At 38.6% G+C, this 128649-nt stretch overlaps 1 long non-coding RNA gene across 1 annotated transcript; it reads left to right on the top strand.

Moving 5' to 3' along the window:
- The first annotated feature begins 27521 nt into the window (after positions 1-27521).
- LOC138720721 (uncharacterized) lies at positions 27522-79803 on the top strand. The gene is made up of 3 exons (XR_011337463.1): positions 27522-27622; positions 78174-78372; positions 79421-79803. It is a non-coding gene; the product is annotated as an uncharacterized lncRNA (long non-coding RNA).
- Positions 79804-128649: the final 48846 nt, after the last annotated feature.

Raw genomic sequence — 128649 nt, 5'->3', positions numbered from 1 at the left:
GCATACTATTGAAAGACAGGGAATCCTGATAATTAAATGCTTTATTGTTGATGCCTCTGAAATATGCCATGTGCCTATTACTATCTGAGAAAAACAATGCTGAGGCTTGCTGCCTCTGGCTTTGTGAGAGGCTTGATATCTTTGGGTAACACATATAAGCAGTAACAGAAAAAATTATTATAGTAGTTTTATAAATGAAGATCTGAAGCACAGAATAGTGAAGTGATTTGTTCAAGATCAAACAAAAAACTCTGTGAAGTAACCAGAAGTTTTGTGCAGATCTCCTGAGTCCAACTCTGGTGATTTTTGATCTTGATCCTCAGTCCTGAAGCAACATCCATCCTTAGGTATGTGAGATGTTATGGCAAGTAACATTTGAATTTGTGAGAAAAGATGTTTTTCCATGGAGGCTTCACCCAGAGCTTGTCTAAGTAGGTGAAAAATGTCTCATTGGTTTCAATGGGTCAGCTAAGAACTGCAAAGGGAAAGGCCACTCTGCTTTTGGTGGGAGGACAGCACAAGTGTGTTGGACCACAAAAGATCAACCCAACCTCAGCCAGCCAATGCACCTACTCATCGCTGGCAAAGCCTGACTTGCCATGGAGAGCAAGAAGGAGTTAGGGAGGGTTTTTCTGCTGGACTTGCTGCAGTGGAAGGATTGGACTACATGACCTTCACGGTCCCTTTCAATCCAAACCATTTTATGATTCCGATTCTATGAAGGAGGGTCTTAGTGTATTTCCTAGTGAAACCTCCACTGTGCCTTGTGTGTATTTCTGTGAATTCCTCTGGAGAGAGTACTGCAGGGCTGTGATCACAGCCGTACAGTTTGCAACTAACCGACAAATGTGAGCAGCCATAAGTCTCTGAGTTGTGACCTTTGATGGTGGAATAGATTTCCCTTGTGATGCTGAGGTTCTTTGACAGCTGAGCCTGACTGCAAGTTTACATGTTTTGTCAGGCCAGCATCTCTCAGGGTTTGTGGTTAGGCTGGCCTTGGTGACAGTCACTGTTTTCAGTTCAGTTCATGAAAGAAATGCTGGGCCAAAGCAGCAATTCTTCAGATATTTCTCCAGCTGAAAATCTGCACATCTCTGAGCCTGACATTTTCTTCTCAGTAGTTTTTAATGTTATATGGATTTTTAAGAAGTATAATTTATGCCAGTGTCATTTAATAATGCACCTTTAACCAAACATAAAACACTACCTGTGTTGCTTCTTATTTAGCCTTTTTGGCCCAGTTGCTGCAGATCATTTTAGCAAGGGGAAGGTTGTCTGCAGTATGAATCCCCCAACCAGTGAAACTACTTTGTCTTAATTACCTCAGGACGAGAGAGTGCCCCTGAAGCAATCATCTTTGTTTGTTAACACACCCTATCTGCTGCACTACTCCCCATAAATAAAACATGACCAAGATTACAATGTCATGTTCCCGTGGACTCCAGACCCTGGTAACTGCTCAAGTAGAATGCACAAAAACATCCCACAGCAACCCAGTGCATATCGGAGGGCATATTGAAGGGATGTTTCTCATTCCTAAGCAACCACATGCATACCGGCTTCTAATATTAAACACGATGTTTGCTCAAATGCTAACAGGACATATAAGACATACTCTTTCTCGCCTTTGTCTCTGGTAAACAGCAGATCCCAGGCCAGATCTGTAGCTGCTAAAAACAGCACAGGCTCCAAGATCTGGCCCAAGAGTTTACCCTCTGCAGATTGCCTAATTGGAGTCCATACCCACAGCATCAGCAATTACTACGGTGTTCGTGGGAGAGAGTTGTCAGTGATATTAAAGAAGATTTAAGGATTTGCAAGTGTTTTGTCTTGTTTTTCTCTGTAAGCGTTCATCTATTAATGTTCTGCCAGCATTGCTGTTCTCCTCAGGCAGGATAGCACTTTATTGTTTAGGCTAGGACAAATGAATATAATAAACAAATAGATTGGCCTCTTAAATATCTGGGAGGGAGAGGTAACAGGTATCACCTGTAAAATATTTGCCCAGGCTTTGAATCTTATAGATAAAAACGGAAGGTAGAGTTCTTCACTTCTGCAGTGAATAGTGTCTTACCCTGTGGTTGATCTCACTAAAATTGAGGGGTATTGTAGGGTTAAAGATGGTTTAATAGAGGTTAAGAGAAGGGCTGTACAAAGTTATCTCCTCTGAGAATAATTTAAAGTTAGAGTAAGGTGTGGAATGAAGCTGCCCAGGTAGCTTAGAAATGCTCTTCTTCTTGTTAGGAGGACAGTGTATTTTGCTGCCATTCTTAAAGGGGCAGCCTGGACCGGTGTTGTGAAAGCGTAGGGAAGGCCTGGTCTGAAATCTGGCACTTTCTGACTATTCTGCTGGTCTGCTCAACAGCCGTTTGTCTTCAAAAAGGTCTAGGAGGGCTCTTCTGCTCTTCTGGTTGTACAGGCCACTTCTATTACAGAAATGTCTGCATTAGACCTGCATTGCATAGCTACATGTGTCTTGTCCAAATAAGTTTATTTCAAGATACTCTCAACTCTTCCCTGTTCTTTTTTTTTTTTCTTAAAAAAGCAATATATCCTTTGTGGTCCCTTCTGTCCTTTAAAGAAACCCCAAAGATCCTGATATGAAACTACCTTCCATTGGTCCACAGATCACCTCCAAGACCTTCGGTGGCGCTTGCTTTTTCATGTGGTGCATGGTTCTTATTCAGAGAAGGTCCAAAGGCAAGATCCAAGATATGGAAAGAGGACAATTAAGAAGACTAGGTCTCTTGAGACTGGGAAAGAGATATCTGAGGTCTGTAACATTGTGTGAATTGGTAGGGATGAGTGAAATTATGCTGGCTGGACAAGGGCAGAAGTGGATTTTCACCATATATGCAGGTAAACTGCAGAACTCCTTGCTTTATTTTTCTAAACGTTTAGGTGCCTAAAAGCTGAGGCTTTGCAAGCTTGCAGAACTTAAAACCCCTGATGATTCCTGTGTATGCAGAGTCCATCTATGGTCTAGGAAGTTGCTGAGCCACAAATGTCTGGAGACTGGAAGACTCTGTGGAGAAATATTGTACATGTAGCCTTGATCTTAGATGTTTCATATGCTTTTAGGCACTGTCGCAGGAAGAAGATGCAGACATTTGTTCTGATCCCACACATGGCTGCTATTGTCATACTCAGGGTCTGACGGTCAAATCTGTATGCTTGGTGTTATAGGCTGGTATATTCATTTCATGCCACCTTTCTAAAATTTTCTGAAACAATCTTCAAAGCCCCACCTAGTTGGGGGCATCTTGTACATTTGTAACTGCGATGCTGTGTTTGTTCATTCGGAATATCTCTGTTTCTGTGGTCTGTATTAAAAAAAAATATTTATCTATGTCCAGTAGGCTCTCAGCATCGCTGCTCAGAGAATCAGTTGTGCCAGCTGCCCTGGTGTTTTTTGTGAGAGAGACAAACATCTCCTGCAAGGGGAACCAACAGCTCTTTTAATATGTGACACCAAACAGACATCAGAAAGGGCACACTGCTGTCTGACAGGCTGTTCCATGGATTATCAAAGGCAACTGCCTGCCAGTGCCTTGACCTGCTGTATGCTTTGGTCAGGCCACGCGTTTCATTCATTTGTGATTTCAGAGGTGCTTTTTGAAGGCAAAACCTCTTTTCTTGGCTAGTTGCTCTAAATGCAGGACTCTCAGTCTCTGTAGAATACTCTAGTCCTTTTAATGATTTGTGCCCTGTCACTTGTGGAGTTCTGTCTTTTTCCCAGCACTGCAATAAAATTATATTTCCCTCTCTTGTGCTTTCTTCCTGCTGCTGTACTTTTAAGTTTAGTTTTGTTTGTTCAGTGTTGTCTTGATAAATTCAATATTGTTCTTCCTGGTTTCGTCTCTCATCTTTGTTTTTATATAGTTGTCCTGATTTACAAAAAAATTCTTTATTCGTTGAGCTTAAATCTCTGTATCTGCCTTCTTATCTCCTACAGTTGCCTTGTTGCCTCAGATACATCACTGGCTTTTATCTGGCATCTCCCAGCCTCTCTTGGCAACTCTCTGCTAAGCGTCTTCTATTTCTTCATTTTTGGCACCGCTATTCAGGTGGGTCCTACTCTGAAATTTGCTGGCTTTCATCAGTCGGGACAGCACGCTGGAATTTATGTAAGCACTGATTTTTTTTTATTTAAAAGCTATTGGTTGAATCGTATGCAAATGATGGATGACTAAAGCAATAGAATAACCTCTAGTTTAAGTTTACTGCTGGACAACAGCTTTGGTTTGCACGGAAATATAGAGGGGTGGGAAAAGAGCAAATCTCCAAATCAGTGCAGCTCTGAATCTCCACAGCTGAGGGCTTGGCCCTGCCTGTTAATTCATTTATCTTGCTCAGAGACCTATCATCTGCAGAATATTTCAGACATTTTGCAGGTGGGGAGAGAAACCTGTTGGGGCAGATTTATGTGTCCGTGCAGAGGAGTAAGGATATTGTGAACCTGCCTGTGCCCAGGTGTGAGTGCTATGGGTGGAGCTGCTCAGCTGCTTCCTTCTCCCACAGGCAGGTGTGTGGGCAGTTGCTCAGAGGGATGGCTGAGCTGTCATGGGGAGGGCTAAAGGCTGCTGCTGGAAAAGGCTGGTGGCAAATAGAACTTTCTGCCCCGAGGAAGGGAACTGTGTTCTGCCGAGACTGTCTCTGAGCTGGTCAGCCTCCCAGAGCTGCTCATGGGCTGACTCTCTGCCATCACCTACTGCTGTCTTGGGGCAGCGCCTGGAGGCATGATCTGAGGCATAATTTGTTGATGAAAGAATCTCAAAATGCTGAAAGTGTGAGTTACTGACCTCTGAGTTCTCTTAATTAAAGGTTGGTAAGCCAGGAGGGAGGAGAACCCGAAAAATCATATTTTGTCCTATGTAAATGTTGGTTATTGGAGGCCACTGCTTTCACATGCTGACACTAGGGAAGACTCCAGACAGACCAGCAGAATTAACAGACAGAAACTGGCCTTGTAAATCTGAACTGCCAATTTTTGCAACAATGAACAAAAAATGTAATTGTTTAACCAAATGTATGTGTCATAACTTGGTGACCTCAGTGAATATGCTTTAATTAAGTCCTTTTGTTGCTTTTCAGCCCATTCCCCTGAAGCAATTCCAAGTTTTTCAAAACAGCCAAACAAAGTCAGTTGCGATTATTATGTATCTGACAGAACTGTGAATGACCCACAACTATAAAAACACAATACACCAGCTCCCGTCTTTGGCTTTTAGGCAGAACTCACCATGGCCATTACTGGGGTAATGAGAACTTCCCAACTCTCACTGTGAAGTGCTGCAGTCATCCCCTAAAGCAAAGCTGTGTATGAACTGCTCAGCTGCTCTGAGCCTGCACCCTTCCCCTGAAATCAGGGGAGCCAAGCTGATGCAAATCAAGTTCAGGATTTGGTCCAAAGACATTTGCTTTTTGTCTTGAGAAAGGGACACTCTGTAACTTTATCATTCCAGTTGGAAATCTGGCCTAAAGGCATAAAGTACAGGAGATTATAGGAGTTGCAAGGAGGGATGGAGCTGTGGCAGACCTTCAAACAGCTTTGAAGAAAAGATTCAGAAAGCCTGGGTGATGAGAAAGATGCAAAACAGGGTATAGACTGGAAGTACCAAGTAGAGAATGAAGAATGCATGGGAACAAAATCCAGGCTAGAGAAATGACAGGGCAGTGAGGCATTAGGCAGGGAGCCTGGAGAAGGAGCAGGGCTTTGTAGGAGGTAAGAGTCACCAGGGTGAATAGGTAGGTTTCAGTGCTTGGCCCCTAAATGGGAAGTGCGAGAACGGGGAAACATTTGGATATTGGGAGTACTCATAGCCCAGTTGGGATAATAAGGCATGAGATCCCAACAAGATGAGAAGTGGTATGATCTGAGGCAAAGGGCTATGGTTTGGGCTGGTGAAGCATATTAGAGTTTTCATTGCAGAAGCAGGTGAAGAAAGGAGGTTGACTGAACAGGTAATTATTCTGCTTTTGAGGACCTAAACTCAAAAGAGGATCACAGAGAGGGAGATCATTGAAAATAACTAAGTGGATGATCTCATTCCATTATTTTTAACTCTATATACCATAGATAATTAATTTGTCTGACACCATATTGATTTTCTGTCTCTTGTTTTATTGTGTTTTGTTTGCAATATATAACTAGGTAAACTTATAATTAACCCGTATCGCCCTGTCCAAACACATCTGTGCATATTCAGATGCACAACACTATATGATACCTTGAAACAATGCTTGGAATGTGCAATAAAATGCTCAAGACAGTACTAATGAAAAATATTATGAGAGAAGTACTCTCATAGATGAAAATAGAGCTAGAACTAACGCCATACTGAGCCCTGTTTGGGGAACATAGTATAGTAGATACCTCATAATGAAATTATTCCTGTTTCACTCATATCTAGGATAAAAGATCTCTGCAAAATATTCTTCTATAGATTTTTACCTAACTGATTAGCATTTCTAAGGGAATACTTGTGTTCAAGCCAAATCAGGATATTCTGCATTTCTTGAAAGAATTTCCCTTCTGATAATATTAAAAACCTTGACATGCATATGATAAACCTATGTTTCTTTGTTATTTCTTGGTGGCCTGACATTGTTTTCATTGTCTTAAATGTAAGCTTTCTTGATTCTAGAAGAATTAATTTTGTTTCAAATCTCCAGGATCACTAATGCGCATATTTATACACACAGACACACACACACACTTATTGTCCTTTTTCTTTGACTTAGGTTTTCAGTCCCACACTATGAACCTCAGCTACTAGGAAGGGCAATTCCTTTGGGTAATTTGCAACAGAATAAACAAAATGCTAAACCCCTAAAGTAGCAATGCCCTTTTGTGTGCCTTGGCTTCTGCACTGTCAGTTCTGCATGGCAGAATGGCTTTGCTTTGCCATCAAAATTCACAGGGTCAGCTGGAGACAGGTCCCACAGAAGCACCTCCCAGCCATAATGAGAGTGCTCACAGCCACCTTCTCCTCCCAGCTGTTCATTCTCCCGCAACTCAGATACCCGGACCTTCCAAAATGCTTAATTTATGTGTAATTTCCCTGATGACTGCCCAAAACTATCCCTCCCAGCTGCCAACAGCTCTCAATACATCCTGGACAAGCTGACTAAACATCCTCCTTCCTCTCTATGTGTCAGCAATCATGGCCATGCAGTGTTGCGACTGCTCCTCCTGGATTTTACATAACATTATGGTCTAGAGGAAGCTGAGTCCTTAAGTCCATCATCTTAATTGTGAGTGTTGGTGGGATTTTTTGTTCATACTTTCATGAAGAAACTGGCATAAGAGTCTAGGTATTTTGGAGAACAAGTAGGCTTCTAGCTCTGAACCCCAAGCCTCTGAACATATGGGAGTTCAGTTTTAACTTAGTCACCAAAGCTCTCTCCCGAAGTTAATTGGTGTGAACTTTTGTTTCAGAGGTCGCTTTGGATGTTAAAGAAAGCTACAGTACCTGCATTTTCTCTTGTTGTCATGGTTCATAGTATGAGGACCATTAGAAATTTCTGATCAGAAATATGTCCCAGCCACAACTCCTCACATGAATTCTCTAGGGGGCACCTGGGATTTATCCACTGAAGTTTGTAGAATGCTACATAAATGACATTCTGGTGGTGGACACTGATAGTTTTGCTCTTCCAGCTCAAGAAAGCACTCTTCCATTTGGGAAAATCTTGTCTGTGAAGGAAACACAGCCTTAAGAAAGTTCTCCATCAATTAAAACAAAAGCCTGAGAAACTAAGGACCATCAAAAGCCTCAGCCTTCCACTCCAAGTGTGAGACATGCTTTGTGACCTTGCTTTATCCAATATGCAGCAACATGTGCAGACAAAACCAGAAAAAAAAAATCTCTAGGAAAACAAGAGGCCTGGCGCCACATACTCCTCCTCCATGGGGAGATGATGAGAGAACAAAGAACATGTGATGGATGTGAGACACATCACATAATGTGATGTCCTCAGATACTCAGATGAGCAAATATCCAAGTTTCAACAGGACAGAAAGATACCTGAATTTCTGCAACAGATTTTGATAGAAAGTGAAGATGCTGAGGTGAGTGTCTTGGTGCCACGGTACTCTTGCGGTGAATGTTCATAGATGATCAAATTTAGTGGTTAGTATAGACATGTTTTCTTCTGGACATTGCATGGCATTCCTGACTTTATTAAAATCATGTGTTGTACTGCTGTGCTTTTTTCTGTTTTATTCTTCCTTGTATGTAGAATGTCCTAGTTTGACTGCTGGTCGGGTGGCTATTTTCCAGGAAAACTGTTTTGTAACAGCTGGCATGCGTTCCTTGACTTTAGCTCATAGACTATCAGAGTTGAAAGTCTGCCTGTAATCATGTAATGGAGACAGGGCATGTTTTTAACTTACGGAGTGAGGCTGAAGCTATGACAGCAAATATCACTTTCCCAAAAGTGAAAGCTATAGATAGGCAGAGCAAGAAAAATAATTGTGACTGAAGGAAGAAATTCTTCAGTTTGGCTCCCACATTGAGTGACTGAAAGTCTATAGGTGCATATTGTTGGTACCTGATGTGACTACTTGCCTGTGGGAGGTAACTTTCACACAGAAGGATTAATAATAAGCAATTCCAATACTTACTAAAATCAGGAGCTATTTTCAGTGAAAACAAATTTCTTAGTTGCCTTTTGGAACTGGAGATTTGAAACTTCAGACAACCAATGGCCATCATTTAATACAATCTTATACATAAATCACTCAAGGAGAGCTGAAATGATAAAGGGGTTTTGGAATTTGCTGCCCATAACCATCAGACATATCAGATCCAATCTTCAGCCATTGTAGTATTGTAGAGATTTTTGAGTGTGATGCTTTTTACAGGTTCTGATAATCAGACTTGGTGATTTTTCAAGGTGTACAGCAGAGAGTGGTTCACTGGGCAAGAGCTGTTTGTGACATATTCAGGGGAAAACAATTGATGGATTTCTTTGTCCCTCTGAGCATTGTCTTGGTTGGTGGGTTGTGGGGAGAAATGTAACGGGAAGGTCTGACAGGGTTATTAGTTAGCTCAGGAGCTGTTTGTCTCCTTCATTTCCTCAGCTGATCCCTCTCACATGATTTTCATTGTTCTGAAAGAACAGGCCAGCAATCCAGGTCATCTGCAGCAGCTTGTCTTTCTGAATTTGGGTTGAGATAGGGCAAATTCTGGCCTTAGAAGGCTGAACCTGTCTCTAGTCGCCCTCCCACTGCAAGTTGTCCTTGCTACCTGGCATTGGGAATCAGAGGCTCTGCTCACCCAGGGCAATACACTGCTGGGCAGACACACCATGTGCATCCAAATCTGCCCATTATGTTTGTTTGTATTTGGGTCATCAGCCCCTAGGTTTTGTTCTTTTGTGGTTCATTCTCTCCTACAGAAGGTGATTGGCCCTCTGGGTGACATGGCCAACCAGATACCTGCTGAAACAAGGCATGCTCTTCTAGCAGAGATTCAGTCTGCCTAGTATACATATTCAGTCTGGAAAGCGGACTTTAAGGCATATATTTAAAAAGGAAGTTGAAAATTATCTAAACATGAGTCTTAGCAGAGGAAAGTGTGTAATCTAATGTGTAGTTTAGCTCACTGCAAATATTTAGTAGCTGTAGATACACGAATGAATCCATTGGCTTGGCTTCATCTCAGAGCTGAATGCCTTGATATGGTGCTTGAGCAGCACACTCATTTGACATGTGGGAAGACATAACTTTGCTAAGATGCAAAAACTGGAACATCATAAGTAGTGGGATAGTAGTCTGCTTTCTTGCAGCGTATTAGAGTTTATTATCAGCTAGGCTTATTTATGTCAGGTTTGATGCTTTGCTAACTGTGGCTGAGTGGAGTGTGGTTGGCTTAGCACGCTGACAGAATTTGTGTCTATCCACAATATAGCATACAGGCATGCTGTGTGATTGGTCCTATGCTGGGTGGAGGTTGGTCTCAACAGAAAAGTTAATTCAAAATATTGGAATTGTCTGTTGTACATAATAAGAAAAGGAAGTGTTAGGTTTTGGGTCACAGTGTACAAAAACACTATGGGAAAACCAGCATGCATTATTCCTGCAGATAAAACCAAAATAAACAGTAAAATAAAAGCCTGCAGAAGCCAAAGGAGCTGCTAGAGAAAAATGTGAAATCCACTTTAAAGAGAAAAAAAAGCAGTAAGTCAGCACACTACTAACAGGTAACGCAGAAGGTGGCAAGTAACATGTCTCTTCAGAACCCCAGACAATGCCTTCTCTTTTACAGCTACTGTCATTTCATTTGAAGGACATTAGTACCTTCATCTTTACTGCACTCATGGGAAGAAAGGAGAAGAGGCAGCACCTCAAAGTTATACCTCCCTGAGAGGAAGTGTTAAGGGTTATCAAGTAGGCTAAAAAGGTGAACTAAAAGTGAAGTGATGTCCTTGGGGTTTGATGTTCAAGCACAAAAAAAGAGAGAGGCGAAGTAGTGCATAGTTCAGGTTTTAGTCCTTCTTACACCTACAGTGTCCTCTCTCATGAGACACATCTTGAAAACAGAGTTTTTGAAGATATCAGACATAAATGTATCACATAAGCAGCTTGTCAAAATATTGGAAGCCACCTTTCCCAATGTGCTTTCTACTGTACTTAAAATAACAACATTAAATATGGTTAGCAGAACTTTCTTATACACATAAAATTCTCATCAAATCTATAACTTAACACTGTTTCACATCAAGTTCTTTCTTTTATAGTTTCTGTGAGCTTCCGACTTACTTGGATAATTAAGATGTTTTCTTCTGTGTTTAAGCAAGTTACTTTTTTCATGCCAGTATTGTACAAAGTCTTGTGTTTACCTTGTAGGCATCTTGATGTTGGTGCCAATGCAATTTATGCTTGTGATGATAAGAGTCTGGCTTGTACTTGGTTCTTCTGTTAGCAGGGTGTTTTGAAAGTCTGTTCTGATGTTTACTGGTTGTTCGTCTGCTATGCTCACTTCCACATCCTGCTGACTGAGGCTCAGTACCACCTTCATGTCAATGTCCTGAGTTTGTAATAAGTGTGTATTTGTAATAATCATGAGGAATATGCCCAGGCACTGCTGTGCTACATGACTGAAGCTTTATCTGATCAACACATCTATCTTCCTCACAAATATATAATTTCTCCTGAGGATACATTTGATCCCCACAGGATCTCCCGAGGGTTGTTTTGAGATGTTATTAGTTCATCAGTTATTGTATGCTTTGAACTTTGGAAGGTTCATTTTTGTCTTACCTTTCCTTTCACTGATGGCTCTCACAACACTAACAATACAGGGACTACTGGCATGCATCTAGATATCAAGCTAGTAAGGCCTTGTGTGGGAGAGATCCTCTCCCTCTATTTTTTTCTCTCATTGAGGTTTTCTGTAATAGGCTGGCATTTTTTTCCTTTCTCTTCTTGACCAGCTTTCACATTTCCTGGTAAATTGCTCAAACTCATTGTGAACAAACGAGTGTCTATTGTCTGAAATTACACAGTGTGGGATTACATTCATGATGAAATGTTTTACTGCTTTGTTTGGGATGGTCACTGTGGTAGTGTCTGACAGTTTGTCTGGTTTCCACGAGGAGGATTTTATATTAAACTATTTAGCATGAGCGTATCCCTTGTTTTAACCAGATCACTTTTTCTCAAGATGCTGCTCTCTGCAGTGCCCTGGCCAGACTCCAAGCCACGGAATAATTCTATGTCTATAAAAAGTCTTCTTGAAGTTACAAACAGTCAAGTCAGAATGACTCCCGAGTTTAATTTGTCAGGTTAAGTAAATGTCAACTTAAGATAATGAGAAGAAAGCCTTAGATATTTATTCATTTTTTCCCCATTTTTCTAAATTTTGAGGAACCAGAACTTCATTTTGTATTAAAAATCTGCAAAAGATTTTGGGATTTTGAATATGTTTCTCCTATTTTTTTACTTAGCCTCTGTTTCAGACAGCTGTTGGGGTGTGTATCTCACAAATCAATCTGTACTTCTATCATGAAAAAAGATGTTGTGGTATTGAACTCTTACATCATCCTGTAAATCATGTTTTCCAGTGTAATGAATTACCAATTTTAAATAGCTTTGTTTGTTTGTTTAATAGACATTTTGACCAAAAGTTCTATTTAAAAAAAAAAAAATTCAGAAAAGAAAATTCTCACTCCCCATTTCCTCAGTTTTCACTGTTTGAACAGAGATTTTTTTTCCATTGAAATTGTTTCAAAATAAGATTTTATCAGTTTTCCTATTGCATAACTGAAAGTGCCTAATCACCTCCAATATTTGAGTAAAAGGTTTGTAAAATGTCTGTAGTGAAGGTGGATGGTATGAATTTATAAGCAAAATTTTGCTTGTATTTGAGCAAAGATGCCTATTTATCAAGACTGCACGGCATCCTAAACCACTGGCAAAACCCCCCCAACGAAATGCATACTGGCAGTTTCATGAGAATGAAAAGGGAAGTAGGAAATTTAAGTATGTATTGTACTGTATGGAACAAAATAGTTAAAGGTTGACATATTTTTTGGAACGAGAAAAATGGAATTAGTGACAAGTCCCTTTGAGATCCTTTGGGATGGAAGATGGCACATAGTGGCAGGATGCACAGTATTTGCTGTATTATTATAATCTTTCTAATTGTTCAGAGAAATAAAATGTACTTTGCTTGCCATCCTGTCCCTCAAATTTCCATCCCCTCTTAGAATATGCATTTGAACGGTATAAAATGATGTTTTGGCAAGCCCTGTTGAAGATAATTACACAGACACTTTATTTAGGTCAAAGCAACTGGGACTGCAGTTTCTTCTTCCAAGTTCCTAGAGATTGTTATTTTTGCGGAGGGGTCATCTGCATAACTTAGAAATGAAGAGGCCCTTGCATTGTATATGAGGCATAATTTGAGGGTTTTTTTCCATGTTTGCCTTTGATCTGCATGGAATGAGGAAAACCTCCTCCAGTTTGAATTTCAGAATTACACAAATTCCAAGTTTGAGGAATTACAGTGTGCTGGGAAGAAAAGTGAGAGCAGGTTAATATTCTATGTTGCTTTCTATATAAAAGGAAGGAAATAGCTTAATAGCATGTTGCAACAACAAGTACGTTGTTGTGTGCATGTGCATGCGTGTATATGAGTGCACGCATGCTCATGCCTCCAGCTCTGTGGTTGGAGCTGGCACAGAGAGCCCAACTAATAAATAAAGCTCTGACGGGTTGTGTTAATCATTGCTACTCTTGGAAAACCACTTTCGTAGGCTCCAGTTTGTAAATCTCACACAGTACTCAGATGTTTAGCACTCTCCTTCTGGGGAAACATTTTGTAAACCACGTGTCGTTTCTCTTCTGTAAACAGAGGAGGAGAAACTAATTTTGGGGTTCTCCATATTTACAAGGTAAATTTACAAATTTGCAAAAGCCAGTCCCAGGCTAAGCACTAAAAGTTGCAATTACTGATGCATCCTAAATAGAACATGAGACTTGTTTTAAAATAAAACTGCCAGTAAGCCATGAACCCTGTGTGATGTGTGAATATAGGACAAGCTACAGAAATCAACCCATCATCCAATTCAGTGATGTTCCAGAAGAGATGAATTTGGCTCACTCTTTTATCATGCCAAAGTAACAGCCTAAGAGTGATGGGATGTCATATATATTGATAGTTTCCAAATTAGTTAAGAGCTGTGATCTCTTCTCGCTTTTCCACTAGCTGTATATCTGATGTGTTCAATATAAACTTATTAAATAACAAGACATCACGGGCATGCCTCCTTTAGATACTAGCATCATAGTAGATAATTTCTTTACATTTTTTATAGGACCTATACAATACCTATAGACTTATTCATATCTATAAAAGCATAACCATATATTTATGTGTAAATTACCATATATGTTAATAAAAATTAATGTGTTTATATGTTAATTTAGGATATATTTTAATAACTATAATAAAATGTCTGAAAAAAATGTTACTGTCTTGAGAACACAAGTGGAAAAGGTTTTTTTTTTGTATTGTTGCAGAACTCCAAAAATCCTTCTGTAAACCTGCTGCCATGTGGTGTTTTTTGGCTGGTAGCCTGTGCAGTGGAGAGGTGACATCAGTCTCCAGCCATTACTTACCAAAAGATTCCCTTCTTGGCTCAGTGATGAGAGAATAATCTCCTTCAGTTATCATATATATATATATTTATATATACACATACACTGATATTAATTTTTGGAAAAGAATGGAAACATTCTTTAATCAGAGACAGGAGAAATTTAGCATATAATTAAGGAAGGATATTTTGGGGTGTGCTTTCTGAAAACATATGTGCCAAAGGGATACTGAGTTTCATAACAACTTATGTTACTTATTCTTCAGAATAGTTTTTCATTCTTTTATTTCCTACCTCATGATAAATGTAGAAACAGAGGGATCATCTAAGACTAAAAGGATAAGAAGAAAAGAAAAAAATAGTTTGCTAAGGTTTAAGGTGATGGAAGTTTGCACAGTCCTTTATTTACTGAATTGGAGGACTATATAGCTATCTTGGAAAGTGGAACCATTTAATTAGGAGCTGGTACAAGTATTCAGCTGAAGCACTACAGCCAAATTCTGTAATTGCCACATGGACCATCAACTGTGTCTTCTTCTAGGCTGTCTGCTCCTGTAAGATTGCATCAGTATGATCTATTGTGCCATCCTTATTACTTCTCATTTTCTATGGCAACTCCAGTGAGACTGTGCAATCCTGACAGACTCCCGAATAACTTGGAGTTGAGTTGGTTACAATAATATCAATTATTATAAAAGGAAATTACTAAAACTTTCATCTGCCAAAATTAGCTTTTGACTAGCATTCACTTAGTAGCTTTGATTGGAATATTCCATGATCCAGAGAGGCTGTGCTTTATGATGGCAAATGAAATGCAGTGTGGGTAACTGCAAAGTAGTTGTATAGAAGGAGACATCCTCCCTAAAAACCTTGTCTCTTCATGCCTATATATCTAAGGACAGGATACTATAGGTACTCAGAGATTTTGATACCGTTTGGGAGCGTTATTCAAAAGGATAACCTCAAGAAAGGCAAAGGGAGTATTTGGAATGATTAGTGAAAGAACAGAGGAAAAATTTGAAGTCATCACTACGTTATTATGACATTCATGACATTACCATGTCTTAAATACTAAATGCAATTATGATTATATTCTCTCAAAAGAGAGAAAGGTACCTGAAAGAGGTAGAGAGAAATGTGATGTGTTTTACCAGAAGCAGGAATGCCTTCCATATACTGTGGACTGGAAAGATTTTGACTTCTTAGCTTGTAAAAGAATTTCTGAGGGGATAAAACAGGAGTCTGTAACATAAGTAATATTGCAGAGAATGTGATTAGGGAAGGATTAGGGTCTGTTTTTCACAGACCAGTGAAATTACAAGGTTTAAACCAAACAAAACCTTTCTTTTTTTTTTTTTTCTTTCTTTCTTTTTCTTTTCTTTTCTTTTTTTTTTTTTTGTGCAGTGTATAATAAAAGTGGATAGAGTTGAAGTGAAAAGTAAAAATGACTTAAAAAAAAATAACACACGTTCATTGAAGTCCAGCAGTGGTTGTTAAACCATATATTTCAGAAGTAAACTCTGCTTCACAGGTTCTTGAAAACTGAGCTTGGCATATAATCTGGAGACAAGGCCTGTCCATGACTGGACACAGGGTGGGCATATTGCTCTCTGATTCAGGATGGGGTTTATGGTTTTGTGTGTCCAGTGCTTAGAAATCTTGTCTTACGGTAGATTTATTTTATTATTTTTTATTAGCTTCTTTTCTGCCTTGAGACCCTTTCGATGCTGCTCTTCCCACCCTCAGGTCTAGTCAAACAAATGTGGGAGACAGTCTCTGTGCTATTGGGCTTGAGTAAAAAAAAAAAGCTGTGGGGGAGACCACAGGAGCCTGGAGAAGTGACTTGCCCTTTCTCACATGAGCACAGAGTGTTAGTCAGGAATAACTTTATCCATCTGTGGTGAATTCTTGACCTGGTTAAAATCAATGGCATAACTACTTTTGGCTCCAAAAGCATTAGCTCTTCACCCTTTAAAATGAAAATTCTGTAGACATTAGTTAGTATACTGTATTCTGAATTGTGATATATATTAGAATAGGCTAGTCCAGGCTAGAAAAGTAATTAAAGAGTGCTCTTTCCAATTAATGGAAGCCTATTTACTTTACCTTCAGAAACTCTGAACTGTTTCCATCACTGTGTGTGATACTTATCACAAGCTTCCTTGGTAATTATCCAATAAGGATCTGCAACTCTGAACTCACAGAGAGCTCTGAGAACCCAGGAGAGGCAAGAGACAGCCCTTAAGAGAGAACATGCATCTAACAAAATCAGCTTTAAAATGCGTTAATCCATTTTTCAGGTATACAGATTCCTGCCCTGCATGTTGTTGCTCCAAGTCTTACTGTGTCTAAATTTTCTACTTGCATAAGTTAACTTCAGCATGGAAAACCCCTGGGGAATATAGCAGTGCCTGTGAAAGGGGGACCTGGATGTTCTTGATTATGAGATGTCTATCTCAAATAGAGTAGGAATGATTTTAATCCAGATTATGACATTTGTATTCTTTTCAAGTTAGTCTGCATAAAGGAAAACTTATTAACATCTCAAATCTATGGTAGAAAAATATTTTCCATATTAAGATAAAAATCTTCAAGTTAATTTTAAATGTTACATATTTGGGTTTTTTTCTTGGTTTGCTTTTTCTTTATGAGATTTCTCTTGTCCCAGTGCATTTCATGAATAATAATCTTAAATCTTCAAAATAACAATAGCACTTGGATTTTCTTCCACATTAACTGGACTACAGTTTTTGAACACATGCTAGAGATTTGGAGCCACATCCTTGTGAAAACTGAATCAAAGGAGCTTTGTTGATTTACACAGTTTGAAGATTTTTCTCTGTGTTCTGGGCTTTGCCACTAGCCCCAGATTTCATGCTACAACAAACCATGAGAGTTTCCGTCATCGCTGTATAACCAGTTCTACGCTTCCAAATGCTAGGCGAAGGAGAAATACAAATGGTCTGGAGAATATTAGTGCTAGAAATCAGTTTAAATTTAGTAGTACAATGTGCAAAGTATTTCACTTTGGAAACAATAACAAGAACTTCTGCTAGAAAAAGGAGACTTATTTAGAAAGCAGACAAAAGTTGGCATCTTAAACATTGCAGAATAATACGTAAAGATATGCCTAAGTCATTGGCAATCACGTGGCTGTGAAAAAGGCAAATGAAATCCCAGGTAAGAAATACCTACTAGAAATAAAAAAAAAAATAATGATACTACATATGGTATGAGAAGGATCTCTGAAATAGGGTGTACAATGCAATTCTATTCATTCTTACTGAGTAAAGATTAATTTAAGTGGAGGGGGGACGTATGGGTGAATCTACTGGGAAGAAAGGAAGCAACCTGACTAAGTAAGAGACAGAAAGAGCTTGTCATGAGAAGCTACTGTCCTGCCTCAGGTCTCCTTCCTGAGAGATTTGTTTCTAACTTCACAAGTAAAAATGATATCAGTGTCACCCAGATCACCATTCTGTGGTCAAACAATGTCTGAGAGCTACGTGTAGACCCTAAACCAAATACTTTCTGATGCTCTTTGAGATTTGACAGCTTGCTTTCTCATAGATGAATTTTAATACATCCATCAGTATAGGAAAATAGCATACAGTATGTAACACTGAAACTATTTCCTACCCCATCTCCATATGGATACTGTCAGAGTAAACTGATTCACATAAAGATATTCTTGGTAGGACCATAACAGCATCCATGTGAGGATTGAACAGGGCATTAATTCTTCCTAACTGTAGGTGCCTTAGGTGCTTCACATAGAAGCCTAGTAATATCCAGAGGGCAATTAGATCTTGGCAGATTCGAAACACCTTGAGGAGATGTCTCTCTTTTGACTAGGCAGTGTGTTTTGGCACTCTGCTTTGGTGTCTCAGATGGTGTCTCTGTAACATCTCATAGGTGAATCCCTCCCCTTTTTACAGAATTGCTGATATGCTGAAAATTCTTACCTCAATATGAATTGATGTCAAGATGAAGTCAGCCTCAAAGAACAAAATCAATAGTTGCTTTGTCACTGATTAGAAGGCAAGAGGACGGGATTTATTTTAACATTCCTTACCAGAATATGGCTTCTTTGAATGTATATCTTGCCATGAATCCCTTCCTTTCAGGGCAAGAAGATGGCAGTTAACTGGTTCTAAGTTTCTCTGCTGGTTGCTTCTACATGATTTATTCAAGCCTCTAAGGAAGAATTACTTCCAGGTTGACTTTTCCACTGCTTGGAATCTCTCCTGTCAGGATTATGAAGCTATATCTCCCACACAACTTAAAAATCTCTTTGATGTAGCCTGTATCTTGCTTTAGCTGCATGGCAAATATCTGGGAAATTAAACCCTCCAATGGGGAGGGTATGCTGTGGTTACAAGTATCTTGAGAGTTGGTCCAAGAATTATTATTCTTGCTTTCCTCCAGTCTTGGTGATCTATATTGTTTACCTCCTGTAGATTCCCCTTTGATTTTAATTCCTTTTGTCTTTATCCAGGAATTTCACCACCCTAGTCTCCATTTTCATATTGTCGTCTGCTAGCATTGGAGATAGTTTTCACATACAAAACCATCCCTCCTCTCTCTCTTCCCATTGTATCTCTTCTGTATAAATTGAACCTGTCTGTACTGATATTCTGGTTATGAGATTCATTTTACAAGGTTTCACTTGCACACATACTTTCCATTATTTAGTGATACTTCTAGTTATTCTTGCTTGTTTCCCATACAGAATTTCCATTGACATAAAGCCGCTTTATGACTTTAGTACTTTTATTATTCATCTCCTATTTCAGAGCCTCAACTTCTGTTTTATTTTGTGTGTTAAAAGCACACACTTGATTCTTTGGTTTAAGTAAAAACTTCTCCTTTCAACTTATTTTAAAGCCCACATAACAACCAAATTTTGTACCTGAGAATTTGGTATTCTCTGTTTTTGTGGAGACCATCTAAGCAAAGCAGCCATCTTTCGTCACACAAGATAGCCAAATACTCTTTGATTCCAAAATACTTTTCTCTGAGCTGTGGGAGAATATAGTGGTCAGCGTCTCATATCTGTTTTTGCTTTTCTTCACCAATGCATCATATTGGAAGGCTCTGAGAAAAAAATCACCTGGGTTGATTTCAGCTTCATTTCTCTCCCTGTTTCTTCTCCTTGATCTCTAAGGAGGTCTTTCATCTTCCCTAAACAAAATTATAGCTGTTCCTTAAGTCAGAGATTGCTTATCAGAAAACCCCCTTCCTTTGAGATAAATAAATATAGAGAACAAAACTAGATGAATATGAAACAAATGTTTCACGTTTCTGCAGTTATCAGTATGCAGACGTCCATGCTTTGCAATAATACTGTTGAAATACTGTAGTATTACTGTCAAAACAGTGATGTGGGTTACTAAAAGAAAGATGGTCTGCTGCCAAAAAAAAAGAGGGGTCAATTTCTTTATGAGCCTTCCTATTAAAAAGAACAGCAGAAAACTGAAAGCCCAATTGGATTCGTAATGCTGCAGATTTTCAAGGCTGAGCTCAAGGCATCATAACAAAATTGCAGCCCCAGCACTCTGGGAGATGTTCCTAGGCTGTGCAGGATCACTGAAGGGATAAGCAGAAATATGATTTGTATTTTAACAGATAAATGTCATTTAGCTGTTTTCCTGTTCTAACAGGGAATTTGAATGATGATTCCTGAGTTTCTGTGAGGTTGGTTCACTTAGCAGCACTCTTTGATATTTGTGAAATGCCAGCTTTCTATGAATATAGGAGTTTGGCAAAGAACAAGAGAACTATTCATTAAAATTCAAAAGTACATAAATGACAAATAAGGAAGTAATTTAGAGGATGTATTTGGCATGTGGGGTGTGGAAACTAACCAAGTAGCCTACTGCAAATTTGACTATATTTGAAGTTATGTATTTAATTCATCCTTCTGATCCTAGGCTGGCTGGAGTCTACAGAGGAAGCATTCTCAGTCCTGTGAGAGGCACCAGGTGTGCTTTGTACTGAGGTCAAGTGATGGCCTCCAGACATTAGTAAGGCCACTGTAAAGGCTGATGAGCTGGGCCATCTGCTGCCGGGCTCCATGGGGTTGATGGAAGGTGACAACACTGACATAACCAAATGACAAACAGGGCAAATACAGTGATGTAAGTAAGAGCTTAATTTTTTATATCTACTGCCACATGGTGCCAGGAATGTGTGTTGTTGAACTGATGGCAATTTTTCCTCAATAGGAGACAAAAGCAACATATTGTTATCTTTCCACAAGGACTAGAATAACTTGTTTTGTCTCTGCTGTGTTTAGATCTGGCCTGTCTTCAGATATTGTCTTGAGCAGGGCAACTTGAGGAGAAATTTTGCCTCACCTGAGCTAGAAGCTTGGGATGCTGAATTTTCATTAGTATGTGTACTTGGAATAGATAGATGAAACCTATGCTGGGATCACCTGTATGTATCAACTGCACTGTAAGCACGTAGAAGCAGAGTGATTTCTACTCAATCTTATATTGTCTACCAGGCAAAAATCATCTCGGAGATGTGAAAGCTTCCTTTGCATGAGCAGTTGCCTTTGCATGCCACAATGACTGTGCTGACTGCCTCAAAGAGCTGTGTTGCTCCCTGGAGTTTGCAAACATGCCTTAGCTCCCTTTTCACAGGCAGTTGCTTGCATGGGAAAAAGCTAATGAGTTCAGAGGCAAGGTTTCAAAATATGCAGTACCATGAAAAAAATATCATGGAAACTTTCATCAACCCTATTCACAAATGAAGAGAAATATCAATATATTATTCCTTGCAATAAGTTCATTGATACACACTACCACCAGGAATTACCTTTACTGGCTTGCGTGCCATTTCAGGGTACACAAACTGCATGGTAACTTCATTGTTCACAATGGTAATTAAGTCACTGCATTATCTCATCACAGTGAGTCACTTAACTGGCATCACTGTTGCAAGATGGGAAAATTTACCAAGCTGGAAAATTATGGGTCAGATTAACTCCTGGTGTAACATTCAGAAGTATTATGCCCTGAATACATTTGGCCCATCCTTTATAAATTACATTGTGTTTAATGTGCTTCGGAGAGGAGATGAATCAGACCTACTGTTTGAAAAAAAAAAGAAAAAGAGAAGAAAAAACCTGTCTCATGCTTTTAGTTTGCCCATTCCTTAGGGCAAATGGCTGTTGAAGTTGTGAAAATAACCCCTTGTTTTTCCAGAAAAAGGCCTACTTGCAGCTCAGACAGTAGATCACCAAGAGAGTGAAACTTCTGTACCAGGTCATGGGAGTTCAATGCAGAGTTGTACAGTAGAAAGAGCGTGCCTGCAGTCTCTTAAAGACATCTGACTGTTGTAAGTCAGTCATGCACCCGGCCCTGAAGGGATATCTACAAGGCACTTAAAGCTATAACATCACTTGCAAAGGTCTGAGATGGAAATCGAGTTTAAAATATACAACTACATTTGAGACGTGTTTTAAAACAGGCCATGAATATCTGTTTCCAAAAACTTCCTGTGACTGAATTTTCCTTTTGACAGTACAATATATTTTTTAAGAAGAAGGAAAACAGAAACTGTTGATACTGAAATATTTTTTACTGATGACTCGCATTATCCCTGAATGACAGCTTCTTAATTCAATTGCAGGAAAATACGGACATCGTGCCCAGGTAAACACTCATTAACTTTTCATGACAGCCCCTTTTAAATTAAAGAACAAAAAAATGGCATTCCAAGTTGTTGCCAAATTTGGCAGCTCTGATCTTGTCCTGATTCTAAGCCCAAGGAGCATTTACCAGGTTTAATTTCTGATGACACTGGTGTGCTGAAAGCAAAGCTGGTGCTGCTGTTCCCGGCAGATCAGGGCTCCATCCCCAGCTCCTGCAGTGGCTTTCCCAGTTGGGAAACATGTGGAGCAAAACCTCTCAGTGGATGTGGAGGGGTGCTCTCTGGGTTTTGTTTTGTGAAAATTAAAGCATTTAAAGACAAGGGTTCAGAGAAGGAGAGTCTCAGCCTGTTGAACTTGTTTTTATTCATCCCTCCCCCCACCACCCCCAGAGATGCCCAAGTTTACAGTCTGTGGCGCTATCTGTAGGGCTTCAGACAGTAATAAAAGGGAGGCAGAGAGGTGCCCTGACAAAAGCCTGAAACCCTGGTATCTCTTTTGTTTTCACCCTAGTCTATGGCCACTGACATTACTCCCTTACACCATGGATGGATAATAAGCCCCCTTCTCAGGAATAGAAAAGCTCTTATACATTTTAATGTGACCTTAGACAGTGCTTTTCAGAAATCACAGGCACATCTGACTACACTTGAGGTTGAATTGAGCTAATGGCATTCACCTCATCTTTAGATGCAAAATTGGAAGATAAAAAGACCTTGATGTGAAAAGGAAAGGGGGGTTGTGGGGAGCGGGGGTGGGGGAAGAGAAGCAGATTAGAGATATTGCTTAAAAATCTTATGATTGCTAGTTGATAACGAAATGTCTCCTTCTCTTTCTAAAAACCCTATGGGCTTGCAAGATGTCCTTGCGCTTTTATTTTTAATGATAGAATCTTTTTATTCCCTGGCCAAGGAAATTTCAATGTTGCTGCATATGTGGCCAGGAGATACGTTGACCTTTAGCAAATCTTATTTTTAAAATCAGATGGAACAGTTATTGCAATATTCCAGCCCTGTAAGATTAAAAAAGAGCTTTCTTCCTCTGTAATCAGACGTGGATTAAATTTATTAAAGGTGCAGTATCTCTTTTAAATGACACTTGCCAGTCATACTGAATTCTAATAAACCATTTGAAGATTTTGTATAATCCTGCTTTTATTTTTTTCTAAAAGCTGAAACCAAAGCATTATAAAAAGAGTGGGATAACTTATTTGACTAGCAAAGAAACTTGATGTTAACAGGACAAGGGCAGCAGACAAAAGAAAGCAGCTGAAACGTTAATGAATGATAATGCTGAGCAATGAAACATGCAAAAAGCCTGCAATGAGGAAATTCAATGAGGAAAATACAATTTAAAGACCAAAGTAAATCTACTCAGTGAAAAGGTGCAACTGGCACAGAAAAAGGCTTAAAAATCCAGTGGTGGTTGGTTATAATGATTTCAGTTCTATTCCTAAGCAGAACTGTCTGCCTTTTGGGTGCATATGCACATTTGAGAATTCAAGAAGAGTCAATTGTATTTGAATGTGCTTGTGTTCGCTGAGTATGAAGAGTTGCTTGGGGTTGTCCGAAACATAAGTAAAGCTATAATATAATCCTTTCTCTTGGGAGTGCACAGACTGACTAGATGGGTTCCTTGACACTGTTGTCGAAATTTTCAAAGCAAATTTGTACTCAGCATCTTCTATTAAAACAAATCTATTTTGAGTCTTCCTTGAAAATCTTAACCTCGAAGTATGGGAGCAAATACACTGGTGGCACAGGAAATGTGGAGGGTACAAGGACACTCAGCAGAAATTTCTTGTTAAGCATATCCATCCTTTCAAAATAATTAGTAGGGTCCCAATTAGGAACCCGATCTGTGCTCTGTGATTGTGCCTAGTGAGGAAATCTTTTTATCTAGCTGACCTTCTCAGTTCTACTTAGCTGAAATTTTCAGTGGTTCTGAACCTGCTCTTCAGAATCTATCTGGATAACTGACAATCACCATGGGCATCCTCATGGACAAACTCCCTTAAAAAAGCAAAAATCCAGTTTTGTATGTCTGTGTGCAGAGCCCTAGACAGCAGGCAGTACTGCAACCTCAGGATCTGGCTGGGGATATGGTTCAGCATACTGCTATATGTGCACCAACATTACTGTCCCTTCCACACTAGCGTGGGAGAAGCTGTCCAGTACCAGGCACTGTTAAAGCGTTTTCCAGCATCCCACTCTGAACTTCCCAATTCTTTTCTTGGTTTCTATCTCTTATTCCCCAAGAGATGCCCGTTATTGTAATTACATATGATAGTGTGATACATAGAGCCAAATGTATCCCCAGGGTAACTTTGCTGACACTAGTAGATTAGCATGTGTGATAAATTTGGCCATTCCCTTGATGCAAAACCTCTTCTTTCTATCCCTAAATAAACATTAATTAAAAATTTTACATAGATAAAATATATGAAAGGAAAAAGAATACTCAGCTCCTCCTGCGTTAATGTTATAAGAAATATCATCTACCATAGCACAAACTAAGAAATTCAAGCCAGTCTAGAAAATTGAAGCACCAATGCCAGCTAACAGGAGCTGAGAATTAACAACCTGACTGCAATTTGTTAGTCGTATTATGCACTTATGATTTTCATTTTACATAGGAAAATGGTCTGACTTTGAATGTGTGATTTTTAAAACCCAGATGCTTTAGCAGCCTTAAAACTTGAAAATTAAAACCAAAAGAGGTTTCTCTTTGTTCTGTTTTTCTGTGTTTGTTTGCCTGCCTCTCCCTCTTCTTTTCTCTTTCCCCTTTCATTTTCCTGTCTTCTCCCCACCCCTTTCTTCCTTCTTTCTCCTTTTTTCCTTTTCTTCTGCTGTAGTTGATGTGAGTGCCTAACATTAGGCCAGTGTTCTTGTCATAATTTTCTAAATAAAAATTATTGTTATTAGAGGGTGGTCCATTATTTTCTATGTTTTAAAATGTGTTTTAAATTGCTTTTATTATATTGTACAATGCCCCAAGCACTTCGATGGGGGAACACTTTATAAATAAAATTATTATTATTATGCTTAGTGCACATGTCAGCAAGTGTTCATAAGAAATAAGTGACTGGTACCCTTGCCCTCCAGAGACTGAGTGCCTTATTTCTTTAACTTGACTTTCACCGGCCTGAAGTCTGCGTAAGAATTAGAGTCACTTCTAATCTTGTTCTTCCCATTGGCACAAGTAAATGAGCTGTCATTGAGTAGCACTGGCAACAAAAGGCCATTTTATAATTCCTTCTACATCATATGTTATAACCATGTTTCCCTCTTTTAATTTGGAGATGTAAAGTTGTCAAATGAGAAAAAAAAAGAACTCTTTAAAATTTCAGTCGGACCTTCTGGAATATTCATTTGTGGTGTGTGCATGGAAGTGTGGCTGTACTGGCAGAAAGTCAGCAATAACCTTAGATTGTGTTATTGTGTTCGTGTTAAAGCTTAATAAGCTGTTTGGTGCAACTTATGGAGGTGTTGGTCCCAAGTTCTGATTGTGTTGTTCTTGAAATCTGCAATTATTTAATAGATAATTTTTTTTTCCTTTAGATGAACTTTAAAGAAAAACTATAATGTAAGCACTGCTGGTTACTCTAGGTTGGGATTTAAGATTACAGCACTTAGTAAGATTATATATTTGATGAACAAGGCGAGGTGGTGTGTGTCAGCCTTTGAAGGGGTTACCTCGCTTAGGAAGTGAGTATTAACAGCATCTCAGCCCTACCAAGATTAATGTCAGTGGAATCAAAACTGGCATTAGCAGAGCACTGTTGTCAGGAAGCTCACAACAGTTCAATAACTTTAACATACTGGGTAGATTTCAGTGTGTGTGTCAAAGACTAGTACTACTTAAAAAGGCGTGTGGCAAGTAGGAAGTTTTAATATAAAGATCATAAAAGATTTGAATACCAAATGTACAAGTGTTGAGTATTACTTGTGGGTACTTGAAAAACCCCACAACTTTTAACTTTTTTTTTTTTTTTACTCCCCCTCCCATTTTTTTGGGTTTTAGATGGAGATTCCCGTCAGTGAAGAATTGGTACAGGAGTCTCATACAACCTGTATATCTAATCTCTAACACACATAGCTGTAGATGAACCTAGTAAGAAAATGTGGTTTATTAGCTGGTGATAAAGAGAAGGATATGTAAGGGAGAGATGAAAACTCCTCGATGGCTTTGTTAAACATGATGCTATATGTCTCGGGTTTGATTTTGGCTTTTATGTTTCTTTACTTTTTCTGTGGCAATATTAAGGAGTCCAAGCACTGTAAAAACCGAACTGTAAATGACCCTTTGCTAACTATAAAAGCCCTTCACTGATCTTTGAAGCCAGGGGAACAATAACGAAACCCGGCTGTAAGTCTACATCAATGCAGTTTTAGGGGTACTTAAAGAATTAGAGACGAGGGCCAGCCTCTTTCCCACCTCCCTCCCTGAAGGGAGAAACAAACCTGAGCCCAGGGTTCCAGCCCCTCGCCCGGAGCGCGGCTGCCTCGGGGCGCTGGAAACCTGGAACGGGGAGTTGTTTTTGAACCGTCTGAGAGGCTGCTCTCTCCTCCTCCCTCCCAGAGAGAGGGGACTGCCTGTTTTTAGTAGTGATGTAAACTAGGAAATATTTTATTTTTCGCCTTGCTTTGTCAGGCGTTTCGAGCTGGGAGCATAAGCTCGACGTAATGTTTCGGTCCAGCTCTGGTTTGTGTACGCGTGCGGATGGTGCGATTCTTATTCTGAATTGGGAGCTGCAATTCAACACAAACGCTAGTGCTTCTAGGGAGAAACTCGGGATTAATTCCTATGAAACAGATAGAAGTTTAGTTTGCAGGCAAAATATTGATAGTATTTTGTGTTATGTACATTTGGAGGAATGATAAGTTCGGGGATGTTGTCTGTGTCTTTGGGAGGGGAAGGAAAACAGATACATTCATTTGGAGAGGAGGATTTATTGTTACTGTCCTGTTAATTTCTCTAACTAAAATATGGAATCTCAGAGAGCTAAAATGAAATTATATGAAGAGCATAGTGTGTTTATTTGCCTCTGGTATAGGCTTTTTATAAATGAAGGAATTTGTCTGGAAATGATCTGAAATAATATTTTAGGGCAAGCCTCTAATCACACGCTATTATTATCCATTGCCATGCTTTTCTCTATGTATCTGTGGATATTTTTGCTTTCCTTGCCGTTGTGGAAACACAGTCCTTTACGCAACTTTTTCTTTTCTGTAAGTTACTGCTATTTGAAAACCTAAATCTGACTTCAGGCCCCTCCTGATTCTTGAACAGCAGTTTGCTACTGAAAATCCAGAACAACTGGGAAGGAAAGATAAATAAATAATACAAAAAAATTATTTGCTTTAAATGTGTGAAGTGTCCCAATAATTTTAAATAGTTTAATTTAAATTTTAAACTGCAAATCTTCAACCTCTAATCACTTCTAAACTGAAGTGGTTTTAACCAAATGTGAAGTGCTGCAGAGTTTGAAATGATTATGCCTGGAGTAGATGACTGTAAACTTTGGAGAGGGTTTCAGAGTAGCTTTTTTTTTTTTTAAACAAAGACTTGCACAGCATTGAACTGAAGAAGTTGAGGGGCTGAGAGGGAAACTCTGTTAATACTACAAGAACAAAACAGTGAAAGGATGGAAGCATTTGAAAGTTTTCAGAGGTAGTGTTCAATGCCAGGCTAAGGCAAAAATAGAGAGCCCTTCACAGCCTGAGAGCCTTGGTGTGGTGGGAAGTGTGCTGGGCTTTGGGTGCAGCGGCAGTGAGAGTGCTGAGGGTCTGTGGTCCCCAGGCTCCTGCGGCATGGGAAGGCAAGCCTCGGCAAGGCTCTGTGGAGAGGAAGGTATGAGTGCAGCAGGAGGATGGTTAACGCTTCCAAATTTGCAGCTATGTTTTTAGGACTCTTTCCAGGGTTAGTTTCTCTTCAACAATTTTATTTTAGGGCTTTCAGTCTTTGCATTATGTGTTTTTCCTGTTTGAGGGAGAGTAAGAAACTTAAGCTAGAATTCAGAAGCTGGTCCAGGACTCTGCTCCAGCTGGAAAAACACATGTGCTGGCATTCAGCTCCTGTAAGCTCCTTTCTGACTATTTTGAATGCTGGCATTGTTACAATAGGCAAGGGAACAGCCATGATAGCCCAGGGTGACAAATTGCTCAGTCTTGTGCATATATGTTTTTGCCTGGCTGGTTTTTATTAGCATGGAAGCATCGTCTGCGGACTGCGCATTCTTTCCCTTTCATTTTCATGACCTCGTCCAGTGCAGACGACTGACAGATTCACTATGTGATTTTCAGCTTTTGATGATTAACTTTTTGACAGCGGTCCTTATCTTTTATTTAATATTATTATGATGATTATAACAAAGGGCTACATGTTGTGTAGCATGGAAATTGGACTGGGTGCTGTTCCTTAACTCCAGTGATAACTTTATGTTGATTTAACAACAAAGCAGAACACAACTTTATGGATTAAATGAGGAAAAAGGGGGACAACTGCTGAATCTGATTATTTGGGTTACTGCAATAGGTAGCCATTTTATGCCCTGCTCCTTCAAGGACTTTGATACCTACTTAACTTTCCTTGGGGGAGTAATCCCATTGAGTTAAGCAGGGCTACACATATTTCTGTAAGGGCCAGGGCCTTATTATGCAGAGAGGATGTAAATAAACATCAGCTTTTCCCCCTTTGGTTAAAAGGAGACTCTTGTAAATGAATGAAACCAAAATGAACAAACAGAAAACAGATGAAAGAGAAAACATCTTTTCTTCCCGAAAGAAAAATGCTACATGCATCACTTCAGATTTGGCAGTTCCTTGTCTCTTGCAGCCTCTGTTTTTATTTGCTTAGAGATGGTTGAATTACTATTTTTGATACCATTTATGACCATGTGCTAGAAAAGAAAACCTCCCAGTAGGACTAAACAAGAACTCTGAAGCATGCTGCGTGCTCTTCAGCAGGTTCAACAGGGGAAAGCGTTGAGGAGTAACTTTTGCTGTGCAGCCCCTCTTTTGCATAGGAATTTGCATGAAAGATGTAAACACACTTTGCGTGTGCAAATCAGAAATAGCTGCTTGTTAAGCATTTGTCAAGGAGAAAGGTTTTGACTTTGACTTTGCCGCTTGTTTTCACTACTGGTCCAAGAGTTTAAATCTTTCATCATCCAGGTGATTATTAAATTATCCATGTCTATTTCTCTATGTTTCAGGCAATATTTGTTCAGTTTTGATGTCTTTCCTAAGGGCAGATGCCAGTAGGAGGACACTAGATGCAGAAGACCAATTTCTTTTCTGCTGCAGGATTCGCTTATTAGAAGATTGACTCCCCGGTTTCCCAGCCATCCTTTTCCCATGTGAGTTTGAAGTTCCTTTGTGGCTTTGATTTGAAACAGCTGCTAAGAGAATCTTTGCCGCTGAGGTTTTGGTGACAAAATGGAGATTATACCCTTAAACATCCTCCCAGACATGTCTCCTTCCTTCTCTGCTTTGCAGGGAAGGAGGTGAGGTTAGCATTAGGAAATGTCTCTGGGGGCTTTATGGCAGTAGAAAATATTCCTTTGCTTTGGGAAGTCAATACTGGCAAGCAACGAAGGCATGATATCCCCTTTTCACCACCGAAGTGGAGTGAAGGGTGTGAGTCAGTGGAAAACACTGTATCCTTGTTTAGCAGATGTTCCTCTTTTATGCATTGAGATTTTCCAATCAGTACATCTCATGGTTGGACTCAAGCAATACAAGATAAAATCAGTCCTTTCAGTGGGTGGAAAACCAGTCATGAATGTGTGAAAACTGTCTGGGAACATCCACGCTCTTCATTAAGGTCTTTGTGTATACAGAGGCTGAGAGAAAACCTCCTGCCATCTTTGAACTTTGGACCAGGCTTATAAATGGATGTCAGTGATTGGCAGATGTCTTGTTACAGGTTGCTGTCCTAGCTAAATGCTGCAGGTTGACCTCTAAAGGCACAAGGACTGAGCTGTGACAGTACTAATTAAGAAACTGGGCTTTTATTTTTTTTGACTGAAGCAGACCAGTATCCTATAGATTGACTGCTGAGGAGGACATTTAGCAGACTGTGCTCCTCTGCAAATGTGGTCAAAGCTTTCGTGCTGAAGCATTTCTTCTGTTACAACACACTTGTTTGCAGGCATTGAGAGATTTCAAAGGAACAGGCTGGTTCTGACACACAGAATCATAGAATTGTGGAATGGGTTAGATTGGAAGAGTCCTTAAAGCTTCAACCTCTGCACCTCTCACTGGATCAGGCTGCTTAAAGCCCCATCCAGCCTGGCCTTGAACTCTTCCAGGGAGGGGGCAACCACAACTTCCCTGGGCATCCTATTCCAGTGCCTCACCACCCTCATTGTGAAGAATTTTTTCCTAATGTCTAATCTAAATCTTCCCACTTCTAATTTAACGCCATACCACCTCATCCTTTATACATGCCTCGTAAAAAGTTCCCCCCCAGCTTTCTTGTACGCCCCCTTCAGGTATTGGAAGGCCATTATAAAGTCTCCTTGGAGCTTTCTCTTCTCTAGGCTGAACAACCCCAAGCCTCACCTCATAGCAGAGGTGCTCTATTCCTCTCACCATTCCTGTGACCCTCATCTGGACCCTTTCCAACAGTTCCACATCCTTCTTATGTTGGGGATTCCACAACTTGACGGAATACTCCAGGTGGGGTCTCACAAGAGCGGAATAGAGAGACAGAATCACGTCCCTTGACCTGCTGGCCATGCTTCTTTTGATGCAGCCCAGGATACAGTTTGCCTTCTGGCCTGTGAACACACATTGGTGGCTCATGCCAAACTTCTCATCAATCAGCACCCATAAGTCCTTCTCCACAGGGTTGCTTTCAGTCACATCATCCCCCATCCTGTATTGAAACTATGAATTGCCCTGACCCAGGTGTAGGACTTCACACTTGGCCTTGTTGAACCTCATGAGGCCCACTTCTCCAGCTTGTCCACCTGGTTTCCATCAACACCAGCTTGGCTCCTTAGTGCTCCCTCTGTTGTCCACTCCACAGGCTACCTGGGCTGAGGTGGTAACAGCCTATGTGCTTGCTGCCAGTGTGACACTCTTGCAGCCCCTCAGTGCCCTTGCAGCTCCTAGCGCCTGGCACGCCTCTGTGATAGCAGGTTTTGCGTCGCCGAGGCACCCTGCTCTGGTGCCCTGTTCTGCTTGTAGGGCCATAGCTGAGCTGGAGGTGTCTGTGCTTGGGCTCTCCTGCAGAAATTAATCTTCCAAACAAAGCACTTAAATAATTTACAGTGGCTTTACCAGCCCAAATTCTCCTGTCCACACCCATCTTTAAAATCTTCACTCTTTACCCGGATGTGGATTTTTGTTCTTTTAAAACTGCAAAGCTTCCCTCAGAATGATTACTTTGTAAGCCAGCTCTGGTCATTGTATGGGCCTGGATAACATGGCCTTGGAGGAAAAAGTAAGAAAAATGTGTGAGTATGTGTACTGGTGAACTGAGAGGAGGACTTTCTAGTGTCAGAAAACAGATATATAGTGCCTCACTCTGCAAACACTTACTGTAAAATGCTTATTTTGGGAAACAGTCTGAATACCTAAATGAGCCTGTACCCTGGGAATAAATGTGGGACTTCAGACCATCATCTTGTGTAAGGCAAAATTGCTCCTTTTGGATAAACAGAGTAACGAACTTCATTTGTGGTACATCTGACTCTTTTTTTTTTTGTGGAAAGTGTTTGCAGAAAGTGGCCCGCACTTAGGCCTTGTTTAGGGACTGTACCATCAGCACATCATCTCTCCCAGGCTTCTGCCCCACCAAAAAATTGGATGTCCCCTGCTGCTGTTTTTAGTGGGGCTGAGGGAGCCACTGTTAGAGAGGCACTTTGGGGAGGGACAGCTCTCAGGAGTGTGGTGAAGAGTTAGGTGCTTTCCATTGCCGTGCTTTTCTGTCAGGGAGGTTGAGTTTAATTTGCTGGCTAATCTCTGGTGGTGAAATTCATTTCTGCTCTGTCTGTTCAGATTGCTGTGACACCCACCCGTGCCAGCATTGGCTGCACCCTTTGGCTGCCAGGCGCTCCTGGTGGAGTGGCTTCAGCAATGAATAGCAGAGGGGTGAAGAAGCAGGCAGTCCTCAAAGCCTGATCTTAGAGTATTGCCTGAAGACCTCACCTAGGGGTGCTACCACACACCCCCTTCCTCTACCCCCCAACCTGACAGCCCTTGCTAGACCCTCCAAAAGGAGCTTGTGCACATGCATGGCAAGATCAACCCCACCTGCTGAAGGGGTGTGGACTAGCCTTATGAAAGAACTTGTAAGGTGCCAGCATGTGCCCACCACTCCAGCTGGATCCTGGGTCACACAGCCTGGAAGAAGCTGCTGCTGGAGCTGCTGTTGGAGAGACCACATTTTCCCAAGGCTCCTGCTGACCATTGAAGTGGTGACACTTTCCTTTCCCCTTCTCTTTCTCCTTCCCAACAACCCTCTATCTATCTATCTATCTATCTATCTATCTATCTATCTATCTATCTATCTATCTATCTATCTATCTATCAATCTATCCATCCATCCATCCATCCATCCATCCATCCATCCATCTATCTGTCCATCAATCTATCTATCCGTCCATCCATCTATCTATCTTGTCTTACTGTGTTTTCTTGACTGGTATCAGTGCATGGTGGATCAAATCTGAGTGACCTTGCCTGTGTTCAGGGGTCAGATTGAAACCTGTTTTCTGCAACTTCGGTAAGCTGTTGTTGTCTGCCCCCTCCCCCCATCCCCTCATCCCTCAGCCATGCACCTGAGGTTTTTGGTCTGTTTATTTTGGTCAAAGCCGGAATAAATTTTACTTTTTGATTTCACTCTGAGAGTGACCTTGCTGGCTTCTGGATTGCTACACAGATAATTGAACCACCTTCTTTGACTGTGCAGGTTGAAAGAAAGCCCAGTAGTTTGTGGATTGTAGAATCATGGAATGGCTTGAGTTGGAAGGGACCTTAAAGATCATCTAGTTCCACGCCCCCAGGGACACCTCCCACCAGCCCAGGCTGCCCAAGGCCCCATCCAACCCAGCCTTGAACTCTACCAGGGAGGGGGCAGCCACAACTTCCCTGGGCAACCTATTCCAGTGCCTCACCACCCTCATTGTGAAGAATTTCCTACTAATGTCTAGTCTAAATCTTCCCCTCTCTGATTTATAGCCACTCCCCCTAGTCCTATCACTACAAGCCTATGTAAAAAGTTCCTCACCAGCTTTCTTGTACATCCCCTTTAGGTAGTGGAAAGCCGCTATAATGTCTCCTCAGAGCCTTCTCTTCTCCAGGCTGAACAACCCCAACTCTCTCAGCCTGTTCTCATAGTAGAGGTGCCCTAGCCCACTGATCATCTTTGTAGTCCTCTTCTGGAGCCGTTCCAACAGTTCCATATCCTTCTTATGTTGGGGATTCCACAACTGGACAGAATACTCCAGGTGGGGTCTCACAGGAGTGGAATAGAGGGACAGAATCATCTCCCTTGACCTGCTGGCCATGCTTCTTTTGATGCAGCCCAGGATATGGTTTGCCTTCTGGCCTGTGAGCACACATTGGTGGCTCACGTCGAACTTCTCATCAATCAGCACCCATAAGTCCTTCTCCACAGGGTTGCTTTCAGTCACATCATCCCCCATCCTGTATTGAAACTGTGAATTGCCCTGACCCAGGTGTAGGACTTCACACTTGGCCTTGTTGAACCTCATGAGGCCCACTTCTCCAGCCTGTCCACTTTCCTCTGGATGACATTCCATCCTTCTGGTGTGGCAACTGCACTGCTCAGCTTGGTGTCATCTGCAAGCTTGCTGACGGTGCGCTTGATCTCACTGTCACAATCATTGATGAAGATATTAATCACCACTGGTCCCAGTACGGACCCGTGAGGGACACCACTCGACACAGATCACCATCTGTGCACCAAGCCATTGACCACTACTCTCTGAATGTGACCATTCAACTAATTCCTTATCCACCGAACAGTCCACTCATCAAATCCATATCTCTCCAATTTAGAGAGAAGAATGTTGTGGGGGACCATGTCAAAGGCTTTATAGAAGTCCCGATAGATTACATCTGTTGATTTTCCCATGCCCACTGATGTGGTTACCCCATCATAGAAAGCCACTAGGTTGGTCATACAGGACTTGCCCTTGATGAAGCCATGTTGATCGGGGCATGGCAGTAGGGGAAGAATACAAATAGAAGAATAGAAGGGAAAAGGTGAACTCTTTATGGCCCTGTCCATGTGGGACAAGTTTTCAAAACATCTACATTATCCTTAGTATTTTGACACTGTTTTTAATAACTTTTAGTCACTTTCCTTGTTAGCCTGATTGTTCATTTTTCAAGATGCTCCTTTAACTACTTATGAACCTCACAAAGAACGGTGCAGAGAAAGCAAACCAATTTATTAGAAAAGCAGAACCACATGGCATTCCATATTGGGCAGATTTGTGATGAGGAATTAATTATTTCTATTTTCTTCCTCCTCAGTTTAAATACAGTTTAAGTTGTTGATGTTAGTATTATCAAACCAACATTTTTGTATCATTTGCCAGGTTTGACAGAATTTAATGGATTTCTTTAAGTGATAATAGACATAATTAATTTGCTGTATAAGTTGCTTTGTCGCCTTTGAAGTTAAGTAAAAAATGAGATGTTAAGACTGTATTAGTGATATTTAATTGGAAACCATTATAAAAAATAAGCTACATACACAGTAGTCCCATAAAATAGAAGAGACAGTGTACGTGTAACTGCAGAAATTAACAATTTGTTGTTGAATGTTTTGCTTTAATAGATGTGAGGGTGGCAGTAGTGATTGCGAGCACAATGGAGAGAAGGCAGAGTGACACAGAAAGGGCAGGGATGAGCTATTTGAACATGATTGACAAGAATAGTTACGTGAAATTTCTTTATAGGTCATGCAAACAGGCAGAATGAAACCATTGCTCTTGGAGACAGCATAAGTGTTTAATTTTCCTTATTTCATCTTTTATATAATAAACAGTGGTTATATGCAATGCTAATACCTTGTAAAGGATGTTAGGTTTAGCCAGGTGCCTCTGCACCTGGCTTGGTAGATATTTGGAAGAGAGAAGATGTTAGCATGTTTAATGGCTTTTAACATACAGCACTGCTTATCAGGAGCCCATTCTGAAAAATGACATTCCAGAGACCTGACATTCTCCTGTGCTTCAGCTGGAGAACTTGGAAAATCTAATCTGTGATATCAATATTATAAATTAGATATTACTCTTGGATACTATCAACTGATTATCAGCTTGGTTCCTTGTAATGTAGAATTTGGCTGTTTATTAAAATGTCTAAGTTTCTGGCCTACCTCTTCTCTCAGAAATAACCCAGTTTATGTTTTAGGTTGTTAGATGAAAGTTCTGTTTTACTTTCACTCATGAGGATAAAGCAGCTGTGCAGAAGAGTATGCGGAAGGAGAGGAGAAAGGCTGGAGATGAATTCCCTCGAGTGGAACAGTGCTGCCTAGTAAAAGCAGTAATTCTCCCCAATAATAGTGATTTAGGCAAGGTGAAAAAAAGGGTGCTAGATGTATTTCTGTACCATCGTGGTGAACTGAGTTCTCTAGTTTATATTGGATGCCAGTTAGGTAGAGCCGACTGTGTAAGTGAAGAGATTACAGCAATGCCTACAAAAGGATGAAAACTAAAGCTTTTACTCCACAAGAATTTGCAAGGAAACAGTATGGATTATAACACCGTGATTCCCTTTTCCCCCTCCTACACCTTTGCTGACAACGAAGACATGCACTAGGCTCATTCTTGGCCAAGTATGTGCCCACAGATGTCTCCAATCTGGGTGGAAGAAAGACGAGGTACTGTTGAGGAGTAAACAGAAGATGCCTGTGGTCATCTTTAAGTTACTTGGATGGTGAAAGATGCTAATAGCTGCCATCAAGTGAGTCTTTGATCGAAACACAATAATACAACTCATTAAAATCACTGGGTTTGCCAAACAGTCCTTTTCATGCTCTGAAGAAGAAGCAACCGAGCTTCTTTAAATATGAAGAAAATATCAGGCAGGATTTCAGATAGCACATGCCAGGTCAGAGCTGAGCATGTAGGCAAGGGATTTTCCTTGGTGGCACACAGGGTTGGGATATTGGGTTTGCAGTTGCTGAGCATCTGGTGGCAGCAAAGCTATCCAAAATCTAGGAGAAGCAGATATGAGCAGGGATGGAGCAGCAGGAGTGGGACTGGGAGTCTCAGGTGTGGAGATTGGTGGTGCTGGATGGTGAATTCTTGATGTGGAAATGGTACAGAAACCCCTTCCACGTTCAGGGAAACACCTCTGGTTTGGCAAAAAAAGGAAAAGTAAAAACCCGACCTAGAGAAGATCACCGTACTGTGTCACTCTTTTCTCATCTAGAGTGGTCCTGGGGGGAACTGAATCCTGTCTAACAGCTAGGACCAAAGGAGCAACTGTGATTAACTTGAAAACCAGTGAAGTATGTGGAAGACTCCTACTGCCTTTTGTGAGCTCTGGATTGGGTCAGGGTTGCCAAGAGATTGATACTGCTAAGATGATTATCTCAAGGGGATGTTTCTGAGGGAACTGTACAGTAGGGAAGACAATACGTGCTTTGCCTGGTTTTGACAGTATGTCACATTCGATGGATGCTCTCTTCACTTCCCAGCTTTTGACAGGCCGTAAAGGCTAATTAAAAACTACTGAATTCACATTCTTCCTTCAAAGGAGCACACATTTATCCTGCAAATAGTTAATACTGACTATCGTGGGTATGTAACTAGTCAGTGTGATATAACACATATTGCAGAGCCTACTGAAGGCAGATATTCCCAATTAACACATGGTATTACCAGTCCTCATTTGTGCCATTTATAGAACATGTTGCTTTGCTGCTAGTGGGGCTTCAAGACCCACAATGGTATGAAAGCATTTTTCAAACAAGATTTTCTGTCAGAGAAGGAGTAAAACTCTATGTTGTTGAAGAGATGGAAGAGCAATGAAGGGCTGCACTCTAGGGAAAAGAGCAACACTTTACAAACGTACAAAAAGTCCCTGCCCAGAAGGACTTACAGTCTCCAGCTGAAGAATTTCTGTCTATGAGACATCAGAGGATGGCAGTGGGAGGGAGGAGGGAGACAGACAAAGTGGTGTGATAAAACACAGGTGCATACCCTGGAGAACAGCTTTTTTGTATTGTTCTTTGTCAGTGGATTCCAGAGGTAGGGGAGTTTCCACCTCATGGGCAGCATCAATAGGAAGCAGCAGGAAACAGAACAGAGGAACATAGTTTGAAACAAATATTTAAGAAAAGACAATGAATGGGTAAAAGGCCATTGTCTACTTCCCCAGGTTTGGATGGTCTGGGGAAAAATTGATTCCCCAGGCATTATCAAGCATCAATCTTGCTGTGAAATATGCCACCCTAGCAAATATTTCAGTGTGGACATATGTTGGAGTATTTTTCAATCCTCCCCACTCAAGAAAATGCTGTCTCCTTACCTTTTCTTCCTGACCCTTCACTGTCACAGCTCTCCAGAAAATCTTCCATGAACTGCTATTAGTTCTTGGGGCCAAAGTATGGTGTTTTCCTGTCTTAAAAGTTTACTCAGCAGCAAAGAGATTCCTGTGTATGAGGAACTGGGAGTGGCAGCCCAGGGGTTAATGAGAGAAATGGAGAGGGTCATCAGTGAGGAGACATAGGAGAGAGAATAAGTAAATAAACATATATGTATAAATATATATGTATATGTACATATGTATACGTTATAAATACATACATATAAACCAACCAGAAAATAGACACTACAGAGAAAGAATAGTCCATAAAAATGGTTTAACATATACTTTCTCATGAGGCATTAATGTATGCTGTCTCTAATGATGCAGTTTGCATGCATCAGGGGTAAGAATGAGACAACACCTTAGGCTGAAGCAAAGCAAACCATGCCTGGAAAGTCTGAGTGCATCATCCCCCTCTGCCCACTTTTCCTCTTTCCTTTTCTTTGAGGAAGAGCTGTCAAATACCTCTTGCTGCAGTCCAGATACTGGTATAAATGGGTAGTAATATCTCATGAGGGATGTATTTTTTTGTGTATTTTTTTCAGCTGAGGTGCTGTATGATTAAGTTTTGTATTCTCTTGGTGCTAAATAATCACGTTATTCTCACCCAGCTTGTCAGGAGTTTGCACTGAAGCCTCTGAGGTGAATGGACCTGGAAAGTTGCTAAAAAGAAAGATAGGTGAATAATTGCTAGGTGTATTTTAAAGCTGTTTCTGCCTCCTCCGTAATTAAGAAAGCACAGCTTGGGGTTTATATAGATGTTTGCACTGTTGTCTGAGTAGTGCTCCCTTCCATCACCTTGTTCCCTTTTTCTAAATACAATGGAAAAAAAGTAACAGAAAGAGTTACCTCTGAAAATGTGCCTCTCCCTTCCATCCATCAATGGGAAATCAATGCAGAACACAACTAACACCCCTTTTCTCATTAGTTCCAGATTCAAGAAGAAAATTAGGGGAAACCCTCAGATCTGTAGTGCAGGTGTCTTTTCTTCCTAATGCAGGTTTTTAGTAGTCACTTCAGCCTTGAGTGTTTTACATTAAAATTATACTGTTCAATTACCTAATTTAATTCCTCTGTAAGACTCCACTGGTCTCCAAGTACTCATCTTTCCAATCATCTCTAGTAGTTTGCAAGAGCTAGTGAACTTTTTGAATGAGCATTTTCCATTTCTTGAGGCAAGACATTTTGCTCCCTCTTCATTGCCTCAATGGAAACTGACAGGGGATTTCTATGAGTGAAGCAGATTCTGAGGATGGCTTCAGTGAAGTTGATTTCTTCACAACAACATTCTTGGAGAAACAGTACAACACAACCATACAACTCAGTTGAGTTTTCCCTATAGCAGAACCTACTTAAAAAAAGCTACAAAAGTATCTTTACCAAATAATATAGCACTACTGTAGGGCTCCACATTTTTCTTTTATTGCTGGTGAATGTAAATACTGAGCTAACAGCATGTAAAAATTTGATATGGAAATACAGAGAAAAACAGTCATAGAAATTTTATTTTTCTTTCAGGTACTCTCTTCTTTAGAGAAAAATCACAATTGCAAGGTAGCTTTTCTTTCTAAGGTTTACATGAGTTCTGATTAAAATGAGTAGCTCTTTTCAAATAAAAAGCTGTTTGCTTTTACCAAAATTCACAAAAGCAGCAATTTTCATAACCTACGAGAACACAGGAAATTTTGAAAATCACAATTGTCCCTACCACCAAATAGTAGGGGAAAAATGATAGACATTTGGTTAGCTTTATTGAGCGCATAATGTGCTGTTTGGCCTTCAGTACGATGTTTCAGAGTATTTGGATCCAAAATACCTCTCTGAGTCATACTGAATGTTTTATCTTCAATGTAGCAGTCCCATTTATGGGAGTGGAAGCTGTGATATTGATCATTAGAAGTTGCATATTGCTAACATTTTAGCCATAAACTTATTATAACCCTAAAAAAAATCAGCATCTTCCCTGGAGTGGATTGAAACGCTTATTTTACAGATGCCTGATGAAATTTCTGAAGCTGTGCAAGCTACATGAGATTTCTTTTTAAACCTGAATAAAAAGATTCTTTCTGTGTTAATTTATGAACTGTTTTACTTTGATTTGGTCTTGCCGTTTAAAAGATAAAGCATCACTGAGGTGCACTTTTGTTTTTCTGCCACAAACCCTCCCAAAGTGCAGAAATCCAGTCAATCAGTTTCACACACCCAAAAAAAAATAATGGGTTGACCTGCTTGTGGCCAGATCTGACATGCCCTGCTGTGGTGGGAAAATTAATTCACCTCACTACACTGCAGTCACCCTCAGCTGAGTCCTGCAATTATTTCATTATGATCTAACTGAGGCTGATAACAGATCTCATTTGATAACTGTGGATGGCTGGGGGGGCAGCAAGAGTGTGGGAAGTGGATGCCCACACATGTCAAGCCCTTGCATCTAACCAACTGAGCTTTGTGAAGCTTTTTTGCCTGATGGAAATGGGGGTGATTAAAGACATGTTGTGCCCGTCTGTGTAACTTCCACATGATTTCTCTCCCCTAGACGATGTACTGTGCAGTTAGCATATTTGAAAACCTAGAGGCTTTTCATCTTCTGCAGGGACAGGGAGGGATATTTATGATGGACATGGCTGGAGGAGCATGCTAAGTGTCCAGAGATTTCTGGAGAAAGGATCCACTATCATATTTACCTTCTTTCTTTCTCTTTTATTTCCTTTTTTTTCTTTCTTTCTTTTTTTTTTTTTTTCACCTGTGCTGTGACAGATGGACGAAGGGAGCCCTGGAAAAGTGTTAATTGCTCTTTTCTTTCATTCAAGTAGTTCAGAGGTTCAGGGGACCCTCTAATTAAAGAATCTGTGAGTGAGCTGGGCATCTGGCCTCTGCCATTTTAATCAAACTTGTAATATGAAGAGAGGGCAATGGTTGTCCAATTACTTGACAGCTTGAAGATGTATATATGGTAAGCAAATACATTTGCTCAGAAGATGCCAAATCGTCATAACAACAAAATGCATGCTATCTATTTTATGTTTATCATTTTTTTAAAAATGCAAACATGTACTTCATCCCCATCCACTGAATGGATCTATGTGGGTTACAAGATTCTTCTGCATGATTTAGCATCTGCAACAAAATTGCTATGCAGAAGTTTTGTAATATATGCAAATGTCATGATACTGAGTCACGGAACGATTTCTCTAATATGAAAAAACTACTGAATTGAAGTTCTTTATTTTTGAGTCTGCTGTGAAATATCTAATTTCACCCATTTGCCTACAGAAAGTTGCTATTGATTTGAATAAAGAATGTAGCTATTATTTTCATGTTTTTCAAAGGATCTCAATCCCAGCTCACACACCTGGAGTTTATCTCAAAGTATATCAAGACTTCTTCATGTTAGTGAACATTACGTTGAGTATAAAATGATGTAGTGCTTTTTTCCTAAATCTGATGACAACCTGGAATAAGTGCTGAGCAATGTGTGTTTTGAAATTCTTCCTAAATGCTGCTAGCTCTCTAAGGCAAAGATGAATGTTCAAATGCCATTGCTGTTACTTAAATATCCAGGATTTTGTTGAATCAGCTGAATTCACGATATTTCACTGTTTGTCTTTTTAAAGGAAATAACTCATAAAGTGCTTATCTTGTTACTACAAACTATATCCCATATTCTTCAAGGTAAGATTCTAGTATCAAAGTAAACAAGGCAGATGCCTCTTTAATAACTGCATAATTCAGATTTATTTTTAATTAATTAAAGTGTCAGCACCAAGATACAGAAGGAGGCTGCTGCAGACTTTAGAGTTCACTGCAAAATCCAAAGGACCTTGCTGCAAATATAAGTTGTGCATCATAACATATTCTTTCAAGTGTGGATGGTTTAGTTGCTGGCATCTGGTCAATGGATCTTCTCTTCTTTCCGGCTTTGAATCAAGGTTAAGCAGTGCATAACAATAGATGGTATTTTTATTTTCTACAAACCAGTCAGACCTATCACCTCTAAACCACATCTTCATAATTCTCAGCTGTATTGGAAATCTCAGTAGAAAAGCCAATATAGAAAGGATTGTTAGGCTCAGCATGGGTTCTTCTGGATCCAAAATTAGGAGTCTCTGGCTGCACAAAGGAATTTCTCTTCAACCCCACTGTGGTGTTGCAGTTATATTTTTCCAGTTTTGTGAAAAGAGAGAGCTCTCCATCTCGTATTTTTTACATATCCTTATCATTAGTCCTGAGCCTTCTTTTAAAATTTCCTCCACCAAGGAAAGTCTCTATCCACTTCTGGCTTACACACAACATAGAATGCTGGCAACTGTCAGTACTTTTATAGCAGGCCACCAAACCATCAATTTGAATGAACAAAGCAGACTATTTTCTCGTACTTATAAGACCTACATTTATAGTATCCACATGCTGGGGTAATTACTGCTAAATAATTTAATACTGTAAAAACTGACATATCCATTTAGGTATATGCCTGTTATATTGTTAAACTGTATTGGGGTTCTGACCTCTATTAGACAGCAAATAATCCTACTAAAGACTGGTCATTCTCTCTTTCTTACTCTTTTTCTTGCTTTCATGGTGAATTTTATTCATAAAGCTTCAGGTTTTGCAGCTATTCTCAGTGTTGTACAATTAGTAAGTATGCACTTGTGGCAGCACTAAAAATTCAGTGCAATCACAATCAGGTTTGATTACCAATTCAGAAGGATCTAACTATCTAGCTGCAAGGATAATTTTGCTCACTGTAAACAGCTTGGAGAACTGTGTGTGATCATGTTGTGTGACCAAAAAAAAAAAACTCGCATTAGATTATTTGCTAAATGCCAAGGCACATTAAATATTTTTGACAACAATGAAGATTCTTTGTAAATTGTAATTAGACTGGAAATTATTGCACAGAGCCTGCTTCTCTATAATCCTTTTAAATCAGAGTAGTTGTAATTGGCCTTAGAGACTCAAACTGCTTCGTGTTTTATTTTCTAGAAGTTCTGCTTCTGAATATGTAATAACAGGATCCTTTGTGGTTACAATACAATAGACATGTGTGTAGGGTTATTTCAGTTTATTTGTTTTGGTAGTGAGTCAGATAACCAGAGAAAAAGAATATAGGAAAAAAATATGCAGAATGCTCCTGGATATGAATGGTACTTAAATGCAAAAAAAATGCATAGAAATCATAATAGGCCAGATGGGGGTGAGTGAAGTACCATAGCCCTACCAGTTAACATCTATCAAGGATCTGGACCTATATTTTGCCCACTGAACTGCCAGAGGCTTCAGGAAACCTAATGTTTTGGGTTTTCCTGAACACAAAGCCAGGGTTTTTTTGCAAGTTCCAAGTCCTTAAAGTTTCCCTTTCCCATTTATCATTTTATTTTCTCTTCTGGCTTTAGGTTCACGGGAATAGAAACTTCAGGAGAGCCTGAGGGAAAGGATGAATTCTGCTGCAGACATTTTGCATCAAAAGGAGGCCCTTTTCAATGAAGCATCCTTACACTACCAGTGGCACTGGAGCACAAGAATGTCTGCGTGTTTGCATAAATAATAGCTGTGGGAATGAGAGTGAGCAGTGGCAGATAGTCAAAGAGTTAAGTGGAAGTCAAAATTAAGTGGGAATTTTGAGGCTTATTTGATGTAACACTTGGCTTTGAGGAAGGAGGAAGTTGGACTTGAAGCAAACCTGCAAATTACAGCCCAGCCTCATTAGAAATTAGCTGGTAGTAATCAGAGAACCTTAACTGAGTGTAAAAGTATCTTTAATCTAGGGTTGTGGGATTCTCTTGGGTGGCTATTGCTCATTCTGTCATAGACTGAATTAGCTAACAAAACTAAATCCATCAATACATCTAATATAAATTTTCAACTCACCTCTGCTGAGCTTTGATTTATCACCAATATCCAAAATGAAGCAAGGTTTGTCTTGGAATGGTTTACACAAGACTAACAGTCATGTGATCATGACTTTCACTGAAATGAGCATGACTGCTACTCTGTAAATGTGATGAGAAAATAATGTACCTAGAGCCACTTCATGTATGAAAGTTACTAACATCAGTCTCCACTGAGAATCTATATAAAACTGCAAATTTTAGGTCTCTTGAATTACTGTAGATTTTCCTTGATCTAGCTCAAGCTAGACACTGGCCTACATGTGGGTTTTTTTTTTTTAATTTTTAGTATTTAGTTTACACCCATCACTCAGAAGTATAAAGCTTATCTGCTAATATAGATTTATTAAAAAATACTACAGTCCAAGAGTGGGATTTTGGTTGCATTAGTAAAGCAAATGGCAAAATTCACAAGAAAGGACTAGAACTTTACTGTGCAAACCTGATTTTTAGAACACTGAAAACTTAGAGTAAAACCAGTATAAATATCAGTCCTAAGTGTTTTAAGGAGATAAGACCTACATTAATAAAGTACATCCAAACCAGAGATAAACCCTATTATCTTCAATGGGGCTTGTGTTAGATACTCTGGCAAAAGAGCTGAAACAATATCTTTATCAGTATGGACAATTTCTTTTTAAATGCATTATTTCCCTATCAAGCTGGTTTTTTTTTCAATAAACTAGAAGTTTGTAGCGAGGACAGAAATTTGTAAACCAAAGTCTTATCCGAAGCACCAGGTTAACATATGCTTCTTTCCTTCAGGATAGCCACAAACGTATTTGTATTTTGAAATTGGTGAGATTCTTAGATCGATAATGTGTGATGTGGTGAAGTTGTATGGGCAACTTGGCAAAGGCTATTGCCTTTTGCGTGTTATTCCTTCAGGTCTACCTCATTGCTGGCTTATCTAGTGTGTTGTAGAACATGCAGACATAGGAAGTGTTGAGGTGCCCAAAAATGAAAGGGCAGGATTTAAACAAGTGGGAAGATGTGTATTCAGATGGGAAATTGAGAGAGACATCTGACTCATGTTACATTGTAAAACAGAGCCTAAGGCTTTGAAGAGCCAAAACAGCTTTAGAAAATATTAACACTCTAAAGTTTTGGTGATTTCTGCAAGCTGGAAGAAGTGTCCTTGGGCAGCACATTGCTTTGGGAGAGTGGGGAGGCTGCTCAATGCCCATTGCCTGCGTGGATCGCAGGGTCAGCAGTGAGGCTGGAGCGGGCTGGTCTGGGGCAGGTGGAAACATTCCTCTGAAGCCTCTGGCTGGTGAGAAATGGCTGATTCACAACATGTTCCTGCGGCCTCTGTGTTACACCCTGCTGGCCTGGCACCAAAATGCAAGAGGCTTTGCTGTCTGCATCCTCTTGTCACCACACTTCAGTGCCCAGATCCCAAGGACTTTGTTTAAGCCTCAATCAGATGAACCACCCATTGAGTCAATGGAAACCTTTTCCAAGCAGCACTTGAATAAGGAAGTTGAAGAAGGCATTTCCAAGGGAATGAGTGGACCAGGTGACCTAACCGGTCTTTTTCACCTCACGCTTTAATGGACAGAACAATGCCATGAGGGATCTTGCAGTTCTGTGGGAAAGAGGAGCAAGCACACTGCTGAAGTAGCAGGGCTGGAAGGCATTAGGGCTTAGAGTGCTTTAATTATCCTGTTGTTGCTGCTGGGAAGTAATTCTTGCTTCATCGGTGCACAAGTCCTTTCAGTACCAGTTGTGCTGTAGATCAGCAGAAAGGCCATAGCCATGTATTGCCCTAGGCAGGACAGCCCCTGGGCTGCCCACATGGGCTTTTCTCCAGTCACAGAATCACAGAATCACAGTCCTGTTCTTCTCAGTCCTGTGGCTACTATTTCTCTGGCATAGAAAGGCTCTTGTAACAGGACCCTATGTTTTGAAGTGAGAATAATTTTAATATGAAAAATGCTGGATTTTCCAATGTATATAGGTATGTAAGTATATAGGAGAAGAGGGAGAGAGAGGCTTTATATGTACACAAATATGTGCACATATTTGTTTACCAAGACTGCATCTTTTAAATGTAAAATAGTTTATAAAAACAACAGTGAGATGGAGTCAAATTTCAGGGTGTAGTACTTCAGCTCGAGTCTCTGGCACCGTGTTTCTTGTTAGCCTCGGTACTTTCATTTGCAAAGTCATTTATATTGATATTATTACTAGACACCTGACTCATAGCTGCAATGCAGAGGTTAATTAGCTACAAAGTTCAGAAGATTGTGGAAGATGAAGAGTGCTGTAGTGTGTTGTTACCGTTTACTGCAGCAGGTCTGTCTGATGGTGTGCTGTGTACCACTGTGTGCTGGTATAAGTGCAGGTCCAAGATGGACATATTGTTCCATGCTCTCCAGTTCAGAAGCACTGAGATACTGATGAATAATCAAAGGGATTTGGTAACAGCATCTTAAAGAACTGGTGGGGACTACAAAACTGCAAAGTTGCTGCAGATTAATGACTTCTTGATTTTCCTTGATTTGCCAGATGTACCCGCTGACTGGACATGTGTTCTTGCCAGCTGCGTGGTAAGGCAGTGCAAAGCAAGATCTCCTCGCATCTTCTGTTCAGTTTGTTTTCTGAGGGAGAGATGACTCTATTACCTCCTCCCCCGTCTCTGTGTTTGCTGCTTCTCTGGCCAGGATGACTGGTGTGGGTGGCATGTCCCCTTGAGCACTCCAAGGAACTCCCTGACTTCCACCCCCAGAGTCCAAATGTCTCCTTTGATTTTCCTGATGCCTGTCACTCTGCCACTGTCGCTGCCAATGTCTGCAGTGCCAGGGATGTTGCACATGCAGGAGTGCTTCATGAAGCATGAGGGTCAGAGAGATCCTCACAGAAGCCTGCATTCACCACTGGTTTCCACAGCCCCAGTGCATGGAGATCAGCAGTGGAGTAGTGAAACTCAGCCACTCCTGTCTCTCCTCTGCCTATCCCCTCTCCACACAGTGGCTACCCCCCAGCCACTGGCCTGTTTCTTCTAAATATATGACTGCCTCCATCTTGTCACCCTGGCACAGCTCGCTCTCTTGCTGATGTGAAATAAGTACTATATTTACCCAGAAGAGTCATGAAAATTGCCATGACAATGATTGTGGTTGCTTGGGAATGCAAAGAGCTAATTTTGCCTGAATAATAAGACACAGAGTTATCTGTCTCCCTTGGTAAAGCAATGAGGAGTTTATGCAGGTGTGAACAGGTAATTTTTGCGAGGGCATAATTGCAAAATATGAAAATGTTCCTGTATCAGTTCAGACTGGTGACTAATAAATACCTCTAATGTGCTAATGGCTGAAGTTTGATGCACTTGCTCGATGTGCTGAAGATCTGTAGAAAAACTGAATGTCCCTGCCCCCTTGTTTCACTGCCAAAGAGAAAAAAATATCCTATTACACAAACTTTAGCATGAAAATAACTCTCTACTGTACATCTTTGCCCAGGGCAAATTTTTCACTGGTGAGTAACAGCATTTTCACAATCTACCTTTTATATTTATCGCTCTAATGTTATGTAGTATGCCAAAGTTCATTTAAAGGAGACTACAGCTTTTGCTTTTGGAAATCTGGAGGAGGAGAATAAGATAGCTACCAAAACCTAAAACTTTCTCAGGTAGTGCTTTTCCTTCTCCACCACAAAACCTTTGAAGACTTGTTTTGTGAAATGGTGACAAAGATTCTGCTCCAATAGTGTAAAAAGCACTTCAACAGTTGCCCCTTTTTTTCAGGAATGTTCTGATGTCTCTGAATAAACAAAAAACCCCCAGTCTCAGCAAAGACAACACCCTCTCAGAGGCATAGAAGTTTGGAAGACGATGGCCATGATGGACTCACATATGCTCTGTGCGCTCTGAAGCTGTTGACTTGCTGGCCTGGGAGCTCAGAGCCCTGGTGCACACCTCCGTCTTGAATAAAAGCAAAAGGCTGAAGTGATTTCATATGTTCATTAGCTTTTCCCAACCCACATGAAGCAGTTTGCTGAGAAAGCCAAGAAAGTTTTTTTCTGCCTTTACTGCAGCTGACTGCAAGCAGCATCGAGTGAATACATATAGGCACAAACCCACTCTCCCTTACCAGTGTTTCTTTTGCTGCAGCACAGGGGTTTGAGGCAGCTCTCAGCTGTGTCTGTGGCACTTCCGTGCTCAGTTTCAGCCTGCAGGAGCAATTAGCCTTCAAAGGCATTGGTAAGACTCGGCAAAGGGTACTGGTGGCTTTAAAACTGTTCCCAGGAATTAGATAAACAGTCTTTTAGGGTTCAGAAGAAATTTCTCTCTCACCTTTAAAATTTTTTTTTGGTGTCTTGCACTTTTAGTAAGTGACAGTTTTGCAAATTGCTAGTAAAGAACTTAAATGTCTAATTAAATCTTGAAGATGTACAAGAGTTTGAAGAGCGTGATTGATGCCCACAAAGGTATGGCTGCCTAATGGAGTCATCCTGACAGCAATCGCGAAAGCCCATTTAACGGCTGATGTCTTGTTGTGATCCATGTTGTCATTTTTTCATTACTGATTAAAATTAAAAATCTGCTTGGCAAATCCATTGTAAAAATTTCCTTCATGAAAATCGACGGGTACAAATTATTTTGTCAATCGCCTGGCAATCAAACTGTGACTGAAGACTACTTCATGCCCATAGTTTTTTTTTTCTTTTTTTTTCTCATACCAGTGAATTTTCATTGCAAAGTTTTTTAAGTGTAGGTGGCAGTCTTGGCAATGCTTTTTTTTTTTTTTTTGTAAATAAATAAAGCTGAAGCTCTATATTTTAATGAAACATTTTGTTTATGTTATCTTCCCATTTGTTAGGAAAATGGGAATGCTCCTCACTCTGAAAGTTGGGCTATGCTACTTAATTGCCTAATGCCACGTAATGACAGGAGAATAATAGTAATAAAAGCATTTATTAGGAAAAAATCTGTTTTGAGAGTGGAAGTGTAAACTCTCTAAAATGTAAAACCGAAAAAAAGAGGAAAAACACCAACAAGTCTTGTGACGCCACATGCAATATAGCTAGAAGATATTTATGGCTCCACTTCTTGGTGGGATTTTCAGCTCAGTGTTCCCATATGCAGATGCAAGGATCCTGGATGGACTATCCTGGAGTGAGCTTGGCACCTCATCATGGCTGGGCTGCAAATCCTCTGAGAGGGCTGAGCCCTGGCATCACAGCCAGTGTGTCCAAGTACCTGCTGGGATGGTAAAGTGCAGTGAGATTGTGAAAGAGCACCGATGTACTCCTTGCAGAAACAGCTCTGAGGTTTTGGTAGAGTATAGTTCAGGGTCAGATGAAACTGTAGTTTCTGTAAAGATTCTAATTTCTCTGTAAAATTCAAAAGATGCTTTGCTCTGGCTAAAAACAGACAACTCAAGCAGCAAGGAAAACATTATTGTCTGATTAATAAAACTTTTCTCCAACCTAATTGATATTTCCACTTCTCATACTTGAGTCTCATTGCTGAATATAAATCAAAGACAGTAAAAATTGCTCTCCATAGCTGATAGGTATGCTGGTTTCAAATTTGATCTCTGTTGTTGTTCAGGCTAATCTGATCTGATCTGATCTGATCTAATCTAATCTAATCAATGTATCTTTTTCTGCAGGTTATTATATCACCACTGTGAATACTTCTTATTTCAGAGAGTAAGAGAAAAGGGATGTTTTGTTTAAGTTGCAGAGTTATTTATTGTGATATTTAAATTACAATGTTGAAATGTATTGTGTGCTTTATCTCTTCCTCCTAAACTCTTCTGAACAAAAGATTATATTGTTCACTCTGAATGAGTAAAAATTTTCTAAGTTATTTTTTCCTTGTTTTAAGTTTACAATAAAGACCATCATGTTTTGAACATGAACATTGTATTAGTAGCATTCTCAGGATTGTGAAATATTTAGAACAAAATGAAGAGCTTGCAAGCAACTTTACAGTAAATACATTTAAGCTTATACAAAATGGGTTGCAGATTTTAATAAGAACAACTTTTCTGTTCCTGGCAAAATTTATTTGTATGATGGTGTTTTTGGAAAGGACCGACACACCATCTCAGAGTAAAGTGGTGGAAAATCATTACAGGCAGAAAGCTGGCTGACCAAGTCCCAGTTTTAAAAACTTTTCAATGCTTCTGGGGAGATGCTTTAAGCAGTTAGCACCTGGAACTAGTGTCTTTTTGTTGCTGCTTAAATTTGAATGTTACAACAACGTTAATAAGAACAATGATATATTTTTCTTGAAATGTTATTTTCAAGAACAAAATGGATGTTTTGACCTTTCCTGTAGAGAGTTGTAAAAGTATGTGCTTTCAAAAGCTGTGTCCTATGCATCTACCTGTGATGAGCTTCCCTCTGGAGAGGACTTGCAGGACCAACGACCCTCATCCCCACATGCTCCTTTTAACTAAGAGTTCTCCCCAGTCCTTCTAATATGGAGAGGCAGACCTGAGCTATCACAGCCTGGTTTTGGTAGCCTTGCATGCTGAAATGGTACAGTGGGTTGAAATACTGGCAGCACAATGGGACTGCTGCTGCTCTCCAAACAATTGTGCAGGGTTTTTGCTGCTTCATCGGTTATTGTTCATGGCATGGGTAATAAGTGAAAACAATGGGTTGGAGTAGAATAAGGAAACAAACAAAATAACAATGTGAACACCAAAACAACAACAGCACCCCCACCCCCGAAGTTTACATGTTTTTAATAATGTTAATGTGACTGAGAGAAAGGCCAAGGATTTTTAGCCGTGTGGGATATGTCACTCTTTATTTCTGCCTCTAGGGCAATCACAAAGCAAAATGCTTAATAGTTTGAGCTTGGAGCAGGGTGTCAGCCTCAGCTTATGAAAGATTATTATTTATTTTACAGTAGTGCCCTGAATGTGCCAGCTGCTGCATAAAAATACAGGGAAACATGCTTTTTCCCTGGAGAGTTGGTATGATGTGACCCCTCTTCAAGGCTGTCTGCAGGGCTGGAGTCTGAGGCTTGCTCATATTCAAAATGTGTACACACTGACAACTTTCCCACTCTGCCATCATAGTGTGTCTCTATTACAGGGTAAAATTCTGGCATGTACTATTGTTCATAACACAGGCCTTTTTCCATGGAAAGGAAAGAAGGAATGTGGGTTTGGAGGCATACTGGGAGGCTTAGATGACAAAATCCTCTGGTGTGCTATGGTTATCTTTGATCTCAGAAGTTGGACATATCAGGATTTAAGGGTACAAAATTGAATTTAGGTAGCTAAATTAAAACATATAATTCACAGAACTATCTCCAAGCCTCATAACTTTAATTAATTTACACCTACCTGTAAAAATTACAGCAGAAGCTCAGCAAAACTGACATGTCTGTAGAACTGAACTTAGTGCCTAACTCACACCTGAGGAGGTCAGTGGTTCTGTGGAGGGTAACATGGGCAAGTTAAAAATGTTCAAAAGTTCTTTGGGTTTGGACTCATCTTAACATACACTGATATATGTTATTCACTTGACTTAATGTTGTTACTGAAGTTGTTGCTGAAGCTGCACGTATGTATGGACACACCTAGCAATAGAATTCATTACAGAGGTTGTCTGTCATTCTTCTTAGTAAAAATAGTGGAGGATCCAGTGTCCAAATCCCTCATAAAGTATTACAGTGTCATCTGACTGAAGGGATGGTTGGGTTAGCATTGTGACTTGCCAGAGTTTTGTTCTGTTTAATGAGGGATGTCTGATTCATAAACCCAATACTGTTTGCAGAAATGACCTTGTTTCAATGTGTTTCTCTAGAGATTGTAACTTTTCATGCATATGTGAAAATGTTAAACAAATTTTGAAACAGAATGTTCATCTTCTCTCTCTGAAATAGTCTTTGTTTGAAATGTGTATCACACACAGTAGATGTCATATGTAATTATTCATCCTACACTACATGCATGTACACTGGAGTATTATACACTTTGTGCAAATCCAAGGTACTAAGTCATTCTGTATATTTATATAGTTATAGGAGAGTGAATGTTTCCAAAAAAGCCAGAATCTTTGCAGATTTTTGAGCTTGTGTTTTAGACTGGAAACTGCAAGATGTCCAAAGTGAGGCTGGAACCAGTTGTTTTTTTGCTCTCTTTGTACGTGCCTGCGATCCTGTCACAAATACCAGTGAATCTAATCTAAAATGTTTTCCAGCAGTATTCCATGCTGACTTTCATCTTTAACCTACCAAGGTAATAGTTATGAGGATACTCACTTAGTTTTTCTCTGGACATGAATGATCAAGTTAGGAATCTCTTTTCTCTAAAGACTCAGGCAGACACAGGCTACTCTGGTGAGTGACAGACAGAAAACAGGCTTGTATTCCTCACCTTCCTGAAGATGCTTAATCTAATTCAGCTTCTCCACTTAGGGGCCTAGACTTAGCTGTAACATGTGGTAGTACGAGTTTCAGCATGGGCTGCACACTAGTGCTGAGGAAACCAGGTTCTTGTCTAGGAGGATGAAGCCTCTGCTGTCACGTTGTTGCTTCTCTGTTACCTGAGGGAGCTGCACTGAGTTGACAGCAGGTGCATCTATTTCTACTGGAGTCAAACCTCCTGATTGCAGCACAGAGATAACCTTTGTCTTCAGGAATAAATGTGTGACATATGTATGACATACATATGACATACATATCAAGTATTTCAACTTTTGCCCTAGAGTATGCTAGTAATTGTCTGTATGTGCTAAACATGTTACCAATTATTAAATTAATAATCATTTATTCTTACATTAGACATTCCACCGTGATCCCATCAATCTAGTGTCACTGGATTGATAATCACATAAGTTTTAAATCATATAATATTTCATATTGAATCATTTCCAAAATTTATTTAAGACCTATTACATTTAAATGTAACTAATTTTCCCTAGCAATGAAGTTAGTTCATAAAAGTAATCCCATAGCATTTTTTTGCCCTCACAGTTTGTTACAAATTTCTCTGTAATATTAAATATCTCAAAGCTAATGAGACAGTTACCACTTACAAACACAGCTAGTACATAGTCTTGAAGCGTGCATGATTCTGTGAAAAACTGCACTACATGATCACAATTATCTACAGTGTTTTAATTACCTTCAGGGACATGCTATAGCTCATAAATCTATGTTTTCATATTTGTAGAGTTCTGCTCCTAGGAACAGTGGTTTTGGAAAAGAAAACAATTTTATGAGAGTGTATAAAGTATTTGAAAATAAAGAAGTTTCTCTTGACATGGACCACTGCAATAGGTCAGAAACTGGACCCTTTCACTTTTGAGAGCCTGTAGGTTAATGCCTCATTATGCCCCAATAGTCAAGGGATTAACAGGGTTTCCATTACATGCTCCTGTATTGAGAGGTTAATATCTTAGCCCATAAAAATACGCTGTGTGCTAAAAGTTGGCACACAAGGCCTCTGCACGGGAGAAACTTGTTTTTACAGAATATGGTTTAAATCACTTGGATGTTTTTTAAGTTAGAAGAAAGGAAAAAAAAAAGAAAACGCAGAAGTCTGTGGTTTCACACTGGATTTTTTATGGTCGTAAAAATGCAAAACTAGCTTTGACTTAAGCAATGTAATTTTGCATAATGTAAGCTATTGTCTCTCAGTATTAAACACAGCCTTGTAGACTTCTGTCATTTCAGGTTCCTGACCATTTTTTTTACCCTGTTTTCAGTCTTAGCTTTCATTTCTGGTTAAAGTGAATGTAAAATCTAAAGTGAAACCAGACTGAAACTATATTGCACTTTGAGAAAACATCATGCTTCAAAAATTCCTACGAAGATTTCTTGATGTTACATGACCATCCCTTAAAATTAAGCTTCAGATGCCTAAGACTCACCTCAGCATTTCTTTCTTGGGATTAAGGTACCCACAATTGTATTAGTGATACTCCAAAGAACTGTATAAGGAAGCTATAAAGAGATTTTTTTGACCTGTGTGAAAAACTTACCTATGAACTCAAACTGTTTTAGTAGCTGCTGCTCAGAGATAAATGGTCATTTATCTTGTTGTTCACAGGCTCACTTCTGTTTTTTAGGCCAAATTCTGCAGCACTTACAACACATTATTGAGGCAAAATTGTATGTGGCATATGTTTAATAGTAAGGATCACAACTTGTTTCAATTTTAACTGTTCATGTATCTGATGTATCTTAAATCCCATTAGTTTTTCTGGCATTGCCATTCACCCTGTTGTGTTTAAAATATCTTACCCTACTTGATGGATTAGCATTCAGACTTAAAAATATGCTTACACTGGAGATGTAGTATTGAAACAGCATAAAATATAACTTTTCAAGAAAATTTAGAAATAATAGAAAGTTGGACATCAAGTACATATAAATCCCATGAAATCTGTTGTTCCAAACTTTTTTTGGTACATTCCAGAACTTAGAAAAAATACTTCATTTTGTTGACATACCAGACTGGATTTACATAGAAAGTCTACAAAATTTTCATTGAGGCAAACAAGTAAATGGATTGAAAAGTTCTATGTGTTTTGCTTGTTTTAGGAGCGGAGCTGGGTTCTGTTAAAGAGAAATGTGCATTTCAAACAGTTTTGAATAGCTGGCACAGAAAGAAAGCACTGCAATTAATTAGTTATTCTGTTTTTTCTCACATTCACATCTTTGTCCATTTTCTCAATGGGAATATTTAGCACTCCAATTCAGTTTATGTACTGCTGCTGGTAAGTGACATGACAGATTGTTGTGGTCTGCAGGGCCAAAAGCTGTGTTTAGAAAAACTGAAATGAAATGGATTTGAAAGATAGTGTAGACAGCCTTGCACTTGCATGAAGCCAGTTAGAATTGGTGATGGCACCATGGACCTCAGTAGGTTCCAGCTCTCCTGCCAAGACAGCCGAAAGCTGACCTGAGTATCCTTGAGGTACTGCAGTCGGCAGTACTGGCATACTTAGCTTACAAATCTGCATCCTTTCTCTGAAGATGTTATACACAACTGTATATGTACATGCAGAAATATACGATGTGATATCTGTGATGTATTTACCAAAAGGGTCATAAAAAGAATGTTATTAAGCATCAGCTGAAGCACCAGGAATCAGACTACACTACATTTAAGGTTTTCCGTGAAACTAAAAGTTGATAACTTGTTAGCAGACTTAAAATACTAATCTTTAATCATGCTAATTACATGAACAGAAAACCCAAAAAATAAACAAAGAAATGGAATCTACTTTTCATATGGGGCACTCTGGTATGAATCAAAATTGTGTAGTGGAAAAATGTGTTGTCTGTAGGAGCCCTGAGACTCAAACCTGACCTGCTGTACGTGTACTTTACTCAGTCCATGTCAGCAGTGGAGTGGGAGGCATTGCTCAGTAGCAAGCACTAAGTGCAAAAATAAAATACCTCAGTATACAGAGGAGGGGTTGATGTTGCACACTGCTGGTTCCCAGCCCATTTCATCTGAAAAACATTTCTGTTTCAGTAGAACAAAATAAAAGCAAAGATTTATTCTGTTGGTGACCCTAGGTACAGAAGTCATTTTATAATACCGTGTTCTAACCCTAACTAACACATTCAAATCTATATGTGTATTTCAGATGACATCTTTGTGGGAACTTTTCAGATGAATGTTAGTGTTCATATTGCAACTTTACAAATTGTGCTATCACTGAAAATGCTTCAGTGATTTCACACGTAAATGGCTGGCACAGAAAAGTTACTGCAACCACAGTCCAACAGTAATATAGGCTTCCTGATTTTCAGTAATTTTTTCCTTTTTATATATTCAAGAAAAGTTTTCAAGGTTATTTCCAATTATTTTTCCAATTCTACTTTAGAACAACACACTACTTCAAGGCAGCCTAGTGAACTGTATTGCAAATGATATGGAAGGATTTAAAAGGGAAGGAAAACGCATAATTTTGGAAAGAGATTTGTGACTTTTTTAAGTATAAAAAATAATAAATATGGATTGGATTCTCCATAAAGGAACTGTAACATTCTGTCCCCTGCCATTTCAAATGATATAGTATTTTTTTGTAGCCCTTTCTGTCCTAATCTCTTTTGTGACATTGTTGTGTTGTATTGTGTTGATAAGAGGCTATCTTGGGGCCAGCAAGGTATAAGATGTTAATAAAATTGTTGTTTGCCATTACAGAATCAAACAATTTAACTGTAGTCTGAGGCTTCATGTCAAATTACTGCTGGCTTCTTTTTGTATCAATCACTGTGAAAAATACCTCTTAACCCATTATGAAGGCACAAACACCCAAATAACCCAGAAATCTTTCAAGATATAAAGAATTAAGTTTAGAAGGAAACATTTCATTTATTTATCTTCTCGTCAGCAACATGGAGTTCTTTATGGGGAAGTCCCTGTTTGTCAGCCTCTCAGAGCAGATGAAATTTAAAGGTAATCAGAAAACCTTTGACTTTTTTTTATCACCAAAAAGATAAAGAGAAAAGAGGAAGGAGAAAAGAGAAAAAAATAAGCAGTTATTTTGAAATCAGATTGACAAACTTAGATTTGGAAGAAAAACTAAATACCTTCTTTCCACGTTTTAAATTGAGATGTATTCATTCTTTTGTTTTGAGACGTTCTATTTATTTTATCTGCCATAATGACAAAATAGAAGGGCAAAAATTGTTGCAAAAAGTTTACAGTTTTGTTGGTAACTCCAATCAGTTTTGAGGTAAATTTCTGTTCATAATTAATCTGAAAATTTGCAGGAATATTTCTGTGATTCAAAAATAATCAAGCAAGCAACTTTTTTCTCCCCTTTCACAGAAAAGTCCACTCAAAAGCAGTGCATCACACAGTGATAATGTTTAGAATTAAATGGGTTTTTTTGAGTAAAATTAGAAATAGTTGAATTTGTCTGGAGCAATTGCAGTCGTAGCAATCCAATCCCAATTTTTTAAAGAAAAGAAAAGACAAAAATAGGAAACATGAATAAATAGTAGCAATGGCAGAAAATACAACTTCTCTTTCCAATGCATACTTTTGTTAGCTGTTGAGCTTCTGGGAAATTACACAAGCACAACAGAGGGTCTCATGCACAGGGAAACTTGGCAAAATTTTACCAAGATCATCCTGTTTAATGAACTGTGATTATTTGAATCTCTATTTACTATTATGTGAAGTGATGCAAATCATGAATCTGCCTGGCCTCACCAACACAGACTCTATTTAGACAGAGACAGGTAGCATGGTGGGAAACAAAACTTTAGGTTGAGGTAGATTGAAGAAACCTAATGTTTGCATCCCAGATATGGCTTAAGATTTAGTTAAAGCTTGTGGACATACTAGTGCAATCTGGTTTCATCCCACCTAGTGAAGATATTGTGGATGATCAGCGGTGCCGTGGTGAATAATATGGCCCTGGATACTAGTATGATAGACAACAGCCATACTGGTAATGCTCATTTCTTCCAGATTACTGTGTCTCATGGTTTCCTTCACCAACTGCCAAATAAATATTGTGCAGAAAAAAAAATCTCACATCCATGTCATTAAAGTGAACCAAACAAAATACATTCTGGTGATTTTAGCTGTGTACACTTTCTCCTATTTCTAGATTCTCTGAGCTTGTTGTCATGCCAACTTGTGACTTCACCAGGTAGCTCAAGGACACCTTAGCTAAGCTACTTCAATAATAAGTAGGCAAAATTGACCAGTTTCTACTAGCATTCCTCCTTTATGTGACATTGAAAAAAAATAATATAATGGGTGAGCTGGGCTTTTGTAACCTTCGGCAACTTAGACTGTTGTTCTCTATGTAACAGTTGTCAAGTTACTCCAAGAGCTAACAGCACTTCAAGGCCCTCTGAAATTATAGTGTTACACAGAGATGGTGATGAGGTTTTAAAGAAACTGGAGACATTCTGGGAAGGAATATTTATTCAATATTAGCAAATAAATCACTTAGCCCTTAAAGTTGAAATAAATTTTGTTATATAATGATATTTAAGAAGAATACAATAATGTAACTAACAAAAACTTAACAGTATTTTAAAGTTGGAACATATCTTTGGGGCTCTCTTTTTAGACCTCAGAGAAATAGTTGAAAATAAAAAGAAGGAAGAAAAATAAAAAATAAAAAAGAAATGAAATCCAAATCCCACAAAGCTTCCTTCATACAAATTTCATTGAAGTTTAGTTATATATCTGCATGAGTAAAGTCTGCTTTAAGATGTAGGGTTTTGCAAGAAAGAGTTTTAAATTTCCTCTCCTGGTTTCCAGTCTACTATGTTTCTGAAAATTTAACAATAAAATTATTTTTGAATTTGCTTATAAAAGAAGCAGCAATACAATTTATTTGGGTTTTTTTTGTTCTGTTCTGCTGTGCATTTTTCTTTCCTTTTTTTTTGTTTTTTTTTTTTGTTTGTTTGTTTTGTTTTTAATGCCCACACAGTTTTAGATGAAGCGCTGGGGATCTTCTTGTACAAGTGGAAGAGTCTGAAAATGCTGTGTTTGAGGAAATCAGGTAAAAAATTCTTTCCTTATTGAGACAGACTGTCATCATTGTTATTTCTCTTCCTTCAACTTCCAGGTTGTTCTCTCAGTCACAGTTTTCCCCTCCTAATCCCTGCTGAAATACATGTACACGAAAGGTTTTCTCCTTTGTGCCTGCAAAGACTACATTTATGGACAGGAGAATGCAATATATGTAGAATAATTTAAATAACTTTCAATTACATTTTTGAAGGAAATTAAGCTATCCAGGGCTACATGTATACATCTTAGACGAAGTTCTACCCAGAGAACTGTTTGGTTCATGTTTGAGAAAGCAGTGATGTGACAAAGCTTATGGCAAGTGCCACACAAGGATTCTGGGTATTAAGGAAATAAAATGGTTTTAAAATAAAAGAAACCCCATGGTAATGTGTTCTTTAACAGTGGATTGCATACTGGTCAAATTCAATGGCTGTAACAATTCCGACAAAAGTAGAATACACATAACGTCAGAAATAAGCTGGTCTAAATGAAAGGCTTCTATCCTAACATTTGCCTTTTATATAACTTGTTACTACAGTAATAGAGTTCTTAGGAAATTTCAAACAAAAATTTTCATCTCAAGTGTTTTTGGAAAGGTATTATTACAGACCATCTAATTTCCACTGCAGCTAAGCATGTATTAATAACAAGGAGGGCTAAGGAAACTACTGGTATATCCAGTAGTGCTTGACATTTAGTAGATGAATTAAAGTTGTTTTTTTAACTAATAACTTTAGACATCTTTGTTATGGGTCCCTTCCCCTTCCCCTTCCCCTTCCCCTTCCCCTTCCCCTTCCCCTTCCCCTTCCCCTTCCCCTTCCCCTTCCCCTTCCCCTTCCCCTTCCCCTTCCCCTTCCCCTTCCCCTTCCCCTTCCCCTTCCCCTTCCCCTTCCCCTTCCCCTTCCCCTTCCCCTTCCCCTTCTCCCTCTTCTTCTTCTTCTCCCTCTTCTTCTTCTTCTTCTTCTTCTTCTTCTTCTTCTTCTTCTTCTTCTTCTTCTTCTTCTTCTTCTTCTTCTTCTTCTTCTTCTTCTTCTTCTTCTCCCTCTTCTTCTCCGTCTCTCCCTCCCTCCTCAATCACATATATCAAATCATACTGGACTAGTGAGAGTCACTTAGAATAAATGGCCCTCAAATCAAAATTTATCCTTGGGGAATTAGTATCCATAATTGCATAACTTGGGCTAAATTATGTTCTCATTTACACCCCTATTGTAAGTCAGTGAGGTTGTGGGAGTAATAACTGGGAACCGTGACCCAAATTTTTCTTTCACTTACATAAGTGTAAATCTACAACGATTTATTTGAATTTAATGACCAATTATGATCTACCTCTACATATATTATAGAAGAATTAAGTTATTAATCTTTAACCAATAACTATATTTAAATTAAAATTAACTTTAGGAATGTTTCTGAAAAAAAAAAACATGTTAAGAAAATAATTTTTTTTTTGCTCACAATTGGGGAGCACTAAAAACAGCCTTGTAAATCTGTGATGATGCACAGGAGAAGGAAATTATGATTTATGTCTCATTGTATCTATTTAATACACCCGTATAATGCGCGTATTTTTCAAAGCTGTCCTGTTGCCATTTCTTCCCATGTCCCTACCACATTTTATGACACATATTCTAAGAAAAAGTATAAAGCAATTCTGGGATCTGTGTTACGGCTGAAGTGGTTAATAACAGGATGGTTGTCAATCACCTCTGCTGTTCTTTTTTGACTGCCACATCAGAAGTTAAAGTAGCATTGCCAAAGGTTTCACATCTCTCACACAGTTAAGAACATTTGAAATTAAGACTTCTTAAATATGATTTGGTTTTTGGTTTATTTTTATGCATTTTTTTTCTCTCCATTTATTAAACTTGTGTATTTACTTTAAAATATAATGTTTTCTGTACACGAAAAGAAAAGGTTTTTTACACAGTCTTTCTAGCAAATGATAATGTCCAGAATAATAACTGCACATCAGACATCTTTCGTGAAGGTTCTGACTATGGTGACAGACAGCAAGAACTTTTGTTTACTTTTATTTGAACAAGTGGGTGGAATAGCTGTTCCTGTCCTTGGCTCAGCCGTGTCCTTCACAGATACTTGAATGAGTTAATTATAGATTGTTACCTAATGACATAACTGTGCTTTCTAAATCCCACAGAATGACAATTGCTGATCAAAATACTTCTTATTCTTGTCTTTGCTCATCAGTATGAAAACCACTCTCTATGTGTATGCACATACAAAAATTTTCTCTTTCTTTCTTTCTTTCTTTCTTTCTTTCTTTCTTTCTTTCTTTCTTTCTTTCTTTCTTTCTTTCTTTCTTTCTTTCTTTCTTTCTTTCTTTCTTTCTTTCTTTCTTTCTTTTCTTTTTTCTTTCTTTCTTCTTTCTTTCTTTCTTTCTTTCTTTCTTTCTTTCTTTCTTTCTTTCTTTCTTTTTCTTTCTTTCTTTCTTTCTTTCTTTCTCTTTCTTTCTTTCTTTCTTTCTTTCTTTCTTCTTTCTTTCTTTCTTTCTTTCTTTCTTTCTTTCTTTCTTTCTTTCCTTCTTTCTTCTTTCCTTCTCTCTTTCTCTCTTTTTCTTTCTCTCTCTCTTTCTTTCTTTCTCTCTCTCTTCTTTCTTTTCTCTTTCTTTCTTTCTCCTCCTCTTTCTCTCTCTCTTCTCTCTTCTTCCTTTCTCTCTCTCTTTCTCTCTCTTTCTCCTTCTTCTTTCTCTCTTTCTCTCTCTCTTTCTCTCTCTCTTTCTCTTTCTCCCTTTCCTCCTTTCTCTCTTTCTCTCTTTCTCTCTTTCTCTTTCTCTCTTTCTTTCTCTCTTTCTTTCTCTCTTTCTCTTTCTTTCTCTCTTTCTTTCTCTCTCTCTTTCTCTTCCTTCCTTCCTTCCTTCCTTCCTTCCTTCCTTCCTTCCTTCCTTCCTTCCTTCCTTCCTTCCTTCCTTCCTTTCTTTCCCTATCTCTCTTTCTCTCTCTCTTTCTTTCATTCTTTCATTCTCTCTTTCATTCTTCTTTCTTTCATTCTCTATTTCATTCTCTCTTTCTCTCTCTTTCTCCCTTTATTGTCTTGTCTCCTTATTCTTTCACCACTTCTTATTGTCTCTTCTTCGCCCCCTTTTACCCCAGTTGTCATATTTTCCTTTGATTTTAAAAAAATATTAGTCCAATCTTTTGAGGTACTGATTGCTCCTGTTGAGGCATAAGGCAGATCTGTATGTAGTCTTTGGGAAAAAAAACATCTGAATGTGCTTGATTTCCACAGGAAAGATGCAATCAGGAACTAAAGGTAACAAGAGACAAAAGCTGAATAAATCAGAACATGACGTCAGTTCATCTTTGTGAAAATATTGCTTTATTTTGCTAAGTTTTAAAAGAGTTTAAGACTGTATCCCAAGTTACATAAACTGAAAAGGTTTTGTCAGAGGTTTCCTCTGACAAAGAGGAATGGGGCATGGCCTTGTGCTTCTTCAGAAGTTCAAGGGTGCTTCCACATGCATTTCCACTTTAGATTTCATTATCTAATGTTTGTCTTACAAACTAATTATTACATACTCTTATTATACTAATGAAAAATGTTGCAGCATCGTGTTTCTGTTCAGTTATTTACAAGTTCAAGAGAAGGAAAACCCACCTGCTAGCAACTTGTCATGTTAATAGTCACCTCATAATCACAAATGGCAAAAGAAATAGTGGATTCCAATATGATAGGAAGCTTCAGTTCATCCAGTAATCATGTTTCAACCCACCTTCCAAGTGCTTAGATTCATTCAAGTTTTGAATGAGTATTCCCACTCCGTGCTCTCCTCTTGCATAGGATATATGACCCCATCACTTAATTTAAGTCTCTGAGGTGAGTTCTGCACCTCCCTTTTCCCCCAGCCTAGGCTCCCTCTCAGCAGTAGAAACTGCCGCTTTTTATGTTTCAGCTAAGTGTTGGCCACAGTGTCCCTAGATGTGAACTCTTCACTGTGCTGGCAGTAAAATCCTAATAACTCCTTGTCTTGTGCAAGTTATCTGTTAGATGAGTTCCTTCCTTTTCACAAAATTACTGGCTCCTCAAGTGGGAGGTAGACCACTAGGCATTCAGTTTTTTTCTGAAGCTGTTTCTAAAGCAGGACAGAATTTGTCCAGTTTCTGGGGGGGGGAATCCCTACCTTTATATATATAGCCAGCTCTAGGAATATTTGCAACTCACATGCAGCTTAAATCCTACTCACCTTTTGCCATTTTTAAATGTAGAGATTTGGGCTTGTCTTCTGCAAAAGGATGGTAGCAATTACAATTAGGCAGGAGACATTCCCTTCCTTGGTGCAAGATGAGATACATTTCAAGCTCTTCCATTTAACTCACCAAAAAATACCCAGAAGTATTTACATCTGAAATTAGCTTAAGAAGTATGTTCAAAAATAGATACTCTTAAGTGATTGATCAGAATCACAGCTATAAGTCATCATGTAGTCTACTCCAGTTTTCAGATGGATGGTGTGTCTTTCACTCTTTCAGCTTCAGCTTTACAAGTGCAATCTAGCATCTGGTTATTTTTCTGGGACAAAAGAAGTACATGTGCTGCTTCAGGGCAGATTTCCTGTAGCTTTCCAGAGCTGTACCTGAATCACCACCTTCTTTTTTTTTTTTTTTCCTGCCCTTTCTTCCTTTAATAAAGGAAGGAAAGCCAAATTTAATTTAAAAATGAGAGAAAAATTGGATTTTTTTTTTGCTTGCTTTTAGAAGTTTATGGCAATATGTACTTTTTAACTGGGAAATGGCTATACTTTCCTGAAATGGTAGCAGAGTATAGTAGACAACAGTTTGTTCAGAGTCATTCTGAGATATTAAAAGCCATCTTTACCATTACTAGGTTTTGCCCAGATGTATCCATTAACCTTTCAGTTGAAAGGTCTTTGAAGTTGTTAAGAGAACAATGTAGTTCCAGGTTGTTTCAGTTACAGACAAAAGCCCTAGCCAAATATGCTGTGTTAGTCTTTGTTCTGATATAGCGATCCTTCATGGACAGGAAATCCTATGTAAAACCATGGTGGAAATTCAGAAATTGTAGCAATTAAGTGATTAAATTTATCCAGTGGACTTTAGTACTTATTTCCAAATTCCTTTCTTGCTAACTCTCTTTCAAGATTGTGTTTTAGTGTCCTAGAGAAAGGCTTATATTACTGATGTGATAATAATGTAAACACTGTGATTGCAAAGTACTACATCTGTGGGTTTTCTTGGCTTGGAATATCTCAGTCAAGGAGGACGTTTTCTTAAGCCTTTTTAAAATTAATTCATCCATTATCAAGAAATCTATATGAATGCAGTAACCACGGAAGTTTAACATTTTATGGTAATGTTTTCCATTTGTGCAACTAAATAAGTCATAAAATAGGTTCCAACCTAGTGCCGTCTACTCCACAACTGCAAAAGTTCTTTCAAAAATCATTCACAAAATGCTAGACAGTAAAAATAGATGAAGACATTTTTCTGGTATATGAGTATAAATATTATCATATAATTACATTAGTACATTTGTATAAATCATGAGGTACTCTTCAGTTCAAAAGAATATTTCAGTTAGAAGGATATAAAATCTTTCGGTTCAATTTTTTTCAAGACTTTTGAAAGGATGTAAAAATACAATCTAAAAAACTTATGAATGTGTTCAGCTTATTTTTTTAAATTGTGCACATGCTGATGTATGTTTGAAATACTATATCGTAGGGTACATTTATTCATGTCCTGCCTCCATACCTCAACAAACACATACAGACATCCATGCATCCCACAATACGAACAGTGAGTTATGGTAACTGAAAGAACTGTAATCTGTTCTGAATCCCAGGACTGTATAAACATACAAAATTCCAGGATCCACTTTGTAAATTTCTAAATGTCTAAATTTCTAAATTTCCAAGTTTCTAAATTACACTGAACTTTCTCCATAAGGCAACGTGGTTCTTCAAACAGGTGATTGTATGCCGAAATGCTTTACAGCATGACTTGATCTTTAATAAAATAAATTAATAGTTAACAACTCTGATTAGAAGCTTGGTGAAGTCAGAGGTGGAAAAGAAACCTGCCAAATAATGTAGCTTCTCATTAACCACTGTATGTGTTTGCTTTGTGCATTTTTGTTTTCAAAGTCCAAAGAAATATGCTTTTCCTCTCTGAGTTCCATATAGGCATATTTTTTACACTCATGTGGAATACTACCTCTTTACTGTTTTTGGTGTAACCTCTTCCCTAATATTTTCTTCCTCTGATATGTGATGGTCTGGGTAGGATATGTTTGGGAGTTAAGGATGCTACATAATGTGTGTTGAAGGGGAGAAGAGGGCAATAGTTCTCGTGATGTGAATTTTAAAGAGTTGTGTGGACAGGGTTAAAATGTTTTGAACTAGCCATGCGTTGCACTCGAGTGATTAGGTGTAACTCCCAATTAAAGATCAATAAGGCCTTTAAAGTGATTTATAAAAATGGATTAGTAAGAAATGTCCATTTAGAAACTACTGTGAGTAAAATCACTATACTCTCTGTCATATTGATCGGGCCTTTATGTCTAAACACGCATTAACTGGGGCAGACAATAAAAATTAATCCTCTTCTTTCATAAAATGGAAGGTCATTTTCCCAACTGTCCCTAGGGGGAATGATGTCATTAAGTATGCTACTAAGACATTTTATTAAATCTGACTAGGCTCTTTGCATAAAAGTAAATTAGAGCAGTCAATATTGGAAAGAAAGGGATTTTAAGGAGCAATAACTAGAGGTATTTATTGTAAGTGCATTATACAACAGATGCATAATTAAATTCAAAACAACTCCATTAAAATAATGTTAAGGGCCTGGCTTAAAATGACAAAAGGCAAGATTTTCAGAGCCCTAAGCATGCCCTGCTGTATGCAAGCATTTCAGGGGTCTCCAAGCAGTAGGGGATTTGACATACCATATGTGTTGATATTCTCTGCTCTCTCCCCTCCAGGATAATGTTATTTATAAATAAAACCACTGAGCAAAGGGGTGAAACTGTAACTGGTGCCAACTCGACTGAGACGGTGCCCTCAGTAAAACACCTGCAGTTTAGGTTCAAGCATTCATCTCTTTACATGCATGTGCCCTCAGATAAGAAGCATCTTTTAACACCAAAAGAAAAAAAGAAAAAAATAGAAAAAGAGAAAAAGTCATTTAAAATTATGTTCTGCTAAAGGTGTGTGGACTTCTAGGTGCTGCTGCCCATGGGAGCCATTTACCGGCTCCCTGCTGGGAGCCGAGGTTGGTAGGGTTTACATGTAAGCATAGCACCTCTACCATGGCACCCTGTGAAACCAGTTATGTCTGAATGCATGCTAGGGCCACTCCTGGGCTAGGTATCACCTAAGAAACATTTTTTTTTTTAAGGTTAAAGTCAGAGATTCAAGTTGCATTTTTGTGTGTCCCTGTGTGATGCAGACCTCATTGTCTCATACTGGGTGTGAGACTCCTTCCCATCCCCTTTGTTCTGAGGCCTGTGATTGATCTCTTTCCTTCAACAAAAAATTCAGCAGAGGTTAAGTCACTGAGGCCAGTGCATATTGACCACATAGGACTGCATTATCTCCACAATCTCTAGTAAGCTATGCACATCAATTTGTTGTCTCTTATCTCGAAGAAAGGTTGGAGAAGATTTGACATATGTGACACCTTTTTGTTAGCGCTTCAGCAGAATGGAGGTGCTGGCCATGGCTAAAGGACTGGGCTTCCTTATTAATTCTGATAATATGCACCCTAATGCTGCTTTTATTACCACAGAGTGCTCTCAATATACTACCACTGAATGGTTCCTATATTTTGCCAAAATATTATGTATAAGAAAAAAAGATATTTTCCTTTTTTAGCCCTAAATATCCTAAATTAAATCAGGGCAGTAGATGAAGCTGAAGATTGAATAATTCACCATAACTTGACATATAAGAGACAATCTTGTGATTGCGAAACCCAGACTTGAGGCCAGGGTTTCATGCTCAGTTGAGTCATGGAGAGCCTCCACCACAGCGTAATCGCTTTGGGTCAGATCCATAAAAGTTTTGAGGTGCCTGCGGTGGCAGCTTTGTAAATGCTTTAGAAGGAATTCAGTAGAGGAGGTATAAACTATAACCAGCCAAGAGGGAGGAGAAGAGTTAATAGGTGCTATGGACATGGGAAGGCTGTTTATAAACATGGGATTTAGAAACATGGAGGTGGAAATGACTGAAAAAAAAATTTAATAATACTGCTGTTCCACACCTACTAAAATATAAGTTTATCCATTTCTATATTTTGCCCCAAATCACTGAATCGTTCTAGATTTTGGGAGATGGTTGTCAGAGGAAAAAAATGACCAGTTAGAAATACCATTTTCACCGTTTAAAATCTGCTCCCTGGTCTCTTTGTAACAAAATGATTATAAAAATCTTTACAAGTTACTGAATAAAAGAAAAGAAACAATAACTCTGTAATATCTACCATTTTCCTGAACTGTTTATTGAGAGATTTGAACATATGCACCACATTCTGGTGACATTTACATCAGTTTCATGACCTGACTCTCTGAAATACATAGTTGACTAGTGCATTAAGCAATAGGACAATAAAACGTTGACATTGAAAGAAACACAAAGGTTCATAAATTATTTGCTAGATAAATACGTTCAAGCCACATATCTCTTCAAGCAAAATATTTAAGCCAGACTCATAACGTGGCATGCAGTAAGCAATGTAGGGAGTCAGCTTTGCAGAGAATATAGATAGTGAGTGTCCAATTTGAACATGTTAATCTGACCTAAGTCTGGTGTTTTTTTTTTTCTTCCACCGAAGCTTCAATATGCATCTGATCTCAGGATATTGGATTTTTCTTTCAGGAAAGAAATAAATGACTTATCTGGGGAATAAACCCAGTCTTCTCTCACTGTATTGCTCACCATATATATTGTGCTAAAATAAGGTTCACTGATTCTGATGTAAATCTCTAAAGCTGAATCATGATAATATGAGTTTCTGCTTTTTATGTGGTAGGTAAGTAGGTTGCACCTTTGAAAAAAAAGTAGTGAGAGAGATTAGTGATTGTTCCTAAGGAGAAAGGGAACAGGCTAAGACACTTTTAGAGTTTGAAACTCCATGACAAACCAGGAAAAACTGTTCAAACATGTTTGTTTTGGTTTAAAATTGAGATGCATCTTGCAATACGACTACTTCCCCCATCTCTGTTTTTACATTCACATTTTGTGACATCAAGATTTTCATACAAGTGAAAAACAGCTTGCACCACTACTGAAGGATCCACATCTATAGGACATCCTTATAAGGATGTCACTGTCAGCATTTCTGGAAAATTTGCATTCTTACGGAAACAAAAATTAATTTATCTTCCAAAGAAGTTACACTGTAGCACATTGCTGTCTGACATGATGCTTTCCCACATGGCTTTGCTGCTAACCCCAAATGTCCAATCTTTTTATTGAAAATACCTTATTATAGCTGAAGTCAAGGTAACTGGATGATAGCTCTCTGCGCTAGCATAGACAGGTTCAGCTTCTTTTCACATCCAGAGTGTCTATCAAAGATGCCTCACATGCTCTTCCACCACACAACACATTTCTTCAGTGTCCAGAGTAGGCTGTGGATCATTCCTGTCTCTGGGATGCTTCAACTTGTCAACAACAGTGAGTATAGTATTGACTGGGAAAGTGACTGCAAAGGACCAAGGTTCAAGGACGGCTTATAAGAACAGAAAGAACAAAGGTGGAGCTCTCAAACTGGTGTGACTATTTTGCCTTGTCACAGCAGTTCTGACAGGATTTCAGGCTGGGAATACCACCATAGACTTGATGCCAATGCCATGCCCAGGGGCAGTAAGATTCCAGCAAATGAACATAAAGTAGCTTTTTTTTCTGGAAGTTGTTCTTGACAGACAGGAAGCTCTTATATGTTTAACAGTCCAGCTGAGGTTTATAGATTGATCCAGTCACCTAGGCTGCCATTCCCACTGTCACCAATGTTTTGTTTCCTGGAAACATGCCAAAAAGCATGGGAGAAAAAAACTGGTAAGCATTGTAGCACTTACAGTGGTACTGGGCTCTGTAATGCAGACTGAACATTTATTGCCAGTGATGGATGTGGTTATATTTCATGGATCTGAGAGCATCATTTCCAAATATCACCATTTCTCTTTCCAAATTGTATCTTCCCTGGGGATTCTGAGAATGAGTGAATACAACTGGTGAGTACCTGTAGAATGGGCTGCCTGCACAGTCTCTAGTTACTCATTGCTAACACCTTCCCCCATCTTTCTTACCAAGCCGTTTATCAGCTTCTGGATCAGAGCAGCTCTACAAAACTGTATGCTTCTTATCCATTCTCTGTTGACTTTGTTTCCTTCTCTATGCCAACCGGGCCAGATTTAAGAAAGTGTACTACATCATGTGGCTGTTGAGAGCCATCATTGTGTAGCTTCATCATAAAGTACCAATCATGCTTTGATCACCAGGAAATTAACGCAATTAATCAGTGCATAATTATTATCAGCATAAATCTTTAGAAAAGCTTTTTAAAATAAAGATCTTATCACGGCACTTTTTTCAATGCAAACCTTAGCAAGATTTTTTATTGATACAAATTTAAGAAAAGCACGTAATAAGTAGAACTTCAAATTTTTTTAAAGCTTGCAAGAAATTACTTCACTACAACTGTCAAGAAAAATGGACAGAATATTGTATAGCACTAGTAAGTCAGAAAAGTCTCAATGCTGCAAAATAATATGAAAATATCTACAACTATATCAAATCACACCTGAAACACAGAAAGAAAAGTTCAGCACTTGCATAGTGAAGCTACTTTCTCCTTTAACTAGTGAGTAGGCACTTCCTGCTGTGCAAATCAATAGGAAGCACAACCTAGTTGAATAACAAGAAATTACCCAAGGACTCGTAGAGAACAGGCTTTCTACAGAACGGGAGAAAAAGGGTTACATTGGCCTACGCCTATCTGGTCTGCCAGGGAGGCTATGGAAACAGATAGGGAGACAAATAGGCAGATGATGGTGTTTCACAGGGAAGACATTATTCTCGGAAGATGTTCTCTGCCAGACTAGGCATCCTTCTTATATCTCTTTCCCCTTAGGCACACTGTTGCGTATCCCGATTTTAAGGAACTTGTCATGTTGAGAAGAACAATTTTTGGTTTGTTCTGCTATCACACTTTCCTGGTCTGGCAGAGAAAACAAGTGGTAGATAGCAGTTTCATTTTTTTGATCCCTCTGTCTCCCTATCTCAGATAGTGGGATTCAGGCCAATCACATCAGTCCCTTAAATGCCTCATGAACTTCCAATAGCAAAGCCTGATATACTGTTTAGGAAACGTTTTTTATCTTTTGTCAGGTAAGACCAAACTCCCAAATTTTGTGAACTGAAATTTCTCTTATCCTTTAATGTAAATTCTTGTAACTAGAATTGCTTGCTCTGCTTGAGATTAGTAGTCTATAGATTTTTTAAAAAGACAATGACTTAATTCATAATGAAATATTGATTCATAATGAAAATATTTTAAAATTAAACCAACATCTTTGAAGATACAAGGGCTGTGCCATAGTAAAAGAGGAATTATGAAGTTTTCAAACTTGGTTGTACAGAGTGGTTGTACTTCTGTGTATATCCCACTGTGTGCGAAGTGAAGAATCCCACACTACATAAGGACTTTAAGTAATAGAAAGGAGTGAAGGATACCTACCCACAGTGCTCAATGTACCTGTTGGTTGACAATCCTTCAGTGATAGCAGGGGTTCATAAGGACGTTCTCTTTACTTAAATGTAGATGTCTGTTTATAGAAGCCATTGAGTGATTTCCTTGAAATGTATATATTTTTTGAGAAGATAAATCCCTCATACAGGTAGTTGAAAAATGGTTCTACAGCCCAATATACTACTCACCAATGTAGTCAGTGTGTTTACAGACCAACTTCCTTTAGGGTTGTTATTGTTTTTTCAAAGGAATCCTGGTTATTAGTTTCTCTCTCATTCATCCAATTCACCTGAGCCTTTACTAAAGACCACTAGACTTTGGCTAAAGAGTTTACAATAAAATCGAAAGGACCATTTCTTGCTAAACAAAAATATTGAGGTGCTTATTGGAGTATGATTTGGCAGAAGAGAGGATCTGAGCAGTATATCCTATGTTAGTAAAATCTGGGGGCAGACTGGGTTCTTCTAACAGAAGATGACAAAAGGATGGACTATAGTGTGCTAGAAGGTGAATAGCTGTGTGCATACAGGGTCCTCCAGGCTGGAAATACAGTACAGAATATTGCTTAGAAGGTCCTAAGCGAGTCTTAGAAAATCTTTAGCTCTAGATGTTCTGATGAAATGATTTGTGTAATCTTAAGGTATCTAAGTAAAACTAAGGAATTTATAGCATTAGGAATTACTATCCGCACACATCTACCCCTTGCTCTGAATAAGAGGCCAAACAAAATATTTCTGAGTTTATAAAGGTGCTATCTTCTTTCCTTGTTCTCTCCATTTTACTCTTAACATGCTTATCCCTCTTTAGACCAATTCATCACTGTTTCTGTGATAGGCCCTTTAGTGATATTCTATGGGATGATGATTCCCTCTCTGCACTGCACACCTATTCTAATTTGCCCCTCAGTCTTTACTCAACCAAAGCTCCACTGAGACCCTAGAATTAGCAGAAACCAAGGAAAGAGTCTCCTCTGAGTGTATTTTTCACGTGTAAAATTTTATTATTTGCATTTTCTTAGTTGAAAGCATATTTCAGATGCTAGTACTTACGTTATTGGACTGGTGAGGACTGCATTCCGTTAAAAATCTTTAGGAATGTAATTATGGCATTCATGGTAATATAATACTGGAAGTAAGTGGTGTTCATAGGTCCAGTGCTTCCTTAACACTGAATTATCTTAGTGTATCTTGGTAATGATGGGCAGCTTTCCCTGACAGTTTTCTTTTATTGATTGTCACATTGACACATAGATCTAACTCCTCCCTTTCTTTGATTCAAATTATCTCAGCCCCAAGTTGCCCATATTGCATTGCGTATCTCCACTTTCTAAAGGACATAAGACAGGGGGAATAGCCTGGGATATTGTGTGTTCAGTTCCTGTAATGGCAAGTGATGGCAGTCTCACTCAGAAGGATCATATGTCATTAACTCCTCACACCTTCGTCAATCAAGTGGTTCTCAATATACTACAACAAATCTAAGGCCCTTAATAAAGGCTGACATTCATAACTATAATTTGCTACTGGGAGAAAGTCAGGTAAACCTGGTGCACTGCTAGGATGTAGGTGCCTGCAACTACCTGGATTTTGTTATATAAACTATGTGTGATCTTACATAGTAGATCAATGAAACATACCTCAATATTCAGCATTCAACAGTCCCAAGACAACCACCAGGAAAACTGAAATTTTGGATTAATAGTATGGTATGAATGCAATGGAACTCCCCTCGATGTACCATGACATCATCCAATCCAAGAATTCACGTAATGAGCTTTAATGTTTTATCTTTGATTTTTCTCTTATCTAGTTACAAAAAAACTTTCCATAAGTATAATTGACTTCAATCACAAACAATACAATTGTTGCCTGGAATCTTGTTGTAGAGCTTTTTCCATTTTGGGATTTAGAAATTTGCTTGTTTTTTGTCTAAACTAATTAATGGTTGATTTGGATCATTTGATCTCATGTTGATATTTTCCCTTAAATAATTCCCTGCCGCCAAATAGATCCGGAGGAGATCATGATCTTATACCATACTTGCTGTTTCTATCCAGACAACTCCTTTGGTAATGACCTGCCACATTTAAAAGGCAGCAGTGGCAGATGAGTGCTTTATGAATGTGACTGGGGAGATTGCTGATAGACTTGAGGTTTCACAAGGATGAACAGCTCCTTGGGAAGAGGTGCATAAGGGTGCCTTAGGCTGGCTGGAGGCTCTTCTAACTGTTTCTCAGGGTACTGAGTTATGAGCATCAGCAGAGACAGACAAATTAAAGCATCAGTAGAACACATTTACCTTGGTCCTCATTCCATCTTCTGTCTTGTGTTGACATGAGTAAAGAGGAGATGGTTGGGGAGATATTGTCATAGACAACTATTTCCACAGAGCTGCAGCAAGCATCGTTGCAGTTGTGCAGAAGTGCAGCTGCCATAGGGAGAGATCACCAAATAATTAGAGTGGAAACAATTTGAATTGTGAAATTAACACATTTTTCAATACTGCTTTGTTTTGGAGTTAGATTTTCTTGTGATTGCAGATAGTTTGAGCTGTAGGGGTGAGGTGAAGACAAAAGTTATTTGTATTTTAGAAAAATCCAGGGACTCCCCTGACCACTGCTATGAGATTAAATTTACTTCTGGGGTGCTTTGACCTGCCTCTGAGAAAAAGACACCAACAATTATAAACTGTCATCTAGGTAGGCTTTCATTTCACTTTGCATGTCCTGCCAGTGGAAATCCTTGTAACACTTGCGCTTTGCAGAGATTCCCTGTAAGAAGATAATTACTAGATGCCCTGTGTCAGTCTCTTTCTGATGCCAGAGTGACTGAAAGACTTACAGTGTAATCCAAAATGAAGTAGAAGCCAAGGCTTAAAGCCACCTCTATAATGGTCATCAGGTTCTACTGCATTCCTGTCCCAGGTGGTGAAACAGAGTCTGAGAATCAGGTCACCCACTTCTTGTACATAGCCTTAATAATTTTTAAATAGCACATACACATCATGTGCTCTATTTGGTACAATGGATTTTTCTTTTTCAAAAACTGTGTAGGAAAAGACACCATTTTGAATACATTTTGAGAAGGAGAGTGTGTCCCTCTCTGAGCTACTGCATGCCTGTCCCTTTTTGTTTGCAAAGCCATGCACCCAGGACGTAAATGCGAGTCTTGCATGAGGTGAAGAAGTTATGGTGTGGAGTTGTGAGAATATGGCCTTTATCTGCATTCTGGGAATGGTTTTGTTCCGCACTCTCTGCTGTGTGACAAGGAAGGACTAAAAAGCCTGGACACTCAAACAAAAAGAGGGCCATTTAGCCTTTTCACTGAAGTCTAGGATCCTTGCTGAGGGATTATTTTACGCAAGCCTGTGTTTTGGCTAAGGGGGTCTGGTTTTTACTCAAAGCCAAGCAGCAGATGTCAGGCCTCAGAATTGCTCACAAAATGATGACCTTGCTGGGTCAAGGCCTATACAACCTGCTTCGCCTCAAGCTGTGTAAAACACAAGCGGTAGAAAGTCTTTCCCCGGGCAGGCCTGTCTGGGCAACCAGCTATCCTCAGTTTTCCCTGTAGATTGAATTCCTTGTGAAATTCTACAGCTCTGAGAAAAAAACCTCCTGACAGTTAACTTGGCTTTTTCTTTTTATTTAAGTAATGAATAAGGCAGTGAAGGATTTTTAGGGGGTAAAGGTCTAATGCATTATTATGCTATTTTGTAGTAACAATTTATATTGTCAGGAAAGTTTGTTTGGGTTTTCCATGTGTGACTAAAATATGTTAGTACAGATAGTGTAAAATATAGAGATGATATGCTCGAAGAAACGAATGTGAAAAAGAGGGCAGTGTATGAAATGCAATCTATGGCAAATTCACATTGTGTATTAGATGTAAATATCTTCAGTGTGATGATCTTTAGAGGGAAAAGAACATCTACTGTGATTAAGAATAGCAAATTATATTTGCTATAGTTATTGTCTTATTGGGAAATATTCAGAGTCAAGGGTTTAAAAATGTAATAAAAAGTGGATCAATATGTGTTTGAGGATTTCATCAATTGCATATTAACAGTACTAGTCCTTCTGACCTCTTTTCTTTGAGCTATTCCCTTGATCAGAGCAAAACCGGTCTAATAAATTGCGGGTTTATTCATCCATGTGCTGAATTCTGTTTCATATTTCTTTTTGCTTGCATACAAAATTGAAAAACAACGTATGATTCCTGAATGAGGTTCTCATTCTTATAATGATGGATCAGTATTGCATTTCTTATAAGGAAATATTTCAACCAAACTTCTGTGGAGCAAAAACCAGAGAATTTTGAGTTATATTATCAGATATTTAGCACTTCAGTTTGTATGAATACAGCTTGGCAAATCAATGTTAATTAGCAGTTCTCACATTGAATATACTTTCTTTTGCACAGGCTGAATTTCTGCGAGTGTATTACAAACTTTTGGAAACGTTCTGTGTCTTGTTTTCCCTTTTGTGTATTTGCTGCATAAAGGTCACTGCAAGTGTAATTCACTGGATATAGTAAATCTGATCTGCCTTTTGTATTTGTAGTGGTTCTGTATCCCAAGTGGATCATCAGGATGATGTTCCTGAAAATGAAATGTTTTGCAGTACAGAAAAGCATCTAACTGAATTTTTGGGACTCTTTCAAGCTGAAGAAGGACTAATATGAAAGATATTTCTGTTGGTTTTTATATTCTTTCCTGAAGAAATTAGGCACAACTTGCTCTACGTGAAGAACATTGTACTTGCTAGCAAGTTGTCTACAAAGATCTGAATTCTTTTATAAATAGAAGCACAGGGGCAGACAGAGATCTATCATAGCATCTTTTGTTTTGAAATAAGTTATAATTTTTGAAGAGAATAATTAAATTAATGCAAAACTATTCCATGTTTATCTGTAATAGCAGTGACTCAGTAAGCAATTGGGCTTAGTATTTATGCTTATGTTTGTACATTAATGAACTTCTATTTAGGATTATTCTGAGTTGCATAGATGCAAGGAATGCCGTCTGTTAATAAAGTCAGCAAGAGGTTTTCCATTGACTTGCCAGGAGCCAAGACTTCATGCCATATATGTTACACACACCGACTTTTCAGTATGGAGCAAAACCTTTCTGGATAGGGATACTATATTTTACATAACTCAGAATAACACATATTTTTTCTTAGTTTACTTGAGCTTGTATGCGACAATGTATATAAAACCATACTTATTCATAATTCCTAACTAGCATTTTTGAAACGTGCTAGCTGTTCTGGGCCTACGTGCTTTAACAGATAGTGTTTCTCAGGAAGCACGATACTGAATTTTCTGCAGTGTTTGCACAATGTTGAGCAGTCTTGAGACACACTCACCTCTTACTTCATTTAATTGTGAATTCTGTCTTATAAACCTGAAGGAACATGGTGTTTTCACCTAGTAACAAATAAATCATAAAACAAATAGAATTGAGAAGGGAAGCATTTGCTTAGGAAAATGTTTTCTTCTTGGGAAAGATTTCTGTACTGTATGAACTTTTGGTATGGCTGCATGTCCTGTGTATAATATTTTCTACTATTGTGCACAAAATTCAACTATCCCCAAGTTTCAGGGGTACTGAATCAGTTCAGGACAGGAATATTGATGTACTGCTCCCTTTACTACAAGACTTTGTTCAGAGCTATTAAAACAGGGGAAAAAAATGTAGCACAATAATGAGGGAAAGCTGACATATATGTCTATTCAAAATCACAGAAGTCACATGAATATCACTTGTAAAAGTCTGATTTTTTAGTAGCTGGAACTTAGCTTGTAGTACTTTTGTCTGTTGGAAGAGAACTACAGCCTTTAAAAAATATTTATCCCTCTTTCTCTGAAGATGACTATCATAAAAAGAAATTAAAATAAAAAAGGGAAAAAAGAAGATATCTGTAATAATGTTAAATGGTTATTCCTTTCAATATCATCCAGTCTGAAGTATGATAAGTGATATTCAAGAGGTCTAGAGCTCAATGATTTTCTAGATAAATATTGGCAACAAGTAATTTCTTTTACTAGACCTACTTAGCTTTTGTCCATATTTCACTCTCAAGTTTATTTTCAGTATGTCAAATGGTCCTGAGAAAGACCTATTGAATTTCATTCCTTCCACGTGTCACTATACACCTTTTGAAGAAGTTCTGTATGGAAATTAGGGAAATATTCTCAGGCACTCTATTCACATGTTTTGCTGATGGATCTGTTCCAAAGGAGGGGTCAGTTAAGTAAGAATGTTAAGCAAATACGAACCCACTTACAGGATATAAATGACACTTTACTTTTATTTTTTTTTCCAGAATTTATTGAATAGGGAGGAAAATAATGCATACCTTTATTTATCCTGACATTTCTTGACAGTTTGCAGTATAAATCCTAATCTATATTAGAAATAATAACCTCTAACTATCATGAAAGTTTTTAGCTGAAGGTCAGACACATATGTGTACACTCTGTTTTAATATCATCTGATTCAACAAACAACCCTATCGATTTCATGAGGCTGGTTCTATTAGAGAAAGCAGAACTTCACCACTGTAAGCAGAGGAAAGGTAAAAAGATATTTTCTTTAAAATTGCAACAGACAGGCAAAATGAAAACCAGTATGGAGTCCTATAACTGAGAGAATAGCATGACACTGTTTGTCTTCAGTTAAATGAGTGCTAGACTTTTGCATTCTTAGGGAATATTGCACATACATCTCAGTACTAAGGTAATATGAAATGCTGAGCTTGAAAATAGATATTCTTCATTCACAGGAACTGAAGAGTTAATCTGAGGGTTTTGTCATGTGAGTAGGAGCATTGTAATTTGAAATTAAATGAGGCTTTTGAGCACTGGCGTTTTAAAGATACTTTAATACACAGATACAAGCAAAACTATCTTATACAAGTAGAAACCGTCGCTGAGTTATTTTAGTTGCACCTTCCTTGAGTCAGAATTCAGTGCCTCAGAGCAGATCCAATATTTTGCCTTCAATATAATATCTCAAAAGGTTTATTATAAGCAATCTGGCCTTTTTTTGGTAGCATTTGAGAGATTAGCATTGCATCAACCCAGAACATATTTAGTTTCATATGTCATACTTTAAAAACTTTATAAGTGGTTGTTCCTAGATCTAGAGTGATTAGACATATTCTAGGGGCTTAACGATATGCAATGCAGAGAGAGACACTGCATGCAATTATAAAGATGTCATTCATGTAGGGACATGCCTGATTATATAATAGATGTGATTTTACATCTACTAAACTCAGAAACTGATATCCAATGGATTGATTTTGTGCAATTCCTCATCATCTCTTCTTTAAATAAGGCTATCTTTGCTTTGCCAGATTTTCAGCTGATTGGCAAACTCTTCCATACCTGACAGTACTGAAGTGTCTTTGAGTCAAAGTCCTAGTTTTCTCCATATACATCCATACTGGCTTCTTAATTTCCTGTTCAATAGAACAGCAGATGTTCACATGAAGTTTAGTGTCTGCTTCAAGGAAAGGTATAACAGTTTTTCAACTTTCATTTCCGCTTGGTTTCTGGTCACATAAAATATATCATGGAAGAAAAGTGCTCCCTGTCAGCTGGGACCATGTGAAGAAACAGGGTCCTGAACATAGACATCCTATAGTCCAGTCTCATTAAAAAAAGCAATTTTCCCCCATGGTAGGTCAAATTGTACCTCAGATATATCCATTCAAGACCTAGGAGCTGAGAGATGAATTTGGCCCTGTATCTGCATCAATGCCTTCCTTCAAAATACAGCAGCACTGTGAAGAAGTTAAGTAATCTATGGGTGCCCAAATTTGCTGCTCCAGGAATGAACGCTTTCACATAGGAACAGATAAAAATGAAAACAACTTAAAAAAATTCAATTAGCTTAACAGAGACAAGTGAGTGCTTGCCCAGCCATTCCTGAGCAACAATTTATTCCTAGGGTGGTGTGAGAGACTCAAGCCAGCGGTCAGCAAGCTGACAGATCTGTCAGCTTTGCTAGGTGGCTGTCAGTCAAACCAGGTGCCCGCTGTGTGTTATGGCGCTCCTTGTATTAACACCCTGCTGAGATAATTCTTTTTTATCCTTTTTTTTTTGCCACCAAGAGGGTCTGCCACCACACTGCTGTTTTTCATCTTGTTAATTGAGTCATTTATTTCGTTAAAAGGTGAAGCTTTATCAGGGTTTATGTGCCAAATGTGAGAAAGCATATTTAATGATACATCAAATGTTAGAAGCATGCAGGTGCCTCTGTGTATGCTCTTTAAAATGCTGAGAGGCGAGGTAGTTCTTGTAAATTAAAATCACCTGATATTAACTAAAAATAGGCATTTTGTTCCCAGGCAACAATGCAGATACACTGTACATATGTGTGCAAGTGTTTGTTGCTAAATATATAAAGCACATGGATATTTATATTTAATTTTCAATCAGTAGATTCATCCATATTCGAAAGCAGATAACTGGAGGGGTAAACAATACAAGACCAGAATTCAAAATTATGTAAAAAACGTCAATAGTTTCTAGGGTGGCTGCTAAAAATAATGTTTCAAATAAACTTTCAAGCTTCTGCTAGTAAGATTTCCCTGTCACTGATTACCACCACTGCTCTTCCAGGGGTAATTTGTTCATTTTCATTTTTTAGGTATTTCTGAAGCAGCTAAGATTTTTTTTTTTTTTTCCGTTGTCAGGATAGCCATTTAATTGGTCAATTAGAGTCTAGGCAAGCCTCACATGAAATTGATGAGAATTTCCCCATTGCCATAAGTAGCTGTTGACTCATACCTTCAGGTCTACATTTATGAAGGAATGAGCCTGGAGTCTTCAAAGAAACCTAAACTCTACTGAGAACAAACAGAATTTGAGCCTCTATCCTCCTCAAACATCCAAGAAATCAGTGCAGGTTCATCACCAGGTAAGTGACTTTCACAAGATTATACCCATCCTCCCAGATGTAAAATGACAGAAAATGTCCAGGAAAGGGGATTAGCAAGATGTCAGGAAGGCCGGTTGGTGCAACTACCAGTTTCTATGTAGCTGTCAGGTTGGTAGTTGATGCTAATGAGAACTATGTTCTGTCTTCTTCTTTGTAGTTTTTAGCTCTTAGCAAAACTAGAAAAGATTGACAACACCAGCAGTCAGTGTCTTTCACTTTATAAGAGATGTATTGTTTGCAAAAAGAAGTGTTCATTCAGCAATTTTTTAAAAACAATCCAAATTACTTAATCCCATTAACAAGCAAAAATTGCAGGAAGTCTGTCTTTGGCAATTGGGTTTCTTTCTCCCCGGAATCCACTGCTGAGTGTTGCCATCCCATTCAGTGTTAGCCACTGCTCCCCCAGTTCCTGTTCCCCTTGTGATTGCCAAGCTCTCACTAGCTTAGGAGGACTAATACCATCTGTGTCTGTAAGACATACTCCTACATGGTTTATTTAGTCAGCAGTTCCCAAATTCACCCTACCTTCCAAGGCTGGGAGCATGTGACTGGATCTGAGATCTGGCCACTAAGATCAGGCTGGTGTTTATGAACCCAACTAAATGTGTGGGTAGGTTGTGCAAGAAAGAAGTGCCTCACTTTAATTTCAGCATTAGTCACTGTGTTCATTTATTGCTTGAAATTGTTCTAGTCCAGGTGAGTAGCTCTCATTCATGCTGCAGAATTAGCCTGAAAAAAATGTACCAGAACACTTGGTACCTCTCTCACCTAACATCCTTATTTTTCATCTCACAGATACCAGAAAGCATACGATCATGTAAATAAATCTTTGGTTTTGTTGCAATAGCCATCAAGCGTATTCACTAGGAAGAAAAGCATGGTGCTATCTGTTTATGTTTCTCCAAAATAGTTGAACCACAGTTCAACTTTTGAATGGCAACTTCTTTCTCAATAAACCCACTCTTGTGTGGGCTTGTAGTCCTAGCTCCTCTGTGATTGACAAAAGTAATTGTTCACTGTTTTTTAGACCCAAACAAGCTCCAAGAGAACAAACTAAAGACTAGGAAATGAACTTACAGCACCAGGACTTCGAAGAGGTGGTGATTTTAAGGACAGCCAGTCAACCAGTGGCTTTATTGGCCTGTTTCCAACTTCTAGTAGGAAAGTTTCAAATACTGGGCCAGAGTTGTCTTACCTTCAGGAGCCCATGTATTGTTTCTCTGAGGCTGGTGTGGTAACAGCTCTTTGGTGTTCTGTGATCTCAATCGACCTCCTGTAGAAGGCATGTTTCCAGCCCTACTCATCTTGTGTTGCATGAATGTGCTGCCATCAGGAGTCACTGTGGCAACAGGTGGATTTTGGGTTACACTTGCTCCAGTGTCCACTCCCTGTTTCTTCCTGACAAATGGCTTGGTGGAGGCATTTGTGGTGGGGCCGTGCTGTTGGAGATGGCTTTTGTTTTGCAGTTTTAAACAATACGTAGCACCAAATTGTGGACAAAGTTCAGATGAACAATACCATTGAGATTTGCCAAGTCAGAAATATTTTTAATTTTCTGTCATTATAAATGTATTTAAATAAAAACAATACGATCTTACACAAAGGAGATGCAATAACATTTCTGTTGCCTAATGATGATTGACATTATTTTTCTGTTTGTCTAGATATACTAATGAAACAATTTTGTCGTCTTCTTACGAAGGTTGCTCTTGTTACATGTGGAAGACAACCATAGATCAGATTATTACTGTGCTATAGGAATAGCAATCAAAGTTATTATCCTTGACCCACAAAATTTACAACCTAAAAATAAACCAGAAGCCATAGGGACAGTAGGAATGACCAAGCTAGTTTCTTAGACTAAATTCATCTACCTCCATGTGCTGTGTTAAAGTGGTTGTAGAGAATGTTTAAGAGAAATATAGAGGAGACAAGCAAGTGCAAAGCAGGGAGTAAATAAAACAGCTTGGTGAAACTGGGAAATGCAACAAGATAATTTATATAATTTGGTTTGATAAGCACTGCGTAGTCCATCCTAGGTATGTAAGTAGAAAGTCTCTGCTAAATCCGTGCCTTTTGGTATGTGTAGTAATTTGTACTTACGTTGTCTTACAGTCTGGGGTGAAAAGACACTTTATAAATGTTAATTTACACTGCTGAGATTTTAGGTAGATAGAGTTGAGTTTTATTTATGGCTGAAGAAATCAAAACAAAGAAACAGTGCATGAGATCAGTGACAAGGACTAGCTCTCATTCTCACAAGCCCAGGCCGTCTGTCATTTACCAATAACCTGTGTCTGTACTTTTCTGGTAAACAAACATACAACATAACCACCTAACTTTCTTGTACTAGCACTTCTTAGATAGTACTTCCTATGCAGTCCCATCACCCTTTTCTTTGTCTATTCTCTTCTTACTTACACGCATCACGTTGGAGTCAGTTTCTGCCCCACCATCAATCTTTCCAGTAGTCAACATGTCCCTCCTTCAACTCCTGGGACTTTCAAAGAGAGATGTTAGTCAAACAGAGATTATTAGGCTCAGCAGAAACATGAATGCTTTTTTTAAAATGACCTCTGAACATCTCTAAAACATGATGCTCTATGGCGAGCAGAAACTTATTGAAGGGCAAGCGTTCTGTCATGACAATTTCTAAAAATTAGAGATGGTTGGAAAACCTGTTTTTATCCTGCAACACCTTATAACATATAAAAAATATTTGGTTTGCTTTCATTGAAATTATTCATCACTGAAATTTTCCCACTGCCTCAGCTCAGTAATTCTATCTTGGTTTCTTGTAATTAAAAGCAGTTGGCAAATGAAGTCGAGGTGTTTCCCCCAGAAGTTTGCATATTATGTAGCCATTAGTTTAAAATTAAAAATCATACCAGAAATAAGGACTGGAACTTTGCTTTATTGAGAGGAGTTTGTCTTCTCTCTAAATATCTTAATAACACTCCATTAGGAAAGTAAATAAACCAAAGGGTTCAGCTCGGAAACCTATTTTCAAAATAAAAATCCTTCACCTGATATACTGTGTTTGCCAATTTACAAATGAATACAATAAGGAAAAAATGGGTTCAAATCTGTAGTTCATCAAGTAGTGATCAGCAGGGATGGTGCTGATTTATACCTCAGATACTTTCTCTCAACCTTTTGCCTGTGATTAATACCCTGCTAAGGTTAGGTCAATTTCTATTCTTCCATCCTGTCTGTATCAAGCTTACCACAGCTTACACACCGTAATAAGATAAAACCAGCTTAGGTAAGTAAAGCCATAATCTGACAAAAAGCTGGGCCTGGAGGCTTTTTTCTTAGATTTGGGTCATGATCATGGTCCCACTTACTACTGGCCCATCAGGAAAAAACTAGTGATTGTAAAATTGCTATTGGTTACCAGGCTGCCCTTGGGCCATAAGATCCCAGCTAATTTTGAACTCTGCTGATGGATTCCTGGGTTTTATGTCTGAAGATCAGCAGTTAGCTTTCTGTTAAAGGCAAACTTCACATTGAAGTCACTGACAAAGTGGTATTAAATTATCCTTTTCATACAATATATGAAGCTTGGGTGAGAATGAACCACAGAGTTCAAAAAGGAAGAGTTGCACTAAGGAAGTGAAAAACAGCTTGTTCATTGTACCTGCACCGATTGTCATGTTGACAAGTTATGAAGAAATTTTCCTAATTGCTATCATGGGGTATTTTAAACATACTTTCTATGTTTACCCCTACATATGGAGGGACATACAGCAGAACAAAGTGTTACCCTCGATTTAGTTACTCTACTTTGTGAGTAGAAATGAAGTGAGATCAATGCAAGTACCTTCACACAGTCAGAAAACAAATCTTTCTACTGTCTGAAAATGGAAAACATTCAGAGCACACTGAAGTCAATATATAGACAATTATTTCATGGAGGTTGGGATCATATATTATGGTGACATAACAAATCCTGTTTTCTAGATGTTAGCTATTACAGGGAATCAAGAGTATTCTTTCAAATTTTACTGTCTCTGTACCTCAGCTAGGTGTGCTGTCTCTTAGCTTGTGTTTCTCTCATCATTTTAAAATTCAGTGGTGTCTTTCAAACAGTCCACATTTGTACATTTTCACATACAGAAATGCTGTTCAAGGCTAGTCTTCAGTGTTCAGTGCCATATTATGCAGAAATGTTCAGCTAATTTGAAATTAGTTAACTGGGTTAACCTCTGTGACCACAGCGCCATTATGGCGAAATTACAACCAGTAGCATATACTTGTTGCAAGAACATCACACAACTGTAATAGCTGTCATCTCCTTCTGTAGGCCTTGGAAGGAAATTTGGTGTCTCAGACACCACATTAATGTAACTGTGGGTAAATTGATGGCCTGTTTTCTTGAGTAACATGTTTAATTGTATTTCCTCCTCTAATTACTCCTTCTCTCCTTCATTCTTTTGCCCTTTCTCTGTCTTACAGTAATTCTTTGACATCAGAGTGAGGATTTGAGGACCCAAAAGCTGTATAAGCAGACAACAAAAAATTAAACAGGTCTTTCCCTAAAGGAGAGAACAGAGGAAGAGTGCCTTAAGACAAAACTTTGCTTTCTTTGCATCATGCCATATTTCCTAACCTATAAAAGGGAAGCACATAAAGTGTTCTGGCTCAGGACCTCGTTTCATCTCTTTTGACATTTATTTGCAAAATCCAATAATGTCCTCCTACTGAACTTAGGCATTTAGCAAGGAATGAGTTAGGGATCTTCTAGCATTGTTGATCAGCACCTTAAAAAAACTCTGTCAGGCAAGGGAAAGTTAAAGAAATATTTTTCAATAAGATATCAACATGGTTTCTACTGGAGCTTTCTGAAACAATAAAGCAGGAATATAATGGTGTTAAGCATGCATCATAAAGGTTTTCTCATTTACTTGCACCTTGAGTAATTTGTGGTGCAATATTCCCAGGTATTGCATTTTTTGCTGGAAAAACTTAGCAGATTTTAAAACATTTTTCATAGCAATGGTTTCTACCACCCTGACACTGGTTTTTCTTTAGTTCTGTCCTACATCTTCATCTGAAGAAATTAAAACAGAAGAAAGTGATAAGCAAAGTGGGAAAGGAAGGACAAAGAGATATCCCCAATTCCCTAAAATACTAACACCAAACTAAAGAAAATGCCTTTCATTTTTTCTTTCTATATTCCTTCCATTTCTTTTTTGAAAAACAAGGAAAAAAAGAAATAGGAAGTCTCTCAATAGTTTTTCTTTTTTTTTTTTTCTTTTTTTTTTCTTTTTTCTTGTAGGCCATTTTAATTTGTAAGAGCTTTATAACACCTGTGTTTGCATACAGACCAATTTTTGATGTGAAAGCACATTTTGGCTTGAGAACAGGTAATGATCTATATAATTTCTCTCTTTCTACAAAGCTACTTTCATAACTATTTTGCCAGAACACTAAATGCTCTTGAAGTTTCTGTTATGCTTTCCTTTTCCGCTGACACTGGGGTAGCATCACATTTTTCAGAATGATTTTTGAACTGCATCAAATATTTTCTTAAACTGTAGCAAAGTTTCCAATTTTGTATTAATTTTTCAAAGGAAGGTTGTCAACTTGGAGATGCCACACAAATTCCTACCACTGCTTTCTGTCTTACGTGGGCAGGGGAGGCTTTGCAATTAATTAAAAGTGATATGAGACCCACTGTGAAGGGATTGTATTGACAATTTGATGTCCCATGTAAAATGAGGCAAATGAATTAAACCCTGAACCCCTGAACTGCTTCATGTTGCCTACCCTTCCCTCTGCCTGTACTCAAAATGTTGCTTGTCTTGTATTCCCTGCTCTGATGAGCACAGGTAAGACAAATACAACTTTATATCTCTCTGCAAGCACAAATTCAACAGCAGTTCTGTGGATTGGCTCACATGAATAACTAACATTATTTGATTAAATGTGTTCTGCTTTTAAAAGCATTTAAACAATTTCTGAAAGCTCCACAAATATCTCATGTACACCATGTCATACATAGTCTTGTTTGATTTATTTTTCTTTCATGCATTGACTTTGATCCCATTTTTAAAACCAGCTTTTACATCAATGCATCTTTACAGTTAGCAAATGATAGATTAGATAAAACACAATAATACTAAAATATTAGGTTTGCCAGGATGACTGTTAACATTTATCTGTGGGCATGCAGTTATTCCTTATGGTAGGTTCCACACAAAAATACATTTTTTCCCAAAAGACTTCAGAATTTCTGCAACAATTTAATGAATCATATATTCTGGAATTTTGTTGTTTAATGAGGCTTGTCACATTGAGCTTTATGTGAATTGTGAGTGGAACCATGTGAGCCATTCAAAGAGAGAAGGAAGCAGAGATGCAGTTTGACATATTATGGTTTTTAGCTTAAAACTTATCATTTTACATGTAATATTTCACTTACCTATGTACTTGTGTTATGTGCATGTATGCATGCACATACACATACGTGAATTGTATATATTAACGACAGACACATAAATATGGAAGGAAAAATATATATGTTATAAATATTGTATATCTTTGTTTAGAAGCTACCCTCGTTTAGTAGCTGCACCTTAACCATGCACCTTTACTATGCAAGCCGCAGGGGAAAGTAATTAAATTTAATAGCCGCTGCCCTCGTTTTGAAGTCACCCTCAATATAAAGCTGCACAGGGAAGTAATTAAATTTAATAGAAGCTGCGGATTCTAAACAAAGATATACGGTATTAAGTCCATATAGTTCTTGGATAAAGTTAATTTCCATCAGTAGCAGGCCTGTCACTTGAAATATTCATGGTTTTGTAATTGTTTGAATTAAAACTCCAGCTACAAAGAACTTTCTCTGTATCTGAAATGATGGAATGATGAAGGATTTGCATGTGTACTTGGATACCACCATAACAAGAATAACAACAACAACAACAATAAAAGAATGAAGAACAAAATAAGATTATAAAAGAAGACCCCCAAAAGTCACACGTTAATATTCCACTCTCATTTTCATCAATTACTGAAGCAATACCCACTAGATCAGTGCATTAACTTGTTTATCTTTTACAACGAAGAAAAACTTCATAGCTTCATCATTCATTCCAGAGTGAGGGGAGAAAAAACAAAAGGCAGCCACCGAAATTTGCATGGTGCTCAATTATACATTAGTGAACATCACTTGGCAATCTGTTCATATCAATTTAATTGGATTTTAATACTGCCTCTGATCTTGTTTTCTAATTAACAGCAGTGCCTGGCAATAAAGCAGAACCATGCACCCAGCAACACCTTTGATCTCAACCATATGGAGCTTCTCCGTGCTCTTGAAAAAAATTTTTTTGCCTTGCCTCCAATGCAGGCCGAGAGATTCTGGGGCCCCCAGATGGCCAAATACCACTCATGACTGCGACTTCATTGATTATTTTCTTTTCTGATTGATCCTGATTGAAAATAAATAAAACATGCACTTGGAACTGGATGCAAATTGGTGTCACAATCTTTTGGTTATGTTGATGGTTTTCTCTTCTCTTGCTTTAGATGACAAGTACTTAAGTAAACATTAATTAACTCAATGGCCTGTATTTAGCAGCATAACTTTATCACAAAGACCTTTTGTCTCATCTATAGTTAGTGTCCTACCACAGTCATATTTTTAACTGGGTTGAACAAAGTTAGCCATTCAGTCTTTATCTTTCTGATGTTATCATCATAGGCAAACTATTTAGGCATGATATGAGCTCAGCAGTTTGATTTATATCTGCTTCTTGATGATTCGTTCTTGTCAGTTGGTTCCTTTTTTTCCTTCTTTCTTTCCTAGGACCCCTAGGTAAAAAGCCCACAGAATAGAGATCTTATTTTTGTTTCCTACACAGGTCTAGCTTCAAGTGCAGTATGTTCAAGCAGGGCAAATGTTGGCATGTCACATTTCACATGTTCCCCAGCCAGAGCCTGCAAAAGTTCTTGGAGATACAAGGATTTGACTTGCTAGATTACTTCCTTGGGCTCAAAAAGATACATAAAAAATGTTCCAAGATGTTAGCACATGAATTGGACATCTACATAAACATTTTCAAATGCTATAAATTATATATATTTAATTTCATTTGATTTTGCAAAGGGATGAACAACTAAAGGGAAAACATGCTGTTTTCTTGTAGCTTAAGCATTACATAATGATAGCACAGAGATCAATTTGGATTTCTGGCCTTTGGATAAATAAAGAGAAGTCATGCATCTCTTCACTTTTTGTTCTGAACTTGCCTTCTTTGTCTATTCTTTGATTTGGATATGACCCATAAGCAAGGTCAGGTCACTCGTCTCTTGGAGAAAAGATTTCCAGTGAGCACTGTGATGTGCTGCTGCAGAAGCAGGTGCTGCTTACTTTACAGGTGACACCTTTCCCTTTGTGTTAACACTAACCCACCATAGTGTTAAGGACATTGGCTCCAGGGCAGTTGTTTTTCATCTGAGATGCAAACCAATACCCTGACTACTTGTGTTCATTACAGAAGTAGCAGACTTATCCAGACTAGCTTGTAAACCATGTACTATTTATATAGTGAATGTGCATTATACAGTGCCATCCTCTTTGGTTTCAGCTAGTTCCTTTCCTTTGCAGGGCTCTGAGCTCTCATGCAATATTGTTTCTGTGGTGATAAACCACTGCTACATACTGACACATACCGGTAAAACTGCACTAAGTGAGGACTCTCTTCCCTGCTTTACAATCTTAAGTTGAAAATCATCAGATGCAAAAACCATATTAATTCTCTTGATTTTGTTGAAGTAGTTTCTCTTTTCTGTCTCAACTTCTAAACCCATATGATTCGATATCTTTACTTTTAAACGTTAACCATTTCATTAAATAAACCTGATCTGAAGGTATACGGCTTCCATTTTTTGTGTAGATAAGCTGATAAGTACCAGCCCAAGGCCAGAGTCAGTGAACCACTAAATGAAATAGTCTGATAGCTGGGATACAGGCAATGAAGCCATGAAGACACCCCGTTCCCTATTGTGTAAATCCAGAACCCAGTTCTTGCTGGTTTGGGATTACATTTCATATGCACTGTTTCATGCATTTACTGCATTTCAATCAGATTCTGCAAGTGAGAACTTTAGAGAGGAGAAACAAGCTTGCCTACTCTGGATATAACCTTCCTTCATCATACAAATATAATTTGTTCCATGGAGATGCTGGAAAGATCCTCCAGCCTGGTAGTGGTGAGCAGATCTTCAAGCAGTTAAGAGGACTTTGCAGGATGAAAGGTCTGCCCTACTGGACTGATTGTAGAAACAGGGCTTATATACTTGTACCAAATATGAGTTTCATATAGGTTTACTGTTTTCTTCATTTACTTTTCAGAATTTCAAGCTACAAACTGGCATTTTATCATATGGACTGAGAAACAAAGAACTGAAGGAAATAAGTGACTCGAAAGAACATAGAAGTTGCATATTTTCTTTGCTTTTGATTTGCTGATAAATTAACACAGCATCTATGGAGTGCAGCAAAATATATTGATGGGGAGTAGAGCTGATAAATGTGAGCGTTTCCTGTTGCACTCTGCAAGTAAACTGCAGCTGACTGGATGTGTTGCACCAAGATTACTGCTGTGGTCTTTTTGAGCACTGGGACTCATTGTCAACATTAGTACGCTGAGACACCATTTTGATCTTTGTTGCTGATTTCCTTGCTCTGATAACATGCTAGATGCTGTCTTGTTTGCTTCCTGAACCGCTTGCTCCCAGTTTGGATGATTTTTTTTTTGTTTTTAATCTTTAAGTTTTATATTTGACTCTTATATTTAGGACTAAGCACTTTAGTGCTTGCACTTTCCCTCCAGGAGTGAGAAACAAGTTCAGCTGTGTCACAAATAATTTATTTAAAATAAAGGCTAGTTTGCTAGGCCTTTAAAGTGTTGAAGGACCAGGCCTTATTTACAGAAAACAGTTCAAGGCATTGATGCTTAACACCCACTCCACACTCCTACTAGGAAGGTCTCTAAAAATGAGGATCTTGCTTGAAAATAAGTGGCTAAGGGTGTATAGAACATATCTTCAGCACAAAGAGTTGCTCTGACCATGTTCTCAGATCCTACAGTACAGAAGAGCCCACTTAGTGAGACTAGATGGACAGAGATGTAATGCAGAAACCTCTTAGTCCCTCTTTTTATTTTATTTTCTGAAGAAAAATAGAAGGAAGCATGTACATGCGAATGATTCCTCTTAAGCATAAGCTGAGAGAAATGTGTTTTCCTAGATATAAGAGGAGTGGGTCTAGGGATGGCTGGGTGCTAGAGTTGCCCAGCAGTGCACACTGATGCTGGGTTTGTGAGGGCTGCTCACATCAGGAGAACTCCTGCTATCCAGAAATGGACAGGAGATCATTCAGACCTGCAATGAGATTTCACCATGTGATGGGATATAATCAGGAGGAGGGTGTAAACAGGATACTGGTTACTTATATGCTTATTGCTTTAGGACACCATCTCCATATTGTTGCTGTGAATGTTTCACTATGTCTCATTATCTAGGTTTCCCAAGCTGACTCTTCCCAAGTAAATGTGCATATCTTTCTACACTACACTTGCTTATAAATGTTGCTTATTGCTAAGTGCACAGAATAAGTAATTTAGTTTCTCCATGTCTCTGGGCCTGTGTTCGTGGAATTATCATACTTTTTTTTTAATAGGATTGCTAGAAAATGAATGTAACCTTTTCTTGTTATAAAATAATACTTGGCAGGATTATAACAGTTCGATTGGATAACAGAAGTAACCTTGGATACCTTAGTCCTTTAAAAGTTTTAGTGATGCTACTTCTTGTCATATTTAATATTAGACATATCTGAGAGGAGTCTACATTTACTAATGCTTTGTCATATAGGATGGCAAGAGTGAGATGCATAGATGGCTCTCCTAACATTAGAAACAATCTAATTTCTGTTTTTCCCCGTTCTCAAAATATACACATAGTGGTTATTTGTATTCAGGCCAAAATGATGAATTTGCACAGCAATCAGTGCTGACCACTAATATTTGATATATTTCTTCTTGATTCTTTTCATTTTTAAATACTGTTTCCTGCATTTATGTTGGACAACTTATTCTTAAAGCATGTAATATTTGTGATGTTTCATTTTTACTATAAGCATTTCATTTTGCCCTTTTCCTTTTGTCTGGGGTAAATGTAGTTATTTGGTTATTATTATTTTACACATTCATTTGATTTAATCCATTGTTCAGGGGAAAAAATAGTGAATATTGGGTGTTTGCTTTCCCAAAGTCTTTTTTTTCCACTCTTGAATGTAAACACTTAAAAGCTTTCCTGACACTGAAACTTCTTCTGGTTTTGGTTGGGGTACAGTTAATTTTCTTCCTGGTAGGTAGTGAAGGGCTATGTTTTTGATTTGTGATGAAAAAAGTGTTGATAACACAGAGGTGTTCTAGTCAGTGCTAGGCAGCACTTGCAGAGTCAAGGTCTTTTCTACTTCTCAACCCACCCTAGCAGAGAGCAGGTTGAGGGTGGACAAGGAGTTGTGAGGGGACCCAGCTGGGTCAGCTGACCTCAACTGACCAAAGGGATATTCCACATTATTATGGCATCACGTTCAGCATATAAAGCTGAGGGAAGAAGAAGGAAGAGGGGGATGTTTGGAGTTATGGCATTTGTCTTCCCAAGTATCTTAGGTGTAGTGGAACTCTGCTTTCCTGGAGATGGCTGAACACCTGCCTGCCGACTGCAAGTAATGAATGAATTCCTTGTTCCACTTTGCTCACGTGCACAGCTTTTGCTTTACCTATTAAACTACCCTATCCTACTGGGGGAGAGTGAGGGAGTAGTTGTGTGGTGCTTAGGTGCCAGCTGGGGTAAACCCATGACAAACTGAAACACACATACAGAGGACGATATGGTATCCTGAATGCATCATAGTGAAATGCACTGTATTGTCCTTCAAGGACTTTTCATCACACTGATGCCAATCACAAGGAACAGTGGCTCTGAAGACTGATAATAAGCATATGGGTTACTCTCTACATTTGTGTCTTATTTTGCTAGGCTATGACTCATGAATAATACTGAGTTTTCAAAGTCCTCTTCTTGCCTATTGATAACTGGGGAAAACTTGCTGTATCTACATAGCTAGAAGAGAACTAGCATCTTCAGAAACCTACTGGCCTATCTCCTCACCTTTAAGCTTAATAAATAAGGTGACCCTGGAGGCTATGTAAAAGAATGAATTGTTAAATTTTGATTCTGCTGCCTTATGAAGGGTATCTGTATGGTGATTTACAGCCTTATTTGATAAAAAGTCATAGTTAAGCTATCTCTAACTATGACAGACATACCAAATTAGTGCAATGGCTTTGAGACGCTGTCCCCAGCTTCTTACAGCCCTGAAATATAATTGCCTTCAATATGCTTGCCCCACACACAGGCTCCTGCCATCCATGGTGGAGAACTCTTCTCCCACCTTCCTGCTGTTGTCTTCATTTTGTGATCATCAGGTTTTCTGGGCCTGTGTCATTCATTCACACCCAGCCAGCAACTAAGCTCCACACAGCTGCTTGCTCACTACTCACCCTACCCTGGCGGGATGGGAAGGAGAACCCAAAGAAAATAAGACTTGTGGTTTGAGACAAAGATAGCTTAATAGGACAACAAAGGAAGATATAACAACAACAGCAATAATAGAATATACAAATGCACACTGATCAATGCCTTAGCCCATCCCTGAGCACCCAAGTGCTTTTGCAATTCTCTCTTCTCCCCTATTTTTTTTTTATTTAAGCTTATTTGATTTCATCAGAATGATATCATCACAAGGCTGTGCTTAGTTTTCTCTCTGTTCCAGCCACTGTATGTTGGCTGTGGTACTTCAGAGATGTTTTTGTTCTCAATTCTGTGTGAAGGAGACTGCAATGTGGGTAAGACTCAGAGTCTCAATTAAAATTTCACTCCAAGATTTGAACCAGGCTTATTTAGCTAGTACTTTGTACCCAGTGGAAGATAAGAAAGAGCTCCAAGTAGGTCTGGGATGGTGCGGGAAGCTTCTGCAGAAGTGGCTGGGAAGGCTTATTTTATGGCAAACAGGGAATGAACCACTTCCACCTGGCCATGTCTTCCTTCCAGAGTGTGATGCTAAGGGCCATGCTTTGTAAAACAGATGTGTAGGATGACACACATACCCTGGAGATAGTATTCATATTCTTCTAAGACTAGAAGGAATTCTACTGGGTTTGATTGGCTTTGTCTTATGATTTACTTCATTTCTTCTATTTAGCAATGATGCCCTTTGCCAATGGCGAAGAATCATCATTCTGCAAAATTTCCTCCTTCCAGCCAGGAAACATACAGCTGAGCACACAAGGCTTCTCCAAACTGGTATGTTTTGTTATCTTGTTCTGTTTCTTTTGCTCTCCTTTCATTCCCAAGGGAAACAAAGAACTCTGTTATGTCAGCAAACCCCTTGGACTTCCAGGTACTTCCTCCAGGTAATTATTTTCCAGCTTAATCCAGTGGAATCTTGGACATTCTCTTGGCTCTCCCTTATGATCTTTTCCCCACAACTAGATATGCCCTTCTGCAGGTGGAAATGGTTGCCTTATTATCTTAGGTTGTCTTTCCTAGGGAGATAACCAGTTCCCTCACTGTCAGCTGTTTGGTGTGAGAAAGGATTCAGAAGGAACTAATATTTCCATATTCCCCTTCCCTCTCTGGTCAGAGATCATAGAATCATAGAATCATAGAATAACCGGGTTGGAAGAGACCCACCGGATCATCGAGTCCAACCATTCCTATCAAACACTAAACCATGCCCCTTAGCACCTTGTCCACCCGTGCCTTAAACACCTCCAGGGAAGGTGAATCAACCACCTCCCTGGGTAGCCTGTTCCAGCCCAATGACCCTTTCTGTGAAAAATTTTTTCCTAATGTCCAGCCTAAATCTCCCCTGGTGGAGCTTGAGGCCATTCCCTCTTGTCCTGTCCCCTGTCACTTGGGAGAAGAGGCCAGCACCCTCCTCTCTACAACCTCCTTTCAAGTAGTTATAGAGAGCAATGAGGTCTTCCCTCAGCCTCCTCTTCTCCAGGCTAAACAACCCCAGCTCTCTCAGCCGCTCCTCGTAAGGCCTGTTCTCCAGCCTCTTCACCAGCTTCGTTGCTCTTCTCTGGACTCGCTCCAGAGCCTCAACATCCTTCTTGTGGTGAGGGGCCCAGAACTGAACACAGGATTCGAGGAACGGTCTCACCAGTGCAGAATACAGAGGGAGAATAACCTCCCTGGACCTCCCTGTTGGTCACGCCGTTTCTGATACAAGCCAAGATGCCATTGGCCTTCTTGGCCACCTGGGCACACTGCTGGCTCATGTTCAGTTGGCTGTCAACCAACACCCCCAGGTCCCTCTCCTCCAGGCAGCTTTCTAGACAGACTTCTCCTAGTCTGTAGCTCTGCACGGGGCTGTTGTGCCCCAAGTGCAGGACCCGGCATTTGGCCTTGTTAAACCTCATGCCATTGGACTCTGCCCAGCTGTCCAGCCTGTTCAGATCCCTTTGCAGAGCCTCCCGACCCTCCAGCAGATCAACACTTCCACCCAGCTTAGTGTCATCTGCAAACTTGCTAAGGGTGCACTCGATGCCTTCATCCAGGTCATTGATAAAGACATTGAACAAGGCTGGACCCAGCACTGAGCCCTGGGGAACCCCACTTGTCACTGGCCTCCAGCTGGATTTCACACCATTTACCACCACTCTCTGGGCCCGGCCATCCAATCAGTTTTCCACCCAGGAGAGTGTGCGCCTGTCCAGGCCAGAGGCTGACAGTTTCCCAAGCAGAATGCTGTGAGAAACTGTGTCAAAGGCTTTGCTGAAGTCCAGGAAGACCACATCCACAGCCTTTCCCTCATCCAGCAGCCGAGTCACTTTGTCATAGAAGGCGATCAGGTTAGTTTGGCAAGACCTGCCTTTTGTGAACCCGTGTTGACTGGGCCTGATCACCCGGTTCTCTTGCATGTGCTTCATGATAGCACTCAAGATCACCTGTTCCATGACTTTCCCTGGGACTGAGGTCAGACTGACAGGCCTGTAGTTCCCTGTATCCTCCCTGCGACCCTTCTTGTAGATGGGCACAACATCAGCCAGCCTCCAGTCCAGTGGGACTTCCCCAGTCTTCCAGGGCTGTTGGAAGATGATGGAAAGGGGTTTGGCCAGCAAATCCGCCAGCTCCTTCAATACCCTTGGATGAATCCCATCCGGCCCCATAGACTTATGGGTGTCTAGTCAGGCTAGCAAGGCTCTGACCACCTCCTCTTGGATCATGGGAGCCCCGTTTTGCTCCTCTAGCTCCTGGGTTTGTACACAGATGGAACAACTTTGTTTACAATTAAAGACTGAGGCAAAGAAGGCATTAAGTACCTCAGCTTTCTCCTCATCCCCTGTCACTGTTGTTCCTTCTGTGTCCAATTGGGACTGTATGGTCTCCCCAGTCCTCCTTTTATTATTTATATATTTATAGAAAGATTTTTTGTTATCTTTCACAGACTTTCCAATCTGATTTCTAGTTGAGCCTTAGGCCAATTAGAAAAAAAGAGATTTTTTCTCTACACAATCTCACTTCCCTCCTGTAGTCCACCCAAGAGGCCTGTCCCCTCTTCCAGAGCCCATAAACATTTCTCTTTTTCTTGATATCACTCAAGATCTCTCTGCTCAACCAAGCTGGTTTTCTCCCCTGCTGTCTTTTTTTCTGGAGCATGGGGATGGCTTTCTCCTGAGCTGCTAGGATTTCCTTTTTGAAGAGCTCCCAGCCCTCATGTGCTCCCTTGCCCTTAAGTACTGTCTCCCATGAGACTTTGCCAACCAGCCTTCTGAAGAGTTCAAGGTCTGCCCTCTGGAAATTTAATGCTACTGTCCTGCTAACCACCCTCTTCACTTTACCTAGAACAGAAAACCCTATCATCTCATGATCACTTAGTCCTGGGCGTCCACCTACTGCCACATCCCCAACAAGGCCTTCTCTGTTCACAAAGAGCAGGCCCAGGAGGGCACCTTCCCTTGTTGGTTCATTCACCAGCTGTGCGAGGAAGTTATCTTCCACACACTCCAGGAGCCTTCTAGACTGCTTCCTTTCTGCTCTATTGTACTTCCAGCAGATATCAGGAAGATTGAAGTCTCCCACAAGAACAAGAGGCATTGATCTAGAAATTAACCCCAGCTGTTTATAGAAGAGCTCATCAGCTGCTTCTCCTTGGCTGGGTGGTCTGTAACAGACTCCCATCACAAAATCCACCTTCTTATGGGCTCCTCTGATTTTAACCCACAGGCACTCAATCTCCTCATCACCACAATCCATCTCAATGGTGTCCAAGTCCTCCTTTACAAAGAGGGCTACCCCGCCTCCTCTCCTACCCATCCTATCCCACCTGAAGAGTTTGTACCCCACCATAGCTGCACTCCAGTTATATGAGTCGTCCCACCACGTTTCCGTGATGGCAATGACATCATAGGCTCCTTGCCCTACAACAGCTTCCAGCTCTTCCTTCTTATTCCCCATGCTGCGTGCATTGGTGTAAATGCACTTCAGCTGAGCTGCCAAGCCTTCAGCCCTTTTAGAGGGAACAGGGTTCCTTCCCAATTGCCTGGTAACTGGAGTAGCTAGTACGAGAGTGCCCATATCTCCCTTAGCACCTCCAGGTGTGTTCTCCTCCACTTTTTGTGTGGTGATGTACTGGTGGTCCTCACCAGCACACCCTCTCCGAATCACCATTGCCCCACGTCCAGGCTTGTTCCTGTCTAGCCTGGTCTCAACGCCCTCCCCCTTCACATCTAATTTAAAGCTCGATTTATGAGCTTAGCTAGGTTTTTAGCAAGGGCTTTAGTCCCCCTAGGAGACACAGGTGTCCCATCCTTAGCAACAACGCCTGGGGGTGCGTGAGCCACCCCATAATCAAAGAAGCCAAAGCCGCTTTCCTCACACCAGGCTCGGAGCCAGGCATTAATCGAATTCTTCTTCCTGACTTCCAGCTCCTCTCTATTTAGCCTTGGATGAAGCAGAATACTGTTTGTGCCCCAGAGCCCTCCATGATTTTCCCAATGGCCCTGAAGTCTTTCTTGATGGTTTTGGTCTTTCTGTTTACTAGATCATCATTACCAGTTTGGACTACTATCAGAGGATAGTAGTCTGTCTCGTGGACCAGGGAAGGAAGTTTTCTAGCTACCTCCTTCACTGATGCCCCTGGTAAGCAGCAGACCTCTCTGTGGAGCGGGTCCGGTCTGCAAATGGGTCCCTCCGTTCCTTTTAGGAGGGAATCCCCTAAAAAAATCACCCTCCTCTTCTTCTTGATGGAGGATGCTTTTATCTTTTTCTGGGGATGGTGTGGCCTAGGGAAGGATTCTAGGCTGTGGGAGCCATCATCCTCATCCTCAGGGTTGGATTCCTCCTGCAGCACATGGTACTTGTTCACCAGGGGGATCTGGGGTTTTGCTGTCTGGTTGAGGGGAGCAGGTTTCCTTCCTCTGGCAGGAACTTGCTGCCATTCCTCATCTCTTGTAACCCCAACCTTGCAGTTTGCAGGTGGATGGTGTTTGGACACACCAGCTCCAGCAGTCTGCTGAGTTAGTGAGAGGGCACTACTCCACTGGTCTATCTCCCTCTCACACTCCCTGACGGTCCTCAGCCTCTTTACCTCCTCTCTTAACTCCTCCACCATGTGAAGGAGTTCCCCCACTCGAGCGCAGCTTTCCCAAGGGGAGCCAGGACCAGAGGCACGAGCCGGTGTGGGAGGGGGCACTGCCTGCAGCCCAGGGTCTGGGTAGCTGCATGCACCCACTGTGGCTCTGTCTGGGCGGCAGCATCCATCCTGCCTGCTGCAGCACACAGAGCAGCTTTAATCTTCTGCCGGGTGGCTGCCATGGTCTTCGGTGTCTCCTGTCTAGTCTCTAGGTCCTCTCTGCACCCTGCCTGCTCGCCCTGCCCGCTCAAACTGCCACTCAAACTGCCCCGCTCCTCTTCGCAGTGCTCCTCTTCGCGGTGCTCCAGGTCGCGGTGCTCCAGGTCACGGTGCTCCCTGCGATGTGACATCTTGACTCAGTTTGTCTTGTTATTTTGTTGCTAGTACCTTTTTCTTACTGGCAGTGCAAGCCAACCATGATCCATTAGGCTGACCAGGTAAAAATAGCTTTTGTGGCTGTCATACCAATGTGATTCCAGAAAGGGAGTATCTAGAATGTATCTATTAAATCTCTCTATTATGTATCCCATGGATCTAGTATCTATTATAATGTTTCCTTACTTAACTGTCAAAACTTCCAGCAGTTCTTCAAGTTCTCATGATAGACAGTTACTGGAGTAACACTGAGAGTTGAGGAGTCAAGATTGGAGTGAAATGAAAGCTCATCTGCCTGTATAATTCCTCTATGTTTTATCTGCTCTATGAAAAGTAAAGTTAATGAGAGTATCTCTTAATTTAAAATAAGGTTAGATAATATTTACCTTGCTCTATTGTCCAGTGAAGTCTGGGTCAAAAGCTTTTTTAAGTGCTCAGATGTGTGTTGGGATACAACAAAAAACTGGAATAAAGGCATGTGCTAAAATGATATGTCTATAGGGAATGAAAGTTTTTTTTTTTTTAAGTGAGTTAGCCTTACAACATGGTGGTTGTGGTTATACTATAATTAGATTGTAATTACATTGTCTTTATAATTCTGGTTACTTGTAATTAACATTAATGCATATGAGGAAGTAAACTACATATCTGAATTGCTTATTAGCGCCCTGTTAGGACTGCAGCCTATAAACATATATAGAAGTTTACTCACCAAATATTTTCATTGGCTGTTACTGAATGATTCATGTGACTAAAGGTATGAATGGATGTTTGTAGGTGGCAACCCTTAGATTCTAACTAATATTAACATGAAATTAACTGCACTAAACACTTTGGATTTACCTGATGAAATTACCCTGAAGTTACACTTTGAATTTTTTTTTTTTGTGGTATGCTCATAAAGAATTTTTTCTGCTACACACTTAGTGCTCCAGCTGTATGAAAGACAATATCCACAGTGTGAGTACAATGCAATCCCAAACAGCTCAAACTGTGCCATAGAGTGGAGACCACTTTTTTGGGGGCTTACATGTTTATAACTAAGATTTGGTCCAGGACATCGTTGTTCTAGAAGATACTTGGTTTTAAAATAGCTACTAGCAGCAGCAAGAGCTGGGCATTCTCCATACAAGGCAAGATGGAGCATTTTCAATCATTTTATAAGAAGTGGTAGGTAGCCATGCCCCTTTCTACTCTGACATTCCTAAAGGAATATTTTTAATAAAATGTCTCGCACAGATAGCTGGAGTCTTTAAAGAGCTCAAGAGAGAGAATTACTGTTCTCTAAAGCAAAGGCTACATTTTTCTCTTCTTGTATGGAGAAAGAAGAGAGCCTAATCTTGTGTAATGCATGAAGAAGGAAGAAGTTTGCATATAAGGATTTATCTGTCATCTGAGTTCAAAAAATTCATGTCCAAGTGCCATCCATTTCCATCCTTTCTGCTCATCCCCAGTAAATATGATAACCTCATAATGAATGAATATCAGAAATAGGTTTCTATAGATTAGATGCATGATCGACTGCAGTGCTTCTGGAAGTCTGTTGTGGCAATGACCATTGAACTAAGGAGGATTTACATGACCAACCATTATAATCGATTGAGTCTGTATTTTAGATAGTCCCTAAATACATATCAATGTGACAAGTGGAAATGGCTGTACTGCAGAGGCCAATAAGTCATGCTTCAAGAGGATCATAAATACTTATTGATACACAGACTGCTCAAGATGGATCTCAGTTTAATGAAGTAGAGATGGAATTTTAGAATCTGTTAAAAAACTATTGTATTCTGCTAATTACAGATGCCATTATGTTACTTAAAGTTATTCTGTAGGCTGAAAAGTCTTCCCAATGAGTAGAATCCTTTCACATATGTGGTCAGTACAGTGATTATGTATAGGAATGGTCTGGCAGAAGTGAAGCAAAAGTAATTTCTTCCCTGCAGAATGAAGACTTACCAGTTGAGAGGTTTCTTATGCCTCTATATGCCCTGTGGAAAGGTGTTGAGAGTGGAAGGCATCAACAACACAGGTGCACCATGTGAAAATTTCCAGTGTAAGTAAGAGATACTGTCACTCCAGGACACTATTGAGTTTTACTTCCCAGTGATCTTGGGGTAATTCTTTTTTTATTTTAAGGAGGAAGGGAGCATTATTTACACCAGCCTTGTCCGGGGTGCTGAGCAAAGGAATGGAGATTTTGGCACCAGTTGTACACACAAAATCAGGTTGTTTAGATGTCACGAGCTCTTTGCTTTGTCAATACTATTTTTATCTCTAAGCATTTATCACACACATGTCATGCTGCCAGATAATACTAATAACTTATACTGATTACAATTAGAGTTACCTAAAACTTTCACTGTCTATGGTGGGAACTTCTTTGGTTCAATGGGAGGTATTCAGTCACTTGAATCGAAATACATGTTAGCATTTCCGATGTCTCGGGTATCTAAGACATCTTCATGGGACTATCAGACCTTCAGAAGACCTTTTCCTTCTGGAGTGGCAGCTGGAAGACAGCAGGGAAATTGAGTCATCTCAGCTGCGATTTGGGCACCAGCCTTTGGCAACTGATCTCATCTTAGATTTGGGTTCCTCCTACTGCTGTCCATGGCCCTGAGGGGGTAGTAGGGATCTTCAGAGTGACTCCCAACGTATTTTGACAGTGAAAGAACAGCTGACTACCTTTCCTTTCCAACAGTTGCTCAGCAATTACAGTCAGTGCTATTCATTTATTTGCGCTGAAAGAACCAAGGAGCTTCCTGCAATAAAAAGGTAGCAAACTGCTCTGTGGCCATCACAAGTGTTTGTCTCCTCCCTCCTCTGGGAGGAGAAGGTTGTGGTCAGGGGTTACACCAAGACAGGTTAACTTAAAGGAAGGAAGTGAAATTTGTGTATCTCATTCTCTATTGTACCATTATAATTTTTACAACTAAAAAGAAAACACGGAGTGGAGGAAGGAGGGAGCATGTGTCCCAATGACTGTGGTAACATTTTGACTCCACTATGCACAGGTGCAGAGCAAGATAGAAACAATCTCAAAGTCTGAATTTTCAGCTTAATTGATTTGTCAGTTTTAATTCCTTATTGCAAGTTGGTTCACTTTTTTTTTTTCCCTGAAAGGAGCTCTTAGGTTTAAATATACACTTAAAATTAAAGAAATTTCTGTTTTATAAAGTCAGAAAACAAAGAGCATTTGTAGATAATATTTTCTGTTTATCCAAGTTCTTTGTCATAACTGAATAGACAGGAATCTTTACTTCACCTTCCTTTCCTAAAAGCAATGGGCTTTAGCATGCAGTTCTTTCTGCAAAGAGTTAATTGAAGCAAATAAAGTTCTTAAATTGTTAATAATCCTTCCAATTTGATCTTGTTCTTTTTCCCCCTCAAGCAGTAAGAGGATAAGTGCGAGTGATAGCCAGATTTATAAATTATTTCTTGCGAGCTGAATGCTTTAAAAGGGAATATAAAAATCTGCTATGTGTCAGACGATCCATGGAGGCATTAGCAAGCGTGGCTGATTCTCAGTCCCCTGAAAGCAGGAGTGATAATTTGTAAATCTAGGAACTGTACGTGGAGAATGGTAATTTGTCATTAGTAAGATTAACATGATCAAGGGAATAGAATAGATTATTTACATATAAAATACAGATGATCTTTGATGCAGCAGTGATGAATAAATACATTTTGATAAAATTAAGTCAATATTTTGGGGAATCAATACAAGAGCTTTTAGCTGTCATATGACACTGCAGCTTATCTTTTATGTTGTATAAAATGTATTGCCTATTTGAGAATGGCTATATATACAGAATTTTTGGCCTGTGATTCTTAGTTTAATCTACCCGTAGAACAACCCTTTTGAAACACTGCACATTTAGCCATAAAATACTTTTTCTTAGTTCCTTTAGAATGAAATACCACTTAAGATGTAGGATATGTGAATACTTGTATAGTATTTAAAAGGAGATGACATTTTTAGTATTGCAGTTTCATATTCCAGTTAATTTTTTCAAATAGATTTCCCTTCTTGCAGAGAGAAACTATCACGAATAATTTAATATATTTTGACCATGTTTTCAATGCTGACTGAATTACAGTTGCTGACATGGTTCATTTACTTGCACAAACTGTTCTTGTGCTCAAAGTGTTGCTCAAATATTCAACGTTATCAGGTAAAAAAATTTCATGCAGATAGGAAGCCATTATCCTGACCACTAAACAATACAGAATGAAATATCAATTGGCAAGTTGTTAACTGATTTTCAAATACACCATTTGCAATGACATGTAACTACTTACAATAAGTGGTTATAAACCCTTTTTTAAAAAAATTTTCTGAAAGCTTCAGTAAACTATGCTATCATAGTGTTTAAAGAATTTAAAGCAAATTACTTGAGGAATATTGCTCAAAGCAAATGCTATGTAAGGCAGTAAGCGACTTTTGTGGGTGACTGAGCACTGAAGCAAAGCTACGAGTTTTGCTAATGTAGACACTGTTTATTTGCAGAAAGATTCCTTTGCCACAGATGTTCTCAACAAAACTAGTTCTTGATCTTGCTGATATGAATATGTGCAATCTACATGTGCGTAGACCCAGGGACTTCAATGGGATTGCTCATGCGCATAATATTACTTGTATGCCTGTATGTCCAAGTCTCAGGGCAGTGGAGAGATTAATCATTAAAAGGTGAAATGGAGGCATTTTTGTTATACTTTGTTATGCTGCGAAAAATCACAAGTCAGCATTAGTTATAGGATTACTCTTTTCACAGAATTGGATATCCAAGAAAATAAAGCAAACCAGAAGACAACATTGTTTTGTAGCAATATAAGCTTTGAATGTTCTCTGCCGTGGGTTGCTCAGACTTCCAGTGACATCATGAGGGGGCTGTGTTTAGGTGAATAATTTTTTTGGCAAGGGCAAACAAATGAATAAATGCTCAAGGGAGAGTGAAGCTAAAAGAGGAGGCAGCCAATAAGCCAGGACTCATGCATGTAAGGTTACTATGACTTTACGCACAACCACAGTATTTCACTGTTACATCTTTTTACTTGTAATCAGGACAAGTGATTCAAAAATGTATTAACTTGCAACAAGAATCCATTTTCTGACCAAACTCTGAGCCATGGAGGGCTCAAAATGGCTATTTTTACACTAATTTATAGAAATATATTAAATGGAAATGGATGGATGCATAGATACATGCATGCATGCATGCACAGGAAGACATAAATAATATGGAGGCGTCTGAGCAACCAGCTCATAGAACATAGTTTAGTAGAGAAAGTTTAAAATCTATGATCAGCTTTGTCATTACAACAGTGGAGGCTTGACCATTTGAAGATTTCTCCTGTCCTGCTCCAAAATGGGCCTTAAAGTTTTCAGTGGCCAGATTAATGAGTAACTCCATAGAAACTGCAGATACTTCCCGAGCTTGGTATTTCTGATGTAAAATAATTGTGGATTGCAAATAATGCATATTTTCTTAATAGGAAAAAAAATGAATGAATTCATGCTCTGATTGTTTCCTGCCCATCTTGGAATCTGGATAAAGGCCGGAATTTTCAGAGAAAATTAAAATTTGGTAAAAGATATATGGTTGGCATACAAGTTCTGTACTTACTGCTCCTAAACTAAGGCATTTATCCAGTGACAGAATTTAGAAGCACTGTTACCCAAAATTGATCATATAATCAACATAGCAAATGAGATCTTTCCATGAATTGTATAAGGGAAGAGAGGGCAACTGTTTGCACATATTACACACATAGTAGATGTGTGCCTCTGAAATGCCCAAGTATGATTTTCACCCTGAAATGTGCTTTTTATAAAATTCATGATGAGAAGTATTGTGATTTAAGTGGCAGAGATAAGGATTTATGGTAACCCTTCAAATCAATTGTCTCAAATGAATAATTACATTCTGAAAATAAAGAGTTCAATTCAATAGGATATTTATTGTGTTAATTAAAAATACTAAAATAATTTTTTTGAAGTTTAATAAGTGTAGAAGAATTATGTAGATAGATAAACACAAAAGATACATATCTGCTTTCTTGTTGAACTAGTAAATATTGGTAATAATTTAATATATCCTTCAAAGCATCACTTTATGTTAATTGAGTTTACACACTGGAAAAGCAAAGGTGTTAAAATAGTGCAATTTTCACTTTAGCTCAGTCTCATTACTCAAAAGTCTGTCATATTGGATGACAACTGGCCATGCCCTCTTAACTAAAGTAAGAATTTCATCGTAAAAAGAAAAGAGAAAAATATTTATTTAAAATATGACTTTTGCACAGTAAAAGTGATGGCAGCAACTGTATTGTGAGTAGCTCCATGGACTCTTGTAGGTAAAAATTTTTATGAATCACTTCTGAAAACACAGTGTTAAAACACGTGATTTTTTATATATGAATTAAATAAGCCTACGAAACATTTTAAGTCAGATTAGCAATGGTTTTGTAGTCAATGGCTAAAACATACACTGACTACTTTGATACTACTGGAGTGGTGTTTTTTAGCTAGCTTTACCTGAAATTTTTGGAATTGTCTATTTGGGAAGAGTTTTGGAGGTTCAGCTTTTACCTGAATAAGGCATGGAAAAATTGTCTGAAATCTAGAAAATGATTCAAAAACTATACTCTGTTTCCTCTATTAGCCTCTATTAGCTATGATGGAAAGAAAGAGCCTCTCAGAACCAAGAAGAATACACTATAAATGTACTTCGTGCAGAGGCATACTAGTCTACCACATCTTTTAGAAAACTGAGCCTCAAGCTCTAATAAGTCTTGTGGTGAGGACTGACTGTGGTGTTTTGTGGTGTTTACCTCCTTGGGAGCGGTAAATACTCTCACTGTAGCAAGGCACATACGTATCCTTCCCTTCGCTGTATTTCCAGGATTCTGGGCTTCTCTTGTAGGTAGGACTCCATAGACTAGCCTTACTGCACAGTTATGCAAACATAGACTTCTGCAAGTCCCAAGAGCTCTGCAGGAAGTGAATTTAGCTTGCAGAGTGTCATATGAAACTTTTCTCTGGCTTCAGAAGAAGATGGAATTATGCTTTCTGTTTTGTATTTAAACAGACTCAAAATATCAAATCAGCGCACCGCTGGAAATACTGAGTTCCACCTGACTCATGTCAAATACATGTAATACCTCAAGTTTTATATAGTTTAGGAAAAAAACCATAAATGGATGAGAGTTACTTGAAAGAATGAACTATGGACAAACTGGAGCTGAGCTGCAAGCTTCTGTGAAATCTGAAACCAAGTGGATTTTGCCTGGCTTCTTTTGTGGTTCATGAATTTTGAAAAGACCCATAGTGCTGTCAGTTTTTAACATTTTATCATGAAACTTGTCCTAACTTGTGTTTTCTTTGAAGCTTCCGTTCTTGAAATGAAGTGATCGTGTGAGAATCTCATCTTTCATTTAAAAGAGAGCAAATATTTCCAGTCCCTGTGGTTGTGGCAAAAAGCTTGAACACATGTCCAAGTGCACCAACGGCTCAAAACTGAGGTGACTCTAGAGACTCCAGTGTGCTCTTTATTATTTTAAACCCATAATTTTAGGGTCTTAGCCTACAGGTTTTCAGTATGAAGTCTAGCACACGACATGTAATTCTTCATTCTAGCCAGATGACATAAAGTTTTTCCCTTGTATCTTATTGTTATGGTGCTTCAGAAGACAACTTCAAAGCAAAACACTAGATATGGGTGTCTGCAAGCCTGGCTCCAGATCTGACAGCTGTGGCAATATCTCTCTGCTGAAACCCTGCATCCCTGTGTACCTGGGTTTTATGCAAGCAGTGAGACAAAATCCAGAGAAGAATTTAAGTCTTCTATGTCAGTAACCTAATTCTTCCCGACCCCCGAATTTATTTTAACAGCACTGTTTTACTTTGAAGGCTACAGGTAATTCATTCCTCCTTAACAATGTACTGATGGTTGTTTCTGGGAAAGCCCCTTTTTTCCTTCAAATAAACAACACAAACAGACTTACTTATTCTGCCCACGCAGGGCACTGTGTTGTGCTCTTCTTTTATCGGTTGACCGCGTCATTTGTTTTGGCTTGTGCCCCCACTGGAAGTGTTAAAGACTTTTCTTGCTCAAACTCAGAGAAAGAGTTTTTTGATGCTAAAGGCAGGGACTCAGAGAATCTTACAATTTACATTAAATGGATTTCATGGACCAAAAATTGACCTGAATGGACCACATGTCTTTCCTGAATTTTGCTCACAGATGCTGTAACATCTGAAAATCTGGCCTCATAGTAAATGTTCAGATTGACAAAATGAGTATTTTGTTGTGCCACTGGCAGAAAAATGTATTTCTTGGGAATTTTAACTATGTTTTTACTTTATTGGATTTGAGAGAATTGATAATGCTAATAGTTGAGAATTAGCTGCCTTTTCTGAATTAAACTAAATCAGTTATCAGAAAGGTTAACAGAACCAGAAACCCAGTAGCTTGACATTTTTTTTTACATTAACAGTGTACTTTATCTAGAAACTGTAAAGCTGTGATAGTGTTGTGGAATAAGATCTCCTTGTGCTAACAAAGACGCTAAAGTTACTCCTTCAGGAAGGATATAAAATATGTAGTGTTTGCTAAAGGTAATAGCAGCCCTTCTTAATTTCATATAGTAAGAATGTTTGTCTCTAATGGAAGCTTTTTTTAAAGAAACTATTAGGCATAATTAATCTGCAGCTCAAATGTAAAAATATCAGGTGCATTAATCATGTAGTAATGACACTGCAGATTTAACCTAGTCTAGTAAGAGCCATGTGAAACCGACGCTTCAATTGGAAACCAGTTTGTTCAGGAACACTTCAAAGCCTAGCATGCAAAGAAACTTGCAAATCTAAGAATAAGTAACTTGAAGATTCTTTACATTTTTCCTGCGATATGACTATAGCTGAAAATGGCTGGTCAATCAAGCTGGTAATAGGGACTTTAAATTACTTGGGTTCATAAACAGTGATGTAGAGGGCTGTGAAATATATTAATTTTCAGAGGTGCATTTCAAGTTTCATTAGCTTCAGTGAGAAATGTAGATAATCTGCAGTTTGTACAATTAGGTCAATACTAAAGATTATTTTCCACAAAACACCTCTTTCTGTATTCAGAAGCTTCACAATATCACAAGTCCTTCATCAGCAATGGGGAGAGTCATCTTTTCTGTAAGAATTTACTTTCTAGTTAATGCTTCTGGAAAAGCCTCAGGATGTTAAAACATGCAAAGAAATAAATACCTACGTGGTATACACGGTTAAAATTGATCTTTTGCTTTATCTCCATAAATCAGACATAAAGAATAATGTAAGAAAGTGTGCATATGATTAAACGGCAAACCTTTTCATAGTCGAATATTTAATCATAAATTGTGATATTCTTTAAAATGTAAACAAATAATGTCAGGGTTATTTGGTATATGCTTTAGGTAATATTCCAATATTGTCCCTTCAGAATACAGGGCATGAGGTTGAAACAGTGTATCATGTACAGATTAAAGACAAATTATATGTAGACGAGGTTACATTTAATTACCTGGGATAGCTTTGTATGTTGAGTGAAAAACACAGTTTTCATCAACACCATATTAATTATTGCTGCCAAAAGCTGTAATTGACTACTGTGTTTTTCAGTTCATGAGTCAATGGTGACTAAATGTTTACTTTACTAATCTTAATTGCCTGTAATGCAGCACTTGTTTTACCCTGGAAAATCTGTGGTCTAAGTTTTGCTCTTGTTTTCATGCATATAACCCCATGATGATTTACATGTATATGCGAAAGCATAGTTTGGCTTCAAATTTCCTGGCAAAAAAAATGGTAAATTAGTACCAATAACTGTCTTAACATGCAGTATGTGGAAAAAGGAAATACTATGTCAATACTATTCCACTCCTGGCTCTACTCTTCCACATAGACTCTGTAGAAAGACTGAACTTGTGTTTAGATCAGTGTGCCTACAGACCTCATTTGCCCTTGTATCAGCTGAATTCAAGATCTCAGTCATAAAAGCAGCAGATCATCTTCCAATGTAAGGGAACACATAAAAATGACTGGGACTATCATCAGGATTTTCTGCCACAGGAATAATTTTGGGGATATGGACACACTGGAAAAGAACTGAAAATGGAAACAGATGCTACAAACCCACAGGGATTAGACTCTTCTCCAGTTTTACATGTGACAAGAGTAACATCCTCTCACAAGATCAAGCAGAGGCAGTGTGGTTCCCAGAAGAAGGTACACAGCAGTAGGAAGCCAACCTGACTTGCTAACAAAGTGTTTCAGACGTAGGTTTCGTGTCCGTACCTGTGAACATAAAGTGGAAGAGATGTAAGGGAGTGGACAAAGAGTTTTTTTGCTGTCTAGGTAACTACTGCAATGCTGAGCCACAATGACAAAGACTTGAGTAAATCAAACACTCATGTTTAAAGAAAGCAAACAGGTTAAATGAAGTGAGGTGTCAGCAAACCTTTCTAGAGTTTAAACAAATCACTTCTGCTGTGATTTTGACAAATGTGCATGTATCTACTTTACATAAAAATGATTAAAATATATAGCTGTATGTGTTTTTTTTATTTGTTACATAATTTTTAACAGTGATTTTTACATGCCAGAATACATTTTCAATAATGACTGCTTTCCTTAGTCTTGCAAACTGAAACCTCTGACATAGAATTTCATTCATATCATCAAGTTCTCATTCTTCTTCCTCACTATTTTTAAAATGTCTTGTGTCATCAAGGTTTTTCTCCCGTTAATGGCAATTATCTTTTTTTTCCCCTTAGATCGGTATATAGCCACTGTGTTCATTTTCTGTTGCAGGAACAATGCAGTTGTTCCGACGCAGATTTTGTTCTTTCTTAAAATTTCAAGACATTCTTATAGTGGTTATAGCCATCTTTTTGATACTTCTTTTTTTTATTGTTGTGCCTTGACAATTATTCCACGAGAAAATAAAAGACAGCATCTTTATTTAGTGAATTTACGATACACCTGCACACTTCCACCTTGGATTTGGAATGTAATGTTGGCAAAGCTCATCTGCCTGTATATGAGTTCTTCATGAGGTTACTTTTCACTGGAGGTTCTAATACAGGAGGGATGGATGTATATGGAAATGTGACTGTCCAAAATGTGTTACCTCTTTCTCTCGCATATGTACATACAGAGAGACTTACGCACAGATTTGTTGCTGTTGTCACCTCCAGATGGTAACCACTGATTCACTGACTTTCAGTACTTGCAGAACTTTCTTTTTAATATATTAGCTTAGCCTGCCAAAAAATGGATACATGAGCATGTATTTCTTGCTATATAGATGCTGTCATCATGTGTGTGCACACACACACAAATGCATGCACCCTTGTCTGTATTGGATCTTCAGTTTTTTTAAAGTCTACAGTAAAGGAGAAGTGTACAGAGTAGAAGTATTTTCTGTTAGATCAAGATTTGTAAACAGAATCATCATGATGTGAGTCTTCATCCATTCACTACCAGACCTACTAGCCTTCTCACTTCCTTTCTACTCCATTGGAATGGGAGTATATGGTATACCACATGAAAGATGCATTTTCTGCCAAGTAAATTAAGTTCTTATAATAAGAGGCAGAGTGGTCCAGTGGTCGAAAAGTAGGGCAGGCAGCCAACAACTCCTAAATTTTAATCCCAGTGCAACTTATTGAATGACTTCAGGCAAGTTACTTAACCTCCTAGTTTCCACCTCATAAAACTGTGATAATAAAAGTGTTTTTCTGAAAAGCAATTAGTTAATGCTTGTTCTCTACTCTGAAAAGAAAGAGGCAAAGCACCATGGAGGTGCTAAGCCTTATTAATTCTTAAATTCTAATCATATGAAGGACTCATTGTAATTACCACTGTTAGGAAAACTGGTAGGATTATAAAAAGTATACAGCCAAATAATCATCCAACACTTCTGTTTCATAGGTTCTGTAAGATACTTGTCATCAACATTGACTCAAAGGTGATGTGAGGCAGGATGAAAAGTCAGCCTGCGTCTCTCCACGGGATTTGCCACGATCTCACGAATCCAGCTGTGCTCAAGTCCCCTTCCATGTGGGCTGCTAGGCTGTAGTGTGAGCATTTAGAGAGTCAAAGGGTGCTGCTGCAAGTCAAACGTCCAGATGGCATGAAGTGTGAGGCTGCTGTTTAGTTCTCACATTTTACTTAGATTGGATGAATATCTGAGAAGGATGAAAAGCAAAAGTTATGCCTTCCAAGGCTCCAAATGCAACTGATGCTCACTTGAGTAGTTCCAGATCTGCTTTGTATAGACAGAAACATAGGAGTAATTTAAACGTCTTGAGAGAAATATCCACTTTTTCCCAAGCCTCCTTTCTGCTGGAGACTAGCCATCACAAACATGGAGGACATGCAGATCTGAAGATGCATAATTTATGGAAGAGAGTGGAATACAAAAGAGATCAAACGTCTGATGGGGTGGCTGTTGTCAAGCACTCAAATGTTTAACTGATTGCACTTGTCAAAGAGCCGTAGGACAGATCTGAGGGGAGAGTTTGGCCCTTACTGTTTCTGGTTTTCATCCCATAATTTTGAGTGTTCTTTGTGCCTTGTTTACTGCAGAATATGATTAGATTTTAATTTAAAAGGCGGGGAATGCATCTTTCATGTGGCAAGTTGGAAGGGCCTTGGAGCTTTATAGTGGGGATGGGGGGGATGGAGCTGGCGCTTGTTGTGAAGCAGTGGAGAGTCCTGCTATATTGCTCATCTTAAGATGCTGTTTATAAATAGGTCCCACTAGTCTGAGGCATAATGACTTCAATCATTTGTGCTGTATAAATAAACAGGGCATTGTGAGCTTACTTGTTCAGGAATTGTCCGTGGCTTTAGTTTTGGCCACAGACTCCCAGAGGCCTGCAACAAATCTAAGCTGGAGGATTTAAAGAAACAGTCTGTCTCTGATCTTGAACCACTGAGGGAGAATTGAGGGCCAGTGGGTGTGGAACAGGAAGCAAGAGAATGGGGACCTTCCGCGTGGTCCTGCTTTCACCAGCACTGGGGAAGGGAAGCCTAGGAGAGCCTCTGACCAGCCTGCCATGAGCATGGTTGTGGTCTCTGTGGATGGGATGCAAAACAGTTTCTTTGTGGTCCAGTGGAGTCTGCGAGGAAGGGGATTACACCCATCTGATGTGGTCAGATGCATGAGAGGGTGAGCAAGGACTGCTGCATGGTCTGTCTGGGAGGGTTAACTGTGTGAGCTGAAAGGTAAACTGAAAATGGCAGTGCTGTCTAGACTGGCACTGACATACTGCAGACTGTGCCTGTTTCCCCTGTGTGGCATTTACTTTTGTGGGTCCTTCCATGGGCAGAAATACATGGCCAAGCTCCCCTCTCAGGCCTCTGACCTCGTAGCCAGCCCTGAGAGTAACCAGTGTTTCTATTGCTTCTTGCTTTGCCCCTGTTCATTAGAACTGAGGCTTGACTTAGGGACTCATTTTCAAAAATTAGAAACTTCCTTGATGACAGTGAATACAATGTAGGTTTCTGCTATGATCAACAATGTACTTTCCTTTTTCTTATACAGTGCTAAAGATGTGCAGTTCCAAGCCACTCCTCTGTAAGAGCTGCGTAGTTGGGGAGGAGCTGTGGCAGTCCCACGCTCAGAGCAGCTTAAAAGCACAGAGAAATTAGGCTTTCCTAAATTCCCCAGTTCTTTCTTAATTTCTGGGCTTTTTGTACCTGCACTCTTTGAGTCCTCAGTTCCCACAGACTTTGCCACTTGCTTGTTTGCCTGATAGCTAGACTGTTGTCTTCCTGTCTTATTTATCTAAGTTTTCTCTACAACAGTAAGGAGAAAGAATGGAGACGACCCAGAAGAGTATGTAAATGCAGTCCTCATACATCCTCTCATCTTCACATGTTGAGGTCTTAAATGGGTTTTCTGGGTTGATATCACAGTATTACAGTCCTTACAAAATCCACGGGACTTGAACATTGACTTCTATGAGACCAGAAATTGTCAAGGTGGTATGTTCTAGGGCAAGAAACACTGAAAAGAGACTATATTTACCTTTACAAGGTATGAGATAAGAGAACAAGTATTCTTGATGTGATTTCCTTACAGTGTGAGGGAGCACTGATCCTATATCCACTCAAGCAAACTTTTTGTTTCTGAACATACCAGCTTAAGAAGAGCAGATGATTACATTCTGTTGAGAAAATAAGTAAAAATTTCACTAGCACCAGTCAGGAAGCTGGAATTGATATCATCTAGTCTATATAGTTGTCATGTCTAGCAGACTAAGTTTAATAGCTGACTAAGTATTTATTAGAAAATGTTTCCTCAGCTTCCTGATACAGAAATAATAGTCCTCACAAATAGGTAAAATTTTCTTTGTAGTTTCCCCAAATTCTTTTCAGTAGCTCTAAATTACTGGGAACTAGAAGAAAAGTATGTACCAAGTGGAAAGAAAACCTTGTAGTATAATATATGAGATATATTATTGTTTAATTTAGCCTCCGAATTCTGTGAACTTTGTATAGAGAATAAGATCTTTTTCCTTTCCTTTTTTTTTTTTTTTTGTCTCAGTTCAGTAACTATTACAAGCCACACATCTCCTTTGAATTACTGTCTCGTTCATGGATTAACCTCTAAATATCTAATTTGTATCCATATATCTTAAGATATGTGTTCGTACCAAATGTTGTTGCATGGAAGGTTAATGAATTATAACTACAAGGTTGTCATTTGGAAAATTTTATTTTAAATTATAAAAATTAAAGAAATCGTTTCTTTTTTTATGTGTATATAAAATTATTGCACTTTCCATTTAACAATCTAGCTTTCATTTTCATTATCAGAATCATAAAAAATGATTGAAGTGATGGTTTCTTTTTAAAATGCAAAGTGTTTCATGCCAGAAGTTCTGAGAAATTAGATTTGCTTTCTCTATTTGCAGGTATAAAAGGAATTATATCTGCTTCTTTTATTTTGTTGTGCTTTTTTTCCAACTCCATTTTATTCAACTCCTCAAATGTTTCCTCTGCTGTTTACAAGTGAGGAAGAATATCACTACAATTATTTTCAGTGAAACAAAGAGAGGGAGTGAAGAATTTCAGATGAAAAGTTATATTTGTAAAGGCAGAATAGAGAGCAATTCACATTAATTCAAAGCAGAGTCTCTTTATTGGATTATAGGCTGATTGTGTTTACAAATACACTGCCAGAAGGGTTTTAATTTTGGGGCAATTTCATTGTTCATAGATATATATCTATATATAGATATATATCTATGAAATTATGTGGTTATGTGTTTTAAATGAGATACAGCTCCTTACTGCTTAATGTAATATATGCTTCCATTTTATGACAGAGTGCAAAAGCAGAGCAATTTTAGAAGAACTTAGTTGAAATATCATCATAAATGAAAGATGTAAACAATATTATGTTTATAGACACAGTTTAAATATGAATTCATTGGAACTTGGTGATCTCTTTGTTTAACAAGGATGGACTTTATTATGAAAGTACAAACAAGCTGTAGTGCTACCCCTTTGATTTCAGGCTTTTCAGCATTTACTGTATCAGGGAAAAGACAAGAGTTTACATCCTTAGGAAGACCAGAGCTCTGTCTAGCCCAGTATTTTCTCTCCAACAGGAGTCAATAGTACATGTCGATGGGAAAAATGGAAGAAAACAGTTAAAGAATGATTTTTTTTCCCAGTCTACTCTTCCAGGTTCATACCACATGCAATTTAGCTACTTCTTGAATTGCAGGTTATGACTAGATTTATTATAAAAACCCATAATTGCATAATTTTCTGGACATTTTTATCCTTCTGGATCTCACAACATCCTACAGAAATTTGTTCCTGAAAATTTGTGTTCTGATAAGAGATATTGCTGTTCATTGAATAGAATGAATCATAGAATAACAGAATGGTTTGGGTTGGAAGGGACATTAAAGATCATCTAGAACAGAACTCTCCCCTCTCCCCTATTACTATGCTAAATTTGGCAGGATCATATTGTACTGAAAGGTAAGAAGGAAATCTTCTTAGTGTGCTCAGTATGCATTTGACAAAATCAAGGCTATATTAACAATTTGGACAGCATGTCCACACAAAGAAATATAGCAGAGAAAGATTTTTACATCTATGTACATCATTATGTAGACAAGACCTGAACACATGGATATGAATATGTAAAACAGAGAAGAATATGACTGGAAAGGATGGAGACTAAGTAAAAGATTAACTAAAGCTACCTATTCTCCAACTGGTTTCTCCCAGTTAAGGGGAAGACAGCATAACTCAAGATGGAGTGCGAGAGACCTGGCTCTACCTTATCATGATCTGTCCAGTACCCTGTGTTTTGTTTGGAGTTGAATCATCAATCACAAACTAGGCTGTAGAGTGCACTTCCAATTTCACACTCAAAACTCACATTAACGCTATTTCAACACTTAATAGTGTTCATATATGTCCTACCTGTTACAGTCTAATGTACTGGGAAAGATCTTTGTTGTAAACGTGGAGAGTTTTGTCTTTTAAAATATAAATTACTGGTGTGTACAGTCCTGGTATTTTGATGTTTTTGATGTTTGCATAAAAGGAAGACACAGGTATAATTTGAACAGATTTACAGATAAAATTATATATTTTTAATAAACAATGGAGACCTTTGATTACCATTTTATATACCTGCCCAGTCTATGAATTTTTTATTCTAGCACCTCATCTGAATGTGGGATTATCACCATTTTATAGAGGGATAATTTGACATAAGGAATTGTGTCTACAACTTTCAGGTTTCAGTGTTGCATAGACACATATGAACTGGCTTTAAAGAAACCTGTATGGTTGCTGGAAAATTCCATGGCACTCAGCTTAGTTTGTCTTATTCAGACTTTCCAAAATCAAGTTTATTCTGTGTAAATTATCATGTATACCTTGAGCCAGGTTGCCTTTATCAATAAGAGGATTTCAGAGGAGGGTATTCCTGGAGAAATCAGACCAACTATAAAAGCAATGATCCCTCATAATTTAATGAATTTTATCAAATGGTAAGAACATAGACATGTATGGAAAATAGCCTGAAGGAGAAATGTATTTGTTGAGAACTTCGATGGACAATATCCAAAAAGCATTTGATATGATGATGGACGAGAGTAAAATACCTATGTGTGAACATATTACTGGGATTGTTTTAACCCATGTGTGGACAAAACTATTCTCCAAACAAAGGTGAACTGAAGCCTCAGGTCTGAATACCTGCAGACTTCTGAGGGAGAAAAAAAGTCAAAACACCGATGTTTTTGGTATGTGTTGCTGATGTTAGTTCAAGTGTAACTTCAAGCAAGTTTCTACATAGGCTATGATAAAATGGAATTAATATTATGTCCGTAACTGATATAAAGCTCTTTGTTGTTTGACAGTGTCATGGTATTTTCAATATTTTTCCTATTATTTCTCTGTTATTTTTAATAACAATAACAATAATAATAACAATAATAGTAATAGTAATAAAGGTTGACCCAACCACAAAGGCTCTTTGACAAGCTAAACAATTGTTGCATTTACTCAAAGCATGTTTTCCACTTCTTTTGAATACTTTGAAAAGTGTGTATGCAGTTTCAGAATCTTCCTTACCTCTTCTTCCAGCGCAATCTTGGGCACTTTTTGACCTAATAATCTGTCCCTGCATGACATCACAATCTGTTGCCATCAAACAAATAAGATGGCCAAAGGTTGTCTTGCAGAAGAGAGATAGAGATTTCAGAGGAAGAAAACCAGCAATACTTAAATACAGTGCAGTGGGAAATATCATACTATCTTTACCCAAATCAGTTACATAATTTTGAAAGCAAGCTCTTGTCAGCTGAGCTCTTATCTCCTGCCAGAATCCTCTGTTTTCAGAGGTAATTGAATTTTTATAAATATATGTATTTTTATATATATATATAAACAAACTATGAACTGTGCATGCTATGATATCCTATGCAATCCAAAGAGTCTTTCACTTTGCCTTCAGAATGAATTGTGAGTGTTTAATCTGGTATTTTTACAATAGCCCTGAATCTACCATAAATTTCCTGAGTGATCCAGGTGCTCTGTGACGTGGTAGGCTTGTTGCTAGCAATGACTAAATTAAGTCAATGCTTAAGAATATTTGTAGAGTACTGAGCTGGTTCTAGGCTTTCAGCACTGCACCCCTTCAGAGTAAGTTGTATGATATGGCATAAAATAGGTCACTCCTGCAATGAAGAAGAAAGGGAGAAATAAAGCACTAAGAGGAGTCGCACAAGGTCAAAGTCACTGTGTTTCTACTGCTAGGGGGTTGAGAAGGCTCGGTGTAATGATTTCTGCCTTTGGGAGTGTTTCCACTTGCTCCCATCACCTGTATATCATGCACCTCACTGCTGCTGCAGCAACCAGTCTGGCTTTCTAAGGCAGGAGCAGGGCCATGGCTGTTTTCCCTTTCTGAAAATTTGCAGTGCAAGTTAGCTGTTTGTTTTGATTATATCTAGAGCTGATCCTGTATGTGTAGCAATTACCCTTTATTATGCCTTTGAAATTAAGCAATGGTAGAATATAGCAGAAGTAGCGCAGCTTTAATGGTTGACAAGTTTTATGGACCATAGGTGTGGCTGTTTGTTTGTGCTTATGTTCCTAATTTGTAGTTTGCAACCTCACTGAGGTACTAGACCTCAATGAGCACTGAGGCATAAACAAAGGTTTACTTCTGTTTGTTGAAGTTCTGTAACAACAACAACAACAAAAAATAGAGAAAATTCTTCAAAGAGAAAAAGTATCTTCCCTTCTTTGTTTTTATCGCACTCAGAAATGCTATCTTTGAACACCATCAGGCCTGCAAATGGCTGACAGGATTTTCTTCAAGCTTTCAGAGAAATTTTTCTGGTAGAAAACATGAACAAGAATATTTCAGCATCAAAGACTCAAACAAATTAGGGCTGTCTGAAGGCAGAGTGTTGCTACTGAAATATCTTATAATTTTTCAGTAGCATTAAGGAAGCTGAGTTTATCAAGATCTGGACACTATGTTATGCAACTTCCCTCTACATATTACACTAGCAATCGGCTATATTTTCTTCATAAAATAATTTATGTAGTTTGTGTAACTAGACTCTGACTGCTGTTGGCAAGGATGAAAAATACATCACTGCTTGTATCTCCAAGGTAAATCATTCTTCAGGGAAGTGTGCCTCTGGGGAATATTTTCTTAGGAGACCCATGAACAATGACAGCTTTTCCACAGGGAATGCCCACAGGGTAAAGTGTACTTCAAAGGGAGAGATCCAGGATGAAATGAGACTCTTCAAAGGCCAGCTCCACTTCCCTCTCAACAAGACAAATTACTTCAAAGGGGAACCCACGAAGGTTGTAAATAACTTTCCCCCATAATACAGAAATCTCATTGAAGGCAAGTTTTCTTAGTAACATGATATTTTTAGAGAAATCACCCAAAACCAGGTGTGGTCTAAATGGACCCAATGGCCATTAGTATAAAATATTTCTACTCCTCAAGTATATGTATGACCATCTAGAGACCTTAGGGAGTTGAAATGTGCACTGTTCATTTCCTTCTCACTAATATAAAGTTATAGCAGGATTTAAAACTTACAGGTCTGATGGCCTAAAGAACCATGAAATTCTAGCAACAGCTTTAGGGACCCTAAGGACCAGTGTGGTTTATCAAGTTAGCTATAGACCGAAAGTCAGCAAGGGCCTAAGACGACCTTATTTTTACTTAGGACACTGTACTTCACAGCAACTGTCTGACTTTAAGTTTTTCAGACTCAAAACTGTATTACAACAATGTCAATTAAAATCAAGTTTTGTTTATGACTGCTAAGGATGTTCCACTAAATTGGTATCTTGTGGCAAGGCATTGCCTGCAAGTATGTGTTGTACAGAAAGTGACTTTAAAAGACAATCACAGAATCTTTATATGGTTGAATAATTCTGGTTGGAAGGGATCTTAGGAGGTCTCTAGACCAATGTCCTGCTCAGAGCAGGGCCATTGAATACAGACCAGGTTCCTCAGGACTTTGCCCAGCTGGTTCATGAAAACCTTGAGGGATGGAGTTGTCTTTCGATCTCTGTGTTGACTCTTGTTCATCCTGCTATGCTCTGCTGTGAAGAGTATGGTTCTATCTTCCAAAAACCACAGTGGGATTAATTCCTCCTTACATCATCTTTTTTCATGGAAAAAAAGAAGAAAAGGGAAAACAGCAGCAACAGAGACCCAAAATAACCCTTGGCCTTAGCACTACAGAAAGTCCTAAGTGAAGAAAACAGCTACTGAGCCTGTTGTCAATGAAAGAAATGATAGGGGAGGTCCAGCTAAAGGCATCTCTCAGGGTAAAGTCCAATTAAATTTTGTAATAAACATGAAAATATTCCTCCGATCGAGCCCCAGAAAGATAAATAAAATTCTAGTAATTTTGGTCTGCTCCAGGAGATCTGCTGTACAAGACGCTAATACTGACTTCACTAGATATATCATAGAGAAATAGCCCCTATCACTCAACATTCACAACCTTACACATATATGCACTCTAATGGAAAGCGGCCATACATAGTGGCACCAGACTATTGATATTTCTACACTATTGTTTAAGTAATGCACAGCATTTAATATGTCAAATGACATGACCATTAAAAAATGCAATTACTAGATAGTCTTCTCACAAATCAATGATGTCATCTAGAATTGACCTGGACAAAACAATGGGGGTTGTATACACTGAGAGGCAATGCTGCACTTTATTCTGGAGATCTGGAAGAGTCTTAGAGGCTCACCGTCTATGGGTTTTAGCCTTGTTTTCTGAGGAAGGGAAATAATAATGATTACACTATGTGAATGTGTGATCAATAAATCAGTCCATTTAGAACATGTTGGCTAAACTAAATTTTAGAGACAAAGATCTCAAATATACTAAGTTCTTGCAGATTTTATGAAAGTTGACAGTTGTGCAGGATAATAAAGTTACTAACATTCTCAAGACCCACTGAGGGAAGAGGTACTGTGTGGATCAACCAAGATTGACCTCAGAGAGCCCACACTGGATCTCCAGATTAGCTACAGATTTGTAGACATGTGGTCTATGGCTCACAGAAGGAAATCGCTAAATTTAGATTGATTGACTCCAGTCTGAATACTCACTCAGCTGAAAAACTTCTGGCTGCAAAGACAATGCATTGTGATGGGGTAAATATCTGTCACAAATATTTGAATCCAAATATTGTCTATTTTTACAAAAGCTCATCAGTTCTCTGACATGATTAGCCTTTAATCCTTTGTGTGGCTTTTTATGAAACCATCCATAAAAATGCCACTCCTGAGCCAAGCTTCAAGTCCCTTCCTCCCTTCCTTAAAAAGGAGGCTTGACTTTTGGAAGGAAAAGTTTCAGTGTACATTAATCACGAAGCTCTCTAAGATTCCTTCTCTCAAATGCAACTGAACCACCAAACTGAAGTTTTCCCATAAATTGTCTGTGTTCAACAAACTTATGTCACAAACAAGTAAAGTGCAGCAATGTTATGATTGAATGCAAAGTTGTTGTCATCGAGTGTTCTATGCTGATTTTAATGAGAAGTGTGTATGGTGTGTGCCCAACCACAGATGACAGTCCACATGCAGGACTCTGCAGAGCACACTTGCCTTCCCCTAGATGCATGCTTATTTTTTGGTACAATTTAATCAGAGATAGTAATAAGCAAATATTAATCGGATTTAAGAAGAAAGAACAAAGATCACAATGAAAGAGACTGTGCCTATTCAGTCATCTACATCCTGCCGGATTTTGCTGGGTGTCTTGAACAGAACATGGTACTCATGAAAGGGCTTGATGGATAGCTTCCTTGGATTTTGAATTTAGACATTAAGTCATAGTTCATAGAGGAAACTTTGCTTTTAATAACTGTGAAATCTCCTAGAACAATTTTGAATGATAAATAAGCTATTACCTTAGCTACATTTTCTGAAGTTCACCAATCAATAAATTCTGTGCATGTATTAAATATATGTTTCATTTAAATATAATGTCAAATTGTTGAGAAGACTCTTCCTGGAATCATCAAGAGAGTATTCTATTTTTTTGTGCTTAGTTTAAGATGTTATTTAGATAACCAGGTTAAAACTGTTTTTTCTTAACATGGCTGGAATGACTATCATGAATCTTAATTTAGAAAGCACTTAGCACTTACTATTGTAATGGAACTAAATAATCACAAGAACCAGAATTGATAATAATGGGTCAAGATATCTGAATTAGAATATGAGTAGCTTTATTGCTTATGGATTTCAGTAAAATTGCATTCGCTGTTTATGGAGACTGAACGGAATCATTGTTAATAAACAGAATGCTAAAAACCTGAAAGCTTCACATGCATTTTCTTCATGGCATGCATTCTAAAAATTGAAAAATATTCATAGTAATAATAAATCATAAATCTAAGTGGAAACTTTGATTATTATGTTTTCATCATTACTCTCCCTTCTTTGAAGTTTTATACCCAAAAGGTATCTAACTAATCATCAGGTATTATTTTCCACTTTCAGCCATTTATGAAAGAAAGAAAATAAATGAAATGAGCTCAAGTATGGAAATAGCTATTGTTGCAGTACCGGCATTGAATAACCATGACAATTTATCCAGCAAATTGAAAGCTGTGCAGTGAAGTTACCTCCAAAAAAGTTGTGGCTTTGCTGCAAAGCCCTCTGGGGAACAAACGTATTCTGTGTAGCTTACTACAATGTTGACCACATCCGGGTAGATTTCATCTACTTGTGTACCTGAAACCAGCTGCAGCATGTTAGCACTAGCTTAGCACACATGCTGGCTTTGCATGTGTGGTTCATTTTCAACTGGGCTCAGCTGCGCAAGTTCACTGCTTTCTGATCCTCGCGTGTGTCAGTCAGCTGGTCACTCTATAAGTCTAACTTGTGAATACAAGACCTGGCGCTGAGCAAAAACATTTCTAGCTTAGAGCATTGCTGTCTGAAATCTTTTTGAGTTTGAAGATTTGAATTTCTGATTAAAGCCCTGTAGACAGTGTCTGGTAATGAGGTTTTGCTGTATGTTACTGTAAGACAGAACACTTCAATTGCGTTACTGTTTTCTGTTGAACTCTTTGTGTGCAGTGCCGGGAGTGCATGTCTATGACAGCAAGAGCTCAGCTTCTGGGCTTAGAGTGTTTGGGCTGAGTGAGTTGTGAGCTGGTAACAATCTTGGTACCAAGAGAAGAAAAGAATATATTCTACATGTGTTGCATTTTCTGCTAGAGTCTATGTTTTTTGTTATAGCAACCAAGTGACTGTGTCGTGTAGTTGAACAGAGGTCATATATGTCAGCTACATGCTGTTCAAAATTATGTCTATTCCCTGCTGGCGTTCACTTCATTTTCCTCAAAACTAACTGCATGAAAATCAAACCCCTAACCCTGTTTCTAAAATAACAAGAGTAAATATTACTTAATTTATTAATTTATTTTTAACTTCTTACCTTATTGCTTCTGAATTTTACACTGTATGTAAGTGGAACATATTTTCAGGTTTTTACAATAATGAAAACTTATAATCTTACATACTGTCTTAACTTAGAGGTGAAATCCCAAGTAAAAAATCTAAACATCTGATATTACAGAACTTGAGATATGAAAGTATAGCTTGAATGTGCGTGGGAAACAAAATAGGATTCAGAGTAGATGTCGAAAAAATTCTGTGCTTCACAAATTTCAAACTAAAAATTTTAAGAAAGGGTGTTTTAGTGTGTGTACTATTTTTTTTTATTACAGAAGTACTTTAAGATTATGATTATTATACATGGTTGGAACAAAATAAAAATATTTATTTCTGAGAATTCATGTTGAGGCCCACTGTAAGCAGAATGCAAACACATAATATTCATAAGGAAAAACATATTTATTGACAAACAGTAACTTAGTGATACCTCAGATGCACTAAGAGAAACCTTATCTGCCACTGAAAAGCAAGTGAATCTGTACAGGTGTATGGTAGCTGCTGAGTAGTGAATTCTTGCATTAAGGGCAGAAAGCTGTGAAGGCTGTATGCAGATTAAACAATGTGATATTTGTTCACTAATTTCCTAGTCTACTTTGCCTGCAAGGCTGGGCAGGGTTAGAAAGCTTTGAATTCTAAACCAGTGATGAGGAATCTCCAATGTCATGTTGTGGTCAGGACAGGAGAACCACAGACCATGGACACAATGCCAGGACCCTCAGAGAAACATCTTGCCCATCTCAGCAAGAAGGTACAAACCACCATTAACTGAAAAGCAGCCAAACATTTTGCAATGCCTTGGCCTCATGAATTCTCCTCTCTGCTTGCAGGTTAAGCCCTATCCCTTTAGATTCCAAGATATCACAATGTTACTGAGACCGTAGGGCTTAATGGACTCTGAGAAACCCATTTCAGCAAATCTTAATTCAAAAGCTGATCATTCTTGGACAGGACCAAATATTGCCAAGCTTGCAGATGTAATACATGAATGTTGGTTGTGGTTTTGGTACAACCATGTGTAATATCTTACATGTTCCTGTTTTCTATTTCACAGTGTGTCTGTGAAACTGAAATATTTTGTATGAAAGGTTTTGCTATGTTTCTTTATTTTTGTGTCTGAAAAATATTTAAATCAATTTAAGTGTTCTTATCAGTTGGTATGTCTGTCCTAGAAGAAGCAAGAGAGGTGAGAATTCCTAAGTAATATTCCAGATTTTCAAAGTTTTGTGTCTAACTGGGATTTTTATACTACACATGAATCAGGTAACACTTTATTTTACTTACACAGTTAAATTAAATAGAAGACAATGTCCCAAAGAATACTTTAGCAATAATATATCTTCTAACCAATATATAAAGATAAAAATAGAGCTCTTTCCATTTTTGATGCCTTTCTATTTATTTGCCTCAGTATAAGTCATTGCTCTGCAAAAGTGAGGTTTCAGCAAAGCATTTTTGCAGATGCTTAACTTTAAGCCTGTAAGACCTGTTCACTGAATTGAAGTTGTAGCATTTTGGTATTTCTCTGAACTAGTGGATGAAGAAGGAAATTCGAATAGGCTTGACTCAGTCCTATAATTTTTTGGTTACCTTGAAATGAGTGTGAAGGCAGTGGCCAAAGAGAAGAAATATAAGTTTATATTTAGATAACACCCTTCCCCCTCTACCCTTGCCCTAAACTATTGGTGGTCTTGAGTGAAAAGTATCAATATTTAATAGGCAGACTTATTTATACAAGGCATACCATTGATACTAACTGTGGGAGAAATCAGGTCTCTTCACACAAGCAAGATAAAAGGAAGGGTAATGATCACAGAAATAGCATACGATCAATTAAAAGTAAAATCAGGATGCTAAATGTTCAAAAATCCCTTGCTTTATATCCTGTCAAGCATCTGGCTATGTTTTTGAACATGGTATCTTGAAATCAAAGAAAAGGATGACTTTTAGGAGTTACACAGGTACCAATCAAAGCATTCCCTTAAGAACTCCATAGGCCAGAGGAAACCTGGTTTGGCTGAGAATTGTATTGGTACTCTTTGTGCTGAGATAAATTGTTTCTCTCATAGGGTCATAGTGTGGCACCCACAAAAATGTCTTGATGGAGTTCAGTTTAGGAGAGGTCAGCAAGGATGACCAGTACTGTTACTAATGTGCTGGTAAGAGATTTCCTGAAAAGCAATATTAGGGAAGAAAATTTCCTGTCTTATGATCTTTTTACTATTTTCATTGAAAGCATTCTGGCTCCGATTCTGATATGATAGTCAGTGGTATATCAGTTTGTTATTGTAAACCTCTTCGCTTCAGATGCTGATTGAAACGAAGGTTGACTAAATCTTGAAGAGTTCCTTTGACTGCAGTTTTGCTCCTCTTTATTTGCACAGGTACATATATTGCAGACCAAAAAGTTTACTTAAAAATACAGAAAATAGAGAATTAGAAACATAGACAAGGGCAGAGAAATAAAACTGAAAAAGCACTTAAAAACTGTATGTGAGAAAGGAGGAAAAAATGAACTAACTGTGATATATAAACCAAAAGAAAAAAGATCAGAATGAACCAGAGTCAATGGAAAAGAGAATAAATCTAGATAGATGGCAGGAAGCCTGAGGGAGGCCTGGAGAAAGAAAACTACAAGAAAAGGATATCAGAAAAAAAAGGAGGGGCTGAAAGAGGAGAAATGTAGGACTAGAGATGATGAAATCCATGAACACACCAAAGAGAAAATTTTTATTTTCATTTTTAGGTTTAGGGTTTTTTTTACTTATTGAGCAAAAGATAAGTTTTTAAAAACTTGTTATTCTCTGTTTGAAAACCTAGGAATCTGGCTCCTGATCTCCATATATTTCTGGAACTAAATTTTGCTTTTAATATCTTGATTTTCTTGGGTAGAAGAAGAATTGCCGAACTTTGTAATCTTGCTTCCTGAAAACATGGTCTGCAGAGAAATGGAAAGTGAAGTGCTACAAGTTTCATAAAAAAAAAAGTTTTTTAATTAAACTGCATGCATGCACACACATAGATCCAAATTTTTTTTCTCAGACAGCAAGAATATACTGTCTAAGTGGTACATAGCAATTTAAATTAATTTGGCTAGCTTTAATAAGGTATTGCCAACTGCTTTTGTTACAAATAAATTTTTAAAGATCAATTTTCATATACAATCAAAGCTTAGGAATAAATCATTTCAATATGCCAAGATTCCTTTCATTTCTCTGTCTCTCTTCCCCGCCCCTCCCTTGCCCTTCCATCAGCGGCTAGCTATTAAAGATAAAATGGTTGTAATCATTATTATAATAGATCCCTCTGCATGATCATTCTAAGTGGGCCTAATCCTCTGCTTTTCATACTGCATTGCAATATCCTACTATGGGAATGGAAGAGATGACACGAAGGATTATGACTACTGGGTATGAAAAAGGAAGACCAGAGTGAAAGTTACTCTTTCCTTAATAAACATTAAGGTTTCACATGTAGGCTGACAGGGGAAAAAGCCACATGAAATAAACCTCTTTAGCACAATGTTTTCTGTTGCAATTTTACTGAAAACACAAGTTAATTAAAACACATGCACACAAAAGATCCTACTTTTGAGTTCTATCTGTGAGACAAGGCCTTACTGTATGCATACAAACCATAAGAAATAATTTATAGGACAAATTCCCCACAAGACCATTCAGGGAAAGGGGAAAAAAAAACCCTAAAAGAAAGAGAGAAAAAAGACCTGGCTCTTGACACTAAAGGCTTAACATCAAATGCGGCCAGAAATCCATTTTCACAGTTTTATTGCCCATTCTGGACGCTTCATTTCAAAGGGAAAGAATTTGAATTCAGACACATAAAATTCCCTTTGTTCTCTTGCCCTCCAGCCTTTGGTGCCAGTGTGGACGGTCCTACAGGGAGAGGATGAGATCAAAAAAAAAAATTACAGCTTAGATACCTGGCCCCAAATGATGCCCCTTGGCATTCTTAATTAAATCAGCTTTGCAATAGATTGACAATGCACTGTCAATTATAATCATTTATATTAGCAAACGGAGTATTTTTAACACTTTGGAAATAACAGAAGTTCAGTAGACCTGGGGAAAAAAATGAGGTATAAAATTATACTACATGATGATCACACACAATACAGTGCATCGGATCGTAGGTCACGTAACATCTTATCTTAACATTGAGTAAAGCTGATGTGATTTCGCATATCTTTTCCCATCTGAAAGGATATTTCTAGTTAGGTTTATCTGTGTTGTTTTTGTTTTTCTGTTGGCTTCAAAACAGAATTGAGCATACTGTAAGAGGCTAGGAAAGAGGAGACGTTGCTGCCTTGTGATGGAGGAGGCCTTTGTTACAGAGAAAGGGCCTGATCCAGAATCTACTGCACTGGAGGAAGATATTCCTATTGATCTCAGTAGGCTTTGGACCAGTACCTGCAGAGATTGTTTTCACTGCGAGTTCTGAGGTACTTTTGATATTAAAATCTGCACAGGTATATTTATGAAAGGAAGATACCTCCTTTGCTAGCAAATGACATCCCGACTTGTATTGATGAATAAGGTACTTTCTGCTTTCTACAGCGTTATTTCTTTATGCTTTAGCCTCATGCCTCTTTCTATTCCAGTTAATTTGGAATAGATACAGATCAGCTCTGAGGCTTCAGAGTGTAAATTGATCACCTGGAGAGGTCAGGAAGGCATTTTTTCCTCTCCACATCTAGCACTGCACAAGAGATTAGAGGTCTGCGTGACAATGCCTGTATTTCCACTTTCTGTGGAGTTTATAGCTACTTTTTCCTTTCTTCTTTTTGGAGCCCACTGACTCTGATATTCATTTTGCTTTAGTGGGTTACACATGACTTTTGCTTCAAAGATTCATGCAAGCTGATTTTGATTTTCCTGCATGAAATATAGCTTTATCATTGGATGTTAGAATAGGAGAGTAGATGAGCTGCATGTTCACAGACTATGTTAATGGACACTTATTTGCTCAAGTTGCAGAAAAGGACAATATTTAATTGCTTATTGGATTGGTTTACAGAGATGCTATCACTTTAGCATTTAGAAGCTTATTACTAACCTTGAAAAACATATTATTTTCAAGAAACTACCTATGGAGTAGGAAACTTTACTTTAAATTTTTATGAGATATTAAAAGTTGTTGAAAATGGTAAATACTGATCAAGCATTGCAGATTTCACCATAATTAGAACACATTTTTAGGCCTTACATCTTTGAATTTCAGATCCAGTTGGGAGATTGTGACATTTCTCTCAGCTGAAGTATTCCCAAGTTACTGAGCACTGAGGACATCACACAGCAATACATTTGTCCAGAAAATGGAGGTAAGCATAAAAGACAGGAAAGAAGGTAAAAAATAATTGTTATCTGACCTGAATCATAGAAGAATCAGGACCTGAAAGTTGAGAACTGGCCATCAGAATGACCTGCCATAGGTCCCTCAAAAATTATTCTTGTAAAATGGCATCAAGACTTTTCAAGACAGGAACCACCCACTAACTATTATACAGAAAAGAAAGTGGCATCTCATTTGGTAAGGTCCCTTTTGAAGCATGTCTTAAAGACATCTTGAATTGCAGCAGATTGAACTGCAGCTGGAAGTGAATGGGGGAATATGTTAAACTCAGACATTCTGAAATAGTTTATGTTACCATGGTGGCAAGTAGCAGGAATGTGCATTTGATGGAGCATCTAAATAAATGTAAAAATGACCTCATTACAGTAGTTGATCAGTAGCAGAGATCTCTTTACTAGCTTTAGATATTAGCATGAGATCAAACATAGGGCCATGCTGTCATTGCTGCACAGAAACATTCTGGAATTTTTCCCCTTAATATTTTCTTTTCAACTTCCTTTTTTTATCTTAAACTGTTATTAGGTTTCACTCCTCTTTCTTTATACTGTATTTTTCCTTCTCCCTGTGAATGCGTATTCAATACAGGATATATTAAATTGTGCTGCCTAGTGAGCTGTTTCCTCTAAACATGCCTTGTGAAGGCAGTAATTGAACTCTGCTGAGTATTCCTCTTTTGTTCTTTCACCAACTTTAAATCCCTAAGCAACAGCAAGCTTGTGTGTCAGGCTATCCTCTTTTTAGTATCACTGGACATGATCAGGATTTTCATTCTGCTTTGAAAAATGCTTTCTGGTTCTTAGGTAGTCCTTATTGCCCTATTCTAGAATTTCTTCAACCAGTACTACATCTTTCTTCCAAATCAGCAGTATCTGTAAATAAGGAAATTCTGTTTAGCTTTGGAAACTCACTGAAGAAAGGATGAGCCTCCTTTTATAGTAAATATTAACTCTGTAGTTACAAGAACACTGAGGAGCATAGCAAGTGCTTGGTAATTCAAGTAACTATTAACTTTTTGGCACATATGAAAGAGGAGGAGATGGTAACTCCCCAATGACATCTACTCTGATGTAGTCTTCTCCCCGAGATTTCTAGATTAAACAGAGGATTAATCAAGCACTTTTCAGACATTCTTCGTATGTTCTGAAATTTAGGTAATCTAAAAGCCCATTAAAATTATTAATAAATTTATAATTATTTTTTTTGTAGAGAATTTTAGTGTTTATTTTTATGCACTCTGTGAAGGATTAGTGACTGTTGGCATAATTAAGTCCAACACATATTCAAGTCCTGTAACTTTTAAATGTCACGAAACCATGGTGCTGCAATGGATTCAAAAGTAGCATACTCTAGAATCATGCTAAATTCATTTAATTTGAGCAAACATTTGAAAAAAGAAGATTAGATTTTTTGCTGAACCTATTTAAAGAGAGTCAGCTTTTTGCATATAATTTCAGCGCAGGACAAAAAATCTAACATCTGAAAACTAAAAATGTTTTGACTTGAATTATGGATGTAGTACTCATGACAATTGTATTTCAGGTGTTGCACACTTCCATTTTCCTTTTTGAGACAATTTCCTTCATTGGAGTGTCTCTTTAATCATGCCCTGTAACTGTAGGATTCTGACAGTGTATTGAAATGACACAAGAAGAAAGGAAACCCTCCAGGAATTGTAGTCCAGCTAGGAAGTGCAATATTAAGAAAAATAAACGGGGGAGAAAGGATAGCTGAATCAGAAAATCATAGAATCACAGAATCACAGAATCACTAGGTTGGAAAAGACTTCTAGGATCATCGAGTCCAACCATTCCTATCAACCACTAAACCATATCCTTAGGCACCTCATCCACCTGTCTTTTAAACACTTCCAGGGATGGTGACTCAACCACCTCCCTGGGCAGCCTGTTCCAGTGACCAAATAGAATCATACAATCTCTAGGTTGGAAAAGACCTCTAGGATCATTGAGTGCAACCATTCCTATCAACCACTAAACCATGAATTACAATTCTTGTAGAGCATCATAGAGGCATTTCTGGTTCAACATCTGTAAATCCTTGAATTTCAGGTAAAAATATTGAGGTTTTGATGTTTTTGGCCTTTTCTTCTGCCCTAACTTCAAACAACCCTGAAATAATAGGAAGAGTAAATGTATCTGTTATTATCAACAGCCCATTGCAAGCAAAACATTTACAGAGATCTGTAAAAAACTACGCTAAAATACATCCTGGAAGAGGAGAGGTGACTTTTTTTTTTCCTGTTCTAAGTGGATATCTCTGAGATTTATTTCCTATGTAGAACCAATGGTAATTTTGGATGATAAATCTCTCAGAGACAGCTCTCTGCAGACGTAGTGAAAATGTATGCCTGAAGCTAATTTTCTCCAACAGTCTGACTTTTCCTCTTCCAGTTATATTGACTTCTGAATAGTTCAGTCTTTTGTTTTCTGGTGAACTCAACAGGGATTTTGCTTTTTAGAAAAGGCACAGGGTCTTATTTGTCAGTGGTATCCATGAAAACAGTCTGTCAAGGGATTCCTGTGAGTATCTATGTAGACAGGACATGTTCCCATTTAATATCTTCTATCATAACTGTAATGGAATAGAATTATACGAAATAAGTTTGACAGAGAACCAAAAACCCCAGATCTATCTTTCTGTCCTGGGCCAAAATGACCTTTACCAAAATGAGTCTAGCCATCTTTATTTAGCCTGATGTTAACAATTTCCAACAATACAGATGCCATCATCTCCTTAGACAACGTACTCCAAAGCTTACAGTTGCTACCAATTTTTCTGGCGCAGTATTTCTTGCCTTATAGTGTGGAGAATGGATGACTCCATTTTGCTTTGCAATGTCCTTTTCTCTGTCTCCGTGGGATTTAACTACTCTTCAATGAGTTTCTTCAATGAGTTTACATCTCCTTTCAAGTATGGGTCCACAGCTGGACACATTTTTCCCTTTGTGGTTGTATCAGCTCAGAGAAGAGGACAGATTACCCAGGTGACTTTTAAATGAGAGTTTTTATACATAATGGGTTGGGGTTTTTTTTTCCCCCATAACTTAATGTAACTCACCCATGGTGGTTATTCCTAATTGAGTACAGAACTTTACCCTTGTCCTTACTAAGTTGAATCCAATTTTTTCAAGGCCATTATTTCATCTAATTGTCACCTGCCCATTAAGTACCAGTGCACTTTATTCCATAATTAGTGACAAATATAGGACAGACCCCAATG

Source organism: Phaenicophaeus curvirostris, chromosome 5, assembly GCF_032191515.1.
Source record: "Phaenicophaeus curvirostris isolate KB17595 chromosome 5, BPBGC_Pcur_1.0, whole genome shotgun sequence".
Classification (NCBI taxonomy): domain Eukaryota; kingdom Metazoa; phylum Chordata; class Aves; order Cuculiformes; family Cuculidae; genus Phaenicophaeus; species Phaenicophaeus curvirostris.
The sequence above is the reverse complement of the archived record's forward strand: the minus strand, read 5'-3'. Positions and strand labels throughout refer to the sequence as shown.